This window comes from Episyrphus balteatus, chromosome 1 (assembly GCF_945859705.1).
Source record: "Episyrphus balteatus chromosome 1, idEpiBalt1.1, whole genome shotgun sequence".
NCBI classification, from domain to species: Eukaryota; Metazoa; Arthropoda; class Insecta; order Diptera; family Syrphidae; genus Episyrphus; species Episyrphus balteatus.
The window spans coordinates 79430525-79574703 of NC_079134.1; the positions used below are offsets into that span (position 1 = coordinate 79430525).

Consider the following 144179-nt stretch of genomic DNA (forward strand, 5'->3'; position numbering starts at 1 on the left):
TTGCTTTATATAGTTCACATTAGGTTTTTGTTTAAAAATCTATGTAAGTTGAGCTGAATGTAAAAAATATTTGCGTATTGACAAGGTGTCTCACGATAAGTCGGACTCATCAGTTGACTTAAGTGAGCTCCACTGGGTCGAAACGCCAATTTTTTTTTTTGACTTCTTTAAATTAATAATTTAACAAGTCCAATAAATAAATACTATAATCTACTAAAAAAATAATTAATTCAACGAAAATTTTCGTTAGCTAACGAATATTTTTTCATAATTTAATTAAAATATTCATAAAATTTACGAAAAAATTCGTTAGCTAACGAAAGTTTTTTCATAAATTAATCAAAAAATACATTGACTAACGAAAAATAGCACCGTGGTTAGTTAAATTTTAAATTTTAATTAAATTTTACGTGGTTAATTAAAAATTACGTTAAAAATTCATTAACTCTCGATCAAAAATTTTTATGAAAAATTTCATTAAAATACTACAGTTTTCGTTGATTGATGAAGTTCTTCATTAACGTATGAAAGCCATTTCGTTGAGCCAATTAAATTTTTCATCGGCTGAAAATTAATTAAATTTTCGTTGGCTCAACGAATTTTTTCGTTGTATTTACGTAAGGATTTGGTTCAGTATAAAGAAACGTCATTTCGGCTGTTTTCGAGCTTCTGTTTTTATGTGGGGTAGTTCATTATAAACAAATTTGTACCGGTGATTATAAGAAAAGATATTCTTCTTTCCAAAACTGTTTAAATTTTCCCGATATCTCTTTAATTGCTCGAGAAATCTTAAGTTTCAGTAAATAAGCCAAAGAGAAACTAACTTTAATCTAAAGTTTAAGTCACATGTCATAAAATATTTGCCACAAGATTCAAAATATATTTTTCTAAAAGTTTTTGGGTTGCTGAACTCGAATCCGCAATCAGAAAAATTCTATTATCCTCCGTTCTTGAAATATAACCGTTATAAAAAAAAACCTTTTTTGCACTTTACAACGGTAATATTTCAAGAACGGAGGCTAAAAGACTTTTTTTATTGCGGATTCGAGTTCATCAACCTAAAAACCACTAGAAAAAATGTTTTCGTTCTTGTGAAAAAAAAAAGATTAATTTGGTTGGCCAGTGCTTTTTCTGAGTCAAGGAACGCTACTTAATTTTTTAATATCTCCGGTAGTAACAGAGATATCGGAAAGATTTAAACAGTTTTTGGAAGGATAAAAGTTCTTATAGATACCGTTACAAATTTATTCATAATAAATTACCCCACATAAAAACATAACCTCGAAAACAGCCAAAATGACGTTTTTTGGCATTTTCTAACGTTAATATTTCAAAAACGGAGGCCAATATAATTGTTCTGACTTCGGATTCGAGTTCATCACATCAAAAACTTATAGAAAAGTATATTTTGGTTCTTGTGGCAAAAACCTTGTTGATGGTAATTTTTAGTTTGAGCAATTAACATTTCACTAGCTAACAGAATAACGTTATAGACGTCCATCTAAATAACAGCTATATATATTAATAATATATAACGGCCTCGCAGAGATTTTGTTTTCGTTTATTAATGATTTCGTTTAATGTTCGGTATAAAACATACTAATTAACCGAACATATTTTGATTATTTAAATCACTTTAAATTAATTTTAGAAATGCTTAAAATATTATGTCGTTTTCGATTGGCTCTCCGGAAGCGTCCGGAATCATTCAGAAGACTTCTAAAACCGTTTTATTGGCATGAAAATGACAGCCAGAAGCCAGAACGCTTCTCAGAAGAGAAATTCTCTTCTCGATTTCAAATCAGAATCAAATCAAGAAGCACTAATACATGAATACTCACATGTCAAAAATACACTCAATCATTGTTTTTTATTATTTTTCATTCAAATTTTTTTCGTTTTCTGAAATTTATTTGTTTATTTGGTTTCAAACAAATAAATTAAGCTTTTAAAATATTTTGCAAAACGAATTCCCGATTAATTTGTTGAATATTAGCTACTATTTTTTTCACATATTAATTATTTTTCAAGTCTTATGCCATATTTGACATTTTAAATTTCACAGAAAAACAAACACAAACACAAAAAAAATAGAATTGAGTGGAAGCAATTCAAACTGTTTTATTGGATTTCAGAATGAGTGAATCCTTGAGTGATTCCAATCGAAAACGACATTAATATAGGTCGTTTCAAATCAAAAGTCCCATGGAAAATTGAGCAAAAATAAAAAAACTCATTCGCTTAATGGAAGGAAGCATTTATGAGGCAGGTGAACTTTTTCTAAAATTACGATAAAATAATGAAGAACAGTTCTTGATATCCTATTTTAATTAATTGATCCGTCTGTGAGATTCACTGGGTTAGCCTCAGAAAGCGGAGGCAAGTCTCCCGGGCTTGCATCACTCCATATCCGCGGACAATACAAAAAAACATACAATTTTAATTTGAAGGCAGTTGGGATAACTTTGCCGAAGATATTGTTATAGCACTAGGTGAAAATGGACCAGAAATGTCCAGTTTATATGATAGCAATTCATAACTTAAATTTCTATTCACATCTTTTCATTTGTATAATTGGGCAGTAAATATCTTATTTTTATTTTTCAATTATTTTGGAGTCGTCACCATAGAAATCATTAATAAACAAATTCAGATTTTTCGTTTGTTTATTTTTTTTTTCTATATAGCATTTCTTTAATTAAAACAAGCATGATTTGTTGTTATTTTTGAGTTGATTTGTCGCAATGAGCCAATAAAATTGAGTGTTTTGTTTATTGGATCTCAATTTTATTGGAAGGGAGAAAATAAACTCTGAGTCAGGACTTCTGATTTGAAACGACCTATACCTAGATACTTTGCCTTATAAGCAGTAAGTTGTGGTTGCTACTTATAAACCCATCCTTCCAATACTTGTTATTGAATACAATTCATTAGAATATCGCCCGTAAAATAAAAATAGTTGTTGGAATACAAACTATGTTGAATTAAAGTAAAAAAAAAAAAAAATAAAAAAAATAAAATAATTCGTTTGCATCACCGTACTCGAACACTCGTACGTCATTTCAGAGGCCGACATCCATTCAACCATACTATCACTCATTGCTCAAGACCCATGTCCTAGCACAGGGATGGCGAACCAATGGCACGCGTGCCATTGGTGGCACGCCAAAAAATATTTCTGGCACGCCACCAATTAAGGGGTAATAACACCTTGTAAACCATGAAATCGAGAGTCATTTTCATCAGCGTATAAAACAAAGAAGAAATATTATTTTCTTTTGGTGTTTGTTTAGTTTAATTAAGTATATTAATAAGTAACAGAATAGGCTAATGTTAAATTTTTTAATGATGTGAAATTTTTTAAATGGCGGTGTAGTTCAGGATGATAGTAAAATCCTGTGTTCCCATCGGGCGACCAACTAACTCCTACAGTTTTTAACCGATTGGGCTGAAATTTTGTGTGGAGCTTAAAAATACTATTCTCTAGTGAAGTACGTAGGATTTTTTTTGAAATATTAGTTTTTAAAGAAATGGCATTAGTTTGAAAAAATTATTTCATTCCAAAAACAAAATTCGTTGAAAAAAAGACTATAAAATCGTTAAATTTTAATATTTCAATAAAATCCTACGTACTTCACTAGAGAATAGTATTTTTAAGCTCCACACAAAATTTCAGCCCAATCGGTTAAAAACTGTAGGAGTTAGTTGGTCGCCCGATGGGAGCACAGGATTTTACTATCATCCTGAACTATACCGCCATTTAAAAAATTTCACATCATTAAAAAATTTAACATTAGCCTATTCTGTTACCTATTAATATATTTAATTAAACTAAACAAACCTCAAAAGAAAATAATATTTCTTCTTTGTTTTATACGCTGATGAAAATGACTCTCGATTTCGTGGTTTACAAGGTGTTATTACCCCTTAAGTAATTCAATTGCCCTTTGAGCGACATTCAACGATTTTTCCAATAAAATTTTTCTTGAGATTTTGAAAAACTGTAAAAATCTCTTCTTCTCAGAAGGAGATACTCACGTTCTGAAGAACGGATTGAATTTATATGAATTTAATTACATGAAAAACCAGACGAAGTAAAATTAACTGAACAGTTTTTTATGGGTAGTTAATTAGGTTTTCCCAAATTAAAGAATTAACGGTCTACTATGGACCCTGATACGACATCCTTTGTGAACTTAACATGTATAAATTTTACTGGTAGGAAATTGAAGAAATTAAAATGTAGCTGAACGAATTTGTCCGATATCGAATCAAAAATTAGTCGAAACGAGGAAAGAGTTGGAATCAATCAAACTAGAGAGGGTGGAGGGCAATACGACGAACAATTCCAAATAATTGGAAACATGGAATTGGAAAAGTAAGAGATCTTGACAATATTTTCACCTACTTACGCCAGTGAGTCATAATTTTTCTAAATGAATAACATTAAAGATTCGCTTAGAAGCATATTGTCAGATGATTCCAACTTTATCTTTCAGTTCAGCCTTCATTTTGCTTAAAGTGACGAAACGTAGCCCTTATATAAACTACTTGGCATCGAGTTCACAACAAGAGAAGTCATACTACAATATTTCTTTCACTTTTTATTTTTTGTTTTTTTTTTTGTTTTCTTTTGTTGAGGTACATCTAAAAATTGAAAAGTGAAAAATTTCAAATTCATTTTTTTCAAACTCAGTTTTTCCGAACATAAAATTTGAAACAATGATGCATAAAGCTTTTTTTTTTGGTTCCAAAAACAATTTTTATAGTTTTTTTTTTTAAAAACAAATAGCGCTGTAAAGAAATAATAATTTTGTTAATCTCCTACTATTTGCAAAAAGTGGCCATTTCGTTATACCTTTAATCTGAAATTTTGTTTTTTTTTATTAAAACGAACTACAATAAAAATCTGTTACTATCAATTATAAATTATTAGGTGTGTTTACAAATAAAACGCTGCGTAGTTTAAAATTAATTATTTTTGCTTCTAGTGGTCACAAAAAAAAAAAAAACTAGATCAAAACTGTGTGGCACGCCAAAGGCACCTCAAATAAATATTTTTTTTTTAAATGGCACGAGGCTCTAAAAAGGTTCGCCATCCCTGTCCTAGCATGTAACATAGTACAAAAATAAATGGTGCATGTTATTGACTTTCAAAATTCAAGAACACCTTACATTGCCAACAATTTTTTTTTATGACTTTATGGGAACCACTTAACAAAGAATGTTGTTACATAATAAAATATTAGTTTTTTTCCTTTACTTTGAAAAAAAAAATGTATGCCATATGAGGTCAAAAACAGTTTATAATTTCTTTGAAAAAAACCAAGAGCGCGGCAATTTTCTTGAGCTTGGCCAACAAAATTTTTAAATTGACAGAGGACTTAAGAAAAAGAGAGTTTGTCATGCTAACTTTATATGATATGAGGTCATAAACAATTTATAATTTTTTTTGAAAAAATCAAAAGCGTGGCAATTTATTTGAGTTTGCAGTTTTTATACTAACCCAATGCGGAAATTATTTGGCTAAAAACAATTAAAAATTGACCAAAGATTTAAGAAATAGAGGGTTTGTAATGCTAACATTATACGATATGTGGTCAAAAACAGTTAATAATTTTTTTTGAAAAAAAAAACCAAAAGCGCGGCAATTTTTTTGAGCTTGCAGTTTTTATATAGACCCAATGCGGCAATTAATTGGCCAAACATTTTAAAATAGAGCAAGGATTTAAGAAATAGAGGGTTTGTCATGCTAACTTTAGACGATGTCAAGTCAAAAACAGTTTATATTTTTTTTTTTTTGAAAAAACCAAAAGCGTGGCAATTTTTTTTTGAGTTTGCAGTTTTTATATTGACCCAATGCGGCAAGTAATTGGCCAAAAAAATTTTAAAATTGACCAAGGATTTAAGAAATAGAGGGTTTGTCATGCTCTCTTTATACGATATGAGGTCAAAAACAATTTATAATTTTTTTTGAAAAAAAAAAAAAATCCAAGAGCGCGGCAATTTTTTTGAGCTTGCAGTTTTTATACTAACCCAATGCGGAAACTACTTGACCAAAATTATTATAAAATTGACCAAAAATTTAAGAAATAGAGGGTTTCTCATGATAACTTTATACGATATTGACCCAATGTGGCAATTAATAGGCCAAAAAATTTTTAAATTGACCAAGGATTTAAGAAATAGAGGGTTTGTCATGCTAGCTTTATACGATATGAGGTCAAAAACAATTTATAGTTAAAAAAAAAACCAAAAACACGGCAAATTTTTTGAGTTGGCAGTTTTTATATTAAACCAATTCGACAATTAACTGGCCAAAAAAAATATCAATATTGACCAAGGATTTAAGAAAAAGAGGGTTTGTCATGCTAACTTTATACGATATGAGGTCAAAAACAGTTTATAATTTTTTTTTTTAAACCGCCGAATTTTTTTGAGCTTGCATTTTTTATATTAACCCAATGCGGCAATTAATTGGCCAAAAAAAATTTAAAATTGACCAAGGATTTAAGAAAAGAGGGTTTGTCATGCTAACTTTATACGATATGAGGTCAAAAACAATTTATAATTTTTTTTGAAAAAAAAACCAAAAGCGCGGCAATTTGTTTGAGTTTGCAGTTCTTTTATTAACCCCATGCAGCAATTAATTGGCCAAAAAAAATTTATATTGACCAAAGATTTAAGAAAAAGAGGGTTTGTCATGCTTACTTTATACGATGTCAAGTTAAAAGCAGTTTATTTTTTTTTTGTTTGAAAAAACCAAAAACGCGGCAATTTTCTTGAGCTTGCAGTTTTAATATTAACCCAATCAGTGTTACCGCTGGATATTTTTGAAAAGTGGCAAAAAGGGTGGCACTCGAAGAAAAAAGGTGGCAGATCAAAGTGATAATAAAGGAACACCATATTTGTATGAAAATTGTCTTCAGAGAAAAAACATCTCATCAAAATCATAACATTTGAAGAAACACACAATTTAAAGGAACATTTTTTTATGAGCTTCAGTTTTTATATTAACCCAATGCGGCAATTAATTGCCTGAAAAATTTTAATATTGAACAAGAATTTAAGAAAAGAGGGTTTGTCATGCTAACTTTATACGATATGAGGTCAAAAACAATTTATAATTTTTTTTGAAAAAAACCAAAAGCGCGGCAATTTGTTTGAGTTTTCAGTTTTTATATGAACCCAAACGACAATTAACTGGCCAAAAAAAATTTCAATATTGACCAAGGATTTAAGAAGAAGGGGGTTTGTCATGCTAACTTTATACGAATTAGTTCAAAAACAGTTTATAATTTTTTTTTATACAAAAGCGTGGCAATTTTTTTGAGTTTGCATTTTGTATATTAACCCCATGCGGCAATTAATTGGCCAAAAAAATTTTAAAATTGAACAAGGATTTAAGAAAAGAGGGTTTGTCATGCATACTTTATACGATATGAGGTCAAAAACAACTTATAATTTTTTTTAAAAAAAAAACCAAAAGCGCGGCATTTTGTTTGAGTTTGCAGTTTTTTTATTAACCCCATGCAGCAATTAATTGGCCAAAAAAAATTTATATTGACCAAAGATTTAAGAAATAGAGGGCTTATCATGCTAACTTTATACGATGTCAAGTCAAAACAGTTTATAATTTTTTTTTGAAAAAAACCAAAAGCCGCGCAATAGTTTGGAGTTTGCAGTTTTTATATTGGCCCAATGCGACAATTAATTGAATAAATTGGCCAAAAAATTTTAAAATTGACCAAGGATTTAAGAAAAGAGGTTGTGTCATGCTAACTTTATATGGAATAGGGTTAACAAAAAATAGATTTTATTTTTTTTGGGAAAACCAAAAGAGATAAATTATTTTCGATTTCTTGGCATAATTGCGACAGTTAAACTGTAACTTAAATAATTAGCAAAAAAAATTGAAATTGATCAAAAATTAAAAGTTACCATGCTTACTGTATATAAAGTTAGCATGACAAGCTTTTGTGGACCGATTCTGATCAAACTAAGTGCGCGGCATTTTTTTTGACTTCACGGCATACACAGGGCAATTATGCTGCAATTACTGAGCCAAAAAAAAAAATTAACTTTTCAAAAGTTGTCATGCTACGTTTATACGGATACGAACAAGGGATAGGCCAATTAATTAAATTGCTAATGCGCCGCCGCACAGTGGGGAACCTTGGAAAGTGGAAAAAACTTAGTAAAATCTAAACAACTGACCCGTTTTTTATAATAGGAAATAAGAGGATAAATCAACACCAGTAATCTCCACCCACTGCCCCGCCCACTTAAGTGAAAAATGGCTATATAAGTTGAGAAAAACTCGAAAACTAGTACTTTTAAATGAAATTTAACGAAGAAAACGTGACTTGCCGTGACCTAAAATACTTTTCTGAAGGTTTTCGGTGTGTTGAACTCGAATACAAAGTCAGAAATAATTTATCAGCTCCTGGTTTTGAAACATTACCGTTAGAAAATGCGAAAAAAGTTTTTTTTTTTTAAATTATTTCGGACCTTATTGTTTTATATAAGGTAAATTGTCGGAACATATTTAGTAACGTTTTTTATAATAATTGATTTCCTTCTTTTAAGACCTGTTTAAATGTTTACGATATCTTTTTTACTGCCTGAGATATCTTGAGTTCTTTAGCATGTTATATCTACCATAGAAATCAAACCGTCATTATCTCCTTTATGATATATGAAGCCAAACCCACTTACAATATTTTAAGATATCTCGGGAAATAAAAAGATATCGAAAAGATTTAAACAGGTCTTGAAAGAAGGAAAATAGTTATAACTATGTTCAAGCAATATTCCTTACATAAAAGATTAGGGTCCAAAATAGTAAAAAAAAAAAATTTTGTATTTTCTAACGGTAATATTTCAAAAACGGGAGCAGATTAACTTTTTCTGACTTAAGATTCGAGTTCGGGACATTAAAAACCTTCAGAAAAGTTTATTTTGGTTTCAGCAACAAAAAAAATTAATTTTGTAAACCATTGTTATAAATTATTGTTCCTATCTTCGTGACCTTTATTAGATTAAGGGCCAGTTTGTAGACACTTGATTATCTTCAATCAGTGATTATCTCTTATAACCAAGGAGTCTATGATTTGAGTAGCTAATTTGAGATTTCTTTAATCAACCAATTTGCCTCGATTAGCACCATTAAATCAAGAATTTACTGAAATTCAGTTTGTTCATACTTGATTAGGTACACACAGAGAGGCATTGCTTATACAATAAAAAATACTAGCGTTGTTGTTGTTTTCAAACAACAACGAACGAAAACTGACATTAACATGAAGTTTCCCATTAAATAAAAAAAACAAACAATTTGTTGGCTGTCACGTAAAATAACTATTAAATATTTATTTTTTATTAAAATTGTAGCACTTCAGATATGTACAAATATTCCTCTGAAGCTGTATCCTTCTCCAAAATGTACTTTTTCTGCAATTTTTTCTTCTTCAGCCTTAGAGAAATTCTTTTGGGCTTCGGCCCCTTTGACATACATACATATTTCTGAAAAAATGTTCAAAAATAAAAATAAACAAAATACTATTAATGGTTGTTAATAAGAATTTACTTACCTTCTTGGCTGTAAACGATCTTTTTAAATTAAAATGAATAAACAAAACGTCAAAAACGTCAGCAAAATCAAAAAATAAGCTTAATTCTTGATTAAGTTTTGACCAAAAAATCGCATATAGACTGGAAAATGGAATGATTTTTTTAAAATCCTTGATTTGTTAATCAAGGTGAAAAAAAGTGAACAAACGCTATTTGATTATGACGGATCCTTAATTATGAATTAAGGGAAAACCGTGATAATCAAATTGTAGATTTAACCCACTCTGAACAAACTGACCCTTAATACATTTCTTCTGAGCACTTTATAGGTATTAGTTTGATGACTATCTATATTTTCGTCGACGTTTCGCGTGTGTTTACACGCTTTTTCAAGACTATAATAATTAAAAAATGCTAATAAATAACAACTAAATACTTATCTTAAACTTTTTGAATCTTAAGAGGTTTCTTATGATTCTCAGGTCTACTTCTGATTTTTTTTTTCTTTGTTAGCTTGAATATTTCAAAACTTCAATAAAAATGTTTTGAAAAAGACATAGACCAGACTATACCAATGTATATATTTTACAGACAGAAGAACATTACAATAAAAGAATGATATTAGAGATGCTTCATATTTTAGATACATACAATACTGTAAATAGGAGTTCAGATTGTGAAGGACTTAGCAGTATTTATAGTCAGTTTGTTAAAAGGAGTTTTTAAGTGAAACCTTATATGATCAACTTAATTTCTTAAAGCTAAATTTGATAACAAATTTTTGAATTTCTTATCAAACAATAAAAAAGAATTTCGAAATTTAAAAAAGTCTTATTCAAAACATTTTTATTGAAGTTTTGAAATAATGACCCTGAAATTAGCCCACAGCCGACAAACCACAATTCTGACAGCTTATATTTCAGACAAATTAAATAATTATTAATTTTTAAAAATGTTGAAATGTTTATCTCCTGATTGTCTAAATGTGTCATTAAAATTATCGGCTATATGTAAGTTTTTGGAACCAAAACAAAACTTTTGCAAGTTCTCCTGGGCCATCCAATTTTCCAAATATCACGAAATTTGGTCAAAATACTTACAATAATATTCTCTAAATGTGTTCTGCCACTTTTTTTCAAATTCAGCCTACAACTTTTGGCAACCCATAATTTTTAAGAGTTTGAAAATTTTTAAAAATTTGAAAATACAATACTTGCAGCTGAAGACTTTCAACTAGAACTTCAAGTTGTTTTCTTGACGCTATTTCAATTTGCCATTCTTCAAAGTAGTTCTTTGATTTTGATTGGTTTATCTCTTTGTCTTCGTTGGAACCCTGTTGATCTGTAATGTCGATCTCTTCATTGTTCTTGGTCCCTTTTTCGCTGATGTGTTTAACATCAATAGTATTGTTTGGGGTTGTCCAACTGCTCCACTAACGTCTGTGGACGTGGAGAGGTCATTTTCCATGTATAAAAGTTTTTTAAGACCAAATCCCAACGGTTTAGTTTCATGATTCATGCTAACAAAACCTATTTACAAAACTAATGTATTAACATATTATATAAATGATATATTTTTTACTTGCGATATAGATACTATATATCAAGTTCTGCATTCGTACAAAAAAAAAGTTGAGATAGCATTTTTCCATGAAATTACGATGGTAGAGAATGCCAAAAAAGTGGGTCCCGGAAGTCCGTCTGTCTGTCCGTCTGTCAGTCTGTCAATCTGTCAGTCTGTCAGTCTGTCAGTCTGTCCGTCTGTCTGCCTGCAAACGAAGCTATAGCCTAAACGGATGAACCAATTGATGTCAAACTTGGTATGTAGCATTATTTGGCGACTCTACAGAGGGGTTTTTGGAATTAATTTTTTTGGACCAAAAATAACGGTACTTGTCATGTACCGATTTTAGTAAAATTGAAATTGCTCAAAAACGGCTGCAACGATTTTGTTTAAACAATTCAAATGTAAGTTTAAGGACAAGGTCTATCTTCTAATAAAAAATTTTTTTTTGAAAATCATTATTAACGGTACCTGCCATAGAACCGTTTTTTCAAATCTCATTATCTCCGAAAGTGCTTATTCGATTTCAACGAAACTTTTTGTAAAGAAGCATTTATATGATTTTAGTATAAGCTAAAAATAAAATTACCAAAAAAATAATTTTTGGATTTTTAAAAAAATTTTGAAAATTTGTTTTTGAAAAGTCAAATTTTCGAAAACGGGACATTGAATTTTTTTGAAATTTTGTTTTTAGATGTTGATTAAAGATTTCTAAAAATTGGCATACCAATTTTATTTTAAAACTTTTTTTTCCAAAAAATTATTTATAAAAAATTATTTTTTTTTTTGAAAACGGCTCTAACGATTTTGAAAATTTTTTTTCTAAAAATGCATCTTGATATATCAATCAAAACTGCATACTTGTTTTGGAGGGCAATTTGATTTCAGATTTTATTTTACTTTTTTTTAAAACGAATTTTATTTTAAATTTTTTTTATTTATTTTTTTTTGTTGTACCCATATAGTAGTTACCTACATTTACCAAATTTCTATATAAAAAGTCTTAAAAAATTAAGCAACTTGAACTCTAAGAGCAAGTTCGTGAAACCCAGTCGTGCATTTTATTTTTAAACCTACCTGAATTTTATGTTAATTTAATTTACGGCGTGGCAAAATCGCATCGTCACCTCCTCGCGGTGCCCGCTGGATATCCAACTAACGACGAGCGTTGGGTCCATTCGATCCATGGGCTGAGTCACCTGAGTTATCTTTTCAGGAACTAGGAGCAAACGAACAGAAATATCGCTCTGAATGCACCAGCTAACGATTAAATCCAAGAGCGTCTGACACATATTGTGCGGCACACTGGTCAGCGTCTGTACCCTGTGGGGAGGCTGTATATAAGCTATGGATAGAAGTAACAGACCTATTTATGGTACGAACACAAAGTTAAAAAAAATTATGGCAATGAACAAAACGACAACCCAGTGAAACTGGTAAATCCACTCTCTTTAGAGATGGGTCCTATGAATTCTGGGGAGGACCATTTATTGCTTATAAATATATATAGACGGAGTTCAAAGCTACAAAGAACTCCCCCAAACAAATTTACTGAAGGGGTTACATCATCGACAACCCCAAACAATACTATTGATGTTAAACACATCAGCGAAAAAGGGACCAAGAACAATGAAGAGATCGACATTACAGATCAACAGAGTTCCAACGAAGACAAAGAGATAGACCAATCAAAATCAAAGAACTACTTTGAAGAATGGCAAATTGAAATAGCGACAAGAAAACAACTTCAAGTTCTATAGCTAAGTCTTCAGCTGCAAGTAGTATTTCCAAATTTTTAAAAATTTCAAAAATTAAAAATTTTCAAATTTTTAGCGAAAGACATTAAAAAAAGTTAACAAATGACACATGTAGATATTTAAGAAATCTAAATAGAAACTTTTTGATTTTTGCAAAAAAGTCATTTTTAGGGTCCTTATGGGTTGCCAAATGTTGTAGTGACAGAAGATACATTTAGAGAATATTATTGTAAGTATTTTGACCACATTTCATGATATTTGGAAAATTGGATTGCCCAGGAGAGCTTGCCAAAGTTTTGTTTTGGTTCGAAAAACTTACATATAACCGGTAATTTTTTTTTTCGAAAAATGACACATTAAGGAAATCAGGATATAACATTTCCACATTTTTAGAAATTAATAATTATTTAATTTGCTGAAATATAAGCTGCCAAAATTGTGGTTTGTCGGCTGTGGTCTAATTTCAGGGTCATTTGAAATATTAAAGGTAACAAAAAAAAAACATCACAAGAAGAACTGAGGACCATAATTATTAGTCTTGAAAAAGCGTGTAAACACACGCGAAACGTCGAAGAAAATATAGATAGTCATCAAACTAAGACCTATAGCCTCTTCAGAAGAAATTTATTTAACCAGTGTAATACAGTTGTGTTCATAATAATAGCAGTGCTCCCCAAATAAAACAAAAAGGCTAATATTTTCAACGTTATAATATTTTTCACAAAACTTCAAATAGCAAATTAAAGTATTTTATTAATATTACCAGAAAAAATTAAAATTGATTTTTTACCGTTGCTTTTGTCACGGATACATCAATTTTAAAAATTTGTGGTTGTTCACAAAAATAGCAGTGTATAGCATTTTACTGCATCTATAAGGCAAAAAGTAAGAAAACTATTAAAAGTTGTATGAAAGTGTGTTAATTATTAAAGATTACCATTAATACTTTGTGGAGTAACCATTATTTTAATTACTGGAATGCATCTTCGGGGCATAGAGTCCATTTAAATTTAACACTTCTCGACTGGTATTGAAATCCACGAATCTAGCACTACCTGCCTCAAATCTTTCTAATTTTTTGGTTTCACCTCATGGACCTCATCTTTTACATTCCCCCATAAGTTTTCAAAGGTGTTAGGGTCGGGGGATTGTGCGGGCAACTTCCTAACGCATACCTTTTTCGTCTGAAACCATCATTTTGCCGCTTTCGAAGTACGCTTTGGGCCATTATCTTGTCGTATACCCAAACCGAAGGCATTTCCTCTTTAGCGTAGGGTAACATAACCTCTTCGAGAATTTGTACGTACTCCAGAATACCCTTGATGGGCCCTGATGGGATTAATAGGCCCAACACCGTTGTATGAAAAGCATCAGTTTCGCTCTGACATGCTTCACCGTTTTCACGATGTATCGTGGTTCCTGGATCGTTTGATGCATTTTTTGATCTTCTCACATACTCCCGACGACCGTTGGATCCCAAGAGGGGTATGTGAGAAGATCAAAAAATGCATCAAACGATCCACGATACATCGTGAAAACGGTGAAGCATGTCAGAACGAAACTGATGCTTTTCATACAACGGTGTTGGGCCTATTAATCCCATCAGGGCCCATCAAGGGTATTCTGGAGTACGTACAAATTCTCGAAGAGGTTATGTTACCCTACGCTAAAGAGGAAATGCCTTCGGTTTGGGTATACGACAAGATAATGGCCCAAAGCGTACTTCGAAAGCCGCAAAATGATGGTTTCAGAAGAAAAAGGTATGCGCTAGGAAGTTGCCCGCACAATCCCCCGACCCTAACACCTTTGAAAACTTATGGGGGTGGGGGAATGTAAAAGATGAGGTCCATGAGGTGAAACCAAAAAATTAGAAAGATTTGAGGCAGGTAGTGCTAGATTCGTGGATTTCAATACCAGTCGAGAAGTCGTCGCTCTAGTATTGAAGTGCCGTATACGCCATTTTTACATTTTTGGGAAATCGCATTTAAATGTTCGGAAGATAATTGCGAAAGAACTAACCGCTGGTATTTTTTGATATTTTAGTATGATATATAATTAAAATGAGTCTTTTATATACATGCTATTGGACATCTGCAATTCGTTTTATTTTCAAAATATTTAAATTTTTGTCCAAAATGAGTTTGCCGTATACGTACGGTGACCATCCGTCCCGGTTTACCCGGGACTGTCCCGTATTTCTACAGCTTGTCCCGGGTTTTTATTTTAGAAACCCGGGACGTATAAGTGTCCCGTTTTTTGTTATTTGTCCCGTGATTGTCCCGTATTTGCACAGACTCTGATTTTTTTTAAATCAAAATTTAAAAAAAAAATTGTAAGGAAAACAAGAACAAGGAAACTGTGGTTGGAAATACATAGTTTTTCTAATTTTTCGGATCAAAGCACTAAGGCTAGTACGCTGCTAAAACAAAACGAAAATTTTTCCAAGTAAAAAACTCTGTTGAAGCAAGAAAAATTACCTGGACAACAAAATGTGAGTGGCAAACGACAGAAAACTCCAAATATTTTAGCACTGCTAAGAATTTCGTTGTTTAAGCTGCGTAATGTTTAACGAAAAGCTATTTTGGTTTACGATTGCGTTGTGTTGGTTTTATATGAAAATTTTCGTTTCACCTCCAGCTTGTATTTGTCAGATTGAAAAGCTTTACCAGGAAAAGTTTTTTTCGAATAATGGACAACATATGGAAGAGTAAAGAACCCAGCTAAATTTCACTTTAAAAAATATAATTTTTTTTTATTGAAAGTCATTATTTTCAAAACGATCCAACAAATTTTGTATCCGTCCCGGGTTTCGCTTCTAGAAATATGGTCACCGTACGTATACGCCATGAAAATCAGAAGTTTCTTTTATTCATATACACGTACGTCAAAGAAAAACATAACGTACGCCAAAACAATTCTCAAAATTTTCTTGCATTGCATGAAAAATTTGACGTATATGCCAAAATTTCTTGTTTTTGTCAAAACAATAGTGAATATCTCGGCAACGAAAAAAGATAGAAAAAAACGGATAGCAGATTTGAAAAGAGCAACTTCGAAAACATACGACTGCATACCTAGTTCAAAAAATGCAATTTGGCGTATACGGCACTCCAATACTAGGGCGACGAAGTGTTAAATTTAAATGGACTCTATGCCCCGAAGATGCATTCCAGTAATTAAAATAATGGTTACTCCACAAAGTATTAATGGTAATCTTTAATAATTAACACACTTTCATACAACTTTTAATAGTTTTCTTACTTTTTGCCTTATAGATGCAGTAAAATGCTTTACACTGCTATTTTTGTGAACAACCACAAATTTTTAAAATTGATGTATCCGTGACAAAAGCAACGGTAAAAAATCAATTTTAATTTTTTCTGGTAATATTAATAAAATACTTTAATTTGCTATTTGAAGTTTTGTGAAAAATATTATAACGTTGAAAATATTAGCCTTTTTGTTTTATTTGGGGAGCACTGCTATTATTATGAACACAACTGTATATCAAGTCAGGTTTCAAATGCATGTACATAATTTAAGCTTCAAATGGTTCTAGAAGACGAATGCGGACGGTTCCGAATGAGATCTTTGCAGGGATTTCTTGTTTAAGGCCTACACCAGGCATGTCAAACTCAATGGTTATAAGGGGCCAAAACAGCGAGATAAAAATTTGTGTGGGCCGCAGAACATGTTAAGCTACAATTTTTATATGTAAAACAATTTTGTAAAAAAAAACAGCAAAAATGATGAAACTATTTTTTTTTCATTTACCATTTTTTTTCTCAGACCAAAGTAAGTTATTCAGTTATGCATTTTTCTTTGTTTTTTTTTTCCTATAAACTAATTTTAAAAAAATCTATTTTTTCTTGTGTTAGTATGTGTGTGCCGTTCAATAATTTTGAAGTGATTTAAAGCTAAATCGGTGGTAAATGTTTATCATAATTTTGTATTGAATCAGAACTGTCTGCTTATGGAAAAATACATATATTTTTACTAATTTCATTTCAAGTGCATCATTCAGGGATTTAAATAAAAGTGGAAGTAAACCTTTGGATGTACATAAATAATATGTATGTATGTACTATGTATGCACGTTTCTTTTAAAAAATCAAAATTCATTGGAGTCATTTTATTATCTATTTTTTAGTTAAATTTCCAATTTTCCATAAAAAATGTTTCCTATCAGCGTAAAATAATTGAATAATTCTCAATCGAAATATCAAAACACAAGACACAACATTCCATTTTGAATATAAGAAACGAACTGTTTTATTGAATTAAAACTAAACTACATTACAGCTACATATACATATATGTCTTATATCTAACTTACTTCTACAGATAAGACTATTTACATAGATAACAAACTGGATAACGACGGTGTGATACAGAGAAGCATTTGTTTGTAACACGATCCACACAGATGTGTGTCATAAACACAATCAGTGTGAATCATGTATACAAGGATCTATGCCATATGCCGTCGCCGTCCACTTTGAACCTTAATATGTACATAACATTCCTATGGTCATAAAATATTATCTATATTTAAATGTTAGTACAATGATGCTTAAATAGATAATTAAACTTACTCCCGCCATTGACATCATTGTAAATGTGTCAATAAAAATGATGTTCGGGTTATGCTGACCTGCAGAAATGTCGTCGTTAGAAATTGGCAAAGTGTTGTGGTAGGTTCCATAAAACTGATGAGTGATAGCTATGATCGTAACCTTTTACATCCTTTGCTCTATAGTATAGTCAGCTATTGAATTGTACACTCTGGAGTCCATGTTATTTCGAAGACCCATTAGTTAACGCTCTATGTGTGGATCGTTGGAGCTTCATAGTGAATTGTTGATCTTTATAAAGAGGCGAAAATCAATTTTCAATAATTTGCTGCTAGGACGAATTCTATTGCAAGACGCACGGTAAAATGAGACTCTCATTTTCCTGGACAAAGCGCAGCTTCGAGTTATAAAAAGAAAAACTGCTTGGCTTCATACTTTTTCTTTATCATAGATCAGACGAATATTTCTTCCAGGTTATGTTTGCAAGGGATCAAAGTGACCTAGCGTCGCTATTTATTTGTTCTTCCAAATTATCTAAAGATAATTGAACATACTCCCGCCATTGGCATCATTGAAAATGTGGCAATTTAATGGTGTTAGGGTTATGCTGATCTTCAGAAACGTCGTCGTTGGAAATTGGTAGAATTATTGTGGTAGGATTCGCTTTTATGACGATGCTGTATGCCGCAAGTGGTGCTTCTGCAAGATATATCAACTGGATACAACGATTTGAGATTGTTCACCAGTATTTTCAAGAGTTGTTTCATCCCATTTTAATTTTACTTCAAGGAGGCACCGTGATGTCTTCATATGCCGTTTTTGCGAGAGTCATTGACTCCATATGCTAAAAACGGTGTCAGCATTTTCTTCTTTCAGAACTCAATCCGATTGCTAGGATATGCAAGTGCTAACATCTGGTTGCCAATGGTACATCGATCGGGATTTGAATAGTCGATAAATAAGACCCTTGTCATTATTTATATCCAACATTCTTCATCGTCGTTTATTTACCATTTAAACTCGTCATTAAGTCTTTTAAGCAAGTGTGGTGTTGCTGGAAAATTGGGTGCAAACCAAGGTCATCATCTCTTGAATATTCGTCTTTACTGAATTCGAATTTTATCAGTATGTAAATCCTAGATGATTCTATCAAATACTCCACTGCACTCATTAGTGATATTACATCAGCATACAATTTTACTGAATCAACCATTTAACTCTTCTAGTTATACCAATTCCATAGTCCATAGTAGTTGTTTTTTGGTCCGTCCAATGCTTCCTTCGGTTCGACGGTAAATTAAGGTGTAATTCTAAGATAATGTTATTATATTTCTTCTTATTATAAAACTTAATAAATAATGCCAGTTTACAATTTTTACAATATTTTAATTCAAGCTATTTTTAAGTAAAGTCTATAAATTCTTCAATTATTCAAGATATTACAATGAATAAGACCGATTTTTTTTACATTTTGAACCTGTTTGGAACATGAACTTAGGAAACCAAAATACTTTATTGTTCTTAACATGTACTATATCAATGAAATCATAAACAAGATATTTTTCTTAAGCATTATAATATGTTATACAAATTTAAATGTTTTGTTTGACATATTTTAATTTCTTTTTCAAATAACTATACAACTTTTTATAATTAAATTGAATATTATATTGTTCAGTTAATTTATGCTAACAATATTGACTACAATTTATTTCAATTTATAAATGCGAGATATATTTTCACTTATTTATATATTAGTTGTTTTGTATCCTTGCTAGGAAAAGGACGAGCAATGTACTTGAATTTGTGGAAGTCCCATTGCTTGTCCTTGCGTCTAGTGTGGGATAGAGGCCAATTTAGACAAAGATATTCTTTGATTCCCTGCCCCCTTCCACGGCTATAGGGGTATAATTTCTTTTTAAATATTATATTTTGAAATAAAATGAGCAACAAGATTTCATTGGCAACACGAAAATTATTTCTTCTTTTTGAAGCTTTTGCAATAAAAAATAACCATCTCGTTTCCGTATTGTAAATATTACAATTTTTTAAATGGTTTGAAACTGCAAATATTACCGTTACTTTGCCAAATCCAGAACTTCTTGACAGTACTTGAGAACCTGAAATATAGAGCTTTCGATTAATAATTTTCTTTAAATAACATATAACCATGCTGCAAAAATAAGTATAGATAGTAATCAATGCTTTGGTAATTAATAAAACATCTTCCAGGAACATTTCAAGTTTATTTTCGGCCCATACGACTACTTCTCTGTTCCCTTTATTACTACAATATTTGCGAAATACTAAAGGCGATTTTAGCATCATCATAGGGGGTGATTCTTCATATAAACCCAAAACAAACATGTAAGAGTTTTCATACAACAATAATTTCAATTCCATTTTGATATCCTTGGATATATCAAATAGTTTGAATAAATACTTTTGCAAAAAATCTTCATTTATATTCCAATAATAAAGGTTAGTGGAAGAAAGAACTTTTAACAAAATTTCGAAACACCAACTGTTACGAAATTGGAAAACTCTATGTTCATTTGATGTTTTAAATTTATTTTAAAATGAAATTGAAGTTTTTGATCAATATTATCAAAACCTGTTGAAATTGGAACACTTACGGTTTCCTTAACTTCTAGTTCCGCGGAATCCTTGCATTCCTTTAACATACAACTATTTAGGGAATTATAAAATATTCCCATTAATTTTAGAGTTTGAGTTTTCGTTGGAACAGTAACTATAAAATCTTGTTCATCAAAACATAAGCAACTAGAACTTATTTCTACTGCTGATGGGTAAGCAATCCCATCAAGTTCTTTTTCATTATACAGATTTAACTCTGAAATTTGTAGATCTTGAGTCTCACTTGGATTACCAAAGATCATACTTTGTTCTGTTTTAGAACAAATCAATAGAGAATCTACCCTTTCGACTTTTTCAATTTCTTCTTTATCGGAATCTTCATAGTTCGAAATTGGTAGAACTTTAATTTCGATTGGATCACTAAGGATCCTGTTTACTTCTTTACTGAAAATTGGCTTTTCATTCCCCAAAGGACCATCAACGGTCACATCATGTTCCTCCGCTTTGGAAGATACAAGTTTTTTATTAGTTTGAAGATTCACGTCATGTTGTTCTTCGTAAGAACATGCTTCGCTCGAAAATAAGTGCTCTGCTTCAAATGACGAATCACTAAGGATAATCTCAGTTTCCGTACTAGGAACCTTTTTTTCTGCATGAAGCAAAGTATTGTGATTGCCATTGCAAATATCACAAGAACCTTCGCCACAACTTTTGCTTAAATGTTTGCCTTTCAAACATTTAAAACAAAGTTTATTTGCGATTAACTTCTTCAACTTTTTCTTGTAGCTCAATTTAATAAATTTGGCACATTGATGAGTGAAATGAAAGGAATCACATCCCATAGCGCAATTATCGATTGAAGGAAAAGATGCCTTTAAAATAGGCTTTTTTTCTTGATGGGCTTTTAAAACTTGAGATAAGCTATCCTCCAAAGGAACCTTTTTCCTTTGAACTTCTGCAATATTTGAGAGCTTGGTTTGGCGGGTTTCGAAAACAAAACGCTTTTCTTCTGTAGCTTTTTCAGGATTTCTCAAGTCAAAATCATTTTCTACTGACTCTTGAGAAGAACACTCTACAAGGGGTTTCCACAACATACACTCTTCTCGAACATTCGAGAGTTGCGTTTTGGAACCAAACGTAAAGTTTGTATTTTCACACTCTTCATTTGAAGCTGTGTCTGAAGTTTCTATAGAAGGGCAATTGGATGCAAAATTCCCGCTTCTTTTACCAAAGGTACAGTTTCTCAGTAATGGCCATTGAGGTGCAATTTCCTCTAAAGGAACTAGTTTCCTTTTTTCTTCTCGCATATATGAGAGATATGTATCTGAAATACTTAGGATGTTTCTAAAAGAAGAATAATCCCCAACTGAATTAGTAAGAATTCTTTCGGATTTTTTAATTAAAAATTTGAGGTGTTCTGTTGTCTCATCCTCCGATCCAGTTTCTGACACATATTCATCAGATAACTGTTCGGCGCAATCTCTTGCCCTAAGAAGAGAACTTAAGCCTTCAGTGCCTGTTAGGAAGTCCTCCAAAACTTCCTCAAAGTTTTTAATGGCTCGTTTGAACCTACTAATCACTTTGCTCGACACCTTACTTATTTTTGAAGCCTCATTTAATTTACTCCAAAGGTTCTTACCCGATTGTATTTTGCTTCTTACCTTTGCAGCGCAGTTCGTCCTAAGGTACTGCATGTTACCACTGGCTCGTAAGTCTGAGTCGGATTCCTCAAACAGCCAATCCCAGTGGTCCAGTTGTAGTTTCCATTCAGTTAATTGCTTCCTTCTCTCCTCAAGGCTGGCCTCAAGCATTTCCCTTTTTAAGCTTAAAATATGTTGCCCGATAATATATTGGCTTTTTACAAGAGACATATTTTTAATTTATACGCGGAACACTTGGAGAAGAAAGAAACAAAACACAAACTTATAAGGACTTGTTCCTTATTAAACTTCGACTACACGCACTTTAGAACATTTTTTTTTTTTTTTTATTAATATTGTGTGCTCGATAAAACACTAGGGGTCACCATGAAAATTCTCAATCGAAATATCAAAACACAAGACACAACATTCCATTTTGAATATAAGAACGAACTGTTTTATTGCATTAAAACTAAACTACATTACAGCTACATATACATATATGGCTTATATCTAACTTACTTCTACAGATACCTAAGACTATTTACATAGATAACAAACTGGATAACGACGGTGTGATACAGAGAAGCATTTGTTTGTAACACGATCCACACAGATGTGTGTCATAAACACAATCAGTGTGAATCATGTATACAAGGATCTATGCCATATGCCGTCGCCGTCCACTTTGAACCTTAATATGTACATAACATTCCTATGGTCATAAAATATTATCTATATTTAAATGATGCTTAAATAGATAATTAAACAATAATGTTTGAAATAAAATTTATAGAAAAAAACATGACATTTGATATAAAATCTAAAGTTTGCTATCACAACTTCTGCTTTTTCGGAAGTTGAGAAAACCAGAAGTTGATCAACTCGAGAGTTGAGAATCGAAAGTTGAAACTGTCAACTTTTAGTGAAGAAAAACAAAATCTCAAGTTGAGAATAAAAATCCTCAAGTTGAGTTCAACTTCTAGTGAAGAAAATGGCTCTTAATGACTGAAATAACTGCTCGACAGGTACCTACTGTGAAATTTGCAAACGATTTTATATGGCAGTTTTCAAGTGCACAAAAATACTTATAAAATCGGGTATTTCAACGAATTTGGAACTTACTTCGGAGTAAAATTAGAAATCGTTTTCCTCCATTTTCACTTGATTAGGCATTAAATCTATGTTTATCGAACAAATCGAAAAAAATTAAACGAACTTGTCTTTCAAGAAATATTCTGCAAGCCTTTTTCGTATTCAATTTTATAGTTTAGATTGTTTGCGTAGTAATTTTGATACGTCAAATCCTAGTTTATCTTCTGATGTTCCAAAAGAGCTAGGTTGCATTTGAATGCACATTTGCATTTGAATGTTGCATTTGTTCACATATTCGTTATATTATGAATTTTCCTCGCAGTTTTGAGTTTAACTCTGATAAGTTTTTTGCTACATATAGGTAGGTATCATGAATTATAAACTCTGCAACCATTTTAGATAGCAAGACATGCTGGTTTAAAGACTTTTATAATTAAAAACTAAAAAAATTCCAAAGCCCCAGAATCGTTGGTAGGTTAACTCAGAATATTCGCTTCCTAGTTCACTTTAAGAAATCACGTAACTTACCATGATTTAACCCACGAGATCTTATAAAATTTGTTATTTTTTTTTGTTTTGTCCCATATTTATTTGTTGATTAGGAAAAAAAGGAGGTGCATGAGCATGTGTGTCGAAAGCTGTGAACATAAAATCTTAATTATAATCTAGAACTCAAAATTAATAAAAATGTGGACTGGGCCGCAAAGTTATTCGTTGTGGGCCGCATGCGGCCCGCGGGCCGCAAGTTTGACATGCCTGGCCTACACTATCCGCTGGAATCAACGAGACAATGGCGGCAAATGGCGGTTGTGCTTAAAACTCTAAAAGACTAAAATAAATAGCAAATTTTAAATGTTTCTTGTTTAAAAACATATTTTACCTTATTTTTTCGCTCAAATAATGTATCGATTTTATTTATGAATATGTGTATTTTTATCTAATTAGTTAAATAATCAGTTTTAAAAGTTAAGATTAGAGTGTGAACGGAACGTTTAAAAGTACCAGAATTTGTATCTTTTTTTACTAATTTTTAACTTTGAGTGTTTAATTCGACGTTTAAACATATTTTAATTGACAAGCAGTTATTATTTCTTGGTCTAACAACTATTTAACTATAAGAAACCAATATTGAATCCTTAAAATTGTCACTTTCGAATAATAAGGTTTTTTCCAAGTTTTCCTACTGTGCGCCGTGTCTTTGGTGATTTTCTTTCGTCTTAAACGAGTTATTTTATTTTAAGATTTAAGTTTAATTAAAGAATTGTTGGTTTAACCAATTTTTTAGTTTTTGTTATAATTCAAAGAAAAAACTTTAATTTCCTGAAATAATAGTACAATTTTTAATAAATTTTTGATTTTATATAATTTACCTAACTTACGTTGAGTCTTTTTCTTTAACCTTTTTTTGGTCAACTTTTCGTTATAAGAATTTCAATCAAAATGGCAAATTTGCCGGATAGAAAAAAAATTATATTTAAGAATGAGATAACTATATTTCTGTATCTCTAACGGCCATATTATTCACTAGTTTAAAAAATACATCTGGATGTAAAGAAATTGAAATGTGAAAAAATAATCCAAATCCATAATATTCACTATCACACAGAGAAAAAAAATAGTCATTTTTAACTATTTTCATAGTTAAAATCGGGATGACTATTTTTAATTTGTATTTATTTTATCCAGATGTATTTTTTAAACTAGTGAATAATATAGCCGCAATAGTTTATTTTTAATTGAAATTTTTGCCGCAATGCTAAAAATTTCAGGTGGAACGGGTGAAAATGGCGTCAGTTTTTCGTGGATGCTGCCTTAGTTCATCGATGTATAAGGCGTTATCACGTCAAAATTTTTCAAAGTCGTTAGAGCAATTTTAAAAAAAATACTAATTTTTTATAAATAATTTAAAACCTTCACCTTCAAGATGTTGTTGTTGTTCAAAGATTATATTAAAAAAAAAAGTTTTATAATAAAACTGGTACAATTAAAAAGTTTAAATGACCTCAAAACCCCATATGCGTTTCGCCCAGGTATGACAGTGGGCTCATCAGTTAAGCGGCCCATAGACACCACACTTGTGTGCACACCGGAGCGACAAAATCAAAACTTTTTGATTTTTTTTGTGTCGGTGTCATGGTCGGTGTGCCGTTTGTGGTGCGGTGTACTCACAAATGTGCGCACAAGTGTGCACACAAGTGTCTTGTCTATGGGCTGCTTCAGATGCCGTCATACCCTTACTAAGACCCAAAATTTTGGTCCATGAATAAGACAGTTATAAAAATCACAACCTGAATAGACTGTGAATTTTAATATTCTAGGGGAATAACTTAATATTCTGAAAACAACTGCCCGTGGTCAGGCTATTAAGTAAACAAAGGAAAAAAATAATGAAAATTATTCTTGCACAATTGCCCGTGGTCATAATAATTTTCTTTGTTTACTTAATAGCCTGACCACGGGCAATTGTTTTTAGGTGCAAGAATGTAACCATGTTCCCCTAGATCCTAGAATATTAAAATTCACAGTCTATTCACTTTGTGATTTTTATAAGTGTCTGTATTCATGGACCAAAATTTTTCGTCTTAGTAAGGGTATGACAGCATCTAACTTATGAACCCACTGTCATACCTGGGCGAAACGCAAATGGAGTTGAGGTCATTTATACTTTTTCATTGAATTATATTCAATCACTCCGCTCAAAAATAAAAATAATTTTCATTATTTTTTTCCTTTGTTTATAAAACTGGTACGACATTTTGTAGAAATCACTAATCAACATCAAAACCAAAAATTTAAAAAAAAATTCAATGTCCGGTTTTCGAAAATTAGATTTTTCAAAATAAATTTTTTAATTTTTTTTAATCCAAAAAATTATTTTTTTTTTAATTTTATTTTTTGCTTACATTAAAATTATATACTATAACTGTTTTTTGTTTCACAAAAAGTTTCGTTGAAATCGAATAAGTAGTTTTGAAGAAAATCGGATTAAAAAAAAAAAACAGTTCTACTGCAGGTACCGTTAATAATGATTTTCAAAAAAAGTTTTTTCATTAAAAGATAGACCTTGGCTTAAAACTTACATTTGATTTTGAAAAAAAAACCTTGGAGCCATATTTGAGAAATTTCAACTTTAATAAAATCGGTATATGACAAGTACCGCTATTTTTGATTCAAAAAAATTAATTCTACTATTTCTAAAACTACTTTGAACTACTTTTGCTATATTGAAAAAGTAGTTCAAATCAGCTTTAAGTACATACTAAGCAGTAGATAAATGTGCCCTTAATTATGAAAGTGGACTAAGTCACTCCAAAAAATGGCCTCAAAGCGAAATTGCAATCAATAAACTTTTTTATTGCTCCTCTAGTGATTTCATAAAAGAAATATAATTAAATCGTTATAAAAAAATTATTATGTAAGTTTTTCTTTAAACAAGGCAAAAAGTGACTTAGTCCACTTTCATAATCATGGGCACAAATATTCCCCAAAGGAATGCCGCTATTATAGCTCCTATATCGTAGGTAAAAATGTGACAGTTGACAGTCAACATGTCAACAATAGCCTTAGCCGATTCCATCCCAGTCAATTTTTATTTTTATGTATTTAACTTCGAAAAAGCCTTGCCTGTTTGGCCGATATGTAAACTTAGACCAAAGAGCAAAATGATAACGTTGAACTAGATTTTCGTTATTAAAGAAATAATTTTAAATCACAATGTCAGAGTTTTGAAAAGCTTTTTATTTTTATGTATATAATTTTCTTTCGACGTGACCTTTTACTATACAAAATAAAAACATGCACAGATATATTTAGTTGTTCCTTTTATTTATATTAGTTTCATGAAATGTAGCTATACAAAAAAATTATATTTCTTGCAAATATCACATTATAATTTAGTTTTTAAGCCTGTATTTAGTCAATTTTCTCAATCTTCGGTGTCAGCAAGTGATAATTATTAAACTCATCAATAATATCTGGTATTGTTGACTTGGGTATATCTTCGGCATCTACATTTATGTTTGGAATGGTTGTATTTTCTTGTGTTTGTACTCCTTTTAATGATACTAGTGCTTCCAATAATTTGCTTGCCATTATTTTTTCGAATTCTAGACGCTGTCGTGCCAGTTCCAAGCGTTCTTTTTGAATTTCATTATTTTCATTTTGTGAATCGATTAATTTATTGATTAGCAATTCAAAACCTAAAAAAAAATTCATTTTATTTTGATGTTTTAGTTAAGTAAAAAGATAAATGAAGAAAAATACATGACAAATATCTGGCCTATAAGGTGGGTGACCTTCAGGTCACGCAAAGTCTCAAAACCGGGGTCGTTAGTTTTAGACAGGAGAAGCAATAAAGTTTTCCCGTATTGGTATTTCGTAAAATCATGTTTTGCTAAGTCAAGGGTCCAACCCAGTGTTTCCCAACCTTTTTGTGACATGCCTTTTTGTGACATGCCTTTTTGTGACATGCCTCAATATTCCAAAATCCCCATGTCCCCCTGCCATCGTCATGGCCTCACAAAATGTGTAACCCTTAAAATCTTAAATATTAAAAAAATTTATTTCTGGAATTATGAAAATATACATCGCCCTAGTGTTGCAAAACTGTTGTAAGTCAAAAATTTTTTTTTGCTTGAGGTGACATCATATTTTACACAGTAACTTTATATTTATATATCTGATATCACTGTGTTACAAAATAAAAATCATGTCAATTACTTTGGAAATGACCTAGCATAGGTTGTAGGTATTACTGAGTACATCATATTTCGGCATGTGAAATTTTTCGTAGACCATCAAAATTTCAAGTTATCATCAAAAAACCGTTTTTCAATGTTTTCAGATTTCAACGATTTTTTACTCAGCCATTTTTTGGTAGAACAGTAATTTTTTTCTATCATCCCACATTTAGGAGGAAGGGGCAATTTTCTAAAAAAAATTAAAAATTTCACAAAAATATTTAAAAACAATGGCAACACTTACAACTATAAAGATATTTTTTTCAAAAGCCAGAATTTTGCACTTAATTTAAATTTTGAAATCAAGTTATTTCAATCAATTGTTTATGAAATAATCGAATTCAAAGTCAAAAATTGTGAAAATAAGCTTTAAAAAACGCACTACATAAATACTATTTTTCTTAAGACTGTGTACTTCAATACGAAATTGGTTGATAAAGTAAACTGCCTTAATTATAGGGCTGCCATATAAAATTTTATTAATGTCGGGACAACAGGTCTTAAAAGTCGGGACAAATAAAAAAATACATGAAATCGAAAATTTATAAAAATAAAAAGAAGAAAAAAAGTAATAGAGCATGTGTTATTCCAAACTTTTCCATGCATTTGACTTATTGCTTACATATTATGCAAAAGTATGAATTTTATTGGTAAAAATTCCATTTTTTGAAAACTGGACTTAAGGAAAAATAGCCAAGTTTCCTCCTTAAAAATAAAAACTATCAAGTGATTGATCTTTTAATAAATGTAGGTACCAAGCATCAATTTCAATTAAATTTAACGTTCCCTTTTGAAAGAAGTAGTTTAAAAAATGTTATGCGATTTGACAGTTTTTTTTTGAAATTTTTAATGTGGACTTTAAAAATAATTGAGAATGAATAAATTGAAGCTACAAGCTTTTTATGTTTAAAATTTTAATACACAACAGAAAGTGAAAGATATAATGGACCAATCATTTTACTTTTCACACATGTTCCTAGTAAGGAAATGTCAAGTTTGATAAATCTGTTTTCAAGAAAACCCATGATAACTCGATCACCACCACCAACATCGAGTTCAACCGGGCAAAAGAGTCTGCCTAAACTGCCAGAGCGTGCAAAAGATGACTCAGACAAAAAAGAAAGTCTCGAAAAAGACAATAACGATCTTCGTCAACGACTCGACGAAACATTGAAACTCTATAAACAGTTGAAAGAAGAAATCAATTTTCTAAGAAATGAAAATGAGGCCTTAAAGAAAGCCCATCAAGAAATCGATCTTCTCCACAAGGAAAATGATATATTAAAAAAAGATCAAATTCTTAAAGAAACAAAAACAACTCCACAGCAAGTTGTTATTTACGAATATAAAACAGACGAAGAAGAGCTAGAACGTGAAAGGGAAAGATCCTCCAAAAAACGTAGAGGGTGCTTCTTCTTCCGAGACAGAAGAAGTAAATGCACCAAAAGATACAAATATGAAAGAAAAACCGGTTAAAATAAGGCCACCGCCACCGATTAATGTTGTCGGAGTTGCGGAGTTCAATGAATTACAAACCATTTTAAACGCGTTACCGCCAACGAATTTCAAAGTTATCTCGCTTAATAACAACAAGTGGGAAGTTTGTGTAAAAGTCTCCGATAATTATCGTCTCCTTTCGCGAAGACTGAACGAAGAAAAAGTAGAGTCGTACACATACGAAAACAAGTCGGAAAGACCTCTACGCGTCGTGGTGAGGGACTTACACTCTTCATGTCAAAAAAACGACATCATTAATGATCTTAAAGAAAAGAATTACAAGATCTTAGATGCTGAAAACATAGTCAAGAAAGAAAGACAACAAAAAGATAAAGTAAAGAAACAGTTGTGGTTCAACGTGGTCTCCCACTATTTATACTCACGTTTGAGAAAACAGAAAATCTAGAGGAAATCTACAAAATCAGAACAATACTTAGCCTCGTAGTTAAGATTGAACCTCTAAAAAAACATACAAAACAAGTCCCTCAGTGTAAACGCTGTCAAGGATTCAACAACACGCAAACTTATTGTTAAAAAAGAACCTAGGTGTGTGAAATGCGCGGGAAAACATTTCACCGCAGATTGCACCGGAAATAGCAAGAGTGCATTAATTGCAACGGAAGTCACCCGGCAAGCTATAGAAACTGTGAAGTAGCTTAAAAGATGCAAAAACGCCGAGAAAAAATTCATGCCCAAAGAAAACCCACAAAGAACGAAACTTCTAAGACCCCTAAAAGGGTAAATACAACAAAACCCGCCACTGGCAAAGAAAATCAAACGCCAACAACATCAAACCCGTCTTCAAAGAAACGTAATGGAAACTCATACGCTGAAATGGCGGCTACACCCGTTATCAAAAATAGTTCCGAACCTGTCGCATTTTCTCAATGATTGGCTATAATTTTGTCAAAATTTGAGGATCAGTTGAAACTTAACAAATTTATGTCTGAAAGGCTTTCTAAACTCGAAGATTTTATTTTATCCAACACTATACAAAATATAAATGATGGAAAAGCTTAAAATTATAACATGGAACGCCAACGGATTATGGCAAAGACTTGGAGAATTAGAAATGGTTATGCGGGAAAAAGATATTGACATTTGTCTGATATCAGAAAGCCATGTAAAAAAAGAATCAAAATTCAATATCAACGGTTTTCTTGATTACCACGCAGTTCATCCTTCGAACAAAGCAAGAGGCGGAGCATTATTATATATAAAAGATTTTGTTAAACACTCGATAGGTCTTAAGCTTGAGCTTGAATCGATGCAACTTATAACTGTGCAAGTTGAAACTAAGCATAGCATGATGTACTTAATATCTCATCTATATACTGCCCTCCGCGGCACAAAATTGATAAAAATGAATTTTCAAACTTGCTAAAATTACTTAGACAAACTTTTATTATCGGCCGCGACGTTAATGCAAAGCATACGTTTTGGGGTTCTAGATGCATATCTCAAAAAGGTCGAGCGTTATATGAAGCCGGTATGGAGAATAATTGTGACTTCCACTCTACTGGAAAACCAACTTATAGGCCGGCAGATAACTCGAAAATACCTGACCTGATTGATTTCTTTATAGTCAGGGGAATGCCGTCAAATCGAATTAAAATAACGTAATGCTTTGATCTTTTATCTGACCACTCTCCCGTTAATCTCACTATGAGCGAAAGCCTTGTTAAAGTTGAAATACCACCTAGTCTAACAAACGGTAAAACTAACTGGGAAGGCTTTAAGAAAGATATTGAGGATATGTGATGAGTTATTTGACCAAGTGATTACTTAATTAGAGATGTTTGAGAAAATTCCAATTTTTTTCTCACCGGCTGTTTTTGTCGTAATGGCAATCTTGACATCTAAAAAGCTCGAGTAGAATACAAATACAAAGCTCCTATCGATACCGGCATGGAAAGAGAAAGATGTGTTTATAGGAGTATAGTGTATGTCCCCAAGTTATCCGAAAATTTCAAAGAAATTGTAAAGAAGAAGGTTGAATCCGTATCTTTAGCTTATAAATCCACAAAAACCCTTACATCACTTTTTAGTAACATGAAAACAAAAACAGAGAAGGATAAACGCACTGATGTCGTTTACAAAATAAACTGTCTGGGCAACGCAGAAGAAAATTACAACCAATGTTACGTCGGCACCACAAAACAACTTTTCTTCGTCAACGAATCTCCAACCACAAATCAGACATCAACCCAAAAAGCACCGGCAAGACAGCACTAGCGTGTCACAGTGTCGAACGCGGACATAAACCAGATTTTGACGGGGTTGAAATCTTGGAAACGGAAAGACATACTTCGAAGCGGTACACTTTGGAAACGCTCCATATAATTAACAACAAAAACAACATGAACCGCAAGCAAGATACCCAAAACATTTCATCCGTTTACTGCTCACTTGTGAAAGGGAAAAAGCCGGACTAAGCTTCATTTCGAAGTGTAAATTAAATAAAACAAATAAATTTTTTAAAAAGTAACTTTATTAAACTCAACTTAAATAATATCAAATAATATTATAAAATTTAAATATGTTTACAGTTTAACCTATTCAACTAAATGTATGTTATTTTTGCTATGTTTACCTAAATTCAAATAATTGTTAAAAATTGTAAGTTCAATCACTTTGTTTCACCATATTTGTTCCAATGTTTATAATTGTTCAATTTATATATTTTGTAAGTAAAAGATCCCCTGAAGAGGATGGCAATCACCATCGAAATGTCGGGAAACTAATGAAATTGTTGTTTCATTAAAACACCATTACGACCAAAACAGCCGATGAGAAAAAAATTGGAATTTTCTCAAACATCTCTGATATTGAGGATAATGTTGAATAAAGGGTATCACTACAAACACCTCTTGAGCTTAAGAAAGCGGTACATAATTTTGTGCATACTGTTCAAAAAGCCGCATGGAACAAAACCCCTTATCAAAGAGAAATTTCAGGGTACAAAGACGCTAAATATCCCCAAGATATAAAAGACGTACTTAAAGAAAAACAAAAAGCGCGCAAGAAATGGCAACAAACTCAAGCTCCTCAACACAAAGCTAATCTAAAACCTTAGTAATTTGCTTAAACAGATGATATCAGACTTCAAGAACCGCGTTCTAAAAATTACCTTGAAAATTTAACAGCAGGGAAAGAATCTAACTACTCTCTATGGAAAGCGATAAAAGCTACGAAAAAACCAAAGCTGAATGGGCAAGAAGCGGCAAAGAGAAAGAAAACGTTTTCGCTGATTATCATTCAAACCATTCAATGGGCAAGCATTGAATGATAGTATAAATATGAATAAAACGTCAAGTGAAAGCTTCATCACAAGAAATGTTACGCTCACCGAATTAAATAAAGAAATTTAGAAGCTTAAGCCAAAAAAAGCACCAGGATACGACTTAATTACTGCGGAAATTCTTAAAATGCTCCCACGAAAAGGTTTAATAAACCTCCTATATATAATGAATGCCACTCTTAGGTTAGAATATATTCCAAACCAATGGAAAGTCGCAGAAGTAATAATGGTATTGAAACCTGGAAAACCATCTCACGAAAAAAAATCGTACAGGCCCATATCACTTCTTCCTGTAGTGTCGAAGGTCTTTGAAAGAATATTTCTTCAGCGTCTTCAGCCAATAATAGAAGAAAGACGTCTTATACCTGAACACCAGTTCGGCTTTAGAAGCAAGCACTCGACGATTGATCATTTTCCGCGTTAGACACGGAAATTATTACTCAGACTTTAGGGAAATAGTGGCTGGGGTACCACAAGGTAGTGTCTTAGGTCCCATTCTGTACCTTCTATTCACACGCGATATACTTCAAACTGAAAACACAATTGTAGCAACTTTTGCTGACGATACCGCAATACTTGCAGTAGGCAAAACAATTAACGAATCGACAAGTAAATTTGCAAAATGCTCTTAATAATGTCAATGAATGGACACAAACATGACGAATAGCGCTTAACGAATTCAAGTCAGTCCACGTGGACTTTACGTATAAGAAAATAAATAGACTACCTGTTTTTATTAATACTACTCAGGTCCCATTTGCAAATGAGGCAAAATATCTCGGTATGACTCTCGACGCGAAATTAAAATGGAAACCGAATGTTAAAAATAAATGTGATCAGTTAAATATGAAATTAAGAGAAATGTACTGGTTGCTCGGACAACATTCTAGACTTAGCATTGAAAACAAATTATTAGTTTACTAGCAAGTAGGTACTTAAGCCTGTCTGGACATATGGTATTCAACTCTGGGGTCACATTTAAATATATTACAAACTTTTGAAAATAAATTATTAAGATCATTTGTAAATGCGCCGTGGTATATAAGAAACGAAGATCTTCATAGGGATCTTGGAATCCACACGGTTCGCGAAGAAATAAAAACTTTTGCCAAAAAGCATAGAAAACGGTTAGTCGAACATACTAATAGAACAATACTAGAAATTCTCGACGAGACAAACTTAGTACGACGTTTGCGAAGGACTAAACCTTCCGATTTGGTACAGTGAAATTTTTCAATTAAATTCCTTTATTTCAAAATATCGGCATTGATTAATATAAATTTAAATGCTTTAGAGATTTATTTGTTTAACTTCCTTTAAAATATTTTTTTTTTTATAACAAAATTTAAAAACCTTTACTTAAATGATTTTATTTAAAACAAATGTTATTTATTTATTTTTAATTATCATCAGTAGGAACTCTTACCGGAAAGTTACCTACAACACGTAACTTAACTTCGATAAAGATAAATTGCTAGATAAGTTCCATCTGAACTTAGTTGCAATCGGGAGGAGGAGGTGGTTTTAGTGGTTAAGAGTCCCACATATCTATGAGCACGCGTTTTCCGGTCCTCATAGAATCTTTTGAAGATTTCAACACCTACCCACGGACAAAAAAAAAATACATTCTGGCAGACAAATGTATTTTTTTTTCTTTTCATTATTCGTATCAACATTTTACTACTACACTACCAAATCCTATTACTTAAATACAACGAAAAAATTCGTTGAGCCAACAGCCTCTGTGCCAACAAAATTTTGTATCAATCAATGTATCTTAGAAATAAGTTAACTTTAAGTCAATTGTAAATAACAAGTTCAATAAACTAAATCGAATTGAACAACGAAAATTTAATTAATTTTTAGCCGATGAAAAATTTAACTGGCTCAACGAAATGGCTTTCATACGTTAATGAAGGACTTCATCAATTAACGAAAACTGTCGTATTTTAATGAAATTCCTTCATAGAATTTTTTGATCAATATTAATGAATTTTTACAACACTTTACGAAATTTTTCATCAATTAACATAAAATTTAATAAAACTACGGTGCGCAAAAATTAAATTTTAAATTTTATGTTAATTGATGAAAAATTTCGTAAAGTGTTGTAAAAATTCATTAATATTGATCAAAAAATTCAAATTTAATAAACCTACGGTGCGCAAGCCCGGCAAAAATCCGTGTATCAAACCCTCCTAGTGGGTGCCGGGCGGTAATGATCATCACAGTTTTATCTTGTACGTTTTTGGCAAGATGGTGATCAGCTAAGGTCAGGTTGCATAGCTGTATTGTTCTTAACTCCTCAATAGTTAAATAATCAGAAATGCAATTTTACCATCGATACAAGGTTCCTAATTTTCAGTGGTGGGGTGAGCGTGCACATAATCCGTGCCGAAGAAATGGAAGGCTGGGGGATAAACCAGTCGTGAACGAGCTCTTTCGGATGCCTTGGCAGGATCCGTCATAATTTTTGCCTTGCCCCGGTAATCGGCTCTGCCGGGGTTGACCTTTTCTTTCCGACCTACTCGTGGGACCTTAATTTATTTTCAAATCTTTTTAAAATGAACAGAGACAAGACAGACGTAACAACATCCGAATTGGAGGATGAACTCTTGGCATCAAGCCAAGAAACCATTGTGGATAGCTCGGAGACTGCTAGAAGTGCTAGCGCTCCTAAGCAACCTCCACACCCCGGAAGCACAGCTGGTACAAGTAGTACCTCTGTGCCTCGACCATATAAAGCCCAAATAAATCCGTCGGGTAGCAGTGCTACCGACAAAAACCTCAAAACAGCGAGTTTGCATCGTAGAGTGGACTTCAAGAGGGCTACCTTCTTTCTTAGCAAGATTGCTAAAAATAAGGAAGCTGGAACTCCGCACGAAAAAGATGCCGCTGATAAAATCAGGTACGAAAAAATTGTTGAAGAGTACAACAATCTTTTTGTTCATCCCGAAAAGACCGCCAAGAGAAATAGATCTCTTGAGGAGGGTAACCCTCCTCAAAAGAAAGCTAAAACCGGCGGCACCAAAAAGAAAGGGCCACCTCAGGGAGCGGCGCAATCGCGCACTTTAAGTGAGATCGTCAGGGACGATCTTCAAGTGGCGATTGTAGATGAGCTCTCCACTGACAACAAAGGTCTGATATCAGTGTGGAACTCCATCGAGGCCAAACTCTCTGAGATGGTCTTCCTCTACACCCTATCGGCAAATGAGGGTCCCTACCCTAGTTTCGACTCTGGTGAGATGCTCAGGGGATACAGGGTAATTAAGTGCGAGGATGGGTTTTCTAGGGATTTCCTTAGTAAAAGTGTTGATGAGATCAGCACTAAATGGGATGGTTTGAAGCTCAAGCTTATCCCAGCTAAGGAGATTCCTAAACAACCACTGGCTCGCATTTGGCTGCCCCTCATGAGTATCAAGCCAAGTGGAACGGAGCTGATCCGCAGTCTTCAGAGGTTAAACCCGCTGATTCCGATGCATGACTGGGCAGTCATTAAGACTGAAGAGCCGCAAAAGAACAGCGCGTCTTACCTTCTGAGGATCTGCGAGGTTAGTCGTGGGGCTCTCGAAAAAGCCGACTTTAAACTCCGCTTTGGCATTAGGAATGCCAAAATAAAGATTCTGCAAAGTCAGGAAGCGGACCCTAACCTAGTTGAGGATATCGTCGAGGATGACGATACCCCCAAAGAGGCAGGGTTCTCCGGCGAGAGGCTGGTAACTGACGATGCAGAATCCGATACAAATTAAAAACATGCTGCACGTCGTTCAGGTTAATCTGAAGCACTCTAAATGTGCTTCAGATAACCTGAGAGTTTTCCTAAGGGAGGAAAACTTTGATGTGGGCATCATACAAGAACCCTGGATTAATGGCCTCCGAGTGAGAGGTCTCCAAGACAGCCAATATGACCTTTTTTACAAGCCCGTCAGTTCGAGCCAAGGTAAGCCAAGAACATGTATTTTAGCTAAAAAACACTTAAAAGCTTTTTTGTGTCCCAATCTTAGCACCTCTGATTTGACCGTTGTCAAATTAGAGGGTTCAAATACTGATGGACTACTTTTGGCATCTGCGTACATGGCACATGACCAGCAGTCACCGCCGGAGGAAGTACGTAGGCTGACAACTCAAGCCAGTACAATGAAGACAAGCCTACTCATCGGGTGTGACGCAAATGCACGTCATACTCTTTGGGGTAGTTCTGAGATCAATGAACGAGGTGAGTCTTTATTTGATTATATCATTGAAAATAACCTCACTCTTTGCAATAGAGGTACTACTCCAACATTCACGTTTCCTAGTTCAAGGAATTATGAAGGATGGGAGGATGTACTAGACATCACTATTACAAATAGCAACTTCAATTTGCAGGTTGAAAATTGGAGAGTATCCCCTTTAAAATCCTTTTCAGACCATAGTTGGATTCTGTTCCAACTTAAGTTTGAAACCAAAATCCCACCCCCTTATAGAAATCCCAAAAGAACTGACTGGAAGAATTTCGGTCAAGTTTTTAGTGCAAAGTTACGCAATATACCCAATATAAATACAGATTCGGTGGATGAGCTCGAATCAAAGGTAATGACCTTTGAACGAGCAATGATCACTGCCTTTAAAGTCTCTTGTCCGGTGAGACATAGTAGCAAAATATTTCCCCCTTGGTGGAACGAAGACCTGTCTAATCTGAGGAAAATGACTAGAACAATCTTCAACATCTGCCATAAACACAAATTCTATGAACCCTATAAAGATTGCTTAAGAGTCTACAAGCGTAGCATAGCATCAGCCAAAAAGGAAAGCTGGGAGGAATACTGTCACTCCATAGAAGATATTAAGGATTCTGCCAGGCTTAGCAAGGTTTTATCGAGGGAACACTCAAATCCCTCGTTTCTTAAAAAGTCTGACGGATCCTGGACAATATCTCCAGCTGAATCCTTAGAATTATTAATGACTACTCATTTTCCGGGGTGCGTTGATAGCACCTCTGAAGTGAACATAAATCCCACCTTGCTATCAGTTACGAGTCATGAAGGGCGATAGCAAGTAAACCTCCTGATAACAAAAGAAAATATAGCTTGGGCTATTAACACTTTCTCTCCGTACAAATCCCCAGGGCCTGATGGTATTCTGCCCATTATGCTGCAAAATCAGCAAGAGATAGCAGTTCCATGGCTTGAAAAAATCTTTAAAGGCTGCCTTCTTCTTAATCATGTGCCCAAGTCTTGGAGACAAGTTAGCGTGGTTTTCATACCCAAAGTGGGCAAAAGAGGACATGAATCCGCGAAGGATTTCCGGCCAATAAGTTTAACATCTTTCTTACTTAAATCCTTAGAACGAATCTTAGAAACTCATATTAGAGACATTTTTAAAAGATGTCCTCTAGCCAGTTCACAGCACGCTTATATGAGGGGCAAATCTACGGAAACAGCCCTCCATGAAGTCGTTCGAACAATTGAGAACCCTAGCTACCTTCTTGGATGTAGAGGGAGCTTTTAACAATGTCCTAACCGAATCTATTCTCGAAGCCCTAGTGACTTTTGAAGTAGAAGACTATATCAGAAGTTGAATTATTTCAATGCTAAAAGAGAGAAGAATTCAAGCAAGCTTAGGAAATTCAAACTGTTTTAAATGCGTTAATAGGGGTACGCCTCAGGGGGGCGTTCTTTCCCCACTGTTATGGCTCCTTGTCATGAACAATATCCTCGTGAAGCTTGAGAGAAGTGGAGTGAAGGCAGTGGCATATGCGGATGATCTGGTTGTACTTGTATCAGGAAAGTTTTTACCTGTGATCAGTGAAATGACTGACACGGCTTTGAGGAAAGTTAGCAACTGGGCTACAAGCTGTGGCCTAGGAGTTAATCAAAGTAAAACGGAACTGATGCTTTTTACAACTAAAACCAAAATCCCTGTCTTCCCTCTACCTCAGCTCAACGGCCAAATCTTATCACTTTCTTCTAGCGCCAAATATTTAGGTGTAATTTTGGACACTAAACTGAGCTGGAAGCTTAATATAGAAGAGCGGGTTAGAAAGGCGAGCATTGCTTTCTATGCCTGCAGTAAAACCTTTGGGAAAAAATGGGGTCTTAAATCAAAAATGATTCTATGGACTTACACAGCGGTTGTACGACCCATTCTTACCTACGGCGCCATTGTTTGGTGGCCTGCACTCAGTAAAGCTTATAACATCAACAAACTTAAAAAAATCCAGAGAACAGCAAGCGTAGGGACGACTGGAGCCCTCCGGTCGTGCCCCACGGAGGCTCTAAACGTTCTCTTGCACCTCTTACCCATAGACCTTCATATCAAATACCAGGTCTCTTGTAGCGTTTTAAGGCTAAAAGAAACGGGTAGTTGGAAGGCAAAATCTTTTGGTCACAGTGACACAACAAATTTAATACCATCGGATATGCTTCTGACACCCACGGACTACTGCACCCCTATTTTGAATACTGTAATGAATTGCAAGGTCAGCTTCCCGTCGAGATCAGACTGGGAAGAGGGCATTGTGACGAGAGGCTTCGACACCTGCATTTTCACTGATGGCTCAAAAATGGACTGTGGGGTCGGTTCGGGTGTCTACTATGAATCCCTCAATATCTCAAAATCCTTTCGACTACCAAACTTTGCCAGTGTATTCCAAGCGGAATTGCTGGCAATTAAAGAAGCTTGCAAATTACTTAGAGTATATCCAAATCAAAACCAAAATATAGCTATACTAACAGATAGTCAGGCAGCTATAAAAGCAATTGCTTCACGACATCCTCCAAATTGGTTCAGCAGTGCAGAGAGGAACTCTCATTGCTGAGTGAAAGCCTCACAATCACTCTCATCTGGATCCCAGGTCACAGTGGTTTTGAAGGCAATGAAAAGGCGGATGAACTGGCCAGGCAAGGATCAGCCCTTCATGAGTCACTAGCAGAAATAGTTAACATTCCCATAGGAGTCATGAAGGGCGATATCTTCTTAAAATACCTAACAAAAGCTAACAATAGGTGGCACAACTTGACTAGCTGCGTCATATCCAGAAAAATCTGGCCCACCTATAATAAATCCAAAACATATGACCTAATCTCTAGACCTAGAAAAGATATTAGCAGAATCGTTGCGGTGTGCACAGGACATTGGCCGATAGGGGAACATGCAGCAAAGTTGGGTATACCGCACAATACCTACTGTCGCAGCTGCTTGGACCAGCAAGAAAAAGAAACGGTCTACCATTTCCTATTTCAATGTCCCGCCCTTGCTAGGAATAGAGCACTCTCTCTGGGGAGCGAATTCTTTAATGTCATAGATAACATCTCAGAATCAAAGATCAAAGACTTGATCTCGTTCCTAAATGCAACAAAGTGGATTTAGGACTGCCTAACACTTGTTTTTCCCTTTTTTAAAACCAATTAAAAAATGTATTTCAAATAAATCCAATTATCACTCACAGGTTTCATTAGTTTTGGTATCAAAACGGCGCATCCTGCGCTAATTGGGTCAATCAAACATAGTTTGCCTTGACCGCCATCTCTACCTACCTACCTACGGTGCGCAAAATATCATATTTTTCGTTAGTTAATGTATTTTTTGATTTATTTATGTAAGGAACTTTCGGAAGCTAACGAATTTTTTCGAATTTTAATTGAATAAAGAAAAAATATCCGTTAGCTTACGAAACTTTTCGTTGTATTAATAATTCTTTGCTGCCGGGTACAAAGGGGTTTAGTCAAAAAAATCGATTTTCGGATTTTTATTGGACTTCAGTCAGTTTTTTTTTTTCTCTTTCGTTTGGTCCTATCGCCATTGCTCTAGCGTATCTCCTTCCGTTAGAAATGATTTGGTACAAAGGGCTTAAGTCAAAAAATTTTAAATAATGTTTGGTACTAAGGGCATAAGTTGGCTTAACTCCTTTGTACCGAAATCAATCTAATATACTGAAATATTAAGTTGGTCATAGAGAGTTAAGTCATCTTATGCCCATGGCAGAGTTTCTAAATTCGTTTAGAAGAGAGCATTAAAATCGCCACTCAAAGCAAATAAACATTCACATACTTGCATTTTTTGAAAACCCACAAATAATAACAATTGATTTATTATTTACAAAAAAATAAGTATAGGTACCTAGAGGCGCAACTCTATAAAAGTTTATCTTTCTTCCGGTGCAGAGTGCAGATGGCGCAATAGTAACCCGCGGTGTCATTTATTTCTGTAAATTTTCAATTTATGTATAATAAATCATAAGAAGTATTTTGCCTACCAACAATATGTCAGCTACACAGTTGGTGTAGACCTGATGCATTGGTTTTTTTTTTATGGTATAAGACATGAATAAGATATCTAAACATTGTTCTGCGTTTCTCTCTTTCTAGTGTAGTAAGAAAAAAAAATTAACGGTATATTCCATGATCGCCTGTTTTATGTTGTTTTTTTTTTTTATTTGTTGTGTAAAGTCAGTGCATTGATCAAAGAGTTCTTTCTACAAAAATTGTGATTAATTTTATCTATTGATTGTTTGGAGTAAGTTCCTAAAAACTAAGTTTTTTATTGAAAAATAATAGGTAATAATGAGACAAGGAGTAAACAAGTATTGAATTTTGCAAACTCTGCAAACCATCTTGTAGAAGGTAAATTTTCCATAATTTATGTAATAAATTTTTCATTAATTTTCATTCAAATTTTGCTATATCAATTGTGTGGTGATATTGTTATAGAAATGCCACAACCTTCTTCTGCACTAAGAAGTATTCTTTCACGCCGATCTTCGTCAGCTTCAATTTCTCATTCAGACTTTCTATATTCCCATGAGAGCACCACCGATGAAGATTTCAGCTCCGATGACAGCGTAAAAGACAAAGATTTTACTCCAGATGGGAATAATAGTAGTAGCGATGGAGGAAGCATAGGAGAAGAAGGTCAAGACAGAAAAAGTGTACTGGAAGATTAAGCTGGTGGACCATTGCGGGTCAATGAAGATATCTCAATAGAGAATGCAGGAAATCAAGGTAATTTGATAGAAAATAACGTGAAAAAATGGGCTAGGGCTGCAAGGAAGCAAAGGACTGCTATGCTACATAGAGGACAGGGCTACGTTAGCGTTATTGGCAAGGTCGTAAAAGCTAGAGCATTAAAGAGCTTAAAAATGTGCCGGAAAAAATGTGCAATGTTCCTCGAAGAAGACCTTCAAAAGACAATTTTTAATGAGTACTGGTCATTAGGGTCTTATAACAAAAGAATATCGTACATAGCAAATCTTGTAAATTCGAAAGAAAAAACTGTTACGCGAAAGAGAACGAATGCTAGTGTAAGAAAAAGAGAAGTGACCCATGAATATTATTTTGAAATAAATGGGGAGAGAGCTTCCGTGTGTAAAGATTGCTTTTGCAAAACCCTAGATGAAAAGCCTAGATTTATTGCATCAGCCATAAAAAAAAGGAAAGAAAGAACCTGCGAATAAAAAAAACTCAGGAAGAAATCAATGATGTCATAGCGCACATTAAATCATTTCCCGCCTATGAATCTCATTACACGAGAAGAACGAATGATAAAAAATATCTTCAATCACATTTGAGCTTAAGAATAATGTATGACCTTTACAAAGAAGGGCGAAATAACCCAGTTGGGAAAACAATTTATAAAAGAGAATTTGACGCGCTAAAACTGTGTTTTAAAAAGCCGCACGTGGATACCTGTTTTAAATGCGATATGCTGCAAATGAGGCTACAGGTTGCTACTAACACAGATGATGAAGAACAGAAGCACCATGCTGAAAGCGATCTTAAAAATCATCATGATGCAACAAGCTCAGCCTACGATAAAAAGAAAATTGACAAACAAGTTGCACAAAATAATCCGTCTTACAAATGCTTTAGCTTTGACTTGCAGCAATGTCTGCCTGCACCTTTGATAGGCTCTTCCGTGGCATTTTACAAACGACAGTTGTAGACGTACAACTTGACGGTTCACGACAATGCCAGCGGGGAGTCGATAAGTTACATGTGGCATGAAGGTCAAGCTGCGAGGGGAGCCAGCGAAATAGCTTCGTGCTTATACCAGCACATAAAAAAAATATCAGGCACCGTATCTGAGATAACATTTCATTCAGATACGTGTGGGGGACAGAATAAAAACAGCCATGTTGCTGCCATGTTTATACTAGCACAAACAGAATTCCCACATTTGGTGATCAATCACAAATTTTTAGTCCCAGGACACACTCACATGGAGTGTGATATAGATCATTCCATGATTGAAAAACAAAAAAAAAAAATGCAGACACCAGTTTACCATCCACACGATTGGTAGAGGAGGTTAATGTGAGTATACAATCTAGTTTTCGGGGTTGAAACCCCCCCCCCATTTGGCCGCCATCTTGGAAAAAGTGGTTTAAACTGGTTTTTACTAATATCTTGCGAACCGTTAGTCCCACAAAAATATTTTTACATCGTTTTTGTAGATAGTTTATTTTCTACAATTTTGATTAAGGTACTTTTTTCTGTAAAATTGAAAATTTATGCAGGATAGGGTTCTTACCAGAAAGGTTAGAATGTCACATTATTCCTGGATGAAAAAAATTAAGTATGAGACCGGTCTGGTAATTTTCCGGGCATGAATTCCAAAGAAAACATCTTTTAGACCATATCCCCTTTCCTATGTTATTTTTTATCATAATGAATGAATTTTTGTACCTTTTTTGAGTTAATCCTTATCTACATGATAAGTATAAGTAAATGAGACAAACAAAATTTGAGATACTTCGACAAAAACTTTTAAAAATTGAGCAGTATGAACCAAAAAAATGTATTTTTTCCCTTGGGCCCTAATAATATGGCAAGGTACTGTATATTCTAATTTTAAACTGTTTTTTCCTCAACTAAAAACAGACAAGAAACTGTTTTTATATCATCAATATTAGCTGAAACGTTGGCGGTCAATGAAATTTGATACATTATCCACCAATTTTTTTTTTGTTATTTTGTTGGTGCTCCACTCACACAGAGAAAAATAGACCACATAAAATAGACCAAAAACAATAAGATTTCTCTATGGTTTTCATCCAAGAAGGAAACCTTATTAAAACAATCGGGTTTTCCTTATTGTTTTTAAAATCTGCAAAAAAAATAAAAAAAAACGATGACCAGGCTGGGAATCGATTTGGAGACTTCAAATCATTAGTCGCCCACCTTACCACCTGAACCAACCTGCCATGAAAATATTGATCGCGATTTTTGTTCTAGTGCTAAGTTGCAAAAAAAAATCAACTTTTCAGTCAAATTTTAATAAGATTTTCTCTATAAAAATAATAAGAAATCTCCTTAAAAAACCTTATTAATCGTTGATTTTAATAAGATTTCCTTATGAAATGTATGGACGGTAAAACAATATGGCAATCTGTTAGTTTTTAGTGGGTCATATTTTTCTCTGTGCACCAACTCTATAGGTGTGATATACCATAACACCCCTTCCCTTCAATGGTGGAAACAAACAAAAATCTTTTACAGCCGTTTTTTCTACTAAAATATGCTTACCAAGATCCCTCATATTTACATCTGCTTCTTCTATCCTCTTTTGCTTTGAGTGCTCTTCATAATTCATTGCAATTCCAGGCTCTGTTTGATATGTGTTTGAACTACTTAATAAGCTTGGAGTTGCTACGGGAAATTCTTTGGGTGCCGATACATTTTGAGCGTTTCCGTTTTGAAATGCATTCACAAATAAAACTTTCATTCTCCCATTGTTTGCAGAAGAAACGATTCCTGCTGTATTTGTTTGGTTACTCGGTTGAGCACAGATTATTGTTTGTTGGGGCTGCGGTCGTATTTGTATTTGCGGGTTTTGGGGCTTCTTATTTTGCTGAAGTAAGAAATTAGTTGGGACCAACGATATCTTTCCTTGTGGTGAAGCTCCATTTTGCGATTTATTTGCGATAACAATTGATTGAGGTACAGCCTTTGAAGGTTGAGACGTTTTCAATAAGCTATTTGGGTTCGCAATAACAGTGTTAGGACAGTTTGAAAAATTTGGTTCTGTGCTTGGGTTGACTTTTTGTATATATTCACTCAGGATTGGAGCGTGATTCCCAGTATTTGTGACTCTATTAGAAGTAAAAGATAAAAAGAATAAAAATGGACAATTATTATAACAATTCAGTACATCATTTTTAATAAAGTTATTTAACCCAATAATTTTGGCATGTCAAAACATAAAGTCAAATTAAAATATGCCCAATGTGGTGGAGCAAGACCGTATTTTTTTAGATGATGGCAGTGTTGCCCCTGGAAAATTCGAGAAGGTCGAAAAAAAGGCAAGAAAAAGTTGCATATAGAAATTTTTTTTAAATATCAAAATCAGACGAAATTCGTATACCTACATTGTCAAAAAGTAAAGTATTGAGGAGCATTTTAAGTTTTTTTTGCTCTCACTTTCATAAATGTTCGTTCAATTTCAAGCAATTCTTTCTAGAAACGTATTTAAAGTATGACTTTGACTAAAAAATGTTTTTTTTTTTTCGATGATTCAAAGAACATGCAGAACACTTCAGAAAAGAACTAACTTGTCCTCTGTTAATTATTTTTTTCCGTGTTCCGCCAAATTTGACTCAAGTTGGATTACTTGATCCTTGTAGTTGGTGATTTTAATGATGTATGCTGCATTCCCAGTAGTATAGTTCCTTTTGCTTTTTAATTTTGTTCATAATAACGAAAAAGCGCAATTGAAAAAATATTATAAAACATCAATTTATTAGTCCTGTTCCATTGGAGGTGGTAGTTTACTACTAGTATATGTTTTGGTTAATCTAGTACTATCCTCTATTCATGCTCTTCTTCCCGAGTAGATACGATTTGAAAGTGCGTTCCATTGAAAATAGCCAGTAAACTACTAGTAGTACTTTGCCACCTCCCAATGGAACAGGGCTATAATAGCATTTTGAAAAAAAACTACATTTAGCCCCACTGCACACTGGTCGATTCAGTACATCGTAGCTGGTCAAAAGTCTAAAAAAAAGTTGTTGTCAACATAAAAAAATACCGTTAGGCCGAAAGTAAATATTCTTAAACAACAAAAAACAACAAAAATAATTTTTTGATTCCGTTATTTAATTCATGGGAAGCATCTCAATGTAATCATTCATGATTTGCTCACTCTCTATTTTAACGTCCGCGAGTTAACAAGTGTTTACAAAGTGATAGTTTATGATAAAAGTGAGTAATTGAGCTGAACAAAAAATGTCAGAAAATGCTAGTGGTATGTATTTTTTAATTCAGTTTGTTTTTTTGTAAAAAAAGTCGGATTCTATTACTATTAACTGAATGTTGTAAAGCATTTTTTTGATAGTTTTCAGATGTTTGTTTTTTACTTCTTGTAGGCCAGTCATTATGTCGGAAAAAACGGCTTAGAAATGCAAAATGACCGAGAAAGCTAAATTTTGGATATGTTGTAGAGGATGCTTAAAAAAGCTTAACTTGAAGTTTTCGACCAAGATTTCCTATGAGCTTTTTCCGCCATTTTGAAAAAAAGGGTTTTTTGACAATAACTCGGCTATCTGACGAGATGCGAACATTTTACAAGGAGCTTTTTTGTAGCTTTTTACGAGTTCTACAATTCATGCATGCACATTTTTTGTGTATCATGAACCGTTTTCGAGATATCGATTAAGAAAGTCAAAAATTTAGGACATGCCATTTGTTTTTTGACATAATCTATTTTTGAGTGATGAATATCGAAAAAATTATTAGCATATTTTTATATTTTTTTTTGGACAAAAATTACGACTTCCAGCCGGCCGCAAAGTCGTTTAGTCCGCTCCCACCGCCAAGCAAGCCGCCCGTTCGGTTGTAAAAAAAAAAACAATAATTCATGTTTTTTTTAAATGTTTATATCATTATATCAGTAACACATACATACAAATGTATGTATTTATTTAATAAATAATGAGAAGAAGATGGTAATGGGTTTTTTTGCTACCCCAATTTTATTAACCCAAATTTTGTAAATACAGTATACCGGCTTTTTGTGTTGATTGTGCATTTTGTAATTAGCTTCAATCTCAATATTATTTAGTTCATCAAAATTGCAATTATATCAGTGCCAATAATTTTTGAAAATAAAAAAATTATTAGCAGCATTTAGGATAAATGGTATATGAAAGCGGAAAAATAAATTGCCCACAAAGTAATTGGTGGAAAGGGGGCGGGTGAATGCCTTGTTCGATTTCACTAGTCAAAAAGTTTTTTTTTTATAGAAATCAAAGTATATTTTTCTAATGATTTTTTGTATGCTGAGCTCGAATCTTTAGTCAGAAAAATTCTATCACGTTGAGATATAACCATGCCAATACATCACAAAAATAGTGTTTCGAACGTTCAAAATTCAATATCTCAAAAACTTTGCACGTTAGAGCTATTCTAATGCTAGATTGAATTTAAGAAGGTCAAAGGCCATTAGAAAAGTATAATTTGGTTTCTATGGAAAATTATTTCTCGCCAATAATATTATGTCAGTTACGAAAAAATCGATCTTAAAAATCGTTTTTTTGTTTTTTTTTTTTTCAATTTTTCTCAATATTTTCTAAATCAAAAGTATAGTTTTTCCATACAATCTTAAATAAAAGGTTTTAATCTGAGTAACTGCATTCCAAGCTTTTCAAAAATCAAAAACTTTTTGGATTGACAAATAGGCTATTTTATCAAATTAAATTCGTCAAAAATCCAAAAATTAACTTTTTGCTCAAAAAACATTTAAAATACATAGAAAACATAACAAAGTAATTTTTAACCAAGATTTGTTAAAATCAAACCATTTTGGTAAAAGATAAAAATAAAAAATAAAAAAATCGTATTTTTTGCATTTTTTCAATATTTTTGAGATTATATAAATAAAATGGTTTTAGTAAAAGTTATGACACTTTTATTACCCACAACATTTGCATTTAACTTTTTTTGATAGGAGGTCTACTTTTGACAGAAATCGTAAAAAACAAGATTTTCGACACCAACACTTTTTCTCCCACCCACCCTTTTCCACCAATTAGTTTTAATTTATTTTTCCGCTTTCATATACCATTTATCCTAAATTTTCCAACCACCCATATGCTGCTAATAATTTTTTTATTTTCAAAAATTATTGGCACTGATCTAATTGCAATTTTGATGAACTAAATAATATAGAGATTGAAGCTAATTACAAAATGCACAATCAACACAAAAAGCCGGTATACTGTATTTACAAAATTTGGGTTAATAAAATTGGGGTAACAAAAAAACCCATTGCCATCTTCTTCTCATTATTTATTAAATAAATACATACATTTGTATGTATGTGTTACTGATATAATAATATAAACATTAAAAAAAAACATGAATAATTGTTTTTTTTTACAACCGAACGGGCGGCTTGCTTGGCGGTTGGAGCGGACTAAACGACTTTGCTGCCGGCTGGAAGTCGTAATTTTTGTCCAAGAAAAAATATAAAAATACGACATTGTAGGTCTGAATGTGGTCTACAAATTTTATGTTAATAATTTTTTCGATATTCATCACCCAAAAATAGATTATGTCAAAAAACAAATGGCATGTCCTAAATTTTTGACTTTTTTAATCGATATCTCGAAAACGGTTCATTATACACAAAAAATGTGTATGCATGAATTATAGAAGTCGTAAAAAGCTACAAAAAAGCTCCTTGTAAAATGTTCGCATCTCGTCAGATAGCCGAGTTATTGTCAAAAAACCCTTTTTTTCAAAATGGCGGAAAAAGCTCATAGGAAATCTTGGTCGAAAACTTCAAGTTAAGCTTTTTTAAGCATCCTCTACAACATATCCAAAATTTAGCTTTCTCGGTCATTTTGCATTTCCAAATGTATATAATGACTGGCCTATTGGACGATTAAAAAAAAGTGCCGAAGAGTGCCATCGTGAATTTTTTATATTTTGTAGTTTGAATCATTACCTTTAATTTGATGCTAAAATTAAGTGCCGAAAACCGCCGCAAACAATTTTTTTCGTCTCTGTCAGATACCAATCCGCTCTTTTTAAATTTATCATTTCTTTTACGGAAGGACTTTGTTTAAGATTGTCTAGCTTGTAGAGCATGAACTGTTATGTGTGATATATAAAATGAAAGGTTATATTATCTCTATTCAAAATAAAAATAAATCAAATTTAAAAATGCTCTATGCAAAAAGATATTACGTGTCAAAAAAAAGACCATCTTTTTACCGTTATCTCAAAAATGTGACTATGAAAATGATTGAAATATTGCACAAATATAGTCCTGGCTTTAATCTATATTTCCTGTTAATTTGATTAATATATCTATCAAAACAAAAAAGATATAAATAAAAAATGGTCAAAAGGGTTTTAAAACGGTCAAAAATTTGGGAAAAAGAAATATTTTTTCCCATTAAAAATATCTCGGGCAATAAAAAAAGATATCAGAAAGATTTAAACAGGCATTGAAAGGTTTCTTATAGAAACCGTAATTAAATATGTTCAAACAATTTTCCTTATATAAAAGAATAAGGTCCGAAGTACCCAATGCATCGTCTAACGGTAATATTTCAAAAACGGGAGCTGATTAATTTTTTTTAACTTCGGATTCGAGTTCAGGACACCAAAAACCTTCAGAAAAGTAAATTTTTGTTTTGGCAACAAAACCCTTGTAAACCAGTGTAATAGTTTAAGCTGTATATTGATAATGAATATAGCAGCTAAGGTGAAAAAACTGCTAACAGGCACGGGAAGAACGGGAGACCAGGGTTCATCGATTTGTAAGACGTTATCACATTAAAAATAATATTCAAAGCCAATAAGACATAAAAAAGAATTCAGTCCACCTAGTGACTCAAAATCGACCACTGTGCACTGAACCAAATCCTTACGTAAATACAACGAAAAAATTCGCTGAGCCAACGAAAATTTAATTAATTTTCAGCCAAAAATTTAATTGGCTCAACGAAATGACTTTCATACGATAATGAAGAACTTCATCAATCAACGAAAACTGTAGTATTTTAATGAAATTTTTCATAAAAATTTTTGATCGAGAGTTAATGAATTTTTACATCACTTTACTAAATTTTTTCATCGATTAACGTAAAATTTAACTAACCACGGTGATGTTTTTCGTTAGTCAATGTATTTTTTGATTAATTTATGAAAGAAACTTTCGTTAGCTAACGAATTTTTTCGTAAATTTTATGAATATTTTAATTAAATTACGAAAAAATATTCGTTAGCTTACGAAACTTTTCGTTGTATTTATTATTTTTTTAGTAGATTATACTTTCATTCTTTTCGTAGAATAAGGAATTTTTTCGTTAACCTACGAAATTTTTGATTTATTTTCTTCCCTTAATTTTGGAATAAAAAAACCTGAAATTCAGAAAATCTGCTGAAAATTTTTAACCATAAAAAAAACATATTTTGAATGTTTTAATAAATTGGCGTTTCGTTCCGGTGGAGCTTACTTGAACTCATCACTTCATCAGTTGACTTATCGTGAGACACTTTGTCAATACGCAAATATTTTTTGTATTCAGCTCAACTTACATAGATTTTTAAACAAAAACCTAATGTGAACTATATCCAGCAAGATTAAATTTTTAATCATTAAAACAGAAATGCACGTTTTTAAGTTTTTTTTTTTTTTTGTAAGGCAACGATTTTTTTTCGTTAACTGATGTATTTTTTAAAAAGCCGATGTAATATTTCATTAGTATATGAAGAATTTTCATAAGCTTATGAAGATTTTCGTTAGTTAATTTTGAATTTGATAAGTTAATGAATTTTTTCGTTACTTTATTAAAACTTTGATAAAGTAAGGAAAAAATTCATATTTTTATTCTTTAAAATGAGTATATGTTAATTGATGAATCTTTTCATTAAATTGGATTTTTTGGCACTAAAAAGGGAGAAAAAGTGTATGAAACGTTTTCATTAGTTGATGAAGGTTTTCATAATACGTAAAATCAAATATTTTCGTTGAAAATGTAGTGTATGAAACGATTTTCGTAATTTTACGAAATTTATTATTTTCAGTGTAGTATTTTTATCTTCTCACGTTCTTAACGTGAGAAGATAATGTGTTTCTTAAGATTAATTTAAAATACATTTGTTTTAAAATAAGAAAACAACACAGGAAAGTTAGTACAAAACATATACGAAACGAAATACAGGAAGGCAAACTCGCAGACTATTTGTTTAAACGAATAAGTTATTGGATCAAAACTGTTGGTAATATATCGATTTTTTTCTTGTGTATAAATTTTTTTCTTGGAGAGTAAGGCTACACCGAAAAAAAATTTGATAATAACAGCTATCAAATTATCATTTTTGAGTGACAAAAGTCGTCCAACAATTAAAATATCAATTTTGATATGATTATCATATCATTTTGACATTTTTTTAATTAAGGTGGATAATGAAAATTTCATTTTGGTAATTAAAATATCATTTTGCTATTTTTTTGAAGTTTAAGTGGATAGTGAAAATTTCACTTTGACAATTAAAATATCAATGTTGAGTAGATTTTACGTTTTAGCACAAATAATAAATTATACAGATGTCTTATTCAAATGGAGAAAAATGATATATGAAACTGAAATTGACCAAAAAAAAGCTTTTCCAAAAGCTTTAACATATTCAGTAAATACACCCAAAATCATCTCGCTCATCTTCTTTCTTGAAAAAAAACCTCTTCTTTCCTATGAAAGAAAAGACAAAGAAAGAACTAAAGTTATTTTTTTTTTATTTAATTTTTCGCTCTCAATACCTACACCACACACACTCACACAATACGCACATGATCATTCTTCACAAATGGGAAAAAATGGGTTTTTTATGTTTGCGCTGAGTCCTGAGTGCAGGTGCAGGAGAGTTGGTCGTTTTACGGCGCATCCTTCCACATATGGGGAACCGTTTTAGCGGTTTGTTGTTTAGATATATCTTTTTTATTTTAATAGATAGATAAATGAAATTTTAACCAAAGATTGATAATAACTAGGACTATATTTTATATTCATAATTCAGAGATAACGGTAAAAAGATGTTCTTTTTTTCACATGTTATATCTTTTGATCTTAAGAAATGAAAAGGTAACAATCTAAATTTTTGAAAGTTTCACTTCTACCAGAGGCGGATTTACAAATTTTCATGGTATATTCCTTTTAGTTTTTGCCGCCCTTGCCCCTTCATTTTTTGTTTATTTATATCTCACTTTGAAAGTGTACCTCTCATACAAATTTTTCACGTTATAGCAAACGGCTCTAACGATTTTGATTTAATTTTGAAGACGTAATACTCAAAGCAATCTCAAAAAAGTCAAATAACAAAAAAAAAATTTTCATTTTGTAAAACTTTACGCTAAATGTCGGCTCTTCCCCAACATCAAAATTTTTTTAATTTATGGGCCAAAATATATTTAGTGCCTAAAAAAATGTCTTTATTTTTAATTTTATTTTTCTTGAAGAAAAAATAAAAGTTATATAGTAGAAGAACTATATTGAGTTGTAAAATTAACATTAGGGGTATTCACGATCTGGTGCAACAGGCCTAGTAAAAATGTAAAATTTTATTTTTTTTACAATAGATCGTGAACGCCCCTTTTCTTATCTATAGTAAATATTGATGCATGAATGAAATCCATGATGTTTTTTTTTTAACACTGTTGCTTCTTCTTTTTTTCCATTTTTTATAATTTAATTCTTTGTTTTGTTCGGGTTAATTAATTTTCACAAATTATTTTACATCAAATGAAAATAAATTACGGGACATGAGTACCGACAAGCCGACAACCATAATGAACAGAATAAAAAAGACAAACTGTTTATCATGGGCGACGTGACGGTGAGCTCCCATCTGTCAAAAATAATTTTACTCTATTGTATTTTTATTTTGCAATAGGTCTAGGGCATAGCAAAAGTGCAAGACTGTTGTAAAATTTTAATCCGTATATTTTGTTGTTGTAGTGTTGTAAGATTTTACACTTTTGCAATGATACAAGACCAGTTGCATCGGATCGTGAATACCCCTATTATTTACTACAAGTTTGAAACCCAAATTTGGATCGAATTGTTTACAAATCACGGTAACATTGTGGTTTATCTTGGTAACGCAGTGGTATTTAAAGTTTTAAAGCTGATTTTTGGTAATAAACTATTAAGAATAATTAATTAAAATTAATTATTCTGTGATTTAACTTCATAGGAGACTTACGTTGTTCCCATAGTTCCAAATAGGAATACCAGAGAGCTTAATTATAAGATTTTACAGATAAAACTGAAATTTGCAGTAAAGTAACGTAGTTGTTTGGTTTTGATCACTTTGTGTTTTAACTGTGTCATAAATATAGAAATATCATTCCAAACATATCGGTGCAAATGTTATTTTATAATAGATTAAAGTATAACCATTCTGTGTCAACTAAAATATATGAAAATATGTTGATACAAATGTCCATATTTTTTTCAAAATTCACTGTCAAAAGGGACAACTTTTTAGGCACTAAATAGTGTTTTGGCCCTTATATGTATAGAGCCAGCTCTTAAAATCTTCAAGTAAACTAACAAAAGTGGTTTATTTCGTGCATTTTATTTCAATGAGTTTGAGTTCCGCATTAAAATGATGGCACGAAAATCAGGATTCACTTCCGTTAAACCACAGTTGTGCACAGGTTTGTTCTTAACTTCATGAAAATCTTTGGTAAAATCACAATGTCTCGTAATTTAAATCACTGGTTTCCCCGACAAACGGATCATTCCGAAAACATCCCGAATTACTTGGGAAAAATTACATAATCTCTACACTTTAAGAATGGTTCGCTGCTGTACGATTGTGTTTTTTTGCTAAAATCATCTTCTAATCACGTATTGCTTTGGCAAAATCTTCGGTAGCCGGGAAAAAAATAAATTGGGCACTAAAACCAAGAGTAGGGTTAGTTTGGTTAAATTAATGATTTGGTCGCCCCCCTTAAAATTACGAGATTCCTCTCTAAAAGTCACGGTTTCCACCTAAATATTTGCTGTATTTTCGCCAGTAAAACACGGATATCTTTGGTAAATCGCTGGTTTTTTGTACAACCATGGGTTTCCCAAGTAAAATCACCTCAACTTTTTCAAATATGTACAAGTACCTACATATATGATAGCTGCATTAGTCCTTCTTATTCTCACGTGAAAAGTCCTAATGAACGGGATTATTAAAACAACACGAAAGTTAAAATATGGTTTTTTGCGTTTAATTGTTCTATTCTTTTAGCGTATATTTTTTAGATTTTCATTAAAAAAAAAACAATTGAAATCACGGTTTAAAATCACACAAAAAAATCGAAAAATTATATATAAACCAGCCAGTTCGTAGCCTCCAACCAGTAGTTGAACTGGCATGTATGGGTTGTTAGTGCAAAAAGGGGAATACATTCACCCCTATTACGTAAATCGTTTGTACTAAAACGACACAAAAAACGACTCGCTCTGGGAGCCAAAATTGAGGCTTAAGTAAAGCAATTATCGTGTCGTAAGAAAGAGGGGCGAAGAGCGAAGGGGACTGCCAAATAAATTTCTAATTTAAGACAAATTGTAGCTCCCAGAGCAAGTCATTTTAGTATACAAACGACTTACGTATTAGGGGGGATTTTCACATGCAAAGTATTGGCAAAAGGCGCAGATGCCGATTACTAGTTGAGGGGCGCCGAACTTGCTGTTTTAGTCTAGAATATGGAATGAGCAATGACTAACGGGAGAAAGAGTCATTGGAAATTTTTTTTAAAGAATTCTATCTGCAAGACATCAGAAAGTCGTCCTGGAAACATCTTTTTGGCTTCTTTGAGGTGAACAGATCGGTCCCTAAATTTGCTGCCCCTAAAATCTGGCGCCCTAGGCTCCAGCCTACTCAGCCTTCTGGTAAATCCGCCTCTGACTTTTACCACGTGTGAATTGAATTGCACACGTGTTTTTTTTTTTAAGGTTGAAAAACAGAATTGATCTATTTTTTTTTTGTTATTTAAAAAGAAGAACATTACTAAAAAGAAGAAGAAGTATAGAACACGATTTTTATGTTTTTCTTGGTGTTACTTCTGTTCAATGTGTTTCCGATTGAGTCCTTTTTTTTTCTTAAGGAATAGCTTAAACGAGAAAAAAATGCTCATAAGTTGAAATACTATACATTTTTCATTTTTCGTAGATTGTACATGACAAATACCTATTTATTCTTATTCAATATTTTCATATTTAAACATACATTTTTGCAACAAACTACAATTTTTTGTATATACAATTTTAAACTTTTCTAATTTTTTTAAGTCTGCACCTAACTAAGTTTAACCTCCAAAATTAGGACTTCCGGACATGAGATTTTTTTTTAGATTTTTGAAATAAGATAAAGAATATCCAAACAAAGATAGAAACAAAAAATTAGCCTGTTAGCACTAATTCCAAGATTGTACCAGGATGTTTTTTAGTGCATATACCAAACTTTCCCCTTTTTACAAAAAACACTAATTTTTCATAGATATGAATGGTTTTTTCATTGCATTTTTTTGATTCCTAATAATAATGGATATAGACCGAGAGCTGGGAGCAGATTTTTTGCGTGAGAGGTAACCGATTCATATTAATATTAGAGTAAGTCCCAGCCATGGTGATGACGAAAACGAACGTCTGCCAGCATGTGTCTGCGCCTTTGCTGAGAAAAAGTGCATTAAAAGTACATTTTTTCTGAAAATTGATTTAGTGAGGGTAACCACCTGGAAACAATTGGAACCTGACGCCCTCGTCGCCCTGATTACAAAAACACCCATGACAGACGTTTTAACCGCGCCCAAACACCCGACAGACGAGCCTGAAAACGCGTTTTTTTACGCGTTTTTAGGGATTGGGGTAACCACCTACAACCAATTGGAACCTGACGCCCTCGTCGCCCTGATTACAAAAACACCCATGACAGACGTTTTAACCGCGCCCAAACACCCGACAGACGAGCCTGAAAACGCGTTTTTTTTACGCGTTTTTAGGGATTGGGGTAACCACCTACAACCAATTGGAACCTGACGCCCTTGACTCCCTGATTGCAAAAATACCAATGACAGACGTTTTATCCGCGCCCAAACAACCGACAGACGAACCCGAAAACGCGATTAAATTTAATTGAAGATTTTTCTGAACAAAAATTTTTTTCAAAAATTTTGCTTAAATTTCATACATACTAATGCCAAAAGATTGGCTAGGCAATTAAAGGAAAACAACTATTTGAGAGTCATGGACAATCTTCCATCGTTTAGGCGATAAATGTAATTTTCTCAAAAATTAACTTCAAACATAAAATATTTTGAACACAACGGTCAGCACCTACAATATTTGCATACACGTTTTTAAAAAGCCAGAATCTCATTTCTACATATTGCATTTATCGCCTAAGAGATGGAAGATTGTCCTTCACTCATATTAAAGGAAAACAACTAAATTGTCCATGACTCTCAAATAGTTGTTTTCTTTTAATTGCCTAGCCAATCTTTTGGCATTAGTAAATGTATGAAATTTAAGCAAAATTTTTGAAAAAAATTTTTGTTCAGAAAAAATTTTCAATTAAATTTAATCGCGTTTTTGGGTTCGTCTGTCGGTTGTTTGGGCGCGGATAAAACGTCTGTCATTGGTATTTTTGCAATCAGGGAGTCAAGGGCTACAGGATGAGACTAATTTCAAGTGGTTACCCCAAGTCCTTGCTTTTTTATTTCGCGAAAAAGATCGCGGTTTATGACTCGTCTGTTGGGCGTTTGGATGGAGGTAAAACGTCTGTCATGGGTATTTTTGCAAACAGGGAGTCAAGGACAACAGGATGAGATTAATTTCAAGTGGTGACCTCAAGTCCTTGGTTTTTTATTTCGCGAAAAAAGATCGCGATTTAGAACTCGTCTGTTGGGGGTTTGGGCGCAGCTAAAACGTCTGTCATGGGTATTTTTGTAATCAGAGAGTCAAGACCAACAGAATGAGACTAATTTTAAGTGGTTGCCCCAAGCCCTTGCGTTCGCGTAAAAGATCGCGTTTTCGGGTTCGTCTGTCGGGTGTTTGGGCGCGGTTAAAACGTCTGTCATGGGTATTTTTGCAATCAGGGAGTCAAGGGCTACAGAATCCAATTGTTTTTAGGTGGTTACCCTAATCCCTAAAAACGCGTAAAAAAGCGCGTTTTTGGGCTCGTCTGTCGAGTGTTTGGGCGCGGTTAAAACGTCTGTCATGGGTATTTTTGTAATCAGGGCGACGAAGGCGTCAGGTTCCAATTGGTTGTAGGTGGTTACCCCAATCCCTAAAAACGCGTAAAAAAACGCGTTTTCAGGCTCGTCTGTCGGGTGTTTGGGCGCGGTTAAAACGTCTGTCATGGGTGTTTTTGTAATCAGGGCGACGAGGGCGTCAGGTTCCAATTGTTTCCAGGTGGTTACCCTCACTAAATCAATTTTCAGAAAAAATGTACTTTTAATGCACTTTTTCTCAGCAAAGGCGCAGACACATGCTGGCAGACGTTCGTTTTCGTCATCACCATGGCTGGGACTTACTCTAATATTAATATGAATCGGTTACCTCTCACGCAAAAAATCTGCTCCCGGCTCTTAGACTAATATAAAATCCTTCATGCAAAATTTGGTTCCTTACTTTTAAGGGTTTTTCGGTAGTAAGTTTGCAGATTATTTTATTTTTATAATTATGGTTTTAGAAAGGGATTTTCAATGACTGAGTAAATAAAAAAGTAATTAGTCGTTAGGTAACAATACAAATGGGGTAGTGGGGAATGCCCAGTTAATTTGTGCGTAGTAGAAACATAGGTAGGTGCGTAGTAGAAACATATCCCTAAAAAATATGCAATAATGCGATTTGGGATGATTGTTTTTAAAACAAATTACTATTTTTTCGGGTAGGTATATTGGGTATATTACAAATCAGCATGAAAGGGTTAAAGGGAAAGTTATGAATGGAATATTTTGGTTCAAAAGCTGATTTCTTGCGAGAACAAAAAAAAAAAACAATGGAAGAACAAAGTATTAGCTTAAATATTAATAATAATATATTTTCTATTTGCGACAAAAGAAACTGCCGAAGTAAGGTATGGGGAACTTTTGGCGAAATAAAAAATCAAAATGGTGATACTATACCAAACTCTGTGGCATGCAGATCGTACAAAAAAGTTATGAAAAATTTTAAAACAACGACGAACCTTTTGAGCCACAGATGTTTTAAAGAAATCTTGCCAAATATAAACAAAGAAGTGATTGTGTCGATGGCCGATAAGAAAGCAGTTTTTGATGTGTCCGTGAAGCTGTGTATTGATGATATTAGACCGTTTTCTACTGTAGAAGGCTCTGGAATGCAGGCATTTGTTAAAGAGTGTATAAAAATCGGTGCTAAGAACATGTTAACGTGAAAGACATGCTTCCCACTGGAACAACCATAAGCAACAATATAAAAAATATTAAAGACAAATTAGTGGAAATAGTCAAAACAGAACTCGGTTTTATTAAAAATTTTCGGCAACAACAGATTTGCGGACTGACATTTTGGAAAATTCAGAAAATTTAAGTGATTTAAAATACAAAGTAAAACATTATTTAGTGAATTTGATTTATCCCGAAATTAAAATGTCATTCAAAAGTGCAACATTTTTATATCCCCCGTGCAATAAAATGCAATTATTGTCCACAACTGAAAAGACTGAAATATATGATTACATAAAGTCAATAGTTCCTGCTACTGCTGCGGCATCTGAAGATATTTTGGACGAACAACCAACCTTCGCTTTATAAGTTTTTTAAAAAAGAACTTTATTAATTTTAAAGAACTTATATAACAACCTAAGCTACAATAAACTTATTAGAGAACCGGTTTCGTCGATGAGTTGATATAAACTACTGATATCACCCACTTGATGGATGTCGATGGACCATGCATGATTATCGAAGCTATCACAGATAATATAGTTACATAGATATCGCATACAGTGCAAATAAAAATGAACACTTTTTTTTTTATCCCTTATTTTCATTTTCATTTCATTTTTCATTTTTATTCAGTTTATTTAACATCTGTACAAAGAAGATTGCTCTTATAACTAGTGATGGGAACCATCGAATGATTTGAAATATCAATAGTTAGTAACTGAATGATTTGAACTATCGTATGTTCATTCATTCATTCATTCATTCATTCATTCATTCATTCATTCATTCATTCATTCATTCATTCATTCATTCATTCATTCATTCATTCATTCATTCATTCATTCATTCATTCATTCATTCATTCATTCATTCATTCATTCATTCATTCATTCATTCATTCATTCATTCATTCATTCATTCATTCATTCATTCATTCATTCATTCATTCATTCATTCATTCATTCATTCATTCATTCATTCATTCATTCATTCATTCATTCATTCATTCATTCATTCATTCATTCATTCATTCATTCATTCATTCATTCATTCATTCATTCATTCATTCATTCATTCATTCATTCATTCATTCATTCATTCATTCATTCATTCATTCATTCATTCATTCATTCATTCATTCATTCATTCATTCATTCATTCATTCATTCATTCATTCATTCATTCATTCATTCATTCATTCATTCATTCATTCATTCATTCATTCATTCATTCATTCATTCATTCATTCATTCATTCATTCATTCATTCATTCATTCATTCATTCATTCATTCATTCATTCATTCATTCATTCATTCATTCATTCATTCATTCATTCATTCATTCATTCATTCATTCATTCATTCATTCATTCATTCATTCATTCATTCATTCATTCATTCATTCATTCATTCATTCATTCATTCATTCATTCATTCATTCATTCATTCATTCATTCATTCATTCATTCATTCATTCATTCATTCATTCATTCATTCATTCATTCATTCATTCATTCATTCATTCATTCATTCATTCATTCATTCATTCATTCATTCATTCATTCATTCATTCATTCATTCATTCATTCATTCATTCATTCATTCATTCATTCATTCATTCATTCATTCATTCATTCATTCATTCATTCATTCATTCATTCATTCATTCATTAGAATTTAAATACTATTTCTCAACTGAGGTTACATTAAATAATAAATAACAAGTAGATAATTTCATTGTCAATAAGTCTGTCCTTGGACAATTTTTTGTTTAAAGGAGTAAAAATGGAGTTATGAAATAAAAACGGCACTGAATTCTTTTCCTAGATGGCGGCTGTTTCCGATGTCCTATCGTCCCAAAAAATTCACCCAAACACGTTGGTTGCATGAAAAAAATTTGTCCCGCGAAAAATGCAATTTGATTAACTAATTTGCCTGGGTTATTTTGTTTAAAACTCATTCGAGTATTTTTTTCGTTTTTCAAGAGAAACTTTTCGTTGGTCGCTGATTTTACATGAATTGTTTTTCAGCCATTGAAAACAGTAAAAGAGTTGGTATTAAATGTTCTTCTATGCAATAGATCAAAGCTTATGGCTCTCCGTCCATCCATTCGATTCGTATTTATAAAAATGCACATACACAATTTGCACACAACGACATAAGGATGCAAATAAATTTTTTTGTTTTCATATTTAGTTTAGGTATATTAAATCAATCCCTCGAAGTCGATTACGATTACGATTTATTATTATTCAAAAATTGCATATTATCGAAGGATTTTACCTCTACTTTATTTCATTAGTATAAAGTTTGGACGTACCGGCTACATACACAAAATGCCTCTTGATTTAGTAAAAAAAAATAAAATCGTCAATTTTTTAACTTTTTTTTCTTTGATTTTAGGTGAGAATTTTAGTCGAAAATAATTTTCGAGTATTCTTTCATGCCAACGAATCATTATTATCAGCGGTAAAAACTCTTGGGCGAATTTATTCCATTCAAAAGACTCTATTCAATAGACTATTATTGTATAGACTCCATATGCATAAAAGGCAGTACCTAAATGCTGGAAAGTTAGTATTTACTAGAAGAATAGTATTTACTTGTTTTGGATGAATTTTTATAGTAAATACTTAGGTATATTGGTATGCATAAAAAACTAGTACGAACTTTTACTTTCTAGTATTCACTGCAAATTTTTCAATTTTCTGAATACCAACTTGAACATTTACTAGTAAAAACTTTCACATGTTAAATGCCGACATCATCAGTCACAATTTTACTTTCAAAGCAATCGGTTTGCAGAGGATTTATTTCGAATACAAATATGGCAGCTTTTTTTCAATTTAAGATCTGAAAAAGCTTAAAAAATTGATTATGTAAAAAAAAAAAATAAATTGCACGACTGGGGTAGCACGTACTTGCTCTTATGGTAAGTTATTCAAATATAAGTTATTCAAATGTTAAAGCTTTTCATTGAACAAAATAAGGTAACAATACAAATGGGGTAGTGGGGAATGCCCAGTTAATTTGTGCGTAGTAGAAACATAGGTAGGTGCGTAGTAGAAACATATCCCTAAAAAATATGCAATAATGCGATTTGGGATGATTGTTTTTAAAACAAATTACTATTTTTTCGGGTAGGTATATTGGGTATATTACAAATCAGCATGAAAGGGTTAAAGGGAAAGTTATGAATGGAATATTTTGGTTCAAAAGCTGATTTCTTGCGAGAACAAAAAAAAAAACAATGGAAGAACAAAGTATTAGCTTAAATATTAATAATAATATATTTTCTATTTGCGACAAAAGAAACTGCCGAAGTAAGGTATGGGGAACTTTTGGCGAAATAAAAAATCAAAATGGTGATACTATACCAAACTCTGTGGCATGCAGATCGTACAAAAAAGTTATGAAAAATTTTAAAACAACGACGAACCTTTTGAGCCACAGATGTTTTAGAGAAATCTTGCCAAATATAAACAAAGAAGTGATTGTGTCGATGGCCGATAAGAAAGCAGTTTTTGATGTGTCCGTGAAGCTGTGTATTGATGATATTAGACCGTTTTCTACTGTAGAAGGCTCTGGAATGCAGGCATTTGTTAAAGAGTGTATAAAAATCGGTGCTAAGAACATGTTAACGTGAAAGACATGCTTCCCACTGGAACAACCATAAGCAACAATATAAAAAATATTAAAGACAAATTAGTGGAAATAGTCAAAACAGAACTCGGTTTTATTAAAAATTTTCGGCAACAACAGATTTGCGGACTGACATTTTGGAAAATTCAGAAAATTTAAGTGATTTAAAATACAAAGTAAAACATTATTTAGTGAATTTGATTTATCCCGAAATTAAAATGTCATTCAAAAGTGCAACATTTTTATATCCCCCGTGCAATAAAATGCAATTATTGTCCACAACTGAAAAGACTGAAATATATGATTACATAAAGTCAATAGTTCCTGCTACTGCTGCGGCATCTGAAGATATTTTGGACGAACAACCAACCTTCGCTTTATAAGTTTTTTAAAAAAGAACTTTATTAATTTTAAAGAACTTAAATAACAACCTAAGCTACAATAAACTTATTAGAGAACCGGTTTCGTCGATGAGTTGATATAAACTACTGATATCACCCACTTGATGGATGTCGATGGACCATGCATGATTATCGAAGCTATCACAGATAATATAGTTACATAGATATCGCATACAGTGCAAATAAAAATGAACACTTTTTTTTTATCCCTTATTTTCATTTTCATTTCATTTTTCATTTTTATTCAGTTTATTTAACATCTGTACAAAGAAGATTGCTCTTATAACTAGTGATGGGAACCATCGAATGATTTGAAATATCAATAGTTAGTAACTGAATGATTTGAACTATCGTATGTTCATTCATTCATTCATTCATTCATTCATTCATTCATTCATTCATTCATTCATTCATTCATTCATTCATTCATTCATTCATTCATTCATTCATTCATTCATTCATTCATTCATTCATTCATTCATTCATTCATTCATTCATTCATTCATTCATTCATTCATTCATTCATTCATTCATTCATTCATTCATTCATTCATTCATTCATTCATTCATTCATTCATTCATTCATTCATTCATTCATTCATTCATTCATTCATTCATTCATTCATTCATTCATTCATTCATTCATTCATTCATTCATTCATTCATTCATTCATTCATTCATTCATTCATTCATTCATTCATTCATTCATTCATTCATTCATTCATTCATTCATTCATTCATTCATTCATTCATTCATTCATTCATTCATTCATTCATTCATTCATTCATTCATTCATTCATTCATTCATTCATTCATTCATTCATTCATTCATTCATTCATTCATTCATTCATTCATTCATTCATTCATTCATTCATTCATTCATTCATTCATTCATTCATTCATTCATTCATTCATTCATTCATTCATTCATTCATTCATTCATTCATTCATTCATTCATTCATTCATTCATTCATTCATTCATTCATTCATTCATTCATTCATTCATTCATTCATTCATTCATTCATTCATTCATTCATTCATTCATTCATTCATTCATTCATTCATTCATTCATTCATTCATTCATTCATTCATTCATTCATTCATTCATTCATTCATTCATTCATTCATTCATTAGAATTTAAATACTATTTCTCAACTCAGGTTACATTAAATAATAAATAACAAGTAGATAATTTCATTGTCAATAAGTCTGTCCTTGGACAATTTTTTGTTTAAAGGAGTAAAAATGGAGTTATGAAATAAAAACGGCACTGAATTCTTTTCCTAGATGGCGGCTGTTTCCGATGTCCTATCGTCCCAAAAAATTCACCCAAACACGTTGGTTGCATGAAAAAAATTTGTCCCGCGAAAAATGCAATTTGATTAACTAATTTGCCTGGGTTATTTTGTTTAAAACTCATTCGAGTATTTTTTTCGTTTTTCAAGAGAAACTTTTCGTTGGTCGCTGATTTTACATGAATTGTTTTTCAGCCATTGAAAACAGTAAAAGAGTTGGTATTAAATGTTCTTCTATGCAATAGATCAAAGCTTATGGCTCTCCGTCCATCCATTCGATTCGTATTTATAAAAATGCACATACACAATTTGCACACAACGACATAAGGATGCAAATAAATTTTTTTGTTTTCATATTTAGTTTAGGTATATTAAATCAATCCCTCGAAGTCGATTACGATTACGATTTATTATTATTCAAAAATTGCATATTATCGAAGGATTTTACCTCTACTTTATTTCATTAGTATAAAGTTTGGACGTACCGGCTACATACACAAAATGCCTCTTGATTTAGTAAAAAAAAATAAAATCGTCAATTTTTTAACTTTTTTTTCTTTGATTTTAGGTGAGAATTTTAGTCGAAAATAATTTTCGAGTATTCTTTCATGCCAACGAATCATTATTATCAGCGGTAAAAACTCTTGGGCGAATTTATTCCATTCAAAAGACTCTATTCAATAGACTATTATTGTATAGACTCCATATGCATAAAAGGCAGTACCTAAATGCTGGAAAGTTAGTATTTACTAGAAGAATAGTATTTACTTGTTTTGGATGAATTTTTATAGTAAATACTTAGGTATATTGGTATGCATAAAAAACTAGTACGAACTTTTACTTTCTAGTATTCACTGCAAATTTTTCAATTTTCTGAATACCAACTTGAACATTTACTAGTAAAAACTTTCACATGTTAAATGCCGACATCATCAGTCACAATTTTACTTTCAAAGCAATCGGTTTGCAGAGGATTTATTTCGAATACAAATATGGCAGCTTTTTTTCAATTTAAGATCTGAAAAAGCTTAAAAAATTGATTATGTAAAAAAAAAAAATAAATTGCACGACTGGGGTAGCACGTACTTGCTCTTATGGTAAGTTATTCAAATATAAGTTATTCAAATGTTAAAGCTTTTCATTGAACAAAATAAGGTAACAATACAAATGGGGTAGTGGGGAATGCCCAGTTAATTTGTGCGTAGTAGAAACATAGGTAGGTGCGTAGTAGAAACATATCCCTAAAAAATATGCAATAATGCGATTTGGGATGATTGTTTTTAAAACAAATTACTATTTTTTCGGGTAGGTATATTGGGTATATTACAAATCAGCATGAAAGGGTTAAAGGGAAAGTTATGAATGGAATATTTTGGTTCAAAAGCTGATTTCTTGCGAGAACAAAAAAAAAAAACAATGGAAGAACAAAGTATTAGCTTAAATATTAATAATAATATATTTTCTATTTGCGACAAAAGAAACTGCCGAAGTAAGGTATGGGGAACTTTTGGCGAAATAAAAAATCAAAATGGTGATACTATACCAAACTCTGTGGCATGCAGATCGTACAAAAAAGTTATGAAAAATTTTAAAACAACGACGAACCTTTTGAGCCACAGATGTTTTAAAGAAATCTTGCCAAATATAAACAAAGAAGTGATTGTGTCGATGGCCGATAAGAAAGCAGTTTTTGATGTGTCCGTGAAGCTGTGTATTGATGATATTAGACCGTTTTCTACTGTAGAAGGCTCTGGAATGCAGGCATTTGTTAAAGAGTGTATAAAAATCGGTGCTAAGAACATGTTAACGTGAAAGACATGCTTCCCACTGGAACAACCATAAGCAACAATATAAAAAATATTAAAGACAAATTAGTGGAAATAGTCAAAACAGAACTCGGTTTTATTAAAAATTTTCGGCAACAACAGATTTGCGGACTGACATTTTGGAAAATTCAGAAAATTTAAGTGATTTAAAATACAAAGTAAAACATTATTTAGTGAATTTGATTTATCCCGAAATTAAAATGTCATTCAAAAGTGCAACATTTTTATATCCCCCGTGCAATAAAATGCAATTATTGTCCACAACTGAAAAGACTGAAATATATGATTACATAAAGTCAATAGTTCCTGCTACTGCTGCGGCATCTGAAGATATTTTGGACGAACAACCAACCTTCGCTTTATAAGTTTTTTAAAAAAGAACTTTATTAATTTTAAAGAACTTAAATAACAACCTAAGCTACAATAAACTTATTAGAGAACCGGTTTCGTCGATGAGTTGATATAAACTACTGATATCACCCACTTGATGGATGTCGATGGACCATGCATGATTATCGAAGCTATCACAGATAATATAGTTACATAGATATCGCATACAGTGCAAATAAAAATGAACACTTTTTTTTTATCCCTTATTTTCATTTTCATTTCATTTTTCATTTTTATTCAGTTTATTTAACATCTGTACAAAGAAGATTGCTCTTATAACTAGTGATGGGAACCATCGAATGATTTGAAATATCAATAGTTAGTAACTGAATGATTTGAACTATCGTATGTTCATTCATTCATTCATTCATTCATTCATTCATTCATTCATTCATTCATTCATTCATTCATTCATTCATTCATTCATTCATTCATTCATTCATTCATTCATTCATTCATTCATTCATTCATTCATTCATTCATTCATTCATTCATTCATTCATTCATTCATTCATTCATTCATTCATTCATTCATTCATTCATTCATTCATTCATTCATTCATTCATTCATTCATTCATTCATTCATTCATTCATTCATTCATTCATTCATTCATTCATTCATTCATTCATTCATTCATTCATTCATTCATTCATTCATTCATTCATTCATTCATTCATTCATTCATTCATTCATTCATTCATTCATTCATTCATTCATTCATTCATTCATTCATTCATTCATTCATTCATTCATTCATTCATTCATTCATTCATTCATTCATTCATTCATTCATTCATTCATTCATTCATTCATTCATTCATTCATTCATTCATTCATTCATTCATTCATTCATTCATTCATTCATTCATTCATTCATTCATTCATTCATTCATTCATTCATTCATTCATTCATTCATTCATTCATTCATTCATTCATTCATTCATTCATTCATTCATTCATTCATTCATTCATTCATTCATTCATTCATTCATTCATTCATTCATTCATTCATTCATTCATTAGAATTTAAATACTATTTCTCAACTGAGGTTACATTAAATAATAAATAACAAGTAGATAATTTCATTGTCAATAAGTCTGTCCTTGGACAATTTTTTGTTTAAAGGAGTAAAAATGGAGTTATGAAATAAAAACGGCACTGAATTCTTTTCCTAGATGGCGGCTGTTTCCGATGTCCTATCGTCCCAAAAAATTCACCCAAACACGTTGGTTGCATGAAAAAAATTTGTCCCGCGAAAAATGCAATTTGATTAACTAATTTGCCTGGGTTATTTTGTTTAAAACTCATTCGAGTATTTTTTTCGTTTTTCAAGAGAAACTTTTCGTTGGTCGCTGATTTTACATGAATTGTTTTTCAGCCATTGAAAACAGTAAAAGAGTTGGTATTAAATGTTCTTCTATGCAATAGATCAAAGCTTATGGCTCTCCGTCCATCCATTCGATTCGTATTTATAAAAATGCACATACACAATTTGCACACAACGACATAAGGATGCAAATAAATTTTTTTGTTTTCATATTTAGTTTAGGTATATTAAATCAATCCCTCGAAGTCGATTACGATTACGATTTATTATTATTCAAAAATTGCATATTATCGAAGGATTTTACCTCTACTTTATTTCATTAGTATAAAGTTTGGACGTACCGGCTACATACACAAAATGCCTCTTGATTTAGTAAAAAAAAATAAAATCGTCAATTTTTTAACTTTTTTTTCTTTGATTTTAGGTGAGAATTTTAGTCGAAAATAATTTTCGAGTATTCTTTCATGCCAACGAATCATTATTATCAGCGGTAAAAACTCTTGGGCGAATTTATTCCATTCAAAAGACTCTATTCAATAGACTATTATTGTATAGACTCCATATGCATAAAAGGCAGTACCTAAATGCTGGAAAGTTAGTATTTACTAGAAGAATAGTATTTACTTGTTTTGGATGAATTTTTATAGTAAATACTTAGGTATATTGGTATGCATAAAAAACTAGTACGAACTTTTACTTTCTAGTATTCACTGCAAATTTTTCAATTTTCTGAATACCAACTTGAACATTTACTAGTAAAAACTTTCACATGTTAAATGCCGACATCATCAGTCACAATTTTACTTTCAAAGCAATCGGTTTGCAGAGGATTTATTTCGAATACAAATATGGCAGCTTTTTTTCAATTTAAGATCTGAAAAAGCTTAAAAAATTGATTATGTAAAAAAAAAAAATAAATTGCACGACTGGGGTAGCACGTACTTGCTCTTATGGTAAGTTATTCAAATATAAGTTATTCAAATGTTAAAGCTTTTCATTGAACAAAATAAGGGAAATTTTATATTTTCACGGAATTTCATAATTGGTGAAAAAAATTAAATCTGTTTTTATAAATAATTAAATACCGCTGTAAATGATCTTTTACAAAAAACTAAGTAGGCCATTTTATTTTTAGAAAAAAAAAAAATCAAAAATCGTTAGAGCCGTTTTTTTTAAAAAAATAATTTTTTATATAAAAAAATTTTCTAAATTTTTCAAAAAAGAAGTTGGTATGCCATTTTGAACAAATAATTAATTTACACATAAAAACGGATTTTCAAAATTTTTCTCTGACCTGTTTCCAAAAAATTGATTTTTCAAAAAAAAATTTTGAAATACACCTGTTTTAAAAATCCGAAAAGTTGTTTTTTGAAAAAATTTAAGATTTTTTAAATAATTATTGTTCAAAAGTTTCCGTATAAAATATGTCTAAATATGTTTTGTCGTTTACGAGAAATTCATAAATCAAAAAACCGTTCTATGGCAGGTACCGTTAATAACAGTACAAAAAATATTTTTTTTAATTATGAAGAAAGCTTTTATGTGTTTCACTACACACAAAAATTTTAATCAAAATCGTTTGAGCCGTTTTTGAAAAAAAAAATAGCTTTTCTATTTCCGTTATATGACAGGTACCGTTAGTTTTGGTCCTAAAAAAAAATTCTATTTGTCATCTAGGGAATCACCCGAAACTGTTAACTACCAACTTTAAAGAAAATAGCTCTAGTAGTTTAGGCTGTAGCTCGAAATTCCTACAGACAGCAGACAGACAGAATTGCCGGACCCATTTTTTTGGCATTCTCCATCATCGTAATGTCATGTAAAATTGTTATCTCGAGTTCGATTTTTTTACGAATCCTAAATTTGCTATATAGTACCTATATCGCAAGTAAAAACAGGATAATAAGGAACTAAGATGTTTGCGGGTTTTTATTGCAGGAATCCTTCAATGGATTATAAAAGAAGATAAAACCACGGAGTGCTATTAAATGAGAGGGTGGAAACTGAAGATAGGAGTGCAAAAAGTTTTTTCAATATATCTCGTAAACAAAGCAAAATTTTGAGATATTGCACTTAACACATTTTGTAAAGAATTAAATTTCCTATAACAATAATGGTTTTTAAAAACTGATAAAAAATTTTCTTACCAAAACAGTCAAAACAAACAAAAAAAATAAAAAAAATCGATTTTTGAGTTTTTTTACTTTTTTGGTTGTGTCTCTTATTTGGGCTGCGATAGGCATTAACATTGCTCTAATAAAAGACAGAAGATTAAATTTTCTTTAAAATGCTGGTTTTATTAAATATTTTCATTCCAAATTCAAGTGAATGATTCAAGTGAAGAGTTTACTTTTTCAAACAATCATAATTTACAAGAAAAAGCTAATAAAATACGTTTTTTATTTTCTCATTATATTAATTTTTTTATTTTAAAAGCTTACAAAATACAATTATACAATTTAAAAGCCAAGTATTTCTTCTTTTATTTTTAAATTTTTATAATGCGATGTGCATCAAAAAAAGCAAAGAAAACATGAATTTTTATCTAATCACGTCATTAATTCCATTTTTTTCCCTAACAACCTGTAAAAATTTTTTTCTTAGCTCAAAATATATCAGGTCTATGAGGCATCTACAAAAAGAGCTAGAATTTTTTGAACTCCATGTATTTTCATCAAAAAAAGCATAAAAAACATTTATTTTTATGTTCTCATGCTATAAAATTCGATGACAACCTATAAAAATATTTATTTCACGTGAAAGCTTATTGTTTCACCTTTCATATGACGGTTCAATCTTATTTCCAAATTGACTACAAGAAAAGTTAGAATTTTTTAAAGTCAACCAAATCGAATTTCCAGACTGAGAATACGGTACTTCCCACACTGGTGACTGTTCATGGGGCAACAGATTTCCACTGGTTTTTTTGAGTGTTTTCGCAAGTTTCTTGATTTAACATTCTGTAGCTTGTAGTAAGTCTACCGTTATGTGTGATATACCAAATGAAAGGTAATTGTATCATGCTCAATAAAGTTTAATCAAATTTCTGTGCCTTAAATCAAAAGTTATAACCTGTTGAATTCCAACATTTTATTTTAACGTTATCTCAAAATTGTGTTTTTAAAAATGATTGAAATTTCGCACGCATATAGTCCTGGCTATATTCTATCAACCCTCCATATGCTTCACTTCTCTATCTGTTAAAGAAAAAAAGATACAAATCACAAACGATGAAAATCGGTTAAAAACGCTCAAAAAACCTGTTTTTTTTTTAACTCATTTTTCCTGTTATTCAGTCAAAAATCATTTAAGAACTCCAATTTTTTGCACATGTATGCAAAACTGTTTTTTTTTTTAACTTATTTTTCCTGTTATTCAGTCAAAAATCATTTTAGAACTCCAATTTTTTGCACATGTATGCGGATAGGCCTACATGTCCTATAAATTCGAGATTTTTTGACGCTCCAAAAAAAAGCTAAAAATAAAAAACTACCCAAAAATACCTCTAAAAAATAGGTGTTTTTCAAAAAATCATACTTCGAAATGCAGTGTGTTTAAAAAAAATCCGTATGAGACGCATAATTTGTTTTCCCCCATCTTTCATCTGACATCTTTAGAATTTGTTCAGCAAGAATATAAAACTCCTTAATGACCGCAAACATTAGAAAAAATAAAACAAAACAAAAACGATTTTTCTTTTATAATATTTTTATATTTTATTTGGATGCATTTCAAACCAATTGTGGTTCATCATCAGCAATACACTAATTTGACAAAGAAAAAGGAAAGTTCAAAAGTAAAGAAGAAGAAGAAAATTGAAGAAAGCTTTACATATAACAATTAGAGTAAAAGAGAACATTTAGATTAAGTTAAACAAAGGTGACATAATATTGCCATTATCACTGTTCATGACATTGTTGTTGTTGTTGATACCTATAAAGACTTTCATATGCATCAAGTCGGCTGTTGTTGGTAACATGTTTTATCAGCTTTACATCTTCCAATCTCACATTGAAATGGTTGTTGGCGAGGGCGTGTGCAGCGACGGAGGATTTTTCGGGTCTGTTGTACTTGATGTGATTCGAGTGTTCGTTGAATCGGACACCAATACTTAGCTTTGTCTGGCCGATGTAAACAGCGTTGCAGTCTCCACATTTAATTTGATAAATTCCCGATTTGTTTACAACTGTGGATTTGTCTTTGGTTGATCCAAGCATGTTTCTAATTTTGCTATTACTGGAGTAGACGCATTCTATATTTTGTTGTTTTAATTTTGTGTGCATTTTGTTTGTGATGGGTGGGAAATACGTCATCGATGCTCTTTCTGTGTTGTTGTTGTCGTAAAGTTGTTTATTTTGTTTATATTGAGTTGTTAATTCTGATTTTTTGAGTTTTTTGTTGTGTTTATTTATCAATTGATCGATAATAAATGGATTGTATCCATTGATGGCAGCAAAAGAAATATACGTTATGAAAGCAGATAAAGGTAACAAACTTGTGATAATGAACAAAAGCGATTACGATGAAAGAGTCAGTGATTCAATAAAATCTAGTAATTTCAAAATTTTAAAGAAAACACCACTACCGGGAATGATTCGTCCAAATCGTTAATAAAAGAAATAAATTCGGTTTTCGAAATTCCAAAATGGTGGTTAAATATATCCAATCCAGAAGTACCGAAGCTGTATGCGCTACCAAATGTCATAAACCGGGAAATAAAATGCGACACATTGTGTCAAATATAAATTCACCCTCCGTTAAAATATCTAAATGGCTTGTAAGTGAAAAAATATCCATTACAAAGTTTTTCATTAAAGAATACTTTCGATTTCGTGGAAAAAACTAAGAACATCTTAATTGAAAAAGACGAAATTATGATTTTATTCCATGCCGAAGCCCTGTTCCCAAGTATTCTTATCCCTGAAGCCATAACTGCCCTTCAAAAACATCTTGAAAAGTTTGAGATAGACGGAAACAAAAAACATACATATTTAAAAACAGCTAAAGTATGTATGTCTCAAAACTATTTTAAATTTAGAAACAGTTTTTACATAATTGAAGCTGGAACAAGTATGGGAAACCCTTTGTTCCCACTAATAGCGGAAGTTTTTATGTCATCGTTCGAAACAAATTTGAACGAAAGAGGATTGCTCCCTAGAATTTGGTTTCGTTATGTAGATGATGTTTTTGCGGTGATAAAAAGAGGTGAAATTGATTTGGTATTAAATACCCTAAATTCGGAGTTCGATTCCATAAACTTCACCTATGAATGTGAAGAAAACCAAAAGCTAAATTTCTTAGACTTAACCCTGTGAAGAAAAAACTGACGAATTGAATTTGCCATATACAGGAAACCAACAACAACAAACAGGTACATCACTAACGACTCATACACCCCGATTCAACATAAACTCGCTGCCTATCATTCGATGGTCCATCGCCTATGTAAACTACCACTTTCAATTGCAAACTATGCCACCGAGTACAACCTATTAAAAGATATTGCTGCCATCCATGGATACAATCCATTTATTATCGATCAATTGATAAATAAACACAACAAAAAACTCAAAAAATCAGAATTAACAACTCAATATAAACAAAATAAACAACTTCACGACAACAACAACACAGAAAGAGCATCGATGACTTATTTCCCACCCATCACAAACAAAATGCACACAAAATTAAAACAACAAAATATAGAATGCGTCTACTCCAGTAATAGCAAAATTAAAAACATGCTTGGATCAACCAAAGACAAATCCACAGTTGTAAACAAATCGGGAATTTATCAAATTAAATGTGAAGACTGCAACGCTGTTTACGTCGGCCAGACAAAGCTAAGCATTGGTGTCCGATTCAACGAACACTCGAATCACATCAAGTACAACAGACCCGAAAAATCCTGCGTCGCTGCACACGCCCTCGCCAACAACCATTTCAATGTGAGATTGGAAGATGCAGACGCAGAGTCGGACTGGGGGCTCGCAGCCCGCTGCCGTCGCTGCTTCCTCCACGGAACTAAAAAAAGAGTTATCTACAATATATACCAAAAAATTTAAATTTTTGTTTTGGCTCGGAAAAAGAAAGTATACTTTTATCAAGAATTTTTGCATACAACACATCATTCTCTTTACGTTTCTAATTTTAAAAATTACATCTTAAAATTAAATAAATTAACAAGAGGCGTTGGTTGAGCTGCTGGGGCCCCTAGGCAAGACTTTAGTTGGGGGCCTTTGTTGTCTTTATTTTTTCCTTCAAAGAAAATGTATGGAATTTATTTATTTTTAATTTTTTAAATTTAAAAGTTCTTAATAAACAAAAAGCGGAATGACTTTCTGTATAATGATTTTCAAATTTTTGAACTAGCAACTGCAAATAGGTAACATTTTTTTATTTTTTTTTTTTTTTGTTAAAATCTTAAAAAAGTTCTGAATTTTGGTTCAGATTGTTTGCATTCATTCAGAAATTCAGAATTTTTTTGATACCTACTGGAAACATTCACTCTCATTTTCCTTATAAATACATTTGGTGAAAAAAAAACATGTTGCACGTATCCAAAAGGATACCTTTTTATATAACTTGGGGCCCCGGTGTGAAAAAGCTCGAATCGAATCGAAATAATTTTAACTTGTAGATATTTCGAATTTCCATAACCCATATAATTTTTACAGGGGTCCAATAATGTTAGGTACAAACAAGACCTGAAACAAGTACGGTATGAGAAAAACCCTATAATTTAATAATAGATATCTTAGGTGAAAATGAGAAAACAGAGTGCACATCATAGGTGTATGTTTGTTTCGTTATTTATTTTTTACATCCTGTTTCTTCCTAAATACAATCTAGAGTGGCGCCCTGGCATATGTGCGTAGGGGTCCCGGAGCACACAGGGTATGCACAGTTGTACACCCCTGGGGCCCCAAACCTTTTTATTTATTATATAATTATAAATATAACTTTCAAATAGTTAGAGTAAGGGCCTGCATTTGTTAAACGGGCCCTTTTTCTTTGTTTGAAATTTGTATTTGTACTTGTTTTTTACATGTTCTTGTATTTTTATTTTGTTACTATGGGATAGTTGAGGGCCCGGGTGACAATCGCCAAGCCAGTTATATGGCCAGTCCGACCCTGGGAAGATGTAAAGCTGATAAAACATGTTACCAACAACCGCCGACTTGATGCATATGAAAGTCTTTATAGGTATCAACAACAACAACAATGTCATGAACAGTGATAATGGCAATATTATGTCACCTTTGTTTAACTTAATCTAAATGTTCTCTTTTACTCTAATTGTTATATGTAAAGCTTTCTTCAATTTTCTTCTTTTTCTTTACTTTTGAACTTTCCTTTTTCTTTGTCAAATTAGTGTATTGCTGATGATGAACCACAATTGGTTTGAAATGCATCCAAATAAAATGTAAAAATATTATAAAAGAAAAATCGTTTTTGTTTTGTTTTATTTTTTCTAATGTTTGCGGTCATTAAGGAGTTTTATATTCTTGCTGAACAAATTAACGCCACTGCAATAAAAGTTCAATTTCTTTAAGAACATTGTTGGTTTTTCCATTAAATTACAAGTGTTCCTTAAAGACTCTAATTAAATCTTTAGAATTGTCAAAAAAATTTCCCCTACCCATAATTATCATTTTGTCATAGCCCTAACACGTGTGCAACGTTTAAACAAAACGTTATATAGGCCAGTCATTATATACATTTGGAAATGCAAAATGACCGAGAAAGCTAAATTTTGGATATGTTGTAGAGGATGCTTAAAAAAGCTTAACTTGAAGTTTTCGACCAAGATTTCCTATGAGCTTTTTCCGCCATTTTGAAAAAAAGGATAAAATTGGTTTTTTTGACAATAACTCGGCTATATGACGAGATGCGAAAATTTTACAAGGAGCTTCTTTGTAGCTTTTAACGAGTTCTACAATTCATGCATACACATTTTTTGTGTATCATGAACCGTTTTCGAGATATTGATTAAAAAAGTCAAAAATTTAGGACATGCCATTTGTTTTTTGACATAATCTATTTTTGGGTGATGAATATCGAAAAAATTATCGAAATAAAATTTGTAGACCACATTCAGACCTACAATGTCGTATTTTTATATTTTTTTTTGGACAAAAATTACGACTTCCAGCCGGCCGCAAAGTCGTTTAGTCCGCACCCACCGCCAAGCAAGCCGCCCGTTCGGTTGTAAAAAAAACAATCATTCATGTTTTTTTTAATGTTTATATTATTATATCAGTAACACATACATACAAATGTATGTACTTATTTAATAAATAATGAGAAGAAGATGGTAATGGTTTTTTTGTAACCCCCAATTTTGTAAAAACAGTATACCGGCTTTTTGTGTTGATTGTGCATTTTGTAATTTGCTTCAATCTCTATATTATTTAGTTCATCAAAATTGCACTTAGATCAGTGCCAAAAATGTTTGAAAATAAAAAAAATTATTAGCAGTATATTGGTGGTTGGAAAATTAAGGATAAATGGTATATGAAAGGGGAAAAATAAATTGCCCACAAACTAATTGGTGGAAAAGGGTGGATGGGCGAAAAAGTGGGGTTGGTGTCAAAAATCGTGGTTTTTTACGATTTGTGTCAAAAGTAGACCTCGTATCGAAAAAAGTTAAATGCAAAAGTTGTGGATAATAAAAGTGTCATAACTTTTACTCAAACCATTTTTTTTATATATTCTCAAAAATATTGAAAAAATGAAAAAAATACGATATTTTTATTTTTATCTTTTACCAAAATGGTTTGATTTTAACAAATCTTGGTTAAAAAGTACTTTGTTATGTTTTATATCTATGTTTTTTGAGCAAAAAGTTAATGTTTGGATTTTTGACGAATTTAATTTGAAAAAATAGCTTATTTTTCAATCCAAAAAGTTTTTGATTTTTGAAAAGCTTGGAATGCAGTTACTTAGATTAAAACCTTTTATTTAAGATTGTATGGAAGAACTATACTTTTGATTTAGAAAATATTGAGAAATATTGATATCTAAAAACAAAACTTTTTGACTAGTGAAATCGAACAAGGCATTCACCCAGTTTGTGGGCAATTTATTTTCCGCTTTCATACACCATATAATAATAATTTTTTTTATTTTGAAAAATTTTTGGCACTGATCTAAGTGCAATTTTGATGAACTAAATAATATAAAGATTGAAGCAAATTACAAAATGCACAATCAACACAAAAAGCCGGTATACTGTTTTTACAATATTGGGGGTTACAAAAAAACCATTACCATCTTCTTCTCATTATTTATTAAATAAGTACATACATTTGTATGTATGTGTTACTGATATAATAATATAAACATTAAAAAAAAACATGAATGATTGTTTTTTTTACAACCGAACGGGCGGCTTGCTTGGCGGTGGGTGCGGACTAAACGACTTTGCGGCCGGCTGGAAGTCGTAATTTTTGTCCAAAAAAAAAATATAAAAATACGACATTGTAGGTCTGAATGTGGTCTACAAATTTTATTTGGATAATTTTTTCGATATTCATCACCCAAAAATAGATTATGTCAAAAAACAAATGGCATGTCCTAAATTTTTGACTTTTTTAATCGATATCTCGAAAACGGTTCATGATACACAAAAAATGTGTATGCATGAATTGTAGAACTCGTTAAAAGCTACAAAAAAGCTCCTTGTAAAATTTTCGCATCTCGTCATATAGCCCAGTTATTGTCAAAAAACCAATTTTATCCTTTTTTTCAAAATGGCGGAAAAAGCTCATAGGAAATCTTGGTCGAAAACTTCAAGTTAAGCTTTTTTAAGCATCCTCTACAACATATCCAAAATTTAGCTTTCTCGGTCATTTTGCATTTCTAAGCCGTTTTTTCCGACATAATGACTGGCCTATATAGCTTAGTTTCAAATTTTTTTAGAATTTTCTTAAATGCAGTTATTCTTTAATTAATCTCATCTATCTATAGCAAAAAACATCAATTCTCTACGACTTCGCGTTTAGATTTTAGCCCAAATTTCATCTTTCTGTTTTACCCCTGTTTATCCTATTAAATGATGGAATTTTTAAAAATCCTTCATTTGGATTAAGCTTTAGGTTATTATCTTTCAAATAAGCTATAGAAGATTTTTATGTCTCTAATAGTTTATTTTTAATTCTGAATTTAAATTTTTTGCCGCACTGCGAAAGTGCGAGAGTGTAACGTTAGAAAATGGAGTCACTTTTTTGTGGTGGCTGCCATGGTTCATCGATTTATAAGACGTTATCACGTCAAAAACAACGGCAACACTTATAGTTATGAACGATACTTTTTTCGAAAGCTAAACTTATATACTTAATTTAAATTTTAAAATGAATTTATTTAAACCGACATTTCGAAATAAACGATTTCGAAGTCAAAATTTTAGAAAAAAAAGTTTAAAAAACACTTTGCTTACTATTTTAGTAAAGAATGTGGATTTCAATACGAATTTTATAGATAATGTAAGCAGCCTCAATTTATTTCTTATTAAACACTGAAAATCATTATGTTCCTATCAGGCCCGTAGCCAGAGTTGATTTTAAGGTAGGGCAACGGTCTTATCAGGTAGGGGATTGACAATCGCTCACGCTTTTTTTCTCAGTCAGTTCTCAACCTATTCTCATAAAAAGTACCTCGTTGAATTTTAAAATATAGAGTAATTATAGTATTAAAATTAAAAATTACATGTTCTTTTAATGTTGTATGGCTCAAATCGATAACAAAGTTGAAAATATGTAGTAGTGTTCTTGAAATTCTTGATCTTACAAGGTTAAAACCACTTGTTTTATATGTTCCTGAAATGAAAATTGACAGCGCTAAGACTTTTGCAATTTCTGTTTTCTGAACGAAGGAAAAAAATTAAGGGTATTCTCACGATCCGGTGCAAAAAAAAAGTGTAAAATTGCTAAATTTTGTTTTTCTACTACCTACTTCAACTATACATAGACAAATTTTAAAACAATGTATTTTTTTTTTTGCAATACGGTTAGGGTATAGCCAAAGTATAAAAAATTAAAAAAAAGTTGTAGTCTGGATATTTGGTTGTTTTAGTGTGAGAAATTGTTACAATTTTGCACTTTTGCAACGATACAAAGCCATTTGCATTGTTAGTTTTTGTCACACAGCCCCAAAAGAAAAAATGAAATAAGGCCCCAAATTGGTGTATTTTTTCGAAATGAAATTATGTCCCAATAAGGCCTTAACTTGCTGCCGATTATAGCTACCAGAAAAATGAATCAGGACAAAATTCAAATAGATATTTTGTGATTTTTTAATTCGATTTTGGGTCCTTGATAAGCGGAATTTTAGAAAAGTTTTTTTTTTTATAACTATTTAGTTTAGCATTTTCATGTAAATTATAAAAAACGAAATAAGGCCACAAATTGTTTTTAAAATAAAATGAAAGTTAGCCGCAAAATTATTAAGGGAGGGAATTTTTAAAGAGTAATTTTGAAGGAACGGCATCTTTATAAGCTGGGCATTATCAAAGCTAGAGCTCTATCATAAGTGCAGCCTTTTTGAAGTTAGGGCCATTTTTTAAAGCTAGAACATTTTTTAAAATATGACATTTTCATAAGTAGAGCATATTGTAAGGTACGGCATTTTTGAGACAAGGAATTTTTTAAGTTGGATCATTTTTGAAGCAAGCCATTTAATAAGAAGGATATTTTTGAAGGTAGGGCATTTTTCAGGGTAAGGCCTGATTTTAAGTTTTTTTTCCGTCAGTGTAGGGCATTTTAAATTTAAGGTAGGGCATTACCCCTCCTCCTCAGGGGGGGGCCCCCCTGGCTACGGGCCTGGTTCCTATGCCTTCTTGTTTTCCAAGAAAATTGGAAAATAGAAAAACTACTTTCTTTAACAGACTCACTCATTTATTTCGCAAACAATTAATTGAAATAACCTAACTTAAAATTTAAATTAAGTGTATAATTTAATCTTTCGAAAAAAGTATTGTTCATAACTGTAAGTGTTGCCGTTGTTTTCTAATAAAATTTTTTGATTTTAAGTATTTTTTTAGAAAATTACCCCTCCCACCTAAAATGGGGAAGATAGACAACCCTCCCATAGTAAAAAAAGATTGTATTTAGCCCTTCTACAAAAAACTGCTATCAATTCTTGGTTGCTAAGTTATCGTACTTTCCCCTCAAATGTTTCTTTTTTACTTGAGAAAAACTGAATCTGCGAAAAAAAGATAGGTTTTCAAATGGCCATACTTCGGTTAATTTTCAATGAAAAAATTTAATAAAACCAGCATTTAAAAGATCTCCTATCTTTTATTAGAGAAATGTTAATGCCTATCGCAGCCCAAATAAGAGACACAATCAAAAAAGTAAAAAAACTCAAAAAATCGATTTTTTTTTTATTTTTTTATGTTTGTTTTGACTGTTTTGGCAAGGAAATTTTATCTTCTTTTAGAAAAAAATGAAATAAGGCCCCAAATTGGTGTATTTTTTCGAAATGAAATTATGGCCCAATAAGGCCTTAACTTGCTGCCGATTATAGCGACCAGAAAAATGAATCAGGACAAAATTCAAATAGATATTTTGTGATTTTTTAATTCGATTTTGGGTCCTTGATAAGCGGAATTTTACAAAAGTTTTTTTTTAAACTATTTAGTTTAGCATTTTCATGTAAATTATAAAAAACGAAATAAGGCCACAAATTGTTTTTAAAATAAAATGAAAGTTAGCCGCAAAATTATTAAGGGAGGGAATTTTTAAAGAGTAATTTTGAAGGAACGGCATCTTTATAAGCTGGGCATTATCAAAGCTAGAGCTCTATCATAAGTGCAGCCTTTTTGAAGTTAGGGCCATTTTTTAAAGCTAGAACATTTTTTAAAATATGACATTTTCATAAGTAGAGCATATTGTAAGGTACGGCATTTTTGAGACAAGGAATTTTTTAAGTTGGATCATTTTTGAAGCAAGCCATTTAATAAGAAGGATATTTTTGAAGGTAGGGCATTTTTCAGAGTAAGGCCTTCCTAATGGTAGGGCATTTCTTAATGTAAGGAATTTTTAAGGTACACTGGGGAAAAAACGCAACGTAAAATGTTCAACGTTGATTTAATGTTGAAAAAATTAATATGAAACTTCTCCAAAATAAAATTAAAACAACATAAGAAATTTTGTTTATTTTTGTCGGACTTCAGCTTTTGTTGAATTTTATCACTTTAATTTTCAACAGTGAGATAGCACGGTGGTAAAGCATTCGCCTAGTAACCCAAGAGTTGTAGGTTCGATCCCCAGCGGCTGTCCATTTTTTCTTTTTTTTTAATAAATTGATGCTTTTTTTTAAAGTGGAAACAACTTTGATTTAAAGATGTTTTATAACGATGCTCTACTTTGATTTTAAAATTTTCCGAAAAATAGTTGAATCAATGTGGTTTTCGTTGATTTTAAGTTTTTTTTCCGTCAGTGTAGGGCATTTTAAATTTAAGGTAGGGCATTACCCCTCCTCCTCAGGGGGGGCCCCCTGGCTACGGGCCTGGTTCCTATGCCTTCTTGTTTTCCAAGAAAATTGGAAAATAGAAAAACTACTTTCTTTAACAGACTCACTCAAATATTTCGCAAACAATTAATTGAAATAACCTAACTTAAAATTTAAATTAAGTGTATAATTTAATCTTTCGAAAAAAGTATTGTTCATAACTGTAAGTGTTGCCGTTGTTTTTTAATAAAATTTTTTGATTTTAAGTATTTTTTTAGAAAATTACCCCTCCCACCTAAAATGGGGAAGATAGACAACCCTCCCATAGTAAAAAAAGATTGTATTTAGCCCTTCTACAAAAAACTGCTATCAATTCTTGGTTGCTAAGTTATCGTACTTTCCCCTCAAATGTTTCTTTTTTACTTGAGAAAAACTGAATCTGCGAAAAAAAGATAGGTTTTCAAATGGCCATACTTCGGTTAATTTTCAATGAAAAAATTTAATAAAACCAGCATTTTAAAGATCTCCTATCTTTTATTAGAGCAATGTTAATGCCTATCGCAGCCCAAATAAGAGACACAATCAAAAAAGTAAAAAAACTCAAAAAATCGATTTTTTTAAATTTTTTTATGTTTGTTTTGACTGTTCTGGCAAGGAAATTTTATCTTCTTTTAGAATCCATTGAACGATTACTGCAATAAAAACACGTGAACGTCTTACTTCCTTTCTGAAAGACATAATCAATAGCCTATAATAATAATATTTTATTTGCAATCAATCGAAGCTAATAAATTTATGTATCCCTTTTACAATAAAAAATCTCAAGGTTCTCAATCTGAAGGAACGGGAGGAGCAACGTCCGGTGAAGAAAAGATGAGAATTTTCTTGAGATATGTTGGAGATCCAGGCTTTCAAGATATTTTTATTGAACAATGAAAATAAATTTTCTCAAGTTGAAAATTAAACGAAACAAAAAAGTATAAGATTATGATTAAAAAAGTCAAAGCAATACAAAGTTAAAATAGCAAAGTAGATGTTAAATTGTGAAGTAAATAATGTGTACTAAAACTAATGTGCTTTTTCGGCATTTGTCCAAAGCGTATAAAACTCTTTAACCGCCTTAAACACCAGTTATTATTATCAACAAATTTTAACACAAAAAATTGTGTACTAAAGAAGAAAATTATAGAACACTAGCTGACCCGGCGGACTTCGTTCCACCTTTTCTAGCATTTATTTCCAATTTTTGACTCTATTGTGTGTGGAACTTTTCTAATGCCACCAGGAATCAGGTCTCAAAAACAAATCTTATACATCGTATCGCGGTGTTTCTTATCAAACTCCTCCGAAACTGCTGAACCTATTTTTATGAAATTTGTGTGCATATTGGTTGGTCTGAGAATCGGCGAACACCTATTTTCCATAATCCATTAGCCTACTCACCTTCACTGGAAAACTCGCGTTATTTAATCCCCCTTGACCCATATAAGAACGCGATGTAAAGCTGCCAGACTATTGAATTCGTTGATAAAACGCATAAAGTTATAAAACTGCGTATTCACATTTCGGTTATACCTCTTCATATAATTCATAAGAATTCATATCAACAAAAATTGACCAAACTGTCCTTATCGTCACACATTATTTTTCTTACTCTTAACTCTAACTACCAACCAATAACAAAATCCAACATAAAGGCTTAACTACATACATACACCACTATTTTAAAAAGTACAAAAGTGAAAAGATTTTTTTTTGGCTATCGCAATTGTTTTGTGATAAAGAGTATACAAATTGTTTTTTAGACCAAAAAATAAGCTTTCTGCATCATTTGTTTTAATTTTTCATCACAAAAAAACTATATACAAAAATGTGTTTGAAAATTTTCACTTTTGTACTTTTTCACTATTTGGGCCAATGTAGTTTTAAGACTTAATTCTTGAAAGATTTAACCCAAAAAAAATGCATCTTATTTGGCTTACCTTTCATAATAATAAAACGCTTGCACATATTTACTAAACACGTACATATAAGTTTTCCACAAAATGTGATTTGTTTGACATCACAATGATAAAACAATTATATTATTCGACAGAAAAAACAAAAAACATAAACATGCCAATAATTGTACATTTTATACTGCCAATAATTTCCCTGTACCGGTTATAAGTTTCTTTATTTTATTTTATTTTATTTTATTTTATTTTATTTTATTTTATTTTATTTTATTTTATTTTATTTTATTTTATTTTATTTTATTTTATTTTATTTTATTTTATTTTATTTTATTTTATTTTATTTTATTTTATTTTATTTTATTTTATTTTATTTTATTTTATTTTATTTTATTTTATTTTATTTTATTTTATTTTATTTTATTTTATTTTATTTTATTTTATTTTATTTTATTTTATTTTATTTTATTTTATTTTATTTTATTTTATTTTATTTTATTTTATTTTATTTTATTTTATTTTATTTTATTTTATTTTATTTTATTTTATTTTATTTTATTTTATTTTATTTTATTTTATTTTATTTTATTTTATTTTATTTTATTTTATTTTATTTTATTTTATTTTATTTTATTTTATTTTATTTTATTTTATTTTATTTTATTTTATTTTATTTTATTTTATTTTATTTTATTTTATTTTATTTTATTTTATTTTATTTTATTTTATTTTATTTTATTTTATTTTATTTTATTTTATTTTATTTTATTTTATTTTATTTTATTTTATTTTATTTTATTTTATTTTATTTTATTTTATTTTATTTTATTTTATTTTATTTTATTTTATTTTATTTTATTTTATTTTATTTTATTTTATTTTATTTTATTTTATTTTATTTTATTTTATTTTATTTTATTTTATTTTATTTTATTTTATTTTATTTTATTTTAATGTCTCCTATTTAACGGATATCTCCAATATAAAGTTTTCGAGATATTGCAATTTTCTCAAAAACGGATAAGGATTTTGCTTTGAAAAAACATGTAATACTGCAAATAAGGACGCACTTTTGAAATAAGAAAAACATTTTTTTGGACCGTTATTAACGGTACCTACTTGCCATAGAACCGATTTCTTAATGTAAACGACACAACCGATTTTAATGAATATTTTGACATAAAAAGGTTTATACAAATATTAAAATTAAGAAAACTTAAAAAAAAAAATATCAAAACATTGATGTACCGTCGATGAGCCGGCAATAGTTTTTTCTTAAACGTTTTCCAACGGAAAAAGTATTGATGTTTTTTTGCCCACGCACTACAAATTTGACAAATTTGCGAACTCCCAACCAAATTATTATTTAAGGAAAAAGATAATGAAAGAGAATTCGTTGTTTTTATTAATAATAAATAATCTTACCAACAGTGGAAAAAAAAATTATTTTTCTTGTTTTTTGAAAATATTATTGTCTTAGTTTTTGAAAAATTTAATTTGGGTTTGGTCGTTTCGATTTAAATTTTTGTCCGCAAACAACGCCTCATAATTTGTTTTCATTTTGAAAACATATTGTATTTTCCGTATAGGTGTAGAAAAAACTTTATTTGGTTGCCATATAAAAACTAAAATTTTTTGGTAGATGGTCTGCCCGACAAAAATGTTTTGAGAATAAATGTGTGAGAGAAATTGTCGTTCCTTCGGGTCCCCCTGAGAATGGGGGCCCTGGGCGCGGGCCCCGTGTGCCCTTATGATAAAGACGGCATTGCATACGATCAGCTGAATTAATGCATTGAAGTATATGACACATTGTTTATGTTGCTATGACCAGTGCAATTTGGTATATTATGAATATTATGAAATATAGATCATGATGTGTGGCCTGGTTATGGTAAACAAAACGCATTGTTAAGTGACATAGTTCTTACTATGTCAAATAACATATGGATTGTAGGGCATGGTATTAAGATGGAAGATAGATTCCAAAATGTATAAAAGAGGAACCAAATGCGAGGAAGGGCAGAGTTAATCGAATTAAGTGTAGAGTAAAGGTTGCAGCCAAAAGCATTGAGACAGCGGGCCTTTAACTCAAATAAATAATACTATTTCTTAAACCAAAACACATTGTTTCCTTTCTAAAACAACTCTCCGTCCGTCGTCTGCTCTTCCGTCTTGAAGCACGGCAGAGACGTAACATTGGTGGCAGCGCAGCGGTAGGATTTCAAAAATCTCTCTACCAATTATACAAGAGCTATCTGACTCTTGAGGCGTATCTGTGGCTACACACCAGATTAGAAAAAAAAATTATAACAAAAAGTGAAAAGTGAAAAAAAAGGTAAAAGTAAATACATTTTTTTTTTGTGAAAAAGTAAGTGTTAGAAGACCTGCAACCGTAAGACCTTGCTAGCTTTAGAGCGAAAGCATTTGGCCAACGACAGGCAATGAAAAAAGACCCAGGAAAATACATCTTTATGGCGCGAAGCCTACTGGGCAGTATTCAACATCAAACAGGAATAACAACAACAATTGGAACAACACTATCAACAAAAGCAACAACAATATCAACAACAATATCAACAAAAATATCAACAACAATTTCCCCAACAAAACCAACAGAAGTAAGCTTTATTTAAATTTATGTATAAATAAAACACACAAAAAAAAAAAAACAAAAAAAAAACACAAAAATGTATTTTTCTTATACATATACATAAACAATACATGCACAAAATTTTTTATTTATACAAATATCAATATATATATACCACTTGGACAATTTAAAAAATTATTTTTGCTCTTACCATTTATTTTTGCTTCTAACCATTCCCTTCCTTTTTGAGTAGGAACGCCTACATTCGATTGTTTTTTATTTTCAATATTCTGTTTTATTTGCCAAAATTACTACGCGTAATCAATCTCAAAAGGTTTCGTTATTTAAGGAATTACCTTTTCATTCGCATATAGAAGTAAAAATGACTACCACAGAGTATAAAATCAGTTTAAACGATATAATCGCGATAGTGCCGGTATTTAACGGGAAACCGAGAGATTTACCCAAGTTTTTAGCATGCGGAGACATTTTGTTCAAATCCGTTAAAACGGACGCTGAGCATAAAATGTTCTTGAGTATAGTCAAGACTAGGCTCGATGGTCCCGCTTTTGAACTTGTCCAATTTAGAACTGTAGAAAAGTGGGACGATTTACAGTCAATTCTTATGAAAGAATATACGGTAGTTAAGTCAAGATCTTCTGCACAGAATGAGCTTCTAGCTACTCGCCAACGAGTTAAAGAATCTGTAAAAGAGTTTGGCGACCGCATAAGCCAACTCCTAAATTAAACTCTGCAACTTATTCCAGCTCCACGGAAGAGGCCGTTAAGAATTTTCTTTTTAAAGAAAATGACAAACTGGCTATACAAACTTTCCAGGATGGCATAAGAAACCAAAACTTAAGGTTTATGGTTCAAGCGCATGGCGAAACAGATTTGAAAAAATCCATTGCTTATGCAGAGGAGCACTCTAATCGTTTAGAGCGAGTAGGACCTTCTACCAGTTCCAACCACACTCATCAATATTCAAATTATACACCTTCGACACGCCCCACTTGCCAATTCTGTAAAAGGATTGGTCACTCTAGTGAAAATTGTTTCACTAATCCAAATAGGAAACACAGTTCACTAAACCCTATTCACATAAAGAAAGAGGTGCAGCCTCTCACCTGTGGGTATTAAAAAACCCAACCATCGAGAAGTTGACTGCAGACTTAAACGGTCACAGGCTAACCCAAATCCACAAAACCCATTTAGGGATAACTCCCACAATAGATCTAATAAAAATCCAACGAATGTCCGGCAATACAATGTTAGGCCAGGACGTACGAATTGGAGTTCTGGTGAAGATTTTTACCCCCAAAATTCGGGAAACGCATATGTTCGGGAGGAAGAGTCATCCGTCCCGGATAGATCAGAATGCCGACCAGCAACAATTAAAACAAAAAGCATAACAGTTACGCTTAACCCAGAATTTGACGAACCTGTCATACGAATTCAGTTTCAGCCCTCTGACAAGAAATATTCCACATTCCTAGTCGACACAGGAGCTGAAATCAGTTTGTTTAAATACAAATCAAAGGCAAACGCGAACCTGAACAATACCTGCTCTCTACCTGTATCAACATTTTCAGGTGATTCAATCTTCACCCTTGGAGAGATAACTGGTAAAATAATAATTAACGAGATAGAAAATCTCACTTAAACACCCTTACCATGTCCTAACGGAAAGAATCAACCTATCTTACGATGGTATATTAGGAAATGATTTCCTTAAGAAATATAAATGTAAGGTGAATTACAAACAAAGAGTTCTACAAATCAACGAGATGAGTTTAAGTGACGGCTATGTAGCCAAAAAAGGTATCCAAAAAGCTACCGCTCTCGAGGTGGTGTCTACGGGCTATGATTTGGTTGCAAAAGGGGATGTAAAGGCAGAGGAGAACAATTTTGTTTCGCACTCCAAAGCAGAGAAGCATCACCATCTCCGATAAGAGAAGAAAATTTAAGTAAGACTTTAGAAAACGACAGCCAAAAGAGCAAGGAAACTAAAGCAGCTTAGAATAAAAATAAGGCTTTAGAAAAAGACAGCCAAAAAAGCAAGGAAACTAAACCAATTATTCATAAAGAAGTAGTAATCCATAAGACTACATCAAAAAATTATTCCAATTTCTATATAACTCTTAACCCTAGAAGTCATCAAATGGTTGAAATTCCATTCGACTTAGGTAATAACGAAATCAAAGATATCGTTATAGAAAAAAAAGAAATCTGTCCAGGAGTATATGTAGGCGAGCCAATAGTAAGACCTACAAAGAACAAAATCAAGATTCTTACCATGAATACTCTGGAGACAGAAAAAGTAATAAAAATCAACAACCTAAATCTAAATTATGAAAACCAAGATCAATACGATGAGTTTGATACAAGAGATTTTAATAACAAAAACGACTGGAAAAGTTAGAACTTAGAATCCATGTTGGTATTAGACCATTGCAATAAAGAGGAAAAAGAATCCATTTTAAAAATTTGTAGGGAATATAACGATCTTTTCTACCTTGAGGGAGATCACCTCACCCATACGGATTCAATGACACACAAGATTGTCACTGACGAATTCAAACCTCCTCTCTATACCAAACCTTATCGACTTCCAGAAAGCCAAAAGGAAGATATTCATAAACAGGTACAAGAAATGTTGGATGACGACATTGGTCGCCCAAGCTCGAGTCCCTGGAATTCACCCTTGCTACTCGTTCCAAAAAAGGCTGAAAGTAATGGAAGCAAACGTTGGAGGGTGGTTGTAGATTTCAGGAAACTGAATGACCTAACCGTGGGTGATGCTTATCCATTGTCAAATATAAGCGACATCTTCGATCAATTAGGAAGATCAAAATATTTCAGCACTTTAGATTTGGCTAAGGATTTCATCAAATTCTAATGGACGAGAAAGATCGATGCATTTAGCACTCCCTTTGATCATTACGAGTATAATCGAATGCCATTTGGTTTTAAAAATGCCCCTGCTACCTTTTAACGTCTCATGAATAACGTTTTAACTGGGTTGCAAGGTCAATACTGTCTACATGGATGATATAGTTCTTTATTGATATGATCCTAAGGGGGGGTTTCCATAGCATTTTAATGGAAGACGGTTGACTAATTGTTGTATAACTTTTGCAGTTTATAAGATAATCTTATGAAACGTACTTTTTTGAAAAGGTACAAATATTTTTTTAATTTTAGAAACATTTCTTGTCGAAAGGGTCGAAAATGATTTTTTTCCTGCAAATTTAGATTGAATCAGAATTTTGGTTGGGGCACCGTTGTTTATAAACTTTTTATTTTTTTTTTGTTTTATAATGTTCAAATGTGTTTTCATGCAGTACGTGAAATAGATTTTTTTTTTTTTTTATTAGAAAAAAAGCTTCGTTAATTTGTTGTAATTTCATGTTTTTTTACTCACTCTTCTTAGAATAACTTTACCGTTTATTAGTGTTTTAGATGAAACAAAATGAAAACAATAGAGTGAAATAAGGAGAATCCAATAAAATTTCTAAAATTTAATTTGAAGTTAGTTTCCCATCCATGGGGGTAAGCCTTGTCGTGGCGGATGGGCTTACGGTGACTACTACTATGAAGCTAAGAGCTATGCGATCGCGAAACTTGTTTTCGCAGAAGGGCCTCCCATGGTCGACAGGTCGAAGCGGAGTAGACTGTTGCTACTAATTACCCCCCCCAACGAAGGAGTGTTCCCACCAAGGCACTCCCAACAATTGACGGTAGCGGAAGAATTCATTTACAGAATCAACGGTAGCGTCACCAGTTCCAGTTAGGCCGAACTACTTGGTGAACCCCTTATATGAGCTACTCCGACATATTCAGAGCACAGGTATATAAGGAGCAAATCACATCTAGGCAAAATAACATCAAGGTGAGCCTAGCGGCACACACCAACATCTAAGAGCTTTCCATTAAGCGTTCATGCAATTCCTTGGGTTAGGCGACTGGAGATCACCGGCGTAGTAAAAGACGATCACATTTGCGAAAAACGTTTCGCGAAATTTTCCGAAAAATTTCGATGATTATGGAAGTACTTGCTAACACGAACAGCACTACCCCGCCAGGCAGTACCGCTGCTACACACGGTACTGATCCTGGACCGATTAGAAATAATCGGGTCAGAGCTATACGGATTCCGGGGGCTAGCAAAGTAATGCACGAGGTTAGAAGAAAATTGAGAGTCGCGAGTTGGAACGTGGGTAGTATGAACGGCCGAAGCTGTGAATTAGAAGAGATGATGAAGAGGAGGCGAGTGGACATCTTGTGAGTCCAAGAAACCAAGTGGCGAAACACTGGAAACAGAGCCCGTTTCGTAGACGTCAAGACAAAACAATACAAGATGTTCTACTACGGAACAGAGCAAGGTAGAAACGGAATCGGTGTCATCCTTGCGGAAAAGCTTCTTGGAAACGTTCTGGCTATTTCGAAGTCCAGTGACCGATTGATGTCTCTAAAACTGGTGATGGAAGGAAAGGTGTGGAATATAGTCAGTGCATATGCTCCCCAAATTGGATGTGAGCAGGTGGAAAAAGATGCATTCTGGCTAGACTTCCACAACCTCATTAAAGACATCCCAAAGGAAGAGCTTTTGTTTGTGGGTGGAGATTTAAATGGACATGTAGGGAACGGCAACGAAGACTATGAGGACTGCCATGGTGGCTTTGGATTCGGAGCTAGAAACCCTCCTGGCGAAGAAATTCTAAGCATGTGCAGGTCACATGGTCTTATAGTGTTGAATACCATGTTCATTAAACAAAGCCGACACCTTATCACTTATAGCAGCGGTGGAAATGAAACACAGATCGACTACCATCTGGTATCTAGTTTCATGAAGCCGCTAGTGAAAGACTGCAAAGTGATATTAGGAGAAGCGATCGCCCAGCGACACCTTATCACTTATAGCAGCGGTGGAAATGAAACACAGATCGACTACCATCTGGTATCTAGTTTCATGAAGCCGCTAGTGAAAGATTGCAAAGTGATATTAGGAGAAGCGATCGCCCAGCAACACCGTCTCCTTACTGACAGAATTTTTTATGGAGACGAAGGCGGCAAACAAACAAAGTGAGGCTACCGGAGGTATCAAGTGGTACAACCTGGAGAAGGAAAAAGGCGATGCATTCATCTCTGTTATGAGAAATTATCTGTGCGAGACCATCAGCAGATTACAAAACGAAGAGTGCAGAGTACAAAATATGTGGGACTCTCTGCAAAGAACTTGCTTGGTGAAGGCGAGGTCACTGCTAGGAACATCTAAAGGAAACTACCAACGGGAAAAAGAAACATGGTGGTGGAGCGATGAAGTCAAAGCAGTTTTTTTTTTTTTTTTTTGTCCGTGGGTAGGTGTTGAAATCTTCAAAAGATTCTATGAGGACCGGAAAACGCGTGCTCATAGATATGTGGGACTCTTAACCACTAAAACCACCTCCTCCTCCCGATTGCAACTAAGTTCAGATGGAACTTATCTAGCAATTTATCTTTCTCGAAGTTAAGTTACGTGTTGTAGGTAACTTTCCGATGAAAGTTCCTACTGATGATATTTAAAAATAAATAAATAACATTTGTTTTAAATTAAATCATTTAAGTAATGGTTTAAATGTTGGTATCAAAAAAACATTTTATAGGAAGTTAAACAAATAAAATCTTTAAAACATTTAAATATATATTAATCAATGCCGATATTTTGAGATAAAGGAATTAAATTAAAAAATTTCACTGTACCAAATCGGAAGGTTTAGTCCTTCGCAAACGTCGTACTAAGTTTGTCTCGTCGAGAATTTCTAGTATTGTTCTATTAGTATGTTCGACTAACCGTTTTCGATGTTTTTGGGCAAACGTTTTTATTTCTTCGCGAACCGTGGGAATTCCAAGATCCCTGTGAAGATCTTCGTTTCTTATATACCACGGCGCATTTACAAATGATCTTAATAATTTATTCTCAAAAGTTTGTAATCTATTTAAATTTGTATCGCGGGTACAACCCCAGAGTTGAATAACATATGTCCAGACAGGCTTAAGTACCTGCTTGTAAACTAATAATTTGTTTTCAATACTAAGTCTAGAATGTTGTCCTAGCAACCAGTACATTTCTCTCAATTTCATATTTAATTGATCACATTTATTTTTAACATGCGGTTTCCATTTTAATTTCGCGTCGAGAGTCATCCCGAGATATTTTGCCTCATTTGCAAATGGGACTTGAGTAGTATTAATAAAAACAGGTAGTCTATTTATTTTCTTATATGTAAAGTCCACGTGGACTGACTTAAATTCGTTAAGCGCTATTCGCCACGTTTTTGTCCATTCATTGACATTATTAAGGGCATTTTGCAATTTACTTGTCGACTCGTTGATTGTTTTGCCTACTGCAAGTATTGCAGTATCATCAGCAAAAGTAGCTACAATTGTGTTTTCTGTTTGAGGTATATCGCGTGTGAATAGTAGGTACAAAATGGGACCTAAAACACTACCTTGTGGTACCCCAGCCACTATTTCCCTAAAGTCTGAGTAATCATTTCCGTGTCTAACGCGGAAAATTCTGTTCTCTAGATATTCTCTAAGAATGGTAAAGAGCCCTTCAGGTAGGACTTGTCTTAACTTGAATTTGAGGCCCTCGTGCCATACTTTGTCAAAAGCTTGAGACACATCTAAAAAGACCGCTGAACAAATTTTCTTTTCTTCGAGAGCTCTCTCAATGACATCGGTGATTCTATGCACTTGATCTATCGTCGAGTGCTTGTTTCTAAAACCGAACTGGTGTTCAGGTATAAGCCTTTTTTCTTCTATTATTGGCTGAAGTCGCTGCAAAAATATTCTCTCAAAAACCTTCGATACTACAGGAAGCAGTGAAATGGGTCGGTATGATTTCTTTTCGTGTGATGGTTTGCCAGGTTTCAAGACCATTATTACTTCTGCGACTTTCCATTGATTTGGAATATATTCTAACCTTAAAGTGGCATTCATTATATAGAGGAGGTTTATTAAACCTTTCCGTGGGAGCATTTTAAGAATTTCCGCAGTAATTAAGTCGTATCCTGGTGCTTTTTTTGGCTTAAGCTTCTTGATTTCTCTGTTTAATTCGGCGAGTGTAACATTTCTTGTGATTAAGCTTTCACTTGACGTTAAGTTCATATTTATACGATCGTTCAATGCTTGCCCATTGAATGGTTTGAATGTGTCCTCTAGGTAATCAGCGAAAACGTTTGCTTTCTCTTTGTCGCTTCTTGCCCATTCATTTTGGTCTTTCATAATCGGAGGTGCTGGAATCTTAGGTTTCTTCGTGGCTTTTATAGCTTTCCATAGAGAGTAGTTAGATTCTTTACCTGCCGTCAAATTTTCAAGGTAATTTTTAGCTTCGCGGTTCTTGAAATCTGATATCATCTTTTTAAGTAAATTACTTAAGTGATTTAAATTAGATTTGTGTTGAGGAGCACGAGTTTGTTGCCATTTTTTGCGCGCTTTTCGCTTTTCTTTAAGAACGTCTTTTATCTCTTGGGGATATTTAGCATCTTTATACCCTGAAATTTCTCCTTGGCAAGGGGTATTGTTCCATGCGGCTTTTTGGATAATATTCACAAAATTATCTACCGCTGCTTCAAGCTCAAGAGGTGTTTGTAGTGATACCCTTAATTCAACATTATCCTCAATATCTTTCTTAAAGCCTTCCCAGTTAGTTTTACCATTTGTTAGCCTAGGTGGTATTTCAACTTTAACAAGACTTTCGCTCATAGTGAGAATAACGGGAGAGTGGTCAGAGAAAAGATCAAAGCATTCCGTTATTTTGATTCGATTTGACGGTATTCCCCTGACTATAAAGAAATCAATGAGGTCAGGTATTTTCGAGGTATCTGCCGGCCAATAAGTTGGTTTTCCAGTAGAATGGAAGTCGCAATTATTCTCCATACCGGCTTCGTATAACGCTCGGCCTTTTTGAGATATGCATCTAGAACCCCAAAACGTATGCTTTGCATTTAAGTCGCCGCCGATAATAAAAGTTGGTCTTAGTAGTTTTAGCAAGTTTGAAAATTCATTTTTATCAATTTTGTACCGCGGAGGGCAGTATGTAGATGAGATATTAAGTACATCATGCTTAGTTTCAACTTGCACACTTATAAGTTGCATCGATTCAAGCTCAAGCTTAAGACCTATCGAGTGTTTAATACAATCTTTTATATATAATGATGCTCCGCCTCTTGCTTTGTTCGACGGATGAATTGCGTGGTAATCTAGAAAACCATTTATATTGAAATTTGATTCTTTTTTAACATGGGTTTCTGATATTAAACAAATATCAATATCTTTTTCCCGCATAACTATTTCTAGTTCTCCAAGTCTTTGCCATAATCCGTTGGCGTTCCATGTTATAATTTTAAGCTTTTCCATCATTTATATTTTGTATAGTGTTGGATAAAATAAAATCTTCGAGTTTAGAAAGCCTTTCAGACATAAATTTGTTAAGTTTTAACTGATCCTCAAATTTTGACAAAATTATAGCCAAGCATTGAGAAAATGCGACAGGTTCGGAATTATTTTTGATTGCGGGTGAAGCCGCCATTTCAGCGTATGAGTTTCCATTAAGTTTCTTTGGAGACGTGTTTGATTTTGTTGGCGTTTGTTTTCTTTACCAGTGGCGGGTTTTGTTGTGTTTACCCTTTTAGGGGTCTTAGAAGTTTGGTTCTTTGTGGGTTTTCTTTGGGCATGAATTTTTTCTCGGCGTTTTTGTAGCTCTTTAGCTACTTCACAGCCTCTATAACTTGCCGGGTGACTTCCATTGCAATTTATGCACTTCGCTGGACTCTTGCTGTTTCCGGTGCAATCTGCAGTTAAGTGTTTTCCCGCGCATTTCACACACCTAGGTTCTTTTTTACAATAAGTTTGTGTGTGGTTGAACCCTTGACAGCGTCTACACTGAGGAACTTGTTTTGTATGTTTTTTTAGGGGTTCGATCTTAACTACGAGGCTAAGTATTCTTTTGATTTTGTAGATTTCCTCTAGTTTTTCTGTTTTATCGAACGTGAGTATAAATAGTGGAAGACCACGTTGTACCACGACTGTTTCTTTATCTTTTTGTTGTCTTTCTTTCTTTACTATGTTTTCCGCATCTAAGATCTTGTAATTCTTTTCTTTAAGATCATTAATGATGTCGGTTTTTTGACATGAAGAGTGTAAGCCCCTCACCACGACGTGTAGGGGTCTTTCGAAGATCGATTTCTTGATGGGCTTTCTTTAAGGCCTCATTTTCAATTCTTAGAAAATTGATTTCTTCTTTCAACTCTTGATAGAGTTTCAATGTTTCGTCGAGTCTTTGACGAAGATCGTTATTGTCTTTTTCAAGACTATCTTTTTTCTCTGAGTCTTCTTTTGCACGCTCTTGCAGTTTGGGCAGACTCTTTTGCCCGGTTGCACTCGATGTTGGTGGTGGTGATCGCGTTATCATGGGTTTTCTTGAAAACGGATTTATCAAGTCAAAGCAGTGATATCAAGGAAAAAGACCGCTTTCCAAGCTTGGTCCAAATGCCCCTCTCATAATAGAGATGAAAAAGCACGACTCGAAGTGGACTACAAGCGCTACAAGAAGGAAGCAAAGAAGAAATGCGCCCAGCATAAGGCAGAGAGTACGGAAAGCATGTATCGCGAGCTTGGGGAAATATCTGATCCAGCTGCTGATGCAAACCAGGCTCTCCAGGAACTGCGACATGCCAAGATGAACAAGGGTGCAGCTATCTTCAAAATTGCCGCTCAAAGGAGAAGGAATGCTCAGGAAATACGTTCACCAAAGTTCATTAACGATGCTCAAGGCCTACTACTTGTGAATGACGACAAAATTCTCCACAGGTGGCGACAGTATTGTGACGAACTCCTAAATGAGCAATTTCCCAGGATTTACTTTCCAACAGCCGAGCCTAATTTAGAAGAAGTACCCGACCTTACAGTCGAAGAAGTTAGCGTGGCGGTGAAAAACTCCAAGAAAGGAAAGGCGATTGGTCCAGACGAAATACCCTCTGAGTTCTGGAAGAAGATGGGAGACATTGGGTGTAAATGGCTCACGATGCTCTGCTGAAAAAGGGAGACTGGGTTCCCTTTTTCAGCAAAGTCAAATCTCATGTAAAAGCATTTGTGTGTATTAGTGAATGTGTTTCGCTCTCTCGCCATCGAATTCTCTGGTTTTTTACTCTCAGGATGTTGGTTATGGTTTTCATTCATTGTCTCTTTGTGAGATCGCCATCGCACTCACGCGTGCGGGATGACATGCAAATGGATGTAGGTATACTACATAGATCTTTATATGGATATGGTGTTTGTGGACGAAAACTGGTTTGAAATTCAATATTTTCATGAAAGATTTCTGGAGTGTATACCTATTTATTTTTGAAATGAAAAAGAAACTTGTTTCCATGTTGCTGTTGTGGATGGCATTTGAGTTTTTTGTGTATCAGAGAAATTTTTTGCATTATAATACTAATTATAGTTGTTCAGCGGAGAAGCAGGTAGAGGATGTGTTATATGGGTGCATTGATATAATATACTTGACAGTATCCTTTGTGTAGTTTGTATAAAAATATGAGTAGATGCGCAGAAGGATTGATTTTCAGGTTCTTGCTCACTTTTGAGTTGTTCTTCGTTGAGAAATTTTTTGTCTCGCACACGCGCGTGCCGGCTGACATGGAAATGTATTTACTTACAATATATAAAATGTTTAGGTTCTTATGTGTATGTTGTTTGAGGATGGACTCGATATCAATCCAATTTACTTTCAAAACCTTTTTAATAAAGATTTTTTTTAAAGTCACCAATGTAATGAACTCAGTTCGTAACTGAATCGATTTTGTTTTTTATTTACTTATAAATTAATTTTTCAATTATGTAATCAAAGTTTAGGGAAGTTTTCAAAAATAATTTTCAAGCTCAACACTTTGAAAAAAAAAATAATCTATTTTTTCAAACTGATATTTTATTTATAAAATTATTTTTGCTTCTGTTTCCTCAGTAGGTGTAATTTTAAAAACTTTTTTTTTGCTAAGGAAACATACCGAGCATCTTCACATATTCAAAACTATTTCTATAAATACCATCAAGTGCATTCTAACCACAAATACACTTATATAACCCTTTACCCATTCCCCCGCGAAAATATAACTATTATACCTACAAACCTACAAAAAAAAAACCGAATCCGCAACATATAAACAAAGACAATGAAAAACAAAAGGACATATTTATATTATATAACCCCGCTCGCACGCGCGAGTGTAGTATAATAAACAATACAACCCAGAAATCAACCTAAATATGGAAATCAATCATTGTGCACAAGCACATGTCAAATGTCAATAAACATTTTTACACACAAACAAATGCATACCACATATCTAATCCTTTACCTATATCCCCGCACGAGCATTGTGAATATTACACAATGCAAAGAATTTCGCTGACACAAAAAAAACCCAAAAGTGTCAACTCGCAAGCGCGGGTGCGATATTATAAACACGAAATGAATTGTTAGGAAAAACCCAAGAGTCAACAAGAACAAAACAACCCTTTTTGAAAACCAAAGATAATGATCTTGCAAAAAATATCTACTATCTACCTACTCTCTGCATCGTCTTCATAATTTCACGAATGATTTCTGCCTGCCTGAGTGAGGAAATAGGAAACAAAAAAAAAGTATTATGTAAACACAAAAAAAAAAAACAAAATATAATGAGAAAATGAGAGCGCAAGAATAAGTTTTTTTTTTCAATAAATAGAAAAGAACAGAAAAAAAGAGTTCATCAGCGCCAGCATTCTTTTGAACTAAATTTGCATGTGTGCGTGATCAATGGAATTTTCAAAGTAAAAAAAGCTAAAATAGACATATATATATTTTTTTTTAAACTGATTTGAAATATAATGAAAAAAAAATAATAAAAATAAATTGTGGATGCTTTGACTGCCCCTTCCTCAAAAACAGAATGCAAATATTGGTTTATTAAAATCAAATTTTTAGTGTGTAAATAAAAAAAATATTTTTTTTTGGCAAACGGGTTGCATGAACAACTTTATTAACTTCTCATTAAAAAATACAAAAACATTTTAAAAAATAATCACGCTTTCCCCCACGACTAAAATGCTAAAAAAGTGCATTTTGACACCTTTCCTTCAAATTAACCGTTCAAACTAACTTCAAATTAAATTTTAGAAATTTTATTGGATTCTCCTAATTTCACTCTATTGTTTTCTTTTTGTTTCATCTAAAAACACTAATAAACGGTAAAGTTATTCTAAGAAGAGTGAGTAAAAAAACATGAAATTACAACAAATTAACGAAGCTTTTTTTCTGATAAAAAAAAAAAAAAAATCTGTTTCACGTACTGCATAAAAACACATTTGAACATTATAAAACAATAAAAAAAAATAAAAAGTTTATAAACAACGGTGCCCCAACCAAAATTCTGAATCAATCTAAATTTGCAGGAAAAAAATCATTTTCGACCCTTATAAAAATCGCACAAGGAATGTTTCTAAAATTTAAATGATGCAAAAATATTTGTACGTTTATTACCTTTTCAAAAAAGTACGTTTCATAAGATTATCTTATAAACTGCAAAAGTTATACAACAATTAGTCAACCGTCTTCCATTAAAATGCTATGGAAACCCCCCCTTAAAGATCATAACTCCAAACTAAGAAAAGTGCTTAACCAAATAAGTATGCACAAGCTTAAACTTCAGCCAGAAAAGTGGCATTTTCTGAAGCATGAACTGTTGTATCTAGGACACCTTATTTCTGAAGATTGACTAAAACCTGATCCAGAAAAAAGGCATAAAATCATTTCTTGGTTTTGTAGGATACTATAGGAAATTCATCGAAAACTTTTCCACTATAGCAAAACCTCTAACAAAGTTGTTAAAGAAAAACTGTTTCTTTATATGTATGGGATGCTTTCTGCGATGAAGCCTTTAGAATTCTAAAAAATAAATTGATAAATCCTCTAATTTTAATTTACCCTAACTTTAAAGAGAAATTTATTGTAACCACAGATGCTAGTGATGTCGGGATAGGAGCCATTTTGTCGCAAGGTGAGATCGGACAAGACAAACCGATTTGTTTTGCAAGTAGGACGTTGAATGAGGCAGAAGTCAGATACAATTCAACTGAAAAAGAATTACTCACAATTGTTTATGGCATAACACAATTTCGCCCCTACCTTACGGTAATCTTTTTATAATTTGTACTGACCACAAACCTTTACAATGGTTATTTGCACGAACAGATCATATGTCAAGACTAGCAAGATGGAAAATTCTATTATCTAAATATGAAATCTCATTAAACACAAACCGGGTAAAATAAATTTAAATGCCGATGCCTTAAGCCGAAACAAAGGTTCACAAGAAAATAAAATAATGGTTGTAACTCGAGGTCAACTGCAAAAACTGAACGGAGATAATATTCTAAATAATACAGTACCTACTAATGACCCGAGACCCAAATATAACATTATTGAAAAATTCAAATCCATTTACACAAACAATAATTCAAGCCTGAAAATAATAATTTTACCATTGATAGACTCACCAGATGAGCAAACTTTAAATAAAAATAGACCATTTTTCAAAACCCCCTTTAGATAAAATTCAAATTTATGATTCCATAATTGTAGTAACTTTACCTATACCACTCCGAACTACAAAAGATGAAGAGACTACTGAAAAAAGTCTTCAATTAATTAAAAAACAAGTTAATATGGGAGAAGTTATTTCTGTTTCTTTGCCCATACCAGATAATCAAGTTAAACATACATTCAAAAACATATTGAGTAAAGTTTTCGGAGATATGACATTACCTAGATGTGTATTTACACATCGATGAAAGAATAACACTAAACGATTCAGAAATAGCTAAAATTTTATCCGAGTACCATGATTCCCCTTTCGGAGGACATCAAGGTGTTGCAAGAATGTATAGCCGGCTAAAATCAAAGTATTTCTGGCCCAATATGAGAGCAGATGTACATAATCATGTTAGCAAATGTACATCATGTCAAAGGAATAAAAGTAGCAAAAATCCACCAGTTCCAATGAAAATAACTACTACTATTGTTAGACCATTTGAAAGAGTCGCTCTAGACATAGTAGAACCTCTTCCCGTTAGTTACGATGGAAACAAATACCTACTTACATTCCAGGACGATTTGACCAAATTCTCAGAGGCTATGCCAATACAAAATGCCGATGCCGCAACTATAGCTAGAACATTCGTAGAAATTATAATTTGTCGCCACGGAATCCCCCACTCTCTCCTGACAGATCAAGGAACAAATTTTCGAAGTGATCTTTTCAAAGAGATGTGTAGTTTGATGAAAATTAAAAAATTGAATACAACGTCTTACCATCCTCAAACAAATGGAGCATTGGAGCGAAGACATAGAACGTTGGCAGAATACTTAAGGCACTATGTCAACAAAAATCCTTTATCTTGGGATACTTGGATCCCTTACTCTATGTTTGTATATAATACAACACCACATAGCAGTACTGGATTCTCGCCTTATGAACTCCTGTACGGATTTCCTGCTAACATTCCAAGTGTTTTATCTCAAAAACCAAAAATATCCTATAACTATGACAACTACGTCAATGAACTCAAAGCTAGATTGCAATGCGGTTATGAAACAGCAAACTCTATTCTAATAAAGAAAAAGGAAAAATCAAAAACCCTTTACGATAGAAATGCTAAATCTAAAACATTTAACGTAGGTGATAAGGTTCTAGTTAAAAATTAAACTAGACAAAACAAGCTTTCGACCCTATGGGATGGACCATATGGAGTCATAAGAATCCATTCGGATGAAAACACGATAGTCAGGATAGAAAAAAAATCCAAGCTCATTCATAATAACAATTTGCAACATTTCAACGAATAAATTACATCCACACTCTACTTCAGTTATCTTTGTACACAACAAATACACACAAGAAAATACAACAGCATTAAAACAAATCACACCGCATCACACTTCATTATTTAGATATTTATAACAACACGTCAATATTAAAGTTCAAATTTTTTCTGTTTTCCAAAGATGGAATGCATCGACTACGAACCCGATTCACACTGGTTACTTTACAACACGGTGAATGATGAAAGGGAAAGGTAAAACTGAGATCGGTAGCGGCAAGTCCAACATGCTTTATATCCCAACTGAACTTGTGTCAAAAACACACGCTATGATCGAAATAAGCCCTGATGATACCAAAATAACGATTACCAATTTGGAATATTCGAAAGGTACCTACATCAATGGAGAAAAAGTAGCCCATCAGCGTGCCTTGGATGTCAAGTTCGGGGATAACATTTGCTTCGGAATAGAAAAGGAGAACTTTGATCTCTCTATATGTGCGACATATGTTGCGAGGGGTCGGCGAAGATATTCAGATGAACCAAATCCTTGGAAAAGAAAACAGTTGTATTATGCTTTTCCACCTTATTCAAAAGTTGTGTTACCAAAGAAACCAAAATTAGAGAATAAAGTATGAATATAAAAAAAAAAATAAATACAAATAAAATCTGTGTCCGTTATTTCCCAAAGTGATGTTTTCGGGGGAGACACCCCCTAGATCGAAAGTTTAGGGCCTAAATAAGGCGAATTTAGCCAAAAAAAATTTTTGGAGGTCAATAACACGTGCCTCTAGGGTCATACTTTCCCCATACAAATTTGTATGGGAAATTTTTAACTCATACATAAAATTTTTTTTCTTTCGAGTTAAATCATCTATTTTTAAAATGTTTGATAATTCTGATTGGAAAACTGGTACTTTAAAAGATCACATTCAAAATTTCCATTTAAAATTTGTTTTTATATTTTATTTCGGTTTTTGAAATTATTAGCTGTTTCCGTAGTTTTTCCTTTCACCTATCACATAATTTTAAATGCAGTTTTATTGGTTTATAATTCTTTCCAACTATTGCATTCGAAAATTTGTGTATAAATCAAAACTTTTAATTTTTTTAAATTCTTTTGGAATTTTTTACAATATTTTTATTGAATTTTGTTTAAAAATTATTCACCTAAAAAATGAAATCAAAAAAGTTGCAAACAAGAAAGGGTAAAGTATTTAATAATATTTATTTATTATAAAAACGGCAAAAATTTCAAATAGAAGTTTAAAAAAAATAAAATTTTTGATTTATACACACATTTTTAAATGCAATATTTGAAAAGAAGTAAAAACCAATAAAAGTGCATTTAAAATTATGTGATAGCTGAAAGCAAAAACTACGGAAACAGCTAATAATTTCAAACCGAAATAAAATTAAAAAAAAATTTTTAACGGGAAATTTTGAATGTGATCTTTTAAAGTACCAGTTTTTCAACCAGAATTATCAAACATTTTAAAAATAGATGATTTAACTCGAGAGAAAAAAAATTTTATGTATGAGTTAAAAATTTCTCAAAAAATTTTGTTTTTGCTAAATTCCCTTTGTTTAGGCCCTAAGCTTTCGATCTAGGGGTAGGGTTTCCAGAACATCTCTTTTAAGAGAACATGTTCTCTTTTTCAACTCTGATCTTTTTTACACTCTCTTTTTTCATAGTATTCTTTTTTTGTTCTCTATTTTTCAAATGTCCTCTTTTTAGTATCTTTTTTTATTTTCGTCCATAGTTTTTCAAGATTGTTACGATTATCTGTCTCGTTGTTTCAACTCTCAAACTCTGCCTACTCACGGTTAAAAATTAGTAAAGTGTTCATCGCATTTAAATTCAAAAGAGATGTTCTGTTTTTCGTTTTCGATCTACATATTTTATAATCTCTTTTTCTACACGGATCTCAGTTTAATTGCCTTTCAGCTCGATCTTTTTATCTAAGTACTTTTAACAATTTAAATAAATTGTGGCTCGATAAAAAGCTGACTTGTGCAGTTATTCCAAAGTTTACTTCTCTAGAGAAGTTTAACATCCATTCAAAAGATGTACAATAACTGAGAATATCGACGCGTTCTTCTTTGCAAAGATTTGATAATTTTTAACGTAATTCCTGTGTCCCAGATCCACTACTTTTAAGTAACTCTTTAGGAAAAATAAATTTGTTTTGCTTATGTGACGTTACCTTTTGCTTTTTCTTATCAATTACTCTCTTTTTTGTTCTTTCTTTTTTTTTTTCTCTTTTAAGTCCTCTTTTTTTTAAAGGTTCTAGAGTAAAATGTTCTCTTTTTATTAAGCTCCCAAATGGACACCCTATCTAGGGGGTGTCTCCCCGGAAAACATCATTTTGGGAAATAACGGACACCCTAATATACACACACACAAACACAGATATAAAATAAACCTAAACATTACTATAGGAAACCATCCATTTTCTTTGGTATCATAGGTCATGGGTCTAGTGATGTGCCTCGGGTATATACCAATCGGGTGGGTATTTATAAATGGGTATTTACCGGGTTTATACCGGGTAAATACCCAAACGGCGGGTATATACCCAAAATGAGGGTATTTACGATTTACAGACGAAAATGAAACATCCCATTAAGGGGAGGAGTGATGTGAAGAAATGTTTTTTGCATAAATTCCATTACATGCCCTTTAGAACGTTTTCAATCAATACTTGTATTTTTAATAAGCTTTTATTAACTTCACTTGTAACAAACAAACTAACTAGCAATGTAATAAAATCGAAGAAGTTAATTTTGACCGACTTCCGATTATCGTATCAAGCTGAAACTTTGTACATATATGTAGTTCAGACGTCAACACAATATTTTGGTGGTCAGTTGAGGGGCGTGGGTGGGTCGAAACACCCCAAACCAATTTTAGCCTTCAACTTATTGTAACAAACGGAAGCTTAGAAACATTGAAACATTCCAAATCAATTAAATGGAAAAAAAATCATGGAGGCTTATACAACATACAACCTATGTGTAAGTCGAATATCTTCAATAATGATAAGAATAATGATAAGAATAAAAAGTAAAATACATAGTAAAATATATAATTTTAAAAACAACGCTTTTATCACGCATTAAAAACTATAAAATAATTTTGTTAGTTTATGTCAAATGGTTAGTCTTAAAAAAGTAAAGCGCGCTTTGTTCAAACTTATTAATAAAACTACACACAACCGCTCTACATTTGATATAAGTTAGCGCCTGATTATCCCGATAGCAACCAAAAGCACGTTTTTTCTTGATTTTTCCATAAATTGCAAAAAAAAAATATTTTTTTTAAAAACCCACTAGATTTTTGTATGAAATTTATTGAAGATTTCAAAACACTCCTTTTCTTGTGCAATCAGCGGATGCTGATTTATTGATCTAAAGCCAAAAAGATCCTTTCCCGTTCTAAATTCGATATCTCAGCGTCGAAATCAAACTTTAAAAAAGAAAATTTAAGCTGAATAAACAAGTTATCCGATCCATATTGGGGTTAAACTGGAAAGATTTTTTCCAAGTTTTTAGACAAAAAAAAAAAGGAAAAATTTCCAATTTTCTTTTTTTTTTGATTTAATAGGATTGAGCCGAACATGTAGCTTGAAAAAAATCATTATGATTTCGCAAAACTAGAACGTTTGAGCTTTATCTTGTTTAAAATTTTGGAATTTTTATTTTGATCCGTTAATTTTTTCCGCTAGTGTCTTTAATTAAATAAAACTTTTTTATAAATAGAGCCGTTTTCAAGCCGTTTCAATTTAAGCGGATTTTGCTTAAATTACTTTTTTCTTGCTCATAACTCTGAAAATATCATTTGAAACTATACATCCGTTTTTGAAAAACAAACACTAATAAACGTGGGTGAACAAAAAAATTAATTGTTTTTTCCTCCAAAATTTAACACAACAAAATAACTTCAATCAAGAAGACCGAACAAGTGTGCCCCTGTCATGTTTATATAATATAAGGAGAATATTTCAGAGCTTAATACACTGTTTACATCAGCTACATCAATGACTTTAAACATTAATTGCGGAGGCCTGTTGGACTTCATGAAGCATTTTTTGAACATTTACACTATTTAAACCATAAGAAATATTTCCCAAATTTCAATCGGACTCAACTATTGGCTTTTGAGGTTGCTGATGTAGCTGATGTAGTTGATGTAGTAGCTCTGAAACAGGGCCCTGATGACAAACAATGGAATTTGTAGCGATTATAAGTAAATACCTGTTTTTACCCTCGTTTTGGTAAATACCCGGTATATACCCTGGGTATAAACCCACAAATGGTATATACCGGGTATTTGCCCATCACTACATGGGTCTCCTTATACTCATTTTTCTACCAGTTTTAACCAGCGCCGCTTTAGAGATAAGCCAAATAGGAAATCACCCGATAAACTCAAAGATAGGAGACGTGAAAGAAGCAGTTGACAGACTCGCCAATCAATCGTCTGACCAGTTGTTTTGGAAAGTAAAAAAAGTGTTTTGGTTTAAAAAAAATAGTATTTTTTATTTGAGTAAAAGGCCCGCTGTCTCAATGCTTTTGGCTGCAACCTTTACTCTACATTTAATTCGATCAACTCTGCCCTTCCTCGCATTTGGTTCCTCTTTTATACATTTTGGAATCTATCTTCCATCTTAATACCATGCCCTACAATCCATATATTATTTGACATAGTAAGAACTATGTCACTTAACAATGCGTTTGGTTTACCATAACCAGGCCACACATCATGATCTATATTTCATAATATTCATAATATACCAAATTGCACTGGTCATAGCAACATAAACAAAGGGCCTTACCAATAATGAATCGCTAAACGCACGTTTAAGTATCGTCGGGTTAAATCTTACCGTCGCGTTAAATTGGGTGTGTAGGTACTAATAATCAAAATAAACACGCGTTTAACTAATTGTGCTTCTATTACCAGATCTATTACATTTGTTGTCAAAATGACATCATTGAGGTGACATTTTTTGCATGTAATGTAATAATGAACAAAAACATAACTACAAAATACCTTCATATATTTTTATTTTGGTTGTAAAAGTTAAAAAATGGAGCCCGAGCAAGGAGGCCAAAAGTGCATAAAAAAAAGTTCATCTATCGTGAAGTACGACGATGAAAATTTGCAAATCTATTTCTTTTTAAGTTTTCTTTTTCAGCCTTTTCTGAAAGACATGATTATTTATTAATAAAAAAGAAGAATATTTATATATGTATATACAGTGCGGTTCACATGGTTAGACGCACCAATTTTCGTTTACATAAATTTCATTTTTTTTTGTGTGTGTGCAAGAATAACCAAAAAAATTGTGTTTATTAGAATGGTTATTTAGTTCTTAATAGAAAATCAAAAAGAAATAGTGGGTGAGTGGAAGTTAACGGTACTTTTTAGTCCTTCTTGTCTGAGATGTAAGAAAAAGGGCAGCTTTTTTCGGTTCACATGATTAGACGCACACCTTAAATTAGTTAGTTTGGCGAGATCTATTGCGCTGATTTGATTAAATTTGGAAGATTAAGCATCAAGAAGTTATTTTTTAGTGATTTTCATTCAAAATCTGTTAAAAAAAAGTTCTGAGAGCGAGAGAATAAGGGAAAAATGACGCGTTGGATTCCAAAGGCCTTTCCATAAGCCCCATTGCCAAAAAAATAGGATGAAGTGACTATTTCGAAAGAAATTATTTAAAAAACAGTGCCTCCTACGAAAAAAACTTCAAAGAAGGAACAATAGAAGCTTTAACACCCCAGGAAAAATGAAAATTTATGAAAAAAGCGTCAAAAACAGGTCTTTCCCCTAGCAAAATTAAAGAAAAAGCTCGGCTAACGGGAAGAACATCAAATTTTCGGTGAATTTTTTTGAATGCTGAACATCCAAGATTAAAATAAAACTTAAAAATAGTCTTTAAAAAGCACAATTTGAAAGAAACAGCGGATGGAGATCGCACGTCTTCACATAATGTGGGAAACAAGTTTTTGAAGTTTTTTTTTTTTAAATTGGTGAAATGTGTTTTTTCTAATGAAGAAGAATTTAATTTGAATTGTTCTCCTGGGTATTTCCAAAAATTTCACGATTTTCACAACGAGGAAAAGTTTTTGACACTTCAACATTCAAGAAAAGGAGGAGTAATGGTTTTGGGAGCCATTTAATATAACATTCGATTTAGTTTTCGTTTCAAACCGCTCTTTTTTTCAAATGGCGTTTTTTAAAGACTATTTTTAAGTTTTATTTTAATCTTGGATGTTCAGCATTCAAAAAAATTCACCGAAAATTTGATGTTCTTCCCGTTAGCCGAGCTTTTTCTTTAATTTTGCTAGGGGAAAGAGCTGTTTTTGACGCTTTTTTCATAAATTTTCATTTTTCCTGGGGTGTTAAAGCTTCTATTGTTCCTCCTTTGAAGTTTTTTTCGTAGGAGGCACTGTTTTTTAAATAATTTCTTTCGAAATAGTCACTTCATCCTATTTTTTTGGCAATGGGGCTTATGGAAAGGCCTTTGGAATCCAACGCGTCATTTTTCCCTTATTCTCTCGCTCTCAGAACTTTTTTTTAACACATTTTGAATGAAAATCACTAAAAAATAACTTCTTGATGCTTAATCTTCCAAATTTAATCAAATCAGCGCAATAGATCTCGCCAAACTAACTAATTTAAGGTGTGCGTCTAATCATGTGAACCGAAAAAAGCTGCCCTTTTTCTTACATCTCAGACAAGAAGGACTAAAAAGTACCGTTAACTTCCACTCACCCACTATTTCTTTTTGATTTTCTATTAAGAACTAAATAACCATTCTAATAAACACAATTTTTTTGGTTATTCTTGCACACACACAAAAAAAAATGAAATTTATGTAAACGAAAATTGGTGCGTCTAATCATGTGAACCGCACTGTATAAACAAATAAATTTTTCCATTTACTTATTTAATAATTTACCGCCAATATTATTAATTTTTCTCAACAACTTGTTGACTTGACAAATGTTTTTTTTTTGCTGTCAAATGACAGTGCAAATCGTGCGTTTTAATTTAACCGTGCATTTATAGTTCAGTTTCCCAACTATAAAATTAACGTGGCGTTAACCCTTAACCTGACTATTAAATTGGTTATTGGTATGGAGAAATATTTAAAGCTCAGTTAAATATTTAACTGAGCTTTAAATTTGATTATTAGTAAGGCCCAATGTGTCATATAATTCAATGCATTAATTCTGCTGATCGTATGGTGACCCACTCAAGTACTTCGGTGTGTGTCATAATCGATCGCAGTTTGCAGTTGGAAGGTGTCACATTCCACAATGCACTTTGAAGAAGCGCATTGTTTTGTTTACGTTGTGTAGGCAAACCAATGTTCTATAATTAGTATTTGTTTTGTTTACATAATTATGACAAGTATGGATTATTATTCATGGTCAAGGTGTTTCTGGTTTCTGCTGGGATGAATCCAGTATTTACTACTACTTTATACTAGCTAGTAGAAACTTAGGTTTATGCATACCGAATGTAGTAAATACTATTAGTTTCAGCTTCTACTAGTATTACTAGTATTAACTATAAACTTTTTACTACTAGTAGTTACTTTCTTTTTATGCATATGCCTCCTTGTTTCCAATCTCTTTTTTCTTGAAACATGGTAGGTCTTAAGGGCTTATGATAAAGTTGATGTTCTAGAAGTTTCACGAAAACTAATTAAACGTAGTCAAATTATTCACAGAAAAAGGGGTAACGGAGAAGACGCGTAGGACTCTTCTCCGTTACCGTCTTTGTAGGTTAATAATTTAGCTGTTTTGAATTTGTTTTTCTTGAAACTTCTGGAACTTCAACTTTATCATGAGTCCCTAAGAACCACCAAGTTTCAATAGTATTGCTTCTTCAATGATATAAACTGGTTAATAAGCGTGAAAATGTCCTAAAAATGCAAATGGAATGGCCGAAAAAAAAAAGAATTTTATATTAATTCATGACAACTTCCGAATATGAAAATGAAGATCAATAAAAATTAATCTAAAAAAATAAAATAATTATCTAGTCGATTTGAGTTTTAAATATGTTTTTGTAGCCAAGAATTAACAGTTATCCAATTTTGTATTTTACTTTATTTGAATTTATTTGAAATCAGTTTGAGTTTGAACGGCACAAAATCTGTTCCACGTTTTTGTGGATATTTTAGATGCCTTCATACTTGAAACAAACTCTTTTATGTTCTCATCATATTCAATAGATAAAATGATCAGACAGGATACTAGAAAATTAAACTCATGCATGTTTGAGTACATCAAAAAGATAACATGATTTTTCTTGCGAGAGCCAAACAAGAGAAGTTTTGACTTTAATAGAATTCACTTCGAATAATGAATAATAATAACTTTCGATTTCTATTTGCACTTTTTAAACAGACTATCAAACGTTCTTCTATTTAAATAATTTATAGTTCAATTTTCTCAGTGTCATAATCATTCTTAGGTACATTTCATTATTTTTTAACAAAATTAGTTAAAGTAATAATGTAATAGGTATTTAGTTTAACATTAATATAAACGAGTTTCAGCTTACCTATCGTCTGTTATGAGAACATCTTCATCGTCAACCGGCTCCTCCTTGGCTATAGTTAACGGCGTATCTTGGATTTCAGTTTTGTACGTATTAAAACAATCTCCATCTTCAACTTTATAAAGTGCATCGGTCTTATCAATGAAATCCATGCTTTCATCGCTGTTCATTATTTGCCCATCATTATCTTCCTTGGAACTCAGACTAGAACTTATATTTTCCTCAAATATTTGACACTTATTCGAAGACTTTGAATTTTCACTCCTTGATTTCTTTCTTTTTTCTTCGAGCTCTTGTTCCATCTGATATTTAAGAGATGGTTTTGGTATCTCATTTGGCCTTACACTAAATATAGATCGAGTCATAATTTCATCCATTGCTTCAAAATGCTTCCACGTAACTCCATTTATTGAACCCATATCCATATCTTTTTTCAATCGATTGTAAAAGCATTTCAAGTTTTTTATTCGAGTGTTTATTTCTTCTGTAGACCTATTATATCCATATTCATTCATTTGTTCTGCCAATTTTGCAATGACAGTATGTTTTCGATGCGTTGTTATTAGTGTCCTTTGAACAGTTGGATCACCCCAAAGCGATATGAGTAGTTTTGTCTCCTCAGTGTCGAAGTTAGGATTACGCCCCGGATCTTTTTTAGACGAACCGAGCAAGACTCGGTTATTGGAAACCCACTTTTCATTCTTACGTTTTATTCTAAACCGCTTCATAGCGTGTTGATTAAGGTTTCTTTTAAAAAAATAGGAATATTTTGAAAACACACTGTTTGAGAATACAAGGCACTTGAAAAATCAATACCGAGTCGACGTACAAGATTCTTAAAATTAAAAAAATGATTTTTTTTAAGGTACTTATTAAACTTTAATACGCAAATGTTAGGTTTTATTTAATATAATAAAATTTAAAGGGATATCTTTATATATCATTTAATTTATTTAAATCCATGTATCTTACAAGTTTGATTGTTCTTAAAAAAACTATTTTGTTCATAAATTTGTTAATAATAAAGTTTTGTTTCCTTTTTAAACCAATATCTTCGGCGCGTTTCTTCTCAGTTCCAACTGCACCGGATTGAAATTAAAAAGTGGTCGCCTTTCCATCTGTCTGAAAAACAAAATGTTTTGTGCGCATTTTCATCCAATGCACATGCGCAAGACACAGTACTATTTAAACTCTACGTATATGTACCTATTTTCTACTTACATATTTACTAACAACAAGATTATGCGCATGTTCTGTGTTTTGTTTAACTATAACTTAACTCAGGGTAAGAGAGAATGATAAGCAACAAAGCTATTTGTTATGCGATGGGTTATTCAGGAGCAGAAGGCTGAGTAGGCTGGAGCCGAGGGCGGCAGATTTTAGGGGCGGCAAATTTGGGGACCGTTCTGTTCACCTCATAGAAGTCAAAAAAAATTTTCCATGACGACTTTCTGATGTCTTGCAGATAGAATTGCACATTCCATATTCTAGACTAAAACAGCAAGTTCGCCGCCCCTCAACTAGTAATCGGCATCTGGACCTTTTGCCCATACTTTGCATGAGAAAACCCCCCATATCACGTAAGTCGTTTGTATACTAAAATGACTTGCTCTGGGAGCTACGATTTGTTTCCCCTTCGCTCTTCACCCCTCTTTCCTGTGACACGATAATTGCTTTATACATTCGCACCTATTATGTAAGTCGTTTGTTATAAAACGACACAAAAAACGACTCGCTCTGGACGCCAAAATTGAGGCTCAAAGAGCGAGTCGTTTTTTGTGTCGTTTTATAACAAACGATTTACGTAATAGGTGTGAATGTATTCCCCTTTTCTCACTACCAACCCATACATGCCAGTCCAACTACTGGTTGGAGGCTACGAACTGGCTAGTTTATACATATACATAACATTTTGTGATTTTTTTTGTGTAATTTTAAACCGTGAATTCAATTGTTTTTGTTTTTTTTTTATGAAAATCTAAAAAAAAAATACGCTAAAAAAATTGAACAACTACACGTAACAAACCATATTTTAACCTTCGTGTGATTATAATCACGTTCCTTAGAAGTTTTCACGTGAAAATAAGAAGGACTAATGAAGCTATCATATATGTACATATTTGAAAAAGTTGAGGTGATTTTACTTGGGAAAAACATAGTTGTACAAAAAACCAGCGATTTACCAAAGGTATCAGTGTTTTACTGATACCTTTGATACTGAAAACCGTGACTTTTAAAGAGGAATCTCGTGATTTTAAGGGGGCAACCAAAGCATTAATTTAACCGAACTAACCCTACCATTGGTTTAAGTGGCCAACCCGTGCTTTAAACGACACGTTCCATGATTTATTTTTTTCCCGGCTACCGAAGATTTTACCAAAGCAATACGTGATTAGAAGATGATTTTAGCAAAAAAAAAAACACAATCGTACAGCAGCGACCTTTTCTTTAAGTGTAGAGATTATGTAATTTTTCCAAAGTAATTCGGGATGTTTTCGGAGTGATCCGTTTATCGGGGAAACCCGTGATTTTAATGACGCGACATAGTGATTTTACCCAAGATTTTCATGATGCTAAGAACCAACCTATGGTTTAACCGAAGTGACTCCTGGTTTTCGGGCAACCCATCATTTTAATGCGGAACTCAAACACATTGAAATAAAATGCACGAAATAAAGCACTTTTATATGTTAGTTTACTTGTAGATTTTAAGAGCTGGCTCTATAGAAATTAAAAAAAAATTTTGGTGTGGAGGAAGAGCCGATATTTAGGGTAAAATTTTATAAAATAAAAATTTTGTTTTTATTTGACTTTTTTGAGATTGCTTTGAGTATCGTTAGAGCCTTTTTTTTAAAAAATAATTTTTTATATATAAAAAATTTCTAACATTTTTCAAAAAAAAAGTTGGTATGTCATTTTCAAGAATCAATTAATTTACACAAAAAAACGAAATTTAAAAATTTTTCACCAACAGGTTTTCAAAAACTTGATTTTTCAAAAAAAAAATTTGAAATATTTTTAAAAAATCCAAAAATGCGTTTTTGAAAATTTTCTAAAATTTTAATATTATTTTTATCTAAACGCTTTTGCATTAAAATTTTCGTTGAAATCCGTTCTATGACAGGTATCGTTAATAACGGTACAAAAAATATTTTTATTATTTCAAAAGTTGGCTCTAATGTATAATACTATACAAAAAAATTTAATCAAAATCGTTGGTGCCGTTTTTGAAAAAAATTTACTTTTCTATTTTCGTTGTACGGCAGGTACCGTTAGTTTTGGTGACAAAAAAAATTTCAATTTCCTCTCTAGGGAATCACCAAAAACTGCTAACTAACAAGTTTGAAGAAAATCACTTCACTCGTTTAGGCTGTAGCTCGAGGTATATAAAGACAGACAGAATTGCCATCACTTTTGGCATTCTCCATCATCGTAATGTCATGTAAAATTGTTATCTCGAGTTCGATTTTTTTTACGAATCCTAGGCAAGGGCGGCAAAAACTGAAAAGCTTATACCTTGAAAATTTGTTTGTAAATCCGCCTCTGTTCAGGAGGAACTTACTTATGTTATTAATGCTGAATATTTTCATCCCTTCGGTATAAATCATCCCTTTGGTGTTCATTTATTTGTTTTACCTACATACGCTACACATACATTATACATAAACTGTGCGCATTAGAGTTATATAAGCAATTCGTAGGGTTGTTTCCACACGCCATAAGGGTGCAACATGTAAGGACACACGGAGAAAAAAAAACATGTGCCTCCATATTTCTGGTTTGAATTACAATATCTTGTTTAGTACTTAATCTTCTTTTTCTTTTTTTTTTTTCTTGATCTAGCGATAAGGCCAATTTACTTAATTTGCTATACCTAATAATAAAACAAATTCATGCGTTAAGGATGATTTGAACTTGAAACCTTCTTTAAAATATAAAAAGTAGTTTTTTCTCATTTTTTTCTGATTTTTTGACGAAATTATTAGGTTTTTCAAAAAATTTGGCAAAATTTTCAAATATTTGAATTCTATGTTGTGTTTTGGTTTCACAGATCCTTTTATATAACTCTCAAACCCCTAATACTATCATATTAGATTTCTTCAATAAATTCGAATTATTCATTTTTTCAACTAAAAATTATTTTAATCAATTTTTCGCGTCCATTTTTTTTTAATTTTATAAATGCAATTTTGTAGAGCGTTCAATTTTATACAAGAAAATTAATTAAATCTAGAATTTTTGATGAACCATTAAAAAGATAAAAAATTCTAAACACAAATACACAATCTTTCCCATACAAATCGTATGGGAAATAGAAATTTGTGATGCGGCGGTACTAAATGTTAACATTAAGGGCTGAAACTTTTACAGTATTTTTTTTCGTCATTTCCAACAATATTTACAACAATACTTTGAACAAAAAAAAAAAATTTGAATCAGTCTAATGTACATATATATAATGAAACAAGGTAGATATATGATAACCGTTTTCATTTTCGTTCTTTCTTGCGCATCTGTGCAATATCGAAATAGAGTCGTAAGCTTATGACGTTTGATTTGTCAAAGTCAAATATACCAATCGAATAAAAAATTATAATAGAAATCTAGAGCATTATACTTTAATTATTTTATAAGATTCATTTTTCTCCGTGCAGATAAAAATCTATTGTTTTCAGTTATGTCGTACGTAGTTCGTTTTTTCATTGAATAATTACAAACAGAAGTGACGCCACAGATTATTCATGCGCCATCATCACCGGAGGAAAGATGTTATACACATATTTTTAGTATGGGCTTGCGCCTCCACTAAGAATTTTTTAACCCTTTATTAAAAATTCCTTTTGAAGGAAATTTTCAAAAAACAAGAATAAATGATATGCCTTTTGGGATTTTTTGTACCGCTATGGGAGGAACGTAACTCTCAAGTCGAAGTTTTCAACTGACAGCTCGATAAAATACATACGCTCTTATGGGAAGCGTCCCATAAGCGACGGATCGGACGGAGACGGACGGATTCAACGGAAGAAGTAGCCCAACTTTCTACTTTTTCATCCGTCGTCGTATCCTTTGACATTGGTTGTCAACAATAGACCAGTTCGATTTTCTGTTTTTGAGTGCACTCCGGAGAATTTCAGAACTAAGAACTGTTTTCTTTTCTTCTCCGATTTTATGAATTGTGAACTTTCATTGTATATTTGTGAAGAAATTGTAATAAAAGTAACCTTTAATGATATATTTAATAATATATATCAATTAAATATCTAAATTCTGTTGTAGAGTTTAATTTTACTTTCCAAAGTCATACTTAAAACTTATAACCTGTTATTAAAAATTGTTTTTAACTGGAGAGTAGTACCTACATGAAATCTATTGGCGCATTTTATTTTAATAATAAAAAAGAACCACGATAATAACACTGTGCAAGTCGAAATTTTTGACAGGCGCGCGAATAACTGTTTCGCCCTATTTCGGACCCGAGAAATCCATTGGCATCATTAGTTTTTCGATTTATCGGTACGACTTCGAACAAAATTTTTTTTGAAAGTTTTTTCAATTATATTGAGAATTTTCCACTGTTTTTAGTGATTTTTCAATCAAACAGTGTTTATATTGCTAATAATTCTGCTCAAACGTTATTTGCTACCAGTAGAAAGACATTGTAAACAATTTTGAACAATTTATTTGAAAGTTGTGATTTTTTTTGAAATTTTTTTTTTTAAATCGAAATTTTTACATTGTTTATCGTTTTTTCTCTGTTGTTGTTCTCTTTTGCACAAATACATTGCATGTTTTCAATAAAAAATTAATTTAACTGTTAATTTAGTGTTGGTTAAACTTCGACATACTATCGATAGCATCGATAACAAAAAAATATCGAGTATATCGATACTTCACAAAACTATCGATAGTTTCAATACTTCCAAATTATTTTATCACAAGGCTTCCGATATTATCGATAGTTTTTTCTTAAAACTATCGATACAATCGACAATGGAAACTATCGATATCTACCAAACACTATGTTAATTCGTTGTTTACATCCAATGTCAAACGAAAACTTAACTTGTAGTTCAAATTGTGTTTAATTAATTTCAAAGCTTTCGATAGTATCGGTAGCCTTGTGGTTAAATAATTTGGAAGTATTGAAACTATCGATAGTTTTGTGAAGTATCGATATACTCGATATTTTTTTTGTTATCGATAGTATGTCAAAGTTTAACCAACACTAAATCAACAGTTAAATTAATTTTTAATGGAAAACATGCAATGTATTTGTGCAAAAGAGAACAACAACAGCGAAAAAACGATAAACAATGTAAAAATTTCGATTTTTTTTTAATTTTTTCAAAAAAAATCACTAAACTTTTAAATAAATTGTTCAAAATTGTTTACAATGTCTTTTTACTGGTAGCAAATAACGTTTGAGCAGAAGTATTAGCAATATAAACACTGTTTGATTGAAAAATCACTAAAAACAGTGGAAAATTCTCAAAATAATTGAAAAAAACTTTCAAAAAAAGTTTTGTTCGAAGTCGTACCGATAAATCGAAAAACTAATGATGCCAATGGATTTCTCGGGTCTGAAATAGGGCGAAACAGTTAATCGCGCACCTGTCTCAAAAATTTTTTTCAAAAAACTTGCACAGTGTAATTAACAATTTTTTGCATCAGAACTTTATTATTTAGGTGTGTTCGATATTTTATCGCTGAATGTGCATTCAGCGATAAAATATCGAACACACCTTGGAATTTGAAGTGAGCTGTCAAAAAGCAATCCGTCGTACGACGTATTCTATGGGTCAACCCTTTCACGGATCGATTAACGGAACGGACGCAACGGATTCTATGGGTTGGGGCCTTAATAGAGTACACGCATGTATGTATACGTTACTATTGATACTAGTACCCGCATCAATAATATCGTTACTCGTTACTTTCGTATACCGTGTGAGAAGAACGGTAGACCCTAAGACAATTTTTTTCTCCTAAACTAAGCGCATAAAGATGTTCTCTCGTTACGTATGTAAAAAAGATGTACCATTGCAATAAATACCGAGACAGGCTGAAAATAAGATGAACTAAAAAGTGGACGTATTCAGATGACCGGCAGTGTACTTCTGTCTCATAGATACACAACAATTAATAAAAACACAAGAATTTTATTTAATATATTATTTATTAAATAAGCTTCCGATCCCTTACCCCTGGTGGGGGGAAATCTTCAGCTGAACGTTGAACTAAGACTGAAAATGACAATGGTCAAAACAACCCTTTTTATTATTATTATATGCGACCAGTGGCGTATTGAGGGGGGGGGCTGAGCCCCCCCCCCCCTCCCAAGCCTTCAAGATCATTTTATTATTTATCTGATTTCATCATAATGTGCATGATTAACTGAAACTTGTTCGTAAATCTCAGAGATTTAGAGGCAGCACAGATGCTCGAGCACCCTCCAGATTCTGAAACGACTGTTTGTGTTTGTTTGAGTAAGAGCCTTAGCTGACGTTGAGGGTTGGGGTAGTTTTTTTTCGGATTTTAGTCCAATTCGGAATCCTTCAGATAATTTTTTTAGTATTTTGACCCTTAAATTTTGCAAAATTTATAACGCAATCTGAAAACGTTGTATTTGATCGTCTTAAGTATATTTACTTTTTTTTAAATAATATTTTTCTCAAAGATATAGGAAATAGAAATTTATGATATCTCAAAATCATTATGGAAATTCCAGTTTGCGTTTCTGATTTTGATTAAAAAAGCAACATATTATGAAAAAACATATTATATAGTAGGTATATTTTGGATTAAACATCAAAAAGAATTTCATTCAAATTTCATTAGCTTTTGAGACTTTCACGTTCTGCATTTCACTTTTTGCGTATTCACTCACTTGCCGAAAGTGAAATTAGGTGTTCTGCATTTAATCACTCATTTAGATTTTCTGATCGAATTCAATTCACTATGTTTCTGTAATTCGGGGGTTTTTTCAATGAATCTGCAATTGAAAAAGCAGCAGTAATTTTACTTTAGAAACAAAATAAAAATGAAAGATCCTTTAGTTTTGACAGTTCGAAGCAATTTCGAAGTTTTTGAAATCGATAAAAATAAAGAATATATTGATATTTCATTTCTCGTGAAATTGAAAAGTAAATTGAATTCACTTTCGGTCAAATTGTGGAACATGGGCGTACCTATATATCAAACATTGTGATGAGTATAGCTCAAAAACTATAGACGTAAAGGAATATATCTGTAAACAATTTTGGACACAAGAACTTTGAAAAACACTAGGTACTCTGAATGTGAAAGGAGGAGACAGTAGTACGAAGTAGTTAAATGCTAATATACCACATTCAGTACCGCAGCACAGCGCTTCCTTCTCGATCAAAGATGAATAAAAAATAATAGAAATAATAGGTACCTACACTCTAAATTTTTTTTGAAAAATGATCCAGACCCCTCCAAATTATTTTCTGGATACGCCACTGTATGTGACATCAGCAAATGTATCTTCCACTGACGATCGTTTGCTTTCCTTTGTCTTATTTAATTGCTGACACTAGAAATCTATTGGAATTTCAATTAATGGATATGAGTCCCACTTATAAGATGCTTAAGGCGAAATGTCCTGACATGCACTTTTGTTTGTTTGATTTTGTTTATTTCTTGTGATCGCATTACATTTGATTTGTTATTGAAAGATGAAAGATACTTTGTATCTTTCATTATAATGATAGAGGGTGTTTCGGAGTTATAATTTTGTTATGTGAGGGTGTTCTAGTAACGTAACCTCTACCTCCTTAAGTTTGATGCTCTCCTGAGTATCTATAATTTTATTTTAAATTTTTGGATTTCATTGGTTTTGCAATATAATAGTGAAATTGCAATTAAAATAATTAATTTTGTGATACTTGTATAATGATATAATATGCTTTACGTTATTTTGATATTTAATTTCTTGAAGTTCTTTTAAATTTTTAATTTGATTTACATGTACATCTTCCAATGTAAGATTATAATACAGTCAAATAAGGAGAAAAAGGGGTAAATCTCGGAATGAATGTTAGTAGAAATTTTTTTTGCTCAATATCTTCCTTTTGCCATTCTATAACATATCTCAAAAGTCTAGAAAAATCTCATGTCCGCTTGTCGCGATTTCAAGGTCAAATCGCGAAATGCAGATTTTCAAAATTAGCAAAAATAGGCTATGGTATTATATACACATATGATACATGATTTCAAGGTATTTTTTAATGCTGATTCCAAAAAATCTAAAATCAAGACAATATGACGTCTCTGGAAAAAGTTATACCTGTTTTTCATCTGTCAACTCATATTATTATAACAGTTGCAAACTTACTGCCGAAAAACCCTTAAAAGTTATGGTAGATGAACCAAATTTTGCATGAAGATTTTAGAATCCATCATTATTAAAAATCAAAACAATCCATTACAAAAACTATATATACCTACGAAATAATGGTATTTTTTGATGGAGGGGCAAATTTTAGGATATGTACTAAAGAAGATTCTTGTTCATCTTAGGAATATGTGCTAATAAGCTAATTTTTTCATTTTAATTTTTTTTTTGATATTCTTTAACTACCCTCAAAAATCTAAAAAAATCTCATGTCCGCAAGTCCTAATTTTCTTGGTTTGAAGATAAGGTGCAGATTTTAAAAAATTGAAAAACTACACTTCAGATATTTGTGTCAGATCAACATGAATAAGGTGCATTACTTTTCAGGGATGGTCAGGTTGACTTGTTTGTGAGTTTTGTTGGAATAAATGTTAGAAAATACCTTTAAATCATGTCGCTTATGTTGGTATACATATAAAAATTTAAACTTCTCTTATTAATTTTTTAAAATCTGCACCTTATTTTCAAACCAAGAAAATTAGGACTTGCGGACATGAGATTTTTTTAGATTTTTGAGGGTAGTTAAAGAATATCCAAAAAACAATTAAAATGAAAAAATTAGCCTATTAGCACTTATTCCTAAGATGAACAAGAATCTTCTTTAGTGCATATCCTAAAATTTGACCCTCCATAAAAAAATACCATTATTTCGTAGGTATGTATATTTTTTGTAATGGATTGTTTTGATTTTTAATAATGATGGATTCTTAAATCTTCATGCAAAATTTGGTTCATCTACCATAACTTTTTAGGGTTTTTCGGCAGTAAGTTTGAAACTGTTATAATAATATGAGTTGACAGATGAAAAACAGGTATAACTTTTTCCAGAGACGTCAGATTGTCTTGATTTTAGACTTTTTGGAATCAGCATTAAAAAATACCTTGAAATCATGTATCATATGTGTATTAGAGTGTCCCAGCCTATAAGGGCGAATTTTTTTTTTTCGTTTTTGAATACGCATACCCTTTAATTTTTTTCTAATTGACCCTAATAACTAAAATATAGAATATTATAGAAATCGGATAACGATAACCCGTGCCGACTTGATGCCAAACTTTAAAAAAAAAATGTATGGGAATTGTAGGAAAAAATTTTATTTTAAAACATTTTTTTATTATTAAATTAAACAATATTCATTTGTATTAAATATACATTTTTAAAAGAATATTATTTATTATCAAAAGCACATTATTTATTGTAATTTCTTTTTAAAGTTTTCTTTTTACAGTCAGGGTACATTAGTCTGTGTTCCTGTACGCAACGCAGTAAAAATTGCTTTTGTTCCTCTTCTACGGTGATTTTGCAATGGAAATCTTGCATCAATTTAACTGCTCTCTCTGCTGTATCATTAACGGCGTTCACTAAGAAAACAAACAAGTAATGACTAAACACCAATACGATATTATTATGATACGGCGAAATCATCAAGTACTGACATGTATCAACGCAAGTCGGCACGGGTTGCTGTGGTCCTAGTTACATGAAATTTTATTTATACGTGTTTTAACACGATTCAAAAATAATTAGAGGGTATGCGTTAAAAAAAAACAACTTTAATTTTTTTGGGACACTCTAATGTGTATATAATACCATAGCCTATTTTTGCTAATTTTGAAAATCTGCATTTCGCGATTTGACCTTGAAATCGCGACAAGCGGACATGAGATTTTTCTAGACTTTTGAGATATGTTATAGAATGGCAAAAGGAAGATATTGAGCAAAAAAAAAATTCTACTAACATTCATTCCGAGGTTAAACCCTTATTTGACTGGATTATTAATATTTGGAAAGTTTAATGTATTATATGGAGCCGGGCCCAAAACCTGGTCGTTATTATTTCAAAATTATGTTAACATGATACGATTTTTTTTTGTTTTCTTAATAAAAAAAATATTGCTTTTATAACTATTTATCACTAAAAGGGCCTAAATACAGCCCGGGCCTATATCTAACTATTAATACTTAAATGTTGACAAGATTTCTTAAATTATAAAACATATTGCTTTACACGTTAAATTTGCAAAAGATCCTTCTAACTGACTCCGGGTCCTAAGGCAGACTTTTAATTTTACAAAATTATGCTTAAATAAAAACGAGAATTTTTGTTCTTTTGTATCAATTATAAAAATTGTTAATGACCAAAGGACCCCCTTCAACCGGTTCCGGGCCCAACATTTTTAATTTTTTAAATTGTGTTAAAATATTAAACAGAATTTTTATTATTTTGTATCAGTTTTAAAATTTTTAAATGTCAAAAGGGCCCCTTCAACTTTAAAATATTAAAGAAAATTTTTATTATTTTGTATCAATTATAATTTTCCCGGGCTCCACAGCTGATTTCTAATTTTTAAAAGATTGGTTTTAAATTTTAAAGAGAATTTGTATTATTTTGTATCAGTTATAAAATTTTTAAATGACGAAAGGGCCCCTTCAACTGATCCCGGGCCCCACTGCTGATTTTTAAAAATGAAAGAAAATTTTTATTATTTTGTATCAATTATAAAATTTTTTAATGACCAAAGGGCCCCTTCAACTCATCCCGGGCCCCACAGCTGATTTTTATAAATGAAAGAAAATTTTTATTATTTTGTATCAATTATAAATGTTTTTAATGACCAAAGGGCCCCTTCAACTGATCCCGGGCCCCACAGCTGATTTTTAAAAGTGAAAGAAAATTTTGTATCAATTATTAATTTTTTTAATGACTAAAGGGCCCCTTCAACTGAAACTTTTATTATTTTGTATCAATTATAAATTTTTTTAATGACCAAAGGGCCCCTTCAACTTATCCCGGGCCCCACAGCTGATTTTTAAAAATGAAAGAAAATTTTTATTATTTTGTATCAATTATAAATTTTTTTTAGTGACCAAAGGGCCCCTTTAACTGATCCCGGGCCCCACAGCTGATTTTTAAAAATGAAAGAAAAGTTTTATTATTTTGTATCAATTATAAATTTGTTTAGCGACCAAAGGGCCCCTTCAACTGATCCCGGGCCCCACAGCTGATTTTTAAAAATGAAAGAAAACTTTTATTATTTTGTATCAATTATAAATTTTTTTAATGACCAAAGGGCCCCTTCAACTCATGAAAGAAAACTTTTATTATTTTGTATCAATTATAAATTTTTTTAATAACCAAAGGGCCCCTTCAACTGATCCTGGGCCCCACAGCTGATTTTTAGAAATGAAAGAAAACTTTTATTATTTTGTATCAATTATAAATTTGTTTAGTGACCAAAGGGCCCCTTCAACTCATCGCGGGCCCCACAGCTGATTTTTAAAAATGAAAGAAAATTTTTGTAGACTTTTCCCAGCAAACGCAGAACTACAGAAAAAACCGGTGAAATATGTACGTAAAAGAAGTACCTACTTCTTTTTCACTGAAAAAAGATAGGAGCTCGGGAAAAAACTCAGTTATATACTTTCTGCATATAAGAATACGTGAAGCATCTATCTCTTTCTTGCATGCAAGATGAAATAAATTTCCCCTCCATTAAAAGTACAGGCAAATGTACTTCAAAAGTACATCAGCGAAGCACATCTGGAAGTGGTTCTGATGTACATTTTCCAGTACTTTTTTACCTACAGAAAAAGCACTGAAACTTGTACTTTTTAAGTACTTATTTGGAGCACTTTCATGGGTTTATATCCGTACTGCTAAAATCCATATTTTAATTTCATCTGAAAATAAAAAATCTTCAAAACAAACAAACAATTCTTTTAAACAACTATTATTTAATATTTTATTGGAAAAACACAAAATAGTTTTTTTTTTTGAAAACAAAATACATAAAAAAAAGATCCTTGGGCACGCGACTGTGGCCTGGCCAGTTGAGAAAAATGAAAAAGAAAAAAATACTCTGCAGTCTGCACTTTGGTGGTAGTTTTTGTATCTTGTTTTGATTTTTTTCTCTAAATGCTCAAGGCTGAAGCTGCTGTAAACTCAGTCAATGATGTCTGGAATTGATCGCCACTAAAAGACAGAAAAATCAAGGGAAACCTACACTATCTCCAAAAAAAAATCTCAATCGGATAAAATCTCCAGAAAATTTTTGACCCCATGGACAAAATCTCCATGGGGAAAGGGATCCAAAGGACAAAATCTCCAATAAATAATTTTTTCTCCCATTTTCTCCAAATCCCCAAAAATCTCCAAATAGCAAAAACAAAAACGTAATAGAATGATAAAAAAACACTGTAAGGCAAAGTAAAATCAGGTCTAAACACGACAATTTTAAAATCATAAAGGTTCCTCTTTTAAAACGGAACACAAAAAATAAATTATGTAAACAACCGTCACATGAACCTTCGTTGTTGGAACTACCATTCGTGTGCCTTAACAATGATTCTAAAATACTGGAAGGATACAGCAAGTTGAACTAAGCATAATCTTTTGAGGCAAGTTATCACAGCTTACAATTAAATATGAGTAAAAATAGGTCTTTCCAAAATGAAGATGCGCAATTTGTGTATCAAGCAATCAAACCGCGCGCGCGATTTGATTGCTTGATACACAAATTGCGCATCTGAAATTTTGGGATTTTCGCTCGGAGATTTTTTTTTTTTTGGAGATTTTTTCCTGGAGATTTTGTCTATACCCAGGTCTGTCTTGGGGATTTTCTCTTTGGGATTATGGGTTTTGGTCATTCATCACCAACCCAAAAATCAACAACTTTATAATTTATCAATTTTATGATCAGCATACCTTTATTTTCCAAATCAATTGGTGGTGGTTTTTGTGTCATTTTTTTATGATTTTTTTTTTCTAAATGCACAAGGTTGAGGCTGTGCATTTTGATGTTGGAAATGGTGGTGGAATTAATGTGGCGTGCCGAAGAATTTGTGCGGTAGATTGTTTTTTTTTAGAAAATAGTTTTCACAAATACCTAACACTCAGAAGATTATTTATTTTTTTAAGTTAAATTGTTCTATTTATCTATCAAATGGAGCACAGAAATGTTTTTTTTTCTTAACTAATATGTTGCTGTGGCTATCGAGGTTTCACTAGAAAATATAAAATGCAGGAAAAGTCAAATCAATGCCGCGCCGCCATTACAAAAGAGACAAAACTTTGTGCATTGCATACATCGCGCTCTTTTCCTCCCATTTACCAAAGAGTTTATTTTTTTCAGGAGAAACAAAACTACAATATTTTGAGGGGAGAGATTTTGGTAAATAAGGGAACACATACATGTACAAAGTATAGACTTTGTTGGTGGTTGTAATTTCCCCTAAACTACTGAGGTTTGGTAATTTCCCCTAAACTACTGAGGTTTGGTTTTACATGAATCCACTTAATTGTGGATTCATGTAAAAATATTGACTCCAATTGAAGAACTATTATAATCAGTTCATCCCTTTTTTTTTGAATGAGTACCACCTCAGTACATTATCTTTTGTGTTATTTGTCTGTGGCAGCTTCTCTGTCTCACTTTTTTTCTGTTTGTAAAAGTACCACGACAAAAAATTCAATCTGAGTCAAAAAATTTGGTATACATAGTCTGCTTCTATACGAAGACGTAGACGATCATAAGAGGAAAGGAGAAATCGATCTTTCTCTCTCCCTTGTGTATCTTGTGCGTCTACGTCTTCGAGTAGGAGCCCTTCAAGCAAACGAGTCCGACCCCGGTCCGAATCGGCTCCGACGTGAGTCCGACCTCGACTACGAAACGGGTCCCACGGCGCACTATGGAAAATATCGGCCATTTGCTGATCAAAAATCCATAACTTTTATGATTTTAGAGGCACAACAGACTTGAAATTTTGCACGTATATAGTTAAATATACAACAATTCATTGTGCAGAATATCAAACATAAAAATGTATCAATCGCAGTTCTGTGCTACTTTCGAAAAACGATTTTGTGAAAAATCGACTTTAATATTTTAGTATTTGAGTAAATTTGGCATTTTTAAGAACCAAAATATACTTTACTAGTAGTTTTGGATGTGATGAACTCGAATCTGAAGTCAGAAATTTTTGATTGGCCTCCGTTTTTGAAATAATTACCGTTATTAAATGCTAAAAAAAGTTTTTTTTTAGAACGGTTATATTTCAAGAACGGGGGCTAATAGAATTTTTAGATTGCGGATTCGAGTTCAGCAATCCAAAAACCTCTAGAAAAGTGTATTTTGGTTCTTGTGGCAAAAATTCTGTGACCAGTGACTTCAACTTTTGATTAAATTTAGTTTCTCTTTGGCTTACTAACTGAAATTTAAGATATCTCGAGATATCAGGAAAATTTAAACAGTTTTTGAAAGAAGAATATCTGTTCTTACAATCACCGTTTTAAATTTGTTTATAATGAATTACCCCACATAAAAACAGAACTTCGAAAACTGCCAAAATAGCGTTTTTTATCATTTTATAACGGTAATATTTCAAAAACGAAGGCCAATAAAATTTTTCTGACTTCAGATTCGAGTTCAGCACATCAAAAACCTCTAGAAAAGTATATCTAGGTTCTTGTGGGAAACAAAAAGTTCAATTTTGTTGACCAGTGTAATTTTTTTTTTGTGTTGCAAATGTTATCAGTTTTACTAAAGCATGTGAATAATTTTGTCAAAGATAAACTGCAAACTGGGGTGCTGAATCCGAATCTGAAGTCAGAAAAATTTGATTGACCTTCGTTTTTGAAAACCGTTATAAAATGATAAAAAATGTCATTTTGGCTGTTTTCGAGGTTCTGTATTTATGTGGGGTAGTTCATTGTAAACAAATTTGTAAGAGATATTATAAGAACAGGTATTCTTCTTAAAAAACTGTTTGAATTTTCCCGATCTCTTTTATTGCTCGAAATATCTTAAGTTTCAGTTAGTAAGCCAAAGAGAAAGTATATTAAATCTAAAGTTCAAGTCACTGGTCACAGAATTTTTGCCACAAGAACCAAAATATACTTTTCTGGAGGTTTTTGGGTTGCTGAACTCTTTCTTTGCGATACTTGATTGCAAAATTCGTCATTACTTCAAGAATCGCAAAAACTAGCAGCTGAATTTTACAAATAATATAAATAAATACCTGTATGAACTGAATGAATTTTAGAACAAAGCTCAATAAAGCAAACTTTAAAAGTCTCGTTGAACTTTAAAAGGGAGTTTTTTTTTTTAATATTTCGTCGTTTGAAATTATTCCATCAATAAAAAATCTTGAAATACAATAACAATACCTGATTTGAAACCTATAACTAATACGCTTTCTAAATTCACAATATAGGACTTTCCTTGGCACTAATACTCGTAATCGAACTTTGAAAACATGCATAAAATGACAAAAAATCGATCTGATTCCCGATATGTCGTTTTGGAACTCAATTTTTAAGCTTTAAATATATTCTAGGTAAAAAAAACTACTGAATAATGAAGTATAACTTATAAGGTATAAAATAAAGCCAAAATATCATTATATATTCAACATTGCTAAAAACTATTTTTGATCAGCTCTTGTATGAGCATTTTCCATAGTGCGGCGGCTCAAATTAGTATGGAAATTATAATCACCGCGGAGCCGATTGCGTTTTGAGGTCGGAGTGTCTTTTCTGAGCTCGGTTTTCTTGCTTGAAGAGAGTCGTCTATGAAATCCACTACCCAGTTTATTCCCTTCAAGCATAAAAACAGAGCTCAGAAAAAACACTCCGACCTCAAAACGCGAAAAACGAGGTTGCACTCACACACTTGTAACTTTTTGTGTATGAACAACAAGTCAAAGGAGAAATCGTGGTGAAAATACCAATACATATGCAATCGGCTTCGCGGTGATTATAATTTCCATACTAATTTGAGCCGCCGTGGGACCCGTTTCGTAGTCGAGGTCGGACTCACGTCGGAGCCGATTCGGACTCGTTTGCTTGGAGGGTTCTTGGACTTTGGAAATAGCTTTCCTCGCCACCTACCACTTGGAGCGGAACCCTCAAAATGATATAGATTTTTTTTTTCGATTTGCTGTTAATGTAGTTTCCATAATAAAAAAGAAGACATCGAAAAACATTTATTCTAAGAATTATTTTTATGTGAACGAATATCAATTTTATGATTTTAAAATGATAATAATATGACTTTATACCTAAATCAATTTTAAAATATATCAAAAAGTATAATAATTCCTATGTAATTTGTCTTAAGACGAGTACGTGAACGCACCCAATGAATAACACATTCAAGTAAATCCCTAAGAGGATAGAATATATGGAGTGCTTGTGCTGTTAGTTCCGTGAAGCTTTTATAGAGGGCTCTAGTTTCTTTAAGTTTTTCGATGAATGCATGCCTCCATTTTATTTTCATTTGATGGGTATCATCAACAAGCGTGTTTATTTACAGCTGCGGAGCCGGACTCTCACTGAAAAACGAAGGCAGCGACCTCTATCCATGCATATGGCGTTACAATGTATTAGGTATAGGAACAAACACTCCATATATTATATCCTCTAAGGTAAGTCCGCTTTAATCTGTAAGGCGCTATTCACATGTACGGCCTTCATGGTATAAGAAAAGAAGGTAGTATCACGCGAAGAAAGTCTGTATCGAGAACTGTCAGATGAAAGAAAAAAAGATGGCTTCCTAAGTTTTTGACAGCTGCAACAACTTTAAATGAAATTTCGGAATTTTCTATAAAATTAATCGGAGTTTACACTGTAACTGTTGCAAAACATACTTTTTGCGAAAAACATGTGTCAAACACAACTTTGAATGAAATTTCGGAATTTTCTATAAAATTAATCGGAGTTCACACTGTAACTGTCGCAAAACATACTTTTTGCGAAAAACATGTGTCAAACACAAATTTCAATGAAATCTCGGAATTTTCTATAAACTTAAGCGGAATTTACACTTTAACTGTTGCAAAACATACACAACTTTGAATGAAATTTCGGAATTTTCTATAAACTTAAGCGGAGTTTACACTATCACTGTTGCAAAACACACTTTTTGAGAAAATCATGTGTCAAACACAACTTTGAAAGAAATTTCGGATTTTTTATATAAAATCGGAGTTTACACTGTAATGGAATTTACCTAGAGAAGTTGTATCTGAACGGGTGCCAACAATTTTTTTTTGTAAATTTTCTGTCAAGAACAATTTTTAATGTATTTTCCTTGATCTTCTATATTCGTGTAGTATTTAAAAAGATATGGAAAAAGAAAATATTTTTCGATAGGTGCATTTGTACTTTTTGATAAACTAATTTGCGTTTCACCGAGTTTCAAATTAACTGGTATTATTAGGCCCATTTTTTTTTCGATAAAGCAGATTATGAAAAATATTAGCTGTGTTTTATTTTCCTTGTGATCCGGATCAGATCATTGTTTTTATTAGCTTTACAACAAAAGCAGGATTTTGTTTTGTTATTGTTTCGCAAATAAATCAATGATCTGATCCGGATCACGAGGAAAATAAAACACAGCTATTATTAGATGGTAGATAATTTTGCGTTTGAGCAATTAACATTTCACTGGCTAACAGAATAACGTTATAGACGTCCATCCCAATAACAGCTATTACAGACTATTATTATTTTTATTATAATAGAAGCAATAATATATAACGGCCTCGCAGGGATTTTGTTCTCGTTTATTAATGATTTCGTTTAATGTTCGGTATAAAACATATTATATTAACGGAACATATTTTGATTATTTAATTCACTTCAAATCAATTTTAGAAATGCTTAAAATATTAATACTTATACTATGTTTCCACCTGCGCTAAATCCGAGATTTAGCTAAGAAGATTTCGAATAAATCTCGAGATTTGTTTTAAATCTACTTCGCTAAATCTCAGATTTGGGTTCAGCTACCCTAAATCTAAGATTTTCACCTACTTTCAATCCGAGATTTAGAATAAAACTCGAGATTTATGCTAAATCTACTTAGCTAAATCTCGGATTTAGGGTAGGTGGAAACGTAGTATTAGATACTTTGCTCTATGAGCAGTAAGTTGTTGTTGCCACTTATAAACCCATCCTTCCAATACTTGTTATTGAATACAAGTCGTTGGAATATCGCGCTAACAATAAAAATAGTTATTAAAAAACAAATTATATTAAATTAAAATAAAAAAAAACAAATAAATAAAAAAAAAAATGCATTCCCATCACCGTACTCGAACTCATGTACGTCATGTCAGAGGCCGACATCCTGTCTATCATACTATCATCCAAGAACACCTTACATTGCCAACAAAATTTTTTTTGACGTGATAACGTCTTATAAATCGATGAACAAAAAAGTGACGCCATTTTCTAACGTTACACTCTCGCACTTTCGCAGTGCGGCAAAAAATTTCAATTCAATATTAAAAATAAACTATTAGAGATACAAAAATCTTCTATAGCTTATTTGAAAGATAATAACTTAAAGCTTAATCCAAATGAAGGATTTTTAAAAATTCCGTCATTTAATAGGGTAAACAGGGGTAAAACGGAAATTTGGTCTAAAATCTAAACGCAAAGTCGTAGAGAATTGATTTTTTTTGCTACATACATGTGACTAATTTAAGAATAACAGCATTTAAGAAAAAATACAACAAATTTTTAAACTAAGCTATAACGTTTTGTTTGCACGTTGTACACGTGTTGGGACTATGACAAGGAAACTCTGTTTGACAATTCTAAAGATGCCAGGTGAAAGATGAGGAAAAAAAAATTAGGAGTTGATACGGATTTTTTTCCAACACTCTGCGTTTCGAAATATGAATTTTTGAAAAACACCTTGTTTTTTAGGGGTATTTTTGCGTAATTTTTGATTTTTAGCTTTTTTTTGGAGAGTTCAAAAAATCTAAAACTTATAGGACATGTAGGTTTTGACCGTATGCATTCCGTATGCAGACCGTGCAAAAACTTGGAAACGTTTAGTGAGTTTTGATTGAATAATGGAAAAAACAAGTTAGTAAAAAACACGTTTTTTGACAGTTTTTAACCGATTTTCATCGTTTTTTATTTTAACTTCTAACTTCTCTTGTAGGCATCTTTGAAATGAGATTGATACGTCGTTTGAAAGGTGAAATAATAAGCTTTCACATGGTAAATTTGTTTATAGATTGTCAAACAAAAAAATTGATTCCATAGCCTGAGAACATACAAATAAATGTTTATTTTGCTTTTTTTAATGAAATTTGATCGAGTTCAAAAAATTCTAGCTCTTTTTGTAGATGTCTCATAGACCTGATCGATATATATATTTTGAGCTAAGATGGTATTAAAATTTTTATAGGTTGTTAGGGAAAAAATAGAATTAAGATAAAAGATAAAAATTCATGTTATTTTTGCTTTTTTGTGATGAAAATGATTGTTTTCAATAAATTATTTTTATACTTTTTGCGCATTGTAAACATTTTAAAATAGTTTTATTCTTAAGAAAAAATACTTGGTATAATTTTTTTTTGTAAGCTTTTAAAATAAAAAAATTAATGTAATGAGAAAATAAAAAAGGTATTTTTTTTAGCTTTTTCTTGTGAATTATGATTGTTTGAAATAAGTAAACGCTTCAATTGACTCATTTTAGACAAAAGCACACAACCTGTTTTCTGACGACGTTATCACGTAAAATCATCGTCCGTTAACCGGCTTTACAGACAACCTCTGATGATGACTTTATAGGAACGCGAACCACTCAACAAAGAATGTACCTACATAGTTACATAAATAAAATAGTAGTTTTTGTTCCTTTACTTTGAAAAAAAAAAAAAACTGGTCAAAAATAATTTCGGGCTTGCATTTTACAAAAAAAAACAAATGTGGCAATTATTTCGCAAGTATGTCCTGCTAACTTTATATAGAAAGTGACTCAAAAAATAGGTTTTTTAACTTTTTTGATAAAACCAAGAGCGCGGCAATTTTTTGAGTTAACATTTTACATATTAACCCAATGTGGCAATTAATTGGCCAAAAAAAATTTAAAATTGACCAAGGATTTAAGAAATAGACACAAGACTTAAATACACCAAAATATTTGGTGTATTTTTTGCACTTTCGTGATATACATTTTTAATATAAAAAATACACCATTTGCTCGTATATAATAAACTCCGGTGCACAGTGGCCCATTTAGGCAAAAGTGCTTGCAATATTCAATTTTCGGGTGGGTCTATAAAGAAAAACTTTTAAGATAACTGGATTCACAAATGTTTGGAGCTCGAGTATTCGAAAAAAAATTTCATTAACTTTGAGTGTTAAAACTAGGAAGAGGGCCTCTAAAACGTTTTGATTTTTATTTTTTTTTCAAATGCTGTGTAATTATTTAAACCAAAAATTAAAAAAAAAATTCAAAATTTATTTTTTAATTGATTAATTTAATGTTTTTTGAAACACTGTTTTTTGCACACTTTTTCGACCTCAAATTGCATAAAAAAAAAAATTCCTACGTAATCAAACCAAGCTCAGCTGATTCAAAATCCTTATACATTTCTTAATAAAAATCCAAAAGCTCAGCTGCGTCATTTTGCATCCAACTGAGATAGAGCGATTTGATTTGATAAGGTCAGTCATTTTTTTTTTTCATGTGTGATAATAAAATCTTTGAAAATTAGAGTTCTTTGTTTTGTCTGTGGTGGGTTTCAATAACATAATTTTTTATTTAAAAGGAAAAACATATTTTATGTATATTTACTACCAATTTTTTTTGAAAGGGTTTTATAGCTAATTTCTTTTAAACCTCTTATAAAACTTTTAATTAATTATGCATTTGTTTTTGGGTAGATATCATTAAATTCCATTCAGGTACTTTAATTGATAAGTGCTTTTTACTGGATTTAAGAATTTTCTAATATTTTAATATAAAGATATACAGATAGTTTTCATGGGATGTCATAAAATTCTAAGTAATAAAACGATTGGAATATTTTTTAGTGCTGCTATTTATTTTTAAGGTATAAAAAGATGAAACACTTAGATGAAATTATCATTTAAAGTTTAAAAGAGCAGTCGCAGTTGAAAAAAAAAATATTTAAAATGGATACATCGCATAACAATTTGTTTGAAATTTTTGTCAACATTTGGACTTGTGAAGAGTTTATATCTGGCTGATGATTGACGGAAAAATTTTAAACAAATTGCAAGAAACAAAGTCTACGCGGTCATGTCCGATATGCAAAAGGACACAGAAAAGCTTCAACCATCAAGATGAATCAAATCAGGACGAACATAACTTCCAATATGGAATATCTCCACTGCATGCTAGAATCAGATGCATGGAATTTATTTTGAAACTTACGTATACCCTTCGATAAGAAGGACAAGATTCTGATGAATCTATTGGGACCAAGGAGATGGAAAAGAGAAGAAAACAAGCGATCCAAACGCGTTTTCGAGATCAGCTTGGACTTGATGTGGATAAACCAAAGCAAGGCTATGGAAATACTAATAATGGAAACACTTCAAGGAGAACAATCAGATGCAACCGCTCCACAGTGTGTCGAGCCCATACAAAAGTTTATCATAAATACTTGAAGCTATGTTTTTTGAGTTTTAATATCTTTTTTTGTATGTTTATGGCAGGAATAGAAAAAAAAGTTACAAATTAACAAATTAAACAACCTACAGCTTTTTTTTTAGTATAATTTATGAAATTAACATTTATTGAAGAAGCCACTTGTGAGCAAAATAATTTTTTTTTGTTATACAGGGTGTCCCAAAAGTAATGGATGAAACGAAATATGCTGATAGGCCAACCTTAGGGCTCTCAGAATTTGGTAGCTTGTTCATCCCAAATCCTTACGGTTTTCGATTTAATGCAGTTTTTATGAAATTTCGAAAAATCCCGACTTTGCAACAGTATTTTGCTTCCTCCGCTCATAATTGATTATTGTTTTTTACAATTCTTTCACTAAAACATTGCCAAATAATAATAAATAATTATTTAATAAAAATATTTTTTTATTTCATACACCATTTTGCTGCAAATTAATTAACAGTTCCATGTTTTATAAAAACTCAATTTCTTAATTTTTTTCAGAGCAACACCCTGAAAAAAATTTGTATGGTGTGTAACAGGTTAATTATTTTAAAAACTTGCCGTGTTATTGCAGTTTTCAAAAATGTATAAAAGTTTGCAAACTTGAAGTAAGAACGAAAGATATTACAATTTAAATGCAACAAAACAGGCCTTTTCAGAGAAAAATTACAAAGAAAAATAAAAACATTTCCTCGACTGTTGTTTGTTTATTTCTTTTTGAATAAAAGTCTCAATTTTTGTTTGTTAAATAGCTCTGAAAACGCCTGTTTTTTTGCATTAAAATTGTAATATCTTTCGTTCTAATTTTAACTTTGGAAATTTTTATACATTTTTGAAAACTGCATTTACACGGGAAGTTTTTAAAATAATAAACCAGTATCACACCGTACAATTTTTTTTCGAGATGTTCCTCTCAAATAAAAGTAAGAAATTGAGTTTTTATAAAACATGGAACTATATCATAATTTGCAGCAAAGTGGTGTATGAAATAAAAAATATTTTGAATACAAATTCAATCCTAAGTGGGATTTAGGTCTGGTTTATAATTTTTTCTATTTTGTCTCCGACGTTTCGACCGTGTTTACAGTCTTCTTCAGGGCTAATTATTTAAAAAAAAATAAAAAATTTATAATAAATGCTAAAAAAATCTATTATCTATACTTACAGATTATTCTATCTTCTAATTTTAAGAAATAAATCTTAATAATGTTAAAGGTTTTGTTTGTTTTTGTTTGTTTTTATTTTTAAATATTTTAAAATTCAAAAAATTCGAAGTTTTGAAAAAGACGTTTCAAATCATCGAAATTTCAAAATATAAAAAATTTTTAAATATTTGATAAGAAATTCAAAATTTCTTATCAAATCTAGCCTACAGAATCAAGTTGAACATGAATTCAACCTAAAATATTTCTTTGAAGAAACTGACTATAAATATTGCTGAGCCCTTCACAATCTGTTCTTCTATTAACAGTATTGTCTGTATCTAATATATGCAACATTTCTATTAACATTCTTTTACTGTAATGTTTTTCTATCTGTAAAATATCTACGTCAGTAAAATCTGGTCTATGCCCCTCATCAATACAATGCAAAGCTAAAGCTGTTTTTTGTGAATGTCCGCTATTTATATCGGACCTATGACCAGCTATACGATTTTTTAGTTTTTGCATCGAAGTTCCTACGTAAACTGAAGGACAATGGTTTGTCCCATCTCCTAAACATTTTATTTTATAGACTATGTTTGATTTCTCAATTTTAGAAAGTTTACCCTTCAAATTCGAAAACAAAAACTAAAAAATCGTATAGCTGGTCATAGGTCCGATATAAATAGCGGACATTCACAAAAAACAGCTTTAGCTTTGCATTGTATTGATGAGGGGCATAGACCAGATTTTACTGACGTAGATATTTTACAGATAGAAAAACATTACAGTAAAAGAATGTTAATAGAAATGTTGCATATATTAGATACAGACAATACTGTTAATAGAAGAACAGATTGTGAAGGGCTCAGCAATATTTATAGTCAGTTTCTTCAAAGAAATATTTTAGGTTGAATTTATGTTCAACTTGATTCTGTAGGCTAGATTTGATAAGAAATTTTGAATTTCTTATCAAATAATTAAAAATTTTTTATATTCTGAAATTTCGATGATTTGAAACGTCTTTTTCAAGACTTCGAATTTTTTGAATTTTAAAATATTTAAAAATAAAAACAAACAAAAACAAACAAAACCTTTAACATTTTTAAGATTTATTTCTTAAAATTAGAAGATAGTAAGTATAGATAATAGATTTTTTTAGCATTTATTATAAATTTTTTATTTTTTTAAAATAATTAGCCCTGAAGAAGACTGTAAACACGGTCGAAACGTCGGAGACAAAATAGAAAAAATTATAAACCAGACCTAAAGCCCACTTAGGATTGAATTTGTATTCAAAAATAAGGTCACGAAGATAGGAATTATTAAAAAATATTTTGATTAAATAATTATTTCTTATTATTTGGCAATGTTTTAGTTAAAAAATTGTAAAAAACAAAAATCAATTATGAGCGGAGGAAGCAAAATACTGTTGCAAAGTCGGGATTTTTCGAAATTTCACAAAAACTGCATTAAATCGAAAACCGTAAGGATTTGGGATAAACAAGTTACCAAATTCTGAGAGCCCTAAGGTTGGCCTATCAGCATATTTCGTTTGATCCATTACTTTTGGGACACCCTGTATAAACAAAAATATACTTTTCGTAAGGTTTTTGGTGTTTGGCGCGCTCGAATAACTGGAGTCAATGGAGAAGTTATTATGATGCTGAAAATAATACCTACTGAATATTTTGAATTGCAGGGAAGTAGTGAATGCAGTTAAATTTGGAGAGTATACTAAGAAAACAGCAGAGCTTCTAAAAAAGGTATCCTGAAAAACTACTCACGCCTACTCTTCACAAAATATTGGTCCATAGTCAAAATATCATCGAATATCAATCACTTCCACTTGGAGAACTGTCAGAAGAAGCCCAAGTGTGGAAAATTAAAGACTACAAGAAGTACAGATATCAAAATACGTGCAAAGTTTCAAGGATTCGGCTTACAACCTCATCGGATACACTTATTTCTTCTCGAGGCATGTAAGAAATCAAAAAGATCTGAAATAATCAATACTCTCCAGAAATGATGAGTTTATTACAAATTACCCCGATATAAGATGTTAGTTTTAAAGAAATCTAGTATTTTTTGTTTATGTTAATTTGTTTTATCTTTTCACTGTTTGACTTGTAATATATCACTGAAATACATTATAAATGTACTCTTCTATAAAGAAAAATAAAAAATTGCATAAAAATAAAAAAAAAAAAATACTTTTCTCCCCACTGTTTCACTCGAATTGGTTCCTTTCCTTTTTCCCCACTGTTTCACTTAACTCAGATTACTTCAAAAATTGATTTTTGACGATTGTATGTCAAAATACCATTATGTTTACAACCTTATCTAAAACATCTTACTTTAACACCAAATTCTGAAACACCCTGTAAAGTTTTTTTTTTTGAAACTCACAATTTTCATAGCCTTAGAAATTGTGGCGATATCTTTATTTGTTTAAAAGATATTCGTTTTGCAAGCAAAAAAGTCAAAACGGGCCACTGTGCGGTAGGTGGTTAAAAAAATATACCGATTTTTGGAGTACAAATGGCGCTAGTGGTATATTAAATAATCTGGTTTTTGGTGAAAATTATCCCTTTGAAATTGAAAAATACATAATAAATTTATGGTTAAAATACACCATTTAAATTATTCTGATTTAAAATTTGAGCCAAAGTTTATTTTTTACCTCAAACAGTTTGATGAATTCTAATTCACACCATTTCTTATGAAATAAATGAAAATGAATTTTTATTCACTTTCATAATATAGCCATTAGAAACTAATGGTTAAATATGAATTTGTTTGCCAAATTTCAAAACGAAACACATTGTCTACTAATTTTAGATACTACCCCCTCTAAAAATCGAGCGCCTCAAAAATGTCAGTAAATTAATGATTTTCTTTTTTTTTATTTTAAAGATCAGTTTTTCAAAAATTATAATTTTTTTTGTTGTTTTTACATTTTTTTCGAAGAGTTATTTTATAATATAATATACCGAATCGAAAAAAACAAGAATGCGGGATAATTAGGTCGATAAATATACTATTATAGTAAAATAATAATTAATCGCTGTCTTCTTTTTTTAAATGGCGGCCATTGAAAAATATGTCGTATATTTTGTATTTACACCAATTTTACACCAATCTCAGCTATTCCATAGTTACAAAATAAAAATACATAAGGAACATGTAAAAAACAAGTACAAATACAAATTTCAAACAAAGAAAAGGGGCCCGTTCAACAAATGCAGGCCCTTACTCTAACTATTTGAAAGTTATATTTATAATTTGTTTAGTTTTACAAAAAAAAAAATATTGTAATCAATTTTAATTTTCAGTACTTACCACAAAAAGAGCTGAAGTGCAAACTCGATTTAAAATGAAACTTTCTATGTTATAGATTGATATTAGGTATCTAATCGAAATGCTTCTCGTATAATATATAATAATATTTAATAATTTTATCAACAACAGAAGCACAGAGTAAAATTGACTGAAAAAAAATGGGCACCCACTGGGGGTTGAACCCGCTATGCCTGGATTGATAGCCGAGCGTTTTAGTACAAAAACCGGTTTTTGGTTTTTTCCTGGTTTTTCCTTTAGGTTAAACCGTCCGGTTTTAAACCAGGCCAAAAAACCGGTTTTTGGAAAAACTATTTGACAGCAAACACCCGAGCAAAAATTTTTCTTGTAGGCATCCGTCTCATCAAATAACTAGGAGTAAACTACCCTCAAATCGTCAAGTTTTGTCAACACTATTTTTTAATTTGCGAATTGTAAAATTAAATTTAAAGGATGAAAAATACTGTGAACAAAGAAACATTGAACTTTTTCAGCCGTATATTCTGAAATTTCGATGATTTGAAACGTCTTTTTCAAGACTTCGAATTTTTTGAATTTTAAAATATTTAAAAATAAAAACAAACAAAAACAAACAAAACCTTTAACATTTTTAAGATTTATTTCTTAAAATTAGAAGATAGTAAGTATAGATAATAGATTTTTTTAGCATTTATTATAAATTTTTTATTTTTTTAAAATAATTAGCCCTGAAGAAGACTGTAAACACGGTCGAAACGTCGGAGACAAAATAGAAAAAATTATAAACCAGACCTAAAGCCCACTTAGGATTGAATTTGTATTCAAAAATAAGGTCACGAAGATAGGAATTATTAAAAAATATTTTGATTAAATAATTATTTCTTATTATTTGGCAATGTTTTAGTTAAAAAATTGTAAAAAACAAAAATCAATTATGAGCGGAGGAAGCAAAATACTGTTGCAAAGTCGGGATTTTTCGAAATTTCACAAGAACTGCATTAAATCGAAAACCGTAAGGATTTGGGATAAACAAGTTATCAAATTCTGAGAGCCCTAAGGTTGGCCTATCAGCATATTTCGTTTGATCCATTACTTTTGGGACACCCTGTATAAACAAAAATATACTTTTCGTAAGGTTTTTGGTGTTTGGCGCGCTCGAATAACTGGAGTCAATGGAGAAGTTATTATGATGCTGAAAATAATACCTACTGAATATTTTGAATTGCAGGGAAGTAGTGAATGCAGTTAAATTTGGAGAGTATACTAAGAAAACAGCAGAGCTTCTAAAAAAAGTATCCTGAAAAACTACTCACGCCTACTCTTCACAAAATATTGGTCCATAGTCAAAATATCATCGAATATCAATCACTTCCACTTGGAGAACTGTCAGAAGAAGCCCAAGTGTGGAAAATTAAAGACTACAAGAAGTACAGATATCAAAATACGTGCAAAGTTTCAAGGATTCGGCTTACAACCTCATCGGATACACTTATTTCTTCTCGAGGCATGTAAGAAATCAAAAAGATCTGAAATAATCAATACTCTCCAGAAATGATGAGTTTATTACAAATTACCCCGATATAAGATGTTAGTTTTAAAGAAATCTAGTATTTTTTGTTTATGTTAATTTGTTTTATCTTTTCACTGTTTGACTTGTAATATATCACTGAAATACATTATAAATGTACTCTTCTATAAAGAAAAATAAAAAATTGCATAAAAATAAAAAAAAAAAATACTTTTCTCCCCACTGTTTCACTCGAATTGGTTCCTTTCCTTTTTCCCCACTGTTTCACTTAACTCAGATTACTTCAGAAATTGATTTTTGACGATTGTATGTCAAAATACCATTATGTTTACAACCTTATCTAAAACATCTTACTTTAACACCAAATTCTGAAACACCCTGTAAAGTTTTTTTTTTGAAACTCACAATTTTCATAGCCTTAGAAATTGTGGCGATATCTTTATTTGTTTAAAAGATATTCGTTTTGCAAGCAAAAAAGTCAAAACGGGCCACTGTGCGGTAGGTGGTTAAAAAAATATACCGATTTTTGGAGTACAAATGGCGCTAGTGGTATATTAAATAATCTGGTTTTTGGTGAAAATTATCCCTTTGAAATTGAAAAATACATAATAAATTTATGGTTAAAATACACCATTTAAATTATTCTGATTTAAAATTTGAGCCAAAGTTTATTTTTTACCTCAAACAGTTTGATGAATTCTAATTCACACCATTTCTTATGAAATAAATGAAAATGAATTTTTATTCACTTTCATAATATTGCCATTAGAAACTAATGGTTAAATATGAATTTGTTTGCCAAATTTCAAAACGAAACACATTGTCTACTAATTTTAGATACTACCCCCTCTAAAAATCGAGCGCCTCAAAAATGTCAGTAAATTAATGATTTTCTTTTTTTTTATTTTAAAGATCAGTTTTTCAAAAATTATAATTTTTTTTGTTGTTTTTACATTTTTTTCGAAGAGTTATTTTATAATATAATATACCGAATCGAAAAAAACAAGAATGCGGGATAATTAGGTCGATAAATATACTATTATAGTAAAATAATAATTAATCGCTGTCTTCTTTTTTTAAATGGCGGCCATTGAAAAATATGTCGTATATTTTGTATTTACACCAATTTTACACCAATCTCAGCTATTCCATAGTTACAAAATAAAAATACATAAGGAACATGTAAAAAACAAGTACAAATACAAATTTCAAACAAAGAAAAGGGGCCCGTTCAACAAATGCAGGCCCTTACTCTAACTATTTGAAAGTTATATTTATAATTTGTTTAGTTTTACAAAAAAAAAATATTGTAATCAATTTTAATTTTCAGTACTTACCACAAAAAGAGCTGAAGTGCAAACTCGATTTAAAATGAAACTTTCTATGTTATAGATTGATATTAGGTATCTAATCGAAATGCTTCTCGTATAATATATAATAATATTTAATAATTTTATCAACAACAGAAGCACAGAGTAAAATTGACTGAAAAAAAATGGGCACCCACTGGGGGTTGAACCCGCTATGCCTGGATTGATAGCCGAGCGTTTTAGTACAAAAACCGGTTTTTGGTTTTTCCTGGTTTTTCCTTTAGGTTAAACCGTCCGGTTTTAAACCAGGCCAAAAAACCGGTTTTTGGAAAAACTATTTGACAGCAAACACCCGAGCAAAAATTTTTCTTGTAGGCATCCGTCTCATCAAATAACTAGGAGTAAACTACCCTCAAATCGTCAAGTTTTGTCAACACTATTTTTTAATTTGCGAATTGTAAAATTAAATTTAAAGGATGAAAAATACTGTGAACAAAGAAACATTGAACTTTTTCAGCCGTATATTCTGAAATTTCGATGATTTGAAACGTCTTTTTCAAGACTTCGAATTTTTTGAATTTTAAAATATTTAAAAATAAAAACAAACAAAAACAAACAAAACCTTTAACATTTTTAAGATTTATTTCTTAAAATTAGAAGATAGTAAGTATAGATAATAGATTTTTTTAGCATTTATTATAAATTTTTTATTTTTTTAAAATAATTAGCCCTGAAGAAGACTGTAAACACGGTCGAAACGTCGGAGACAAAATAGAAAAAATTATAAACCAGACCTAAAGCCCACTTAGGATTGAATTTGTATTCAAAAATAAGGTCACGAAGATAGGAATTATTAAAAAATATTTTGATTAAATAATTATTTCTTATTATTTGGCAATGTTTTAGTTAAAAAATTGTAAAAAACAAAAATCAATTATGAGCGGAGGAAGCAAAATACTGTTGCAAAGTCGGGATTTTTCGAAATTTCACAAGAACTGCATTAAATCGAAAACCGTAAGGATTTGGGATAAACAAGTTATCAAATTCTGAGAGCCCTAAGGTTGGCCTATCAGCATATTTCGTTTGATCCATTACTTTTGGGACACCCTGTATAAACAAAAATATACTTTTCGTAAGGTTTTTGGTGTTTGGCGCGCTCGAATAACTGGAGTCAATGGAGAAGTTATTATGATGCTGAAAATAATACCTACTGAATATTTTGAATTGCAGGGAAGTAGTGAATGCAGTTAAATTTGGAGAGTATACTAAGAAAACAGCAGAGCTTCTAAAAAAAGTATCCTGAAAAACTACTCACGCCTACTCTTCACAAAATATTGGTCCATAGTCAAAATATCATCGAATATCAATCACTTCCACTTGGAGAACTGTCAGAAGAAGCCCAAGTGTGGAAAATTAAAGACTACAAGAAGTACAGATATCAAAATACGTGCAAAGTTTCAAGGATTCGGCTTACAACCTCATCGGATACACTTATTTCTTCTCGAGGCATGTAAGAAATCAAAAAGATCTGAAATAATCAATACTCTCCAGAAATGATGAGTTTATTACAAATTACCCCGATATAAGATGTTAGTTTTAAAGAAATCTAGTATTTTTTGTTTATGTTAATTTGTTTTATCTTTTCACTGTTTGACTTGTAATATATCACTGAAATACATTATAAATGTACTCTTCTATAAAGAAAAATAAAAAATTGCATAAAAATAAAAAAAAAAAATACTTTTCTCCCCACTGTTTCACTCGAATTGGTTCCTTTCCTTTTTCCCCACTGTTTCACTTAACTCAGATTACTTCAGAAATTGATTTTTGACGATTGTATGTCAAAATACCATTATGTTTACAACCTTATCTAAAACATCTTACTTTAACACCAAATTCTGAAACACCCTGTAAAGTTTTTTTTTTGAAACTCACAATTTTCATAGCCTTAGAAATTGTGGCGATATCTTTATTTGTTTAAAAGATATTCGTTTTGCAAGCAAAAAAGTCAAAACGGGCCACTGTGCGGTAGGTGGTTAAAAAAATATACCGATTTTTGGAGTACAAATGGCGCTAGTGGTATATTAAATAATCTGGTTTTTGGTGAAAATTATCCCTTTGAAATTGAAAAATACATAATAAATTTATGGTTAAAATACACCATTTAAATTATTCTGATTTAAAATTTGAGCCAAAGTTTATTTTTTACCTCAAACAGTTTGATGAATTCTAATTCACACCATTTCTTATGAAATAAATGAAAATGAATTTTTATTCACTTTCATAATATTGCCATTAGAAACTAATGGTTAAATATGAATTTGTTTGCCAAATTTCAAAACGAAACACATTGTCTACTAATTTTAGATACTACCCCCTCTAAAAATCGAGCGCCTCAAAAATGTCAGTGAATTAATGATTTTCTTTTTTTTTATTTTAAAGATCAGTTTTTCAAAAATTATAATTTTTTTTGTTGTTTTTACATTTTTTTAGAAGAGTTATTTTATAATATAATATACCGAATCGAAAAAAACAAGAATGCGGGATAATTAGGTCGATAAATATACTATTATAGTAAAATAATAATTAATCGCTGTCTTCTTTTTTTAAATGGCGGCCATTGAAAAATATGTCGTATATTTTGAATTTACACCAATTTTACACCAATCTCAGCTATTCCATAGTTACAAAATAAAAATACATAAAGAACATGTAAAAAACAAGTACAAATACAAATTTCAAACAAAGAAAAGGGGCCCGTTCAACAAATGCAGGCCCTTACTCTAACTATTTGAAAGTTATATTTATAATTTGTTTAGTTTTACAAAAAAAAAATATTGTCATCAATTTTAATTTTCAGTACTTACCACAAAAAGAGCTGAAGTGCAAACTCGATTTAAAATGAATCTTTCTATGTTATAGATTGATATTAGGTATCTAATCGAAATGCTTCTCGTATAATATATAATAATATTTAATAATTTTATCAACAACAGAAGCACAGAGTAAAATTGACTGAAAAAAAATGGGCACCCACTGGGGGTTGAACCCGCTATGCCTGGATTGATAGCCGAGCGTTTTAGTACAAAAACCGGTTTTTGGTTTTTCCTCGTTTTTCCTTTAGGTTAAACCGTCCGGTTTTAAACCAGGCCAAAAAACCGGTTTTTGGAAAAACTATTTGACAGCAAACACCCGAGCAAAAATTTTTCTTGTAGGCATCCGTCTCATCAAATAACTAGGAGTAAACTACCCTCAAATCGTCAAGTTTTGTCAACACTATTTTTTAATTTGCGAATTGTAAAATTAAATTTAAAGGATGAAAAATACTGTGAACAAAGAAACATTGAACTTTTTCAGCCGATCGAAAATAGACACAAGTTTTCTCAAAAACCTCCAAATCTTTAGCCCGCATTTTAAAGAAGGCTTTAAAAAAGTGCAATCACTTAAAGTCGTACCTAAATTACATGGCAGAAAGAGAAGTCAAATTAATAACCGATTTTAATAACCTTTTAATTAAAGATGAGGAACAAAAACAATATGTACTTCAAGTACTCTGTGAGTGCCGAAAATTGTATGCGATGCTTCGAAAACTACTTTAAGTAAATCTCTTGATACATTTTTTTTAGTATTTACTTCATTAATTATGTATAAGAAATGTAATGGGGACTTCACGAGTCGATTTTTGCCGTGCGGCGAAGCTTTTCGACTCGTGTGAACGTTAGGCGCAGGCGACTAAGTGACAATCCCTATAGAAAAATCTTAGTCGAACGACATATCGACTCGTGAAAAGTGGGCATAACACGATATGAAGTATTTTGTTTTTTAGAAATCTGTTAAATGTTTTGTTTTTTTGTTATTTTTAATAGAGTTGTTATTTTAAATCGAGTTTGCACTTCAGCTCTTTTTGAGGTAAGTACTGAAAATTTTAATTGATGACAATTTTTTTGTTTTTAGTAAAACTAAACAAATTTAGCATCTGAGTTATGTGTAACAACAGTACCTTTAATTTTATACATAAAAAGTGAAAATAACCCCATCTGTTTGGGAGCTAGAGCTCATTTTCTGCGAAAAACAGTGAAAAACAGAGATTTTTGATATTTTGAGCGAGTGTCGGCACCATTTAGATTTATCCAATCGAGCTGAAATTTTGGTTATCTAAAAATCTGCTGAAATCGGATCTTGCTTGTACCTACAAATACAAACTTAAATTATTTCAATTCCAAAATCACAGGCGATCTTTTTTGAGCTTTTCCACAGAGGGGTCCCAACTCCCAAAATAAATAAAAAGATATCTTTACGGATATCTGCAGCATGTTTTCACCAAATATATTCGTAAGGAAAATGAGAGCGAAAGTTTCCAGTTTAAAAAAAACTCTGAATTTCTTAATGTATGCAAACACTTAAAATAAAATTAATTTTTTTATTTTGTCTTTGTTAAAAAAAAAGTCTATAAGTCTAAAACTCAGGGGCCCTTAGTAATAGACTCGAATCTAGCAAAACTCGATTTTAGCAAAAAAAAATAATAATATGTAGTAATAAAACATACATCTAACTTCTAAACCTGGAATTGAATAAGAACCTGTAACTTAGTCGATTTTAAAATCATTGCGTTATTAACTTGCTCTATAGGACAAGTATTGGTTTCGTGTCGAAAAAAAAAATTTTGAGGTTTTAATCAAAACCAACCTTACTATGATGGAGAATTCCAAAAAAGTGGATCTCACAATTCCGTCCGTGCGTCTGTACGTAAATCTGTACACATTTCCACAGCCTTTACGCATGGATGGATTTTCTTCAAATTTGGTAGGCACAGATGATTTTTATGGAATTCTGAAAGTTGTTTTATTTTTTATTTTTTTATATCTCGCTTAGAAAGTGTACCTCCCATACACATTTTTCAATTTAAACCAAATAAATCGAAAACGGCTCTTACGATTTTAATTAAACTTTGCAGACGTAATATTCAAAGCTATTGCAATAAAACTGCATTTTTATTTTTTCCAAAAAAAAAATAAAAAAAATTTTTTTCATATAAAAAAATTTGCCTTAAATGTCGGCTCTTCTCCAACTTCAACAAAATTTCTTTAAAACTCTTATAGAGGCAGCTCGTAAAACCTACAAGTAAACTAACCTAAAAGTGCTTTGAATTGCAAGAGCAAGTACGTGCGACCCCAGTCGTGCATTTTATTTAAATTTGGAAGTGAGATGTATATTTAATTTTTTGTTAAAAGGTTATCGCTAAATTCGGGCCTACATATTACTGAGGGCTATTTCCTATTTGCAGTTTCAAGTTCAAACATTTGAAAATCATTATACAGAAAGTTATTCCGGAAAAAATATATGCAAAAATTAGGTTTCGAAGCACCAAAAATCTTGATAAGAGTAAACTTTCCTTTTCGGAGCCAAAACAAAAATTAAAATTGTTTTGGTATCTATTGTAGGTAACTTTTTTTTAGTTCCGTGGAGGATGCAGCTGAAAATCAGCTCTACTCTTTGTAACTGATGAAATAAGAACTGCAATGGATAGCGATCACATAACATTTCTAACGCTCTTAGACTTCTCAAAAGCTTTTGACACTGTCAACCATTCATTTTTGTATAAGAAACTAGGTAATTACTTTGGGTTTTCCCTAGAGTCCTGTAACTTAATTAATTCATACCTAAGCGGTCGATCCTTGGACCAATCCTTTTCTCACTGTATATAAATGAGTTACCACTTGTTGTTAGAAACTGTCTGATTCATCTATACGCTGATGATGTACAGCTTTTGATAAGTCGTCGTTTTGAAGAGAAAAGTGATGTCATTGCACTAATGAATGAGGATCTTCGCTCTATTTCAAGTTGGTCTAAAAACAACCACCTTTGTCTTAATCCTGTCAAATCGAAAGCTTTTCTTATTTACCGCAAACTGTTT

The 144179-nt window shown here is 31.8% G+C and overlaps 1 protein-coding gene across 1 annotated transcript; it reads right to left on the reverse strand.

Moving 5' to 3' along the window:
* Positions 1 to 26604: 26604 nt before the first annotated feature.
* Positions 26605 to 109277, reverse strand: LOC129905249 (uncharacterized). Its single transcript, XM_055980684.1, has 3 exons — positions 108110 to 109277; positions 43842 to 44407; positions 26605 to 26999 (listed from the first exon to the last, which is right to left on the reverse strand). Exons 1-3 carry the CDS (start codon positions 108832 to 108834, stop codon positions 26713 to 26715), a joined length of 1578 nt encoding a protein of 525 aa, XP_055836659.1. The 5' UTR covers positions 108835 to 109277; the 3' UTR covers positions 26605 to 26712.
* Between the last annotated feature and the right edge of the window lie 34902 nt (positions 109278 to 144179).

Excerpts from the sequence above, each read along its gene's own strand:
- LOC129905249 (XM_055980684.1), bottom strand. The coding sequence starts at position 108,834 with ATGAAGCGGTTTAGAATAAAACGTAAGAATGAAAAGTGGGTTTCCAAT. Across the intron at positions 44,408-108,109 it reads GTTCTCATAACAGACGATAG|AGTCACAAATACTGGGAATC; the intron begins GTAAGCTGAAAC and ends TACTTCTAATAG. Across the intron at positions 27,000-43,841 it reads TGTAAATATGAGGGATCTTG|GTTTTGAATTGCTAATCAAT; the intron begins GTAAGCATATTT and ends ATTTTTTTTTAG.